General features: G+C 45.7%; 2 protein-coding genes across 3 annotated transcripts; one reads left to right on the top strand and one right to left on the bottom strand.

Annotated features, from left to right (window-relative positions):
• The first annotated feature begins 3,559 nt into the window (after window positions 1–3,559).
• Window positions 3,560–9,853, top strand: GPHB5 (glycoprotein hormone subunit beta 5). The gene is made up of 2 exons (XM_062181856.1): window positions 3,560–3,763; window positions 9,665–9,853. Exons 1-2 carry the CDS (start codon window positions 3,560–3,562, stop codon window positions 9,851–9,853), a joined length of 393 nt encoding a protein of 130 aa, XP_062037840.1.
• Window positions 9,854–18,446: 8,593 nt separating this feature from the next.
• On the bottom strand, window positions 18,447–110,196 carry RHOJ (ras homolog family member J). Of its 2 annotated transcripts, XR_009864837.1 has the most exons (6): window positions 109,285–110,196; window positions 40,121–40,179; window positions 30,302–30,466; window positions 29,430–29,525; window positions 25,515–25,680; window positions 20,771–20,858 (listed from the first exon to the last, which is right to left on the bottom strand). XR_009864837.1 is itself a non-coding variant. In XM_062181843.1 (5 exons), the coding sequence occupies exons 1-5, from the start codon at window positions 109,460–109,462 to the stop codon at window positions 20,712–20,714; spliced, it is 645 nt and encodes a 214-aa protein (XP_062037827.1). In that variant the 5' UTR covers window positions 109,463–110,191; the 3' UTR covers window positions 18,447–20,711. The 2 variants fall into 2 exon arrangements, 1 of the variants encoding a protein (XP_062037827.1); XM_062181843.1 differs by lacking the exon at window positions 25,515–25,680 and having other exon boundaries at window positions 18,447–20,858; window positions 109,285–110,191.
• Window positions 110,197–110,462: the final 266 nt, after the last annotated feature.

Raw genomic sequence — 110,462 nt, 5'->3', positions numbered from 1 at the left:
TACTGCTTTCCCAAGCCATAGCAGAGAGCTGGATCAGAAGTGGAGCAGTGGGGACTTGAACCGGTAACTATATGGGGTGCCAGCACTGCAGGAGGCAGCTTTACCCTCCACGCCACAGCGCCGACCCCAAGAATTTTTTAAAGTATCCTCATGTGTTTCAAGTCTAAAGGCCTGAGCAGCCACCTTGTGAAGCACAGGCTGACAGCCCAGGACGATGGCACCAGGTGAGGAGTCTGTCCCCACAGTACCCAGTTCTGGTTATGTTACTTGCAGGCTGAACAATAAAGAAAGTCCTTTAATCAAGCCTAATTTAATTTTTTTAAAGAACGATTTATTATCATCCTTTTATTTGGAAGGCAGAGAGACAGAGAGATAGATGGGAGAGAACTTTATCCTCTGGTTCACATCTCAGATGCCTGCAACAGCCAGAGCTGGGCTACACTGCAGCCAGGAGCTGAGATTCCAATCTGGGTCTCCCACGTGGGTGGCAAGGACCCCAAGCTCTTGAGCTGTTGCTGTTGCTTCCCAAGGTGTACGTTAGCAAGAAGTTGGATCCGAAGCAGAGTAGCTGGGATTGGAAACAAGCACTCCAACATAGGGTACATGCCTTCCATGCAGTGACTTCAATTGCTATACCAGATGCCTGCTCTTTAATTGCATCTTCTAGGAAACACCTAATGGTGATCTGGCTTTAGACATGCAAGAGTGTATTGATGGGCTCACTGAGTGTCATTACGGGTTTGAAAAACCAAACCTTTGATGAATTGTCTGTTTGCTTCAAGAACACCTTTCTTCGTAGAAAATGGGAAGGCTTTGCCTTCTTCATTTGGTTTCACTATTTATTTAATATGTGTCTTAACTGTTTCTGGCCAGGTCATTATTTCCTATGATATGTAAGCTCCCAAGGGCAAAGATGATATCTGCTTCATTTACTTTCCAGAGCACTCAGAAAAACGGCATAAACAAGTAGGTTTTTAATCCATTTGTATGTTGTTATTGAAAGCTAGAATATAAACTATGTCCCACAGTCATAAGCAAATGCCAGTTGGTTGCTACTTTAACCTTTGAAGACCAGAAATAAATGAAGCATCTTGTTTAGAGGAGTGTCGGATGACCTTACACGCAGTATAAATGCGTAACTTTTGGGAATTTTAATTTAAAGGTATTGATAGTAACGGACTTCCTATTATAAAAGTCTGCCTGATGCAGAAAAAGCGAAAAAATGCTGAAAGCCACATAGAAGAAATGATTCGTTTCTATCATTCTCATGCTGGAAGAAAGTCACTTTGATCATCTTGCGACTTTTTCCCTGTGTGATTCATTTTAAGCCTATAATCTAACCCCAAGCTAATTTGGACACTTCCAGAATGTTCAACATGATTCCCATCCTTTTAGTTAGTAATCCTGTGTCTTTTCCAGTAAGAATGATTGTCTTTGTCATTTCCAATGTATGGAAACACGTTGCGGAGCACAGGAAGAGTCAGCCACTGGCTGCCCCTGTCTCAAAGGAAACCTGTGGTTCCCACGAAGGAAAACTTACTCTTGCCCCAGTGCCTTGTTTCTGCCCAGAGCCAGGTGAACCACTTCTGACTATTTCCCCAAGATTATGTCACCCATCAAGGCAACTTTCTGTTGCAGTCAGCGATGTTAAGAAACAAAGCAACACCCTTTGCGTTAATCAGTTTTGGAAAATAGAGACTGGCTTTATATTCCTCAGCTTTGATGTGTTTAGCAGTTCCTGTAAGGATCTGCCTCTCTTCTGTTTTGATTGACAAGACCTTTCCTATATATTTGAGCAACCGAGCAGCTCCCTTGCAGAGGGGAGAGACATTCACCCCCAGCACACCTCTCGCTGTCATTGTGACTCTCTGAAGCTGTGGGTGCAAGGCTCAGCTCTGCAGGGAGAGTTGGCTCCAGCACAATCAGGTAAGTGCTGTTCTGTCTTCAGAACTTCGTTTCTCCTCTGGAAAGGGGGAGCCCAGTGAGCCCACCACGGTGCGAGGTCAGAAGGGGAACCGTGACATCGGGTTTGGAAATGGATACCTTTGCAGCCCATTTCAAGGGATGCTCAATTACAACGTACGTAACATCCGCTTTTGCTTCCACATCCGGGTATCTAGTGTATCATGCTGTATCTAGTGAGGCAAGTGTGATTCTGGCCCCTAGAACACAATCAATGGCCATGACCCAGAGGGGTGGCAGCTGGAATTTAAGCTGAATCATAATGAGGCATAATTACAGTGGCAATTTGTAGTGAGTTGGACACATTTTCAGGAATGGTCTCCACGTCAGGTGCCAAGTTCACAGTATCTTCTGCCTTCCATGTTTTGGGCAAGGAGCAACACATATAGGACCTATCATTATTATTATGGTTTTAAATATTTATTTATTTATTTATTTATTCAAAAGGCAGAGCCACAGAGAGACAGAAAGAGAGAGAGAGAGAGAGAGAGAGAGAGAGAAAGAAAGAGAGAGAGAGAGAAAGAGAGAGAGAGAGAGTCTTCCATCCCCTGGTTTACTCCCCAAATGGCCACAATGGCCGGAGCTGAGCTGAACTGAAGCCAGGAGCCAGGAGCTTCTTCCAGGTCTCCCACACGGGTGCAAGGGTCCAAGGACTTGGGCCATCCTCCACTGCTTTCCCAGGCCACAGCAGAGAGCTGGATCGGAAGTGGAGCAGCTGGGACTTGAACTGGCGCCCATATGGGATGCTGGCACTGCAGGCTGTGGCTTTATCCACTGTGCCACAGCGCTGGTTCTGGACCTATCATTATTAATATTCATCTACCCTCCTCCTTTCATTCCTTCCCTATCCATGATATTGAAAATTAGACTTCAAGGGACAGGCACTATGGCAAGGTGAGTAAAGCCACCGCCTGCAGTACCAGCATCCCATATGAGCTCTGGTTCAAGTTCTGGCTGCTTCACTTCTGATCCAGCTCTCTGCTATGGCCTGGGAAAACAGTAGAAGATGGCCCAGGTCCTTGGGCCCTGGTACCCACGTGGGAGATCCAGAAGAACTCCTGGCTCCTGGCTTCAGATTGGTGCAGCTCCAGCCGTTTTGGCCAATTGGGGAGTGAACCAGTGGATGGAAGTCCTGTCTTTCTCTCTCTCTCTCACTCTCTCTCTGCCTCTCCTCTCTCTGTGTAACTCTTTCAAATAAATAATAAAAAAAATTAAAAAAGAGAAAATAAGACTTTGAACAAAGTATGTAGCACAGCTGAATGAAAAATAATCAAGGTGTATTTATGTGTTAAATTACTTTTGCTGTTCCTCCTATTTTATATTCTCCTGGAAGAGATCATTGGGACAAATTTCAGCTCCAGAAGTTGGGTTTCAACGTGGGAATGCACTGGGAGGGTTCAGTCACCAGAGTGGCCCCTGGGGTCCACCCTGGAGCAGTGACAGGAAACTCCGGCCATCTGCGTTGGAGTTGTGGGCATTGACAATCTTTTGGCTCTCTTTCCTGGAATAAGAGCAGGGTCACTTTGATAGCAACCAACACACTGTTGGCTACCTTGGATTCACCGAACTCTGCTTCCTTCCCCGCTGGTGGAGCAGCATGAAGCTGGCATTCCTCTTCCTTGGCCCCATGGTCCTCCTCCTCCTGGCTGGCTGTGGCTGTGTCCTCAGCTCGTCCAGCAGCAACCTGCGCACTTTTGTGGGCTGTGCCGTGAGGGAGTTCACCTTCCTGGCCAAGAAGCCGGGCTGCAGGGGCCTTCGGATCACCACAGATGCCTGCTGGGGCCGCTGTGAGACCTGGGAGGTGAGTTGCTAAGCCTGGGGCAGATGTCAGTGCTGGGCCTGATTCTCACATGTTGACTTTTTTAGTGACATGAAGTAGAGCTGGGACATCTACCCTTTCCTGTGGGTTACAAACAAAACAAAACACGATGTTATGGCACCTTCCAGAAGCGGTCGGAAAGACGCGATGTGACCCTCTAACCAAGCTTTGTTGAGACTTTAATGCTTTGATTTCCTGGTGCTTGGGAATCATCTCTGGGAGGTCACTCTGCTTCTACTGCACCTGTTTAATCCCACATGGAGGGATCCAGATCACCTGGAGAGTCAGTGCGAGGTTGGCAGTGAATTCTTGACTTAAGCATGGCACCAGAAATCCTCTCGGTACTCCCTCATCTGTCCTAAGGTCAGCCAGCAGGGATGTCCTGCATGGCTGCTTGGTTGAGTCACGGCAGGTCCCAGGCCATTCCTCAGTGCCTCCCCACTGTCCTGTCCCCCTCGGTTCCCTGGAGCCCTGAAGGATTATCTCTAACAGAGCAATAAAAGTTCCTGAATGTTCCATTTGACCTGGCCCCTTTAGAGGCATTTCGTTTTAAGTAGAGATAAAAATCTCAAACAACGTTAGACACCCACTGGGAGATGAGGGGTGGAGGGGTGAAGGAGGAGGAGGGACACGCAGCCGCTGGCTCTTCTCACCGAGGCCCATGTTCGTGCCTGATGAAGCTTGCATCACCACACCTGTGATGATTAAAGGACCAGCTTTCAAGAACTTCTGCAATATGGCGGCCACATGCTTCCCAGAGAGATGCATGTTCTTAGCTCCGGCCTCCGCAGACTGTTTTAAAGGTTTTATTAGGTCATCCTCACGAGATCCTGCTTTGATCCTTTTCTCCTGTGCCTTCTCATTTCCATCTGTCATTATCGTGTTTATTCCTTGACACCTGTCTCCAGGGCCACCTCCTTCTGCAAACCCTCTTCTGGCTCTCAGGTAAGACACTGACTGTGTTCTACCTTTTGTTCTACTGCCTCTCCCACCACACACATGCTATTTATTTGTTTGTTTATTTATTTGAAAGGCAGAGTTACAGAGGAAGGAGCAGAGAGAGAAAGAGAGAGAGAGAGAGAGAGAGAGAGAGAGAGTCATTGCGACAAATTTCAGCTCCAGAAGTTGGGTCTCAACATGGGAATGCACTGGGAGGGTTCAGTCACCAGAGTGGCTCCTGGGGTCCACCCTGGAGCAGTGACAGGAAACTCTGGCCATCTGCGTTGGAGTTGTGGGCATTGACAATCTTTTGGCTCTCTTTGCTGGTTCACTCCCCAAATGGATGCAATGGCTGGAGCTGGTCCGACTGGAAGCCAGGAGCCAGGAGCTTCTTCTGGGTCTCCCATGTGGATGCAGGGGCCCAAGGACTTGGGCCATCTTCTACTGCTTTTCCAGGCCATAGCAGAGAGCTGGATGGGAAGTGGAGCAGCTGGGACTTGAACCGGCACCCATATGGGATGCTGACACTGCAGGCTGCAGCTTTACCCGCTATGCCATTCTTGCAATTCTCACAAGTTTTACCGAAGTGCCTGTGTACCAACAAGGCATTCAACAACCATTTGTTGGGTTGACAGGGATGGAGGGCAGCTGTTTGGCCTAGTGGTTAAGATGTAGGTATGTGTGGGTTTGATCCCCAGCTCAGGCTCCTGACTCCAGCTTCCTGCCAATGCTGACCCTGGAAGGGAGACCTGAACTGAGTTCCCAGTTCCTAGCTTTTGCCCCTTGGCCATTGCAGGCATCTGAGGGGAGTGAAATCAGCTCTGTCTGTCTCTGCCTCTGAAATAAGTGCATAAAAAAAAGAAAAGAGTAAACAGAGTGATGTAGCTGAATGGAGCCACCTTTGGAACCCACGAGCAACATCCAAAGAGGACACTTCTTAGGAAAATTACCCTAATCTACAGGGACCCCGAGAGCAGCCTGCTGTCACTTAGATCATTGTATGGCCCCATGATTGGAATTGGGCTGTGGTGATGAAATCTCCAAGTGAATGCAATGCTGCACTAAATTAGCTTTAATTATTGTTGTTTGATGTCCGGGTCTTGAGACCCAATAGCCGTATGAACACTCAGCTCTCTGTCAGTCGACAGCAGATGTACTCCGGAACATTTGCAGCCTCCTCGTACCCAGGGCCTGGCCTGGCAGTGCCTCCTACTGCTGCCGTCTTGTCCTGGGGGCTTCTGAGAGCTCTTCCTGGCCACATCCTCAAATCCTGTTTCCTCTGAACTCGGCCCATTTCTGTTCCTTTTATCAACCAATGGGTGTCTTTGGTGGGACCGCAGTCACCCATGGCCCAGTGGGGGCTGTGCTCTTAGAAATGGAAGCATGAAGATCATGGAAGGACAAGATTTCTCCAGTTCTGTGCAGCTTCTATTTCTGCATTTCCTGGGTTATGAGAAGGGAGGTTACTGTGGAAAGTAAATACAGGAATGAGGTCATTTCCCCAGCCACCTGAAAGCTGTTGTGATAAGAAGCACTTTTTTTGAGTAATGGGATGGGGAGTATATCTGAAAATGATGTTCCTGAGAGACAAGGGTCTGGATTTGCTTGAGACAGGGGAATTATCTCTGAAAAACAGCTCTTCCTCATGATGTGGGTTTACAGTGGTCACATTTAGCAAGACAAACAAACAGAAAACAACCCAGCTCTCCCTGCTCCACAAAAAATTTCCTAGATTGAAACAAGACAAAATAAAAAAATAAAGAAGCTCGGATAAATTAAAATTTCAGATAAACAACGAATAATTTTTTTTTAGGATGGGTCTGTCCCAAATAGGAGGACTCTTCATAAAGTTCATTGAATATGTGTATTATGGAAAAAATCAATGCATGAAATTTTGTTTTCTGTTTGCAAATCAATTTATCCTTTATTTCAGTTATCCTTGAAATTTCCAAAGTCTCCTTGTATTTCATGATTTACACTAACATATCATTTATGTGAAATTTACATTTAACGGGGTCTCTGATCTGCCTGATTTCCCGGGGTACTGAGGGTAATTGGAAGGTAGGGGAGAAAGAGTGATGACAGTTTTTTTCTGTGAATTCCTCGTCAAATGCAAGAACTTCATCAGTTGACATCAAATGTCATCTTTCTCTTTTCTCTTCCTTTCCCTTCTTCCTCTCTCTTCCCAGAACAAGTGAAGGCACTGTGGAAAGATTCTTCTGCCTCTTTTTTTTTTTAGAGATACACTTTTTTACAAGATTTATTTATTTATTTGAGAGTCAGAGTTACAGACAGAGAGAGGGAGAGACAGAGAGAGAGAGAGAGAAAGAGAGAGGGAGAGACAGAGAAAGAGATAGAGAGAGAGAGAGATCTTCTATCTGCTGGTTCACTCCCCAGTTGGCCACAACAGCTGGAGCTGGGTCGATCCAGAGTCAGGAGCCAGGAGCTTCTTCCGGGTCTCCCATGTGGGTGCAGTGGCCCATGCACTTGGGCCATCATCTACTGCTTTCCCAGGCCACAGTAGAGAGCTGGATTGGAAGTGGAGCAGCTGGGACTCGAGCAGCGCCCATGTGGGATGCCAGCACTGCAGGTAGAGGCTTAGCCTATTATGCCACAGCACCAGCCCCGTGATTCTTCTTCTTCTTGATTGCTTCCTTATGGTAATTTCCCCAGCAAGAGCAGCAGACTGCACCCATTGAACACTTAGGTTTTACTGGGCATTGTACATTGATATATGTCATCGTATTTCATCTGCACAGCAATGCTACGAGGTAGATGTCTTATTTACAGATGAGAAATTTGAGGCTCCAAAAAAGTTCGGTGGATTTTTCAAAGGGCTCCAACAAGCAGTAGAATAGGGACTCATGTTTGCATAGTTTTGACCTCAGGGTTTGAGAGTTTTAACTATGACATACGACTATGTCTTTTTCTGAACTATGTGCTTTGTTTATCACAATTACCTTAGAATTCAAGATTTACAAAAGGTCAAAGAGGAAGTGAATCCTTCAATGCTCAGACCAGCACTCAGAGCATCTGGGCACTTATCTTCTCTCATTGATTCAATGGCAGACATGGGGGTACTTCACAAGTTCATGGAAAATGGAATAAAAGATAACTGTATTATGGTGCAAAAATGTACAAAATCCATGCATACGGGGGCGGGGTGTCTTCCAAAGTCTCATGAAAATGCATATTACGAAAAAACTGTGCATGGATTTTAAAATCTTTTTGGACCAAAATAAATTTATCTTTTCATCCCATCCATCCACAAAGTTTCTTAAGTATCCTTGCATTAACTGAGACCCTCCTGGATCCCCTTCCATGTCCTGGAGGCACCGCTGTGAGCAGAGAGGTGAAGGTTCCAGGCCTGACAGAGCTTCCTCGCTGGAGTGGGTGAGGGAAATCTGGACAATGTCAGGGGGCACTGGCAAGTGCTATGGGGCAGCACAGAGCAGGAAGGGAAGTTCTAGGGCGTGGAGGTAAGAGGTCCCAGTTCTAAACAGGATGATCAGGAAGGGTTTCCCTGCGAGGGGGACATTTGAACAAAAAGCCCGAGACTGGGGGAGGAGTGAATCATGGGAGAAGAATGCTCAGGCAGAGGGAGCAGCAGGTGCAAAGTCCCTCCAGTGGGACTGTTCCTGGTGAGTTTGAAGACCAGTGAAGAGAACACTGTGGCTGCAAGTTGGCAGGACAGGAATCACTACAATCACCACAGGTCTTCCAGCAGGTGCAGGCAAGATAGGGTTTGGAAGGTGATCACACTCTTTTTATTTTTTAATTAATTAATTTATTTGAAAGGCAGAGAGAGAGAGAGAGAGAGAAAGAGAGAGAGAGAAAGAAAGAGAGTGAGATAGAGAGAGAGAAAAGCCAAACGCCCCGCATACATATGTTAATCAGGTGGCTATTGTCTTTAAAAACTGCTGTAACCCCTTTGATCCGCTGGTTTACTCCCCATTGGCTGCAATGGCCAAAGCTGAGCTGATCCGAAGCCATGTCCCAGGAGCTTCTTCTGAGTTTCCTACAAGGGTGCAGGGGCCCAAGGACTTGGGTCATCTTCCACTGCTTTCCCAAGCGCATTAGCAGGGAGCTGGATGGGAGGTGGAGCAGCTGGGACTCGAACTCACAACCATATGGGATGCTGGCGCTGCAGGCTGTGGCTTTTACCCACTATGCCACAGTGCCAGCCCCTATGGCAGTCTTTGACTTTTATGCTAAATCACAGTGCTTAGCACTCTCTCATGCTCTGGTTCACTTACCAAGTACCTGCAGTAGCCAGGACTGGGCTAGCGTGGAGCCAGAGCTGGGAACTCAGTCCAGATCTTCCATGTGCATGGACAGGAACCTGACTACCTGAACCATCACTACTGCCTCCCAGTGTATACATTACCAGGAAGCTGGAGTCAGGAACCAGAGCTGGGGATTGAACCCAGGCACTTGGATGTGAGATGTGGGCATCTTAGCCACTAGACATCCACTCTTTCACTTGTGATTTAAAAGAATTACTTGGGTCCATTGTGTTTGTTGTGTCTTCAAAAAGTTCATAGAAAGATGCATATTGTGAAAACACTCTGCATGCATTTCAAAATAGTTTTTTTTGGGCATCAAAACAAAACCTATCATTTAATTCAAAATTCCATGAACTTTTTGAAGTACCTTGTAGACTGTAGGGGTAATGGTGGAAGAGGGGTGGCTGGTTAGAGGGAATTTGCAATGATTGGGGTTTTTAATTTGCTAAATATTTATTGTGTACTTCCCATGTGTCCTGGGCCCTTCTGGGAGCTCATGAACAAAATTAGACTTCCGCTTTCAGTGGTCTGGGAGGAGGCAACCATAAAGGAACCAATGAAAAGCAAGTTAATTTCTGATACTGGCAAATGGTACCCGGGGCATGAGACAGGATAGCATATTCTAATGGGTGCCTTGTTTTCTACCTGCGGGGGACAGAAACCCATTCTGGAACCCCCGTACATTGAAGCCCATCACCGAGTGTGTACCTACAACGAGACCAGACAGGTGACTGTCAAGCTGCCTGGCTGCGCCCCTGGCATCGACCCGTTCTACACCTACCCCGTGGCTGTTCGCTGTGACTGCGGAGCCTGCTCCACTGCCACCACGGAGTGCGAGACCATGTGAAGCTTGTGTGGGTGGTGGAACACGGCCGGTGGCCTTGAGCCCCGTACACCCGCGTACACTAGCAGTACAACCCCGCCCCCACCCCCTGACTGATCCAAGGACTGTTTCCTTCTGACCATTGCTGTGGAGGTTACCTGTCTCCCTGAGGCCAGATCAGGCCCAAGGCCTAGACTGCATTCTAGACTGAAGATGCGGAACAGCATTTGTGCCTCAGCCAAACCAAACTCTCAGATTCGTGCACCTGCAGATTGATTTGTCTTTGCCTTGAGCCTTGGAACATGATTTGTGTATCTCAATCCTTCCCCAGTTTGGATTTATTGCACTGGGTGTGAATGGGAAACAGGGCTAGAACGTCTTTAAATTCGCATGTTCTGTTCAACCACTGATTTCCATCTGGATTTGTGATTCAAGAGCTAGGAATGAACAAAACGCATGCATAGGAAATCCAAGTTTCCTAGAGAAAATGGTCTCTTCTCCTTTTAACAGAGCAATTATCTTCACAAGAAATAGAGATTGCTCAGGTTGATCGACAACAACTCAGAGTTAAAGCTGTTTGGATTTATGTAATTCTTTTCCCAAGTAAAGTTCCCTTAAGATACTTAATAAACATTCTTCCTTATAAGGAAACAAAGAAAAAATGCTTTCCTGAAAGTTATCACTTAAAACTAAAAACTTATGAAACTAAAATCATGGTTTTTTTAGAGTGTGATATTTTCCCAAAGCTATGGTAAAAGAGTGAATTACAAGTATTCTTTCCCATGGAACATATTTTAAATTGAAATTGTAACTTATTAAACTCAAAAAATCCCATGTTTGTAGGGGTAAACCTGCACTGCCAACTCAGAGAGAAAAAAAATCCTTGATTGGCTGGCTCTTGCCCTCTCTAAAATCGTACAGCAGCTGATTCTGTGATTTTTTTTTCTAAAAAACTATAATGTTAGCAAATGTCTCTAATTCTGGCCTTTTAGGGGTTGTTTTATCTTGTTCATTTTTCATACTGTTCCAAGAAAATCTGCATTAATGCCAATAAAGCATGTTCTCTGTCTTTTGAATTCATGAAAGCTTTCAAAAAGTATTTTTGGTCTGTAATACACTTGTTACAACAGCAAGAAAACACAAGAAGGTTATTTTTACTTAAGCCTTAGTTTGGGATGTCGTGTCCCAAAGGTGGTGCAGGAGATAGGAGCCCTCCTTGAATGAGGACTGAATGAGCCCCCAAGAAAAGCAACAAACCATGCTGGGATTGGTGGTTAAGCACTGGGACGCTGAGGTGAGCATTTGGGAACAGAGGGCAAGAGTAGAATCTACGCCAACCCTTAGCAGCTCTGTGTAAAACAGGAATTGAGTGCCCAGGGTTCTCTCCCGATCAGTGTGGGTGGTGATTAGGAAGGAGGGCACTTGTCCTACCTCTAAGAATTTTCCTCAGGACTCTCTGAGACCACAAGGGCTTGCCAGAATTACAGAAAAGATGACTGGAGGGTCAGGAAGAGTCGACAGGAAGCAAATGGTGCACCATGGTGAGATGCTGCCCAGAGTTTAACAAAAAAAGAAGAGGCTGGTAATCCAAGTGTGGGTGGAGTTAAGGAAATGACAAAGGGAGCTGAAACACTTCTGGTTCCAAAGCAGTGGGCGATTTTAGGCTGAGGGAATGAGAAAGGGGAAGGATTATAAGATACTAAAAGGAATGGTAGGAGAGAGATGCCCAACAAGAGAGGCACCCCTTGCCAGGAGCAAGTCATCTTGACAAAATGAAGACGGGCAGTGAGGGAAGTGGGGGAGCAGGTACCTCCACTTGGTTCTCTGTCCATCCCTTAGTCCTCTGTTGAATCAATTAGGAAGCAAATGGAAGGCAGAGAGCAAGAGAGCCCATAGATTCAGGTGTTGAATGCTTGCTTGGGTAGCATGTTGAAAGGCAGAGAGTGAGTCTAAGGAGGCAAATGGATAAACTCCAGGGTGGTTCTCTTTAGGGAAGCTCAGCTAAAATGCACTGTGCAGTAATGTTGGCTGGGAGAGCTATCAGACGTGCTGTAGCAACCCTATTACTAGGATCCCCCTAGGGTAGTATGGAATGAACATGGGATGGTGTCTACCAGAACAATGGTCATGACAGTGAGTATGAGATTACTTGGTTGTTAAGTGCAGTCGAAGCCCTCAGGGTCTGCTCTTTGTGCTGCATTTGAAGCTACTCTCTTCCAACATGCTGAAAACCAGACCGAAGATCTAATTTGAAGAGCAGCTGAATTATTAAAAAGATGACATCTATCACTATGATGAGTATGTATCTCCCACACGGATTCTAGGTCCTAATTCATTGGGGAACACAGAGACCTGGGCTGGGGACCATCAGATGGCTACACTGGAGGTTTCCTTGAAGAAGCTTCCACTCCTGACAGTGCGCACCGGGAGGACTGGTAGAATGGATGGACCTGCAATGGATCTTGAGAGTATCAGACTGGGCCACTGAGAGGCGGAGGATGTCAGAATATAAGGTTGGATAAGAAGAGTTTATCCAGATGGGAGCAGTCTCCCATTACTCAGGATTTAACATCATCATAAAGGCACCTGGGCTCTGGTCCCAGTGTGCTGTTGGGATGGCTTTTTCAGGCATGGAGACAATGATGGCTTGTATTGATAGGGAGAAGATGCCAGAACTGTTCTGGCGAAGACTGATGAGCAAAAGTCTCAGAGAAGTGGATGTGCTAGAACAGTCTTGTTACAAAGACCTGAGAATCCCCTACCTGGCTGAATGCACCTGGCAGGTTCAACACATACTTCCTTCACTAAAGCAACAACAGATTCCCTATGGGGACACCTGCAACACGGAAGCTTGATAGTGGCTGTGCTTGTAGGCTGAGGGTGACGACAGGGGACTGGGCTTCCTGGGTCAGCAGATCTGACAGGGTTCTGAGAGAGCAGAGACCGGGTGGGGACATGTAGCTGTAAGAGACAGGATATACATCATGGCTGTAATAGGCAGCAAATCTATAATGGCAACCAGAGGGCTCTGATGACAGGGCTTGCAGTGCTAATTGTTCATTCATTTAATTCAATAGTCAACACATTTCTACAACAAATATATATAATATATAATAATTAGAAAGCTGTTAATGGAAAAAAAATTTATACAGGATTTTCATCAAGGAAGCAATCTGGAGAAACACCAGGAAGACTTCCAAAGCAGAGATGCTTTAGACTCAGAGCTTTCAGACTGCATGCAGCTCTTCTGCTTTTGAGTGCAAGACATGAATTTTTCTCTACTGAGGCTGGGTAGCACATACAAGGGGGAAAAAAGGAAGGAAGAAAAGATCCTATTCTACTCCATCAGGAAATGAAGGGGACATGAATGTTAGCCCACGGGTGGCATCCGAGGGACAGGTGCCATCTGATGTTTTTTTCATCAGGCAACCGGGTGGCAATCCTTCAAAAAATACATGGAAAATGCAATGAAAGGGTCAGTTATTTTGATGCAAAACATCTGGGAAGTCCATGCATACAAGGTATCTTCAAAAAGTTGATGAAAATGCATATTAGGAAAAATTTGTGCATGGATAATCAACTTTTTTGCATAAAAATAAATTCATGTTTCAAAAAATAATTAACTAATTGGAGAAAGAGAGAGAGAGTGAGCAAGCTTTCCCATCTTTGGTTCACCCCCCCCAAAGGCCCTGAATGTCTGGGGCTGGGCTGGAGCTCAACGAAGAGCTGGAATGCAATCCAGGTCTCCCACATGGGAGGTGGGAATCCAATTCCTTGACTTCACTGCTTGTTCCCAGGCTCTGCATGAGCAGAAAGCTGGCATTGGGAATGGACCCCAGGATTGAACTTGAACATGCCAATGTCCTAATTGGTACACTAACTGCTAGGCTGGTTTTCCCACGAATTTTTGCAGTATCCTTGTATGTTTGGATATAAAGTCTATGGTGAATTTGGTTATCTCTTAGACCAGTTTTTCCCCAAATTTAACATCGCTTGGGGGTCTTGTTAAAATGCAGATTCTGAGGGCCGGTGCTGTGGCACAGTGGGTTAACGCTCTGGCCTGAAGCGCCAGCATCCCATATGGGTGCTGGTTCAAGTCCTGACTGCTCTACTTTTTTTTTTTTTTTTTTTTTTTTTTACAGGCAGAGTGGACAGTGAGAGAGAGACAGAGAGAAAGGTCTTCCTTTTGCCGTTGGTTCACCCTCCAATGGCCGCTGCGGCCAGCGCGCTGTGGCAGGAGCCAGGTGCTTCTCCTGGTCTCCCATGGGGTGCAGGACCCAAGGACTTGGGCCATCCTCCACTGCACTCCCTGGCCACAGCAGAGAGCTGGCCTGGAAGAGGGGCAACCGGGACAGGATCGGTGCCCCGACCGGGACTAGAACCCGGTGTGCCGGCGCCGCAAGGCGGAGGATTAGCCTAGTGAGCCGCGGCGCCGGCCTGACTGCTCTACTTCTGATTCAGCTCTCTGCTATGGCCTGGGAAAGCAGTATAATATGGCCCAAGTCCTTGGGCCCCTGCACCCGCGTGGGAGACCTGGAAGAAGCTCCTGGCTCCTGGCTTTGGATTGGCACAGTTGTGGCCATTGCAGCCAAATGGGGAGTGAACCATCGGATGGAAGACCTCTCTCTCTCTCTCACTGCCTCTCCTCTCTCTGTGTAACTCTGACTTTCAAATAAATAAATAAACTTTTAAAATGCAGATTCTGATTAATTAGTTATGTCTAGGTTCGGTCATAACGGGAGCTGTCTCTGCTGGGATACAATTCTGCTGGTGACTACTGCTGCTCAGAGTGAACACACAATTGAAGCCAGGTGAGGAGTGAAAAATTCATTAACTTTCCTGCTTGTGGTTATTCTAGGAGAAAACTCTCTGATTGCTTAAAAACTGGTTTAAAAAATTGTGTGCATTGTGGCTCAGTGGGTTAAGCCGCCACGTGTGATGCTGGCATCCCCAGTCACAGCAATGATTTTGCATCCCAGCTGCTCTGCTTCAGATCTAGTTCCTTGCTAGTGCACCTGGGAAAGCAGCAGAGGATGGTCCAAGTGCTTGGGCTCCTGTCACCCACGTGGGAGACCCAGACGGAATTCCAGGTTCCTGGCTTCAACCTGGGCCCAGCCCCAGCCACTGTGGCCCTTTGGGGAGTGAATTGGCAGATGGAAGATCTCTCTCTCTCTCTCTCTCTCTCTCTCTGTACCTTCACTTCTCTGTCATTCTACCTTTCAAATAAACATCTATAAAAAAAATTGTAGGATGAGGCCAGCACCGTGGCTCACTTGGCTAATCCTCTGCCCGCGGCGCTGGCACACCGGGTTCTAGTCCCGGTTGGGATTCTGGATTCTGTCCAGCTCTCTGCTGTGGCCTGGGAGTTCAGTGGAGGATGGCCCAGGTTCTTGGGCCCTGCACCCGCATGGGAGACCAGGAGGAAGCACCTGGCTCCTGGCTTCAGATCGGCGCAGCGCGCCAGCTGTACTGGCCATTAGGGGGGTGAACCAATGGAAAGGAAGACCTTTCTGTCTCTCTCTCTCTCACTGTCTAACTCTGCCTGTTAAAAAAAATTGTAGGATGAGACACATTGATTAAGCAACTGGTTGGGATGCCTGTATCCCACTCCAGAGTGCCCGAGTCCAAATCCCAGCTCCATTCCTGATACAGCTTCCTGCTAATGTAGACCTGGGAGGCAGCGTGTGCAGCCACTGGGAGGCTAAGAGTGCCAAGGTTGCTTCAGCGTGAGACTCAGGTTTGGGCCCTGGAGCCCTCTCTACATAGCACTCCAGACATCACCACCCTGTAACATCAATCAGATCCTGTTCAGCCAAGACAGCCACCTGTGTAGGTGGGCTTGGAGCACCTGCCAAAAAAATACAACAAAATTCCTCCATCTTTATGAGAGTACAGCAGAGATTCATCATGGAAAAAACAGGATTAGGAGCTGAGTTTATTTTGGTGCAAAAAAGTTGTGGAAATCCATGCATAGGTTTTTTTTTTTTCACAATATATATTTTCCATGAAATTATTGCTGATCTTGCATAGTTATCAGGAAACTTGTGAGCCATGGGAGAACTCACACACCAGGGTGAAACCAACAGGGTAGAGCTTGTATGGAACACACACATGCACCACCAAAGCAACCCGTGCATCAGCATAAGATCCCCTAAAAAGAAACAAAATAGGCTGTGACCAAAGCTCCAAATTCCTGCAGTGGAGTTTCAAAGCCAAGGACTGCTGTGGCTGTTTTGTTATTGTGGTTGTGCTTTTAAAATGTTATTCATGTTATTCAGAAATTTCCCACTGAAGATGAAGAAATATCATTCATATAAGTTACTAGATGGGGCCAGTGCCGTGGCATAGTGGATAAAGCCACTGCCTCAGTGCTGGCATCTCATATAGGCGCTGGTTCAAGTCCCGGCTGCTCCACTTCCGATCCAGCTTTCTGCTATGGCCTGAGAAAGCAGTAGAAGATGGACCAAGTGCTTGGACCCCTGCATCTGTGTGGGAGACCTGGAAGAAGCTCCTGGCTCCTGGCTTCAGATAGGTGCAGCTCCAGCTGTTGCGGCCATCTGGGGAATGAACCAATGGATGGAAGACCTTTCTCTCTGTCTCTCCCTCTCATTGTCTGTAAGTCTACCTCTCAAATAAATAAATAAAAATCTTAAAAAAATAAAAAAAGAAAACACTATGCATGGATTTCAAGATTTTTTTCTGTGCCAAAATAAATTTATTTTTTAATTCCATTTCCCATGAACTTTTACAAATACCCTCCCAAAGGCAGAGAAAGTCAGAGAGGTAAGCCCCTCACTGCCATTAAGGATCCAAAAAGCATTGAGCAGAGCTCCACTCATTTGTAGGGAATCCAGAAGTGGCTTTATCACAACCCTGGCCCTGTTGACCCTGGAGCACTCTATACAAAACCATCCTTTCTTCCGGAAGCCGCTGGGGGCCAGGCAGGCGTTAGCAACTCCCTGGGAGTGGTTCTCTTTCTGCCTTCTGGCAGCGAAACATGGGGCTGGATTAAAAAACCCACAATAACTGGCTAGATCCTACTCTCCAGCACCGTGCCGGACCTTCCCTAAAGCAGAGCTTGAAGTTCTAGGCTTTCATCACTTTGACTTTGCTTTGATGGACGTAATGCGGCCCCTCGAGGGTCTCACCTCAGGTCAAATATTTCTTCCTAGAGACACTCTACCTTTCGGGGTTGCTGCGCCTGCATGCTTACACCCTAAATAACGACATGTTCATTGGCTTCCAATTCTGGATTTAGCTTCTTTGATTTTCTCCTAAAACTAGGAATGCAATTGCGACTGCTCTCCGACTTCCATTTTAACACTATTTCCTTACGGGTATTTTTGTGAAAATTGCATCTGGTTATAAGCACATCATTTGTTACTTTTCTTATGAACCAGAAACCCTCCAGATGGTTCTTTGCATATCATGATTGGATATATTGTCATTGAAGGCTTAGGACCAAGCTCTTCTTCCTCTCATTTGTGTGTGACTTCTCAACTTAGCCCTTCCTGGTTTAGGATCGCTGGAGTTTTTGACTTCCGCATTTGTGCTTTGAATGTAATTTTTTTGGTAGAAATCCGGCCAATTTTCTTACTGTGGATATGGCTTTGACTTAGGGCTTAGTCCTTTTGTGTTCCCAACATCTGTTAATTCTACAAACAGCAGAGTGAAAAGATCTCTTTCAAGCTAGCCATTTGAACAAGCCATTAGGTTGGGATTTCTTTGCTGTATTCCAGGCATATTAGCCCATAGATAAAATTCTTGTCTCTAGCTCACTTGTAGTTTGATGGATTACCTTGTTTATAGTGGTCTAACTATATAAAGTTTTGTGTCTGAAATGTATGAATAAGCACATGCAATTCCTACGGTATGTCTATGAAAACTCCAACTTAATATGTGTGGTAATGATAACTGGCTGTATTGAGTTGACGGGCATTGGATGGGAAGCAGAAAAGCCAAGATACATCTTACTCCGGCACAACACATCTCTTCAGGCCTGAGTCTCTCCTCTGTACACGGAGGAATTGGATTGTCATTTCTGAGGACTTTTTTTTTTTTTAACTCTGTAAAGTAAAGACTGTTTTCTCAAACAGAGATAGCTGATAGCTGCCACTTGTTGACTTTGGAAAATGATGTGGACCTTCTTCAGATTTTTGGGTCTCTTCCTGTGTCTTTGGCTTCAGACACAGCTTTAGCTTTATTCACTCTTAGGGTAGAAAGCACTTTTTAGTGAACTGAGCTAGGCATTGCCATGAAGCAGGGACTATATGATGAATTTGGTGGAATGACATTAAGTCACGTTGGTTGCTTTGTTGTACATGGTTTTACTGGGTAATCCACTCATAAGACCTCTTGGAGCCTGTGCTCTCCCCAGACACTGAAAATCTCCAGCCACATTTTGCTTCTAGTTGAGGGAGTGATCGCCCCACTGTGAACAAGTTAATCCCCATGGCCCATTAGGGAGATGACCTGCGGAGCTATTTGCCTGTGAAGTGCACATATCTGGAAAATTCTCCTTGGCAGAACAAACATGTTGCTCTCAATTTTTCATCTGAGTCAGTGAGAAGTGAGGAGCGGCCCCTTAGCAAGTAACTATGCAATAATGTAACAAAACTGGCTGACATACTTCCTTTATTACAGTGCTAAATGCTCATTATTGTTTGTAAAGGATGAAATCATAACCTTTGCAGAGCTATAGTTCATACACAGTTGATTCCCATTTATTAAGGCAGAAGGTCCTTTTTTTCTCTAAATGTCAAGCTTTGGCTTACAGAACTCCCGTTTGCTTTAGGGATGTGTGTGTGTGTGTGTGTTAGCAGTTAGATGAGATGGGAACTAGTACTTGAAATGTGAAAAAAGGGAAAACACATTTTAGAAATTCTAAGCAAACACACAAACAAAACCCCCTAAAACTGACAGAGTGTTCTGGAAAGTCTTAATGGAAAAGACCTCCCACACCATGCAATTCCTTTCTATGTGCTTCTTCTAGGAGCAGAAGGAAGAGGAGTTCTGTGTCCCCTCCCCTCCAACAGAGGGAGCTCGAATCCATAAAGTCTTCGACTAGGATTGGTGTAATTTTACACTGTAAAGATCCACTCTGCTTATACAATTAAAATAATGATTAAGTATATAACCAGGTGATAAGCAAATATGAATGATTATGGCTTCTAATATAAGAGTAGGAAGTAACTCACTTATGACACAAGAATTCCTGGGTGTTTGGAGTTGTCACATGGAAAGGAGTCATGACTCCTTACTGGGAGCATTGACCTTCTCAAGGTCAAAGTTCCTGCTTTATGTGGCAGATTATTCTGGAAACGGATCCAGAGCTTGGCACTCACAAATCTAGTCCCTAACTATATATTTGGGAGGATGAATAAGGAAAGATGGGGGGGGGCAATAATTGTACAATTTTCTGATTGTAACTGGAAAATGCCATTTGGCAGAATGGGAACTACACCGGGCAAGTTGAAAGTGGGCAGGGGAGTTGAGGCACTTTGCTTGAGCTTTGGGGTTTTTTTAACTCTTGATTTTTTTCATGCCCATGGCCAGTTCGGGTTATGACTGGGAAGAATGAAGGGTAGGGCAGGCATAGGAGAAAGAATAACATCATGGGAGGAACAGGGCTACAACAGGGAGGATAGGGAGCAGAAATGTCTACTTTACTGAACAAAGAATATTTTAAGATGAGTCCTGCCATATTCTTCCCCCAAATTTGATGAAATGCAGAACTTCTACTTTCCTAAACACAATTCATATTTTTTTGTGTTTGCCACGGCAATAGTAGATGAAAAAGCTCAGACTACCTACCAACTTAAGCACTTGTACGGTGAGTCGTTGGCAAGAATGTGTGTGGGCCTGCCAACAACTCAGCTGTTTTTTTTTTTTTTTTTACAACCAGATTCAGAGATCATGGCTCTGTAAGTTTGCAAAAATTTCAAAATTTTCTCACGTCTTCTTGTACACAGCCATTCCGAGGTACACGCTGGTTCTAACAGCTTTGGTAGCAACACCGTGAAACTGTACGTGAATATAAAATGCTGTATCTTTAGGCTACTTTGGTATGGATTTGTAAGGCCTGAGTCAACTGGAATTTAGGATATTATTGGGATAATATAAACGAATATAAGATACGTGAGTAGAACAGCAGATTTAGAAAAAAGAGGTTAGTACGCATGTATTCCCATGTTTTGTCAAAGGCATCAACTAAAGGCCACCGAATGGAGCAACGGAGCTTTGGTTTTCCTGTGATGATTTCCTTCCGGGCGGCCTCACGCTCATGGGAGGAACTTCCGGCTGGCCCCATGCTCATGGGAAGGACTTCCGGCTGGCCTCATGCTCATGGGAGGAACTTCCGGCTGGCCCCATGCTCATGGGAGGAACTTCCGGCTGGCCCCATGCTCATGGGAAGGACTTCCGGCTGGCCTCATGCTCATGGGAGGAACTTCCGGCTGGCCCCATGGTCATGGGAGGAACTTCCGGCTGGCCCCATGCTCATGGGAAGGACTTCCGGCTGGCCCCATGCTCATGGGAGGAACTTCCGGCTGGCCCCATGCTCATGGGAGGAACTTCCGGCTGGCCTCAGGCTCATGGGAAGGACTTCCGGCTGGCCTCACGCTCTTGGGAGGAAGAGACGTGACAGGCAAGGTGGCCTCCCACTTTGTTCCCACGTGTTCAGGGGTGCGCGGTCAGAGGCCGGCTCCGCAGTCCCGAGAGTGTGCAGTGGAGGCCGGGCCGCAGAGCGGGTGTGGCGGTGGGCAGGGCACTGTGCCTGGGCGGGCTCTGGGGTGGGGCGTGGGGGTTCCTTTCTGGTCGCGCAGTCCTGTTGGGTCCCGGAGAATGGCTGCCTTTCTCACCCCTCGGTGGGTCCCCCGCCTCCTCAGACAATGGAGCAGCAGCCGTGGCACTCCGGGCAGCGTCTTTTCTTTTTCTTGGGGTGGAAAATGGTGAGGATCGCTTCGTCGAAAACGGCCTTGAGACCCTTCTGCGTCAGGGCCGAGCACTCCAGGTAGCACTGTGCTCCGATCTGAAATGAGAGAGACGAGTGAGAGAGAGAGGAGGGGAGAGGAGGAGAGAGAGAGGAGGAGAGAAGGGGAGAGGGAGAGAGAGAGAGAGAGAGAGGGAGAGAGAGAGAGAGAGGGAGAGAGACGAGTGAGAGGGAGAGAGAGAGGAGGAGAGAGAGAGGAGGAGAGAGGGAGAGAGAGAGAGAGGAGGAGAGAGAGAGGAGGAGAGAGGGAGAGTATGAGAGAGAGAGGAGGAGAAAGAGAGGGAGAGAGAGAGAGGAGGAGAGAGAGAGGGAGAGAGAGAGAGGGAGAGAGAGAGGGAGAGAGAGAGGAGGAGAGGGAGAGAGAGGGAGAGAGAGAGAGAGAGTAGGAGAGAGGAGTATGAGAGAGAGAGAGGAGTATGAGAGAGAGAGGGAGAGAGACGAGTATGAGAGAGAGAGAGGAGGAGAGAGAGGGAGAGAGAGAGAGGAGGAGAGAGAGAGGGAGAGTATGAGAGAGAGAGAGAGAGAGGGAGAGAGGAGTATGAGAGAGAGAGGGAGAGAGACGAGTATGAGAGAGAGAGAGGAGGAGAGAGAGGGAGAGTATGAGAGAGAGAGAGAGAGGGAGAGAGAGAGAGTATGAGAGAGAAAGAGGAGGAGAGGAGTATGAGAGAGAGAGGGAGAGAGACGAGTATGAGAGAGAGAGAGGAGGAGAGAGGAGTATGAGAGGGGGGGGAGAGGGAGGGAGGGGGGAGAGAGAGAGAGGAAGAGAGAGGGGGAGTATGAGAGAGAGAGGAGGAGAGAGAGAGGGAGAGAGAGAGAGAGGAGGAGAGAGAGAGGAGGAGAGGAGTATGAGAGAGAGGGAGGGGGGAGAGAGAGAGGAAGAGAGAGAGAGGAGTATGAGAGAGAGAGACGAGTATGAGAGAGAGGGAGGGAGGGAGGGAGAGACGAGTATGAGAGAGAGGGGCAGCCCTCTGCCTACTCAAATCCTCCCTTCTCTCTGTCCTGCAAACAGCCTAGGGACCAGTCTGAACTATGGTTCCTCTTTTGCATCTCAGTTTGTGTCTGCCAGCCTCACTTTTGCGTAATTATTTATTTATTTTTTTACATGTTGATCTTAGAAATTAACGGTTGTGGATCACTTTTGGTAGGTGGTACCCTCTGAAAATGAGCTACAAACATGTATGCTTAATGTAGGACTGTAAAAACCACACAAATATAGAGCATCAGGAGAGGATGCAACATCAGTGATATGGGTGAAATGCATTTTCTCAGCAATAGAGCTGCCTAAAGTTGTTTTTAGTATCCTCTCGCTTGCATGCAGAATGGGGGAGTCAGTGCAAGTGGAGTGTATGTCCTGTGTGCCCAGGGTGTCCTAGGCTGGCCAGGCCTACAGAGGGCGGTGGTGTGGTCTTAGAGGTCATTCTTATAAAGGTACCTCTTACAAGATCTCTAATCGGTGCTATTATTCAGCATTTCCATTGTAAAAGGCAGGAAATTTAAAAAAAAACCTGAACATGTAAAAATAAAAATTACACTATACCTTCAGTGACAGAGACATCCTCCTTAGTGTACAGTCTGTATATTTAAGTGACACAGTATTTTATACTTTTATTTCAAAAGCTTTTGATGATGGCATACTGTGGTGTATTCGATAGTCACATCTCTGTGAAAAACACAGAAATTCAGGCCAGCCCTGTAGATCCTCATTTTTAAAAAAAATCTCAGGCTATGTAGACTTGTCACTTACTGTGAAAGAGACCAGGGTTTTTTTTTTTTTTTTTTTTTTTTTAATTTTTGACAGGCAGAGTGGACAGTGAGAGAGAGACAGAGAGAAAGGTCTTCCTTTTGCCGTTGGTTCACCCTCCAATGGCCGCCGCGGTAGCGCGCTGCGGCCGGCGCACCGCGCTGATCCGATGGCAGGAGCCAGGTGTTTATCCTGGTCTCCCATGGGGTGCAGGGCCCAAGGGCTTGGGCCATCCTCCACTGCACTCCCTGGCCACAGCAGAGAGCTGGCCTGGAAGAGGGGCAACCGGGACAGGATCGGTGCCCCGACCGGGACTAGAACCCGGTGTGCCGGCGCCGCTAGGCGGAGGATTAGCCTATTGAGCCGCGGCGCCGGCTAAGAGACCAGGGGTCTTAATAGCTCACTAGCTCAGTGTGATTCAACAATAGGATATGGGCCACTTTTTCAAAATAAAGGCATCTGGAGCCATATTTGTCCTTGGTTTCATGTTCTAAGGAGGACTTTGAGAAATTAAAGCCGATTCGGGGGAGGTTGGCTGGGTGGGAGAGCTTCTGGAGACAGCTTTTAATGTCTGAAAATAGGACAGCAAAATTGTCCACCTATCGTGGCCAGCAGCTTATGCAAATGAGGCGGCAGGGTTAGTGTGACGCAGTGGGTTAACACCCTGGCCTGCAGTGCCAGCATCCCATGATAGGCACCGGTTCCAGTCCCGGCTATTCCACTTCCGATTCAGCTCTCTGCTATGGCCTGGGAAAGCAGTAGAAGATGGTCCAATTCCTTGGGCCCCTGCACCCATGTGGGAGACCTGGAAGAAGCTCCTGGCTCCTGGCTTCGGATCGGCGCAGCTCCGACCATTGCGGCCAACTGGGGAGTGAACCAGCAGATGGAAGACCTCTCTCTCTACCTCTCTTCTCTTTGTGTAACTCTGACTTTCAAATAAATAAATCTTAAAAAAAAAAATACATCCATTCAAGCAAGACACCTGAGGGAATATATGACCGCGGCCAGCCAGCCCGTTTGCAATGTGTGCAGTAAAGCAGGTTACATTTCAGCTTAGAATCAAGTGGGAGTGGCCTGAGAAAGGTCAAATTAATTGTAGAAAGGTAGGACCCAGCCAGGGGAAGACGTAGCCCTGGAGTCTGGGTCTCCTGATGTGTGTTCTTTTTCCTTGTCTCACCACAGTACCTGTGCTCCTGGTCTCAGCTCTGCACGAAGCTGGTCAGGTGGACAGTGAACTGAGGCTGTCCACTTGTTTGAAAGGCCACGGACACGAAAACCGAGCATGACGTAAAGCTGGGGCCTGAAACGATTTCTTAACTTCTCCAACAGACATGATTCCCCCCCCGCCCCGCCCCCTTTATTTTAAGCTGTCAAGAACACCTGCTGCATAGGCAAATCTGAGGGCCTGGGTGGGAACCATCGGTGGATGAGGCAAACCTGTGCTGCTGCTGTCATTTTGACCATTGTTTGGCCTTTGGGTTAGGGAATAACCTGAAAAAGTTAAAAGCAGATGTGGTGGAGGAGTACTGTTGCTAACAATATCACGAAGCGTTGCCTTTTGAGTTTGTGCCCCATGCCCGATACGAACACATCTGGGAAGCAGACTTGTCCAGGGCGGGCATTTGGCCTAGCATCTTGGATGCTGCCTGGACATCCATGTCCCACATTGGAATATTTGTGTTCGAGTCCCAGGTTTGCTCTGGATTCTAGCTTCCTCCTAATGCAGACCCTGGGAAGCAATGGTGATGGCTCAAGTAGTTGTGTCCCTGCCACCCTGCACCCGCACCCAAGGAGACCTGGTTTGAGTTCCTGGCTCCTGGCTTTGACCTGGCCCAGCCCTGACTATTGTGGGTATCTGGGGGAGTGATCTAGTGACTGGGAGCCCCTTCCCTCTGTCTCTCTGCCTCTCCAATAAATACACATAAAAATAAACACACTAACCTAGCGAATGTGCCAACTGAATGGCTACTTGTCATGCATTGGCTTACTAGTCACACTGAGAAACATCTAGAAAATGCGGTGGGGCTGTTCTGTCTAGAATACCTCCCTACAACCACCGTCAGCCTCAGGGTCAGTCTAGAAATCTCTGGAGTGCTGGGCTGAGCTGCAAACTGGCTGGGACCCCCTCACCTCATACCTGTCCTGCCCTTAGCAAGTCAGAGTTCACCTTTTGATAGTGCAGGAGGAGCCCAAACTTGTCTCCCATTCCCAGAAGTTTTGAAGAGAATGCAATAGCAAATAAAGGCATGACTGTGTAACTGGGTTAACATAACCTCACGTTGTAGAGAGAGTTCCAGAAAAAGTGGCCAGCAGATTTTGGGTGTGATTTGGGAAACAGGTGCGAGAAACAGCGCTCTGTTATGTGGTGAGTCTGATGACCAGACCTGGAGTGCTCTGTGCCTCAGAGTGAAAAATCCGTCCTGGTTTGGGGAAAAGGTGCAGCCATGTTTGAGAGATTGCTAAAAACCATCACATGGGCCCTGAGAGATGTGCAATTGAAAACTGTCTTGCTTTTCTTCTGCAACTGACTTCTGCTTTTTGGAGAAAAAGGACTTGCAGAATGTATAGAACGCAGGTTCTATACATGTGTTCAGGACTAAGGGGTCCCTGCAGCATGCTGTACCTAATGACTGATTTTCAAGAAGAAAGGAGAGACTGAGGTTGTACCCAGAGAGAGCACTTTTCTGATTGCAAAAAGGTATTGGCTCAAAACATGGGGAATTTCTCAGAGATCTACAGAAAACACAAGTTTGACAAGAAGAAATTAACCAACCAACCAACCAACCAGCCAACCCACAGTAACTAACCAAGTGGAAGAAAACCTTGCACTTCTTCTGGGTTGTTGTAGGGTTAGGCACACAGCGGCAGGGGTAAAGGCAGAGGGGGCCCCCGGCTGTCCCCAGGCATCAGCGGGCTCGGGCGTGGAGCAACATCGTTCATTTGCTAGGCTGTACCTTGTGCTGCAGGATCTCGTGTCATCATCTCAGGACTTCACAAAGGTGGGACTGGTGGTGTGGCACAGGGTGTTAAGCCTAAGCTTGCAACACCGGCATCCCAGGTGGGCGCCAGTTTGAGTCCCAGCTGCTGCCCAGTCTGTGATGCAGCTCCCTGCTAGCGCACCTGGGAAGGCAGCGGAAGATGGTTCAAGTGCTTGGGCCCCTGCACCCATAAGGGAGACCCGGATGGAGCTCCAGGCTCCTGGCTTTGGGATGGCTCAGCCCTGGTTGTTGAGGCCATTTGGGGAACGAACTGACAGATGAAAGATCTCTTTCTTTCTCTCTTTTGCTCTACCTCTCAAAAAAAAAAAAAACAAAACAAAAACAAAAACAAAAAAAACCCAAAACTTAATGAGGTGAGCCTGTCACCATCCTCCTTTTTTGGCTCAGGGAAACCACTGCCCAGAGAGGTTTAGTAACCTTGCTGCAGCCACACAGCTAAGAGAATGGCAGCGCTGAGGCTCTGTGTCCTGAGCCAGAGTTGAAAGCACCCACCTGGGACCCAAGCACTTGGGCCATCATTTACTGCCTCCTAGCAGGATGCTGGGACCAGGGCTCCAAGGATTTAAGTTTTGGGAAGACTATGCGGGTACTTCAAGAAGTTTATGAGAAAAGGAATTCAAAGATAATTTTTTGGGTGCAAAGAATTTTTGAAACTTACATACTTGGGGGTCTTTCAAATATTCATGAAAAGTGCATATTATGCAAACATTGCATGGACTTCAGAACAATATTTGCACTCGAATAAACTTATCTTTTCATTCCGTTTCCCACAGGCTTTTTGCAGCCTCCTGGTATGTGTGATAAAGTACAGTATGGAAGAGAGATGCCCAAGCTGAAGGGGGGTCTTTTCGGATTATAGGAGGGAGGCAGAGGAGCATGGTGGGGGTGGGCGGGGAAGCACAGTTTCCAGGCAGCACTGCCACTTCCTACCTGTGTGGCCATGATGTTGCTCTAGGAAAGGGGAGCTGATAACACACACACACACCCCTCCAGGGCTGCTGGGAGACAAAGAAAGACAGCAAAGCAGAGTGCCTGGCGCCCAGCCCAGTGCATCGTGAACACCCCCTAAACGCTCTTATTGTGAACCACTCCTCGGCAGAAGGGCCCAAGAGGAGACTCTCACAGCATCCCTGTCACTACACGGGTGGTGACGAAGCAAGTGAACAACTTGGGCGGCTTTCTTCTAAATTGGATTCTGTAAGCTAAACGTGATTCTCTCTGCATCCGAGGACAGTTGCTAGGAGAAACAGGCAAGAAGCGGGAAAGTGGTGAACTCAGCCATTGTTGCTTGGGATAAGCCTGCAATGAGACGGGAGGCTTTGCAATGGCTTCTTTTCAGAGGGGGTAAATAAATAAATAAATAAATAGACAAGCACACGTTCCTAAGAGAAGCGAGGCTAGGAAGCAGACAGGACAGAGGTGGAGACAGGTGGGCAGCAAGGGCCGCAGAAACCAGGCACCTGCAAACAGCAGGGCTCAGCCAGTGGGGACCTCCTGGCTGTGGAAAATGGCACGGCTGCGAATTGCATGTGGTGGTTTCTGGACCACGTGTGCATGCACTAAACGAGAGGCAAAAGTTTTTATTTACTTATGTATTGGTTTTTAAATGTATTTGAGAAACAGAGAAAGAGAGGAGAGAGAGAGAGAGAAAGAGAGAGAGAGAGAGATGGGTTATACCTATTGATTCATACCCCAAGTGCCCACTACAACTGGATCTGGGCCAGGCTGGAGTCAGGAGCTATCAACTCAGTCTGGGTCACCTGTGTGGGTGGCAGGGACTCCAGGACTTGACCCTTCACCTGCTGCTTCCTGGGGGTATGAGTTAGCAGGAAGCTGCATAGGGAGCCGAGCCTGGTCTGGAACCCAGATGCTCCAGTGTGGGATGCGGGTGTCCCAATCAGTTTTTTTCCTATTTATTTATTTTAAAGACTTATTTATTTACTTGAGTTATAGAGACAGGGAGACAAGGAGGGAGGGAGGGAGGGAGGGAGGGAGAGAAGGAAAGGGAGAGAGAGAGAGAGAGAGAGAGAGAGAGAGAGAGAGATATCTTCCATCTGCTAGTTCACTTCCCAATTGACTGCAATGACCAGGGCTGAGCCAGGACAAAGCCAGGAGCCAGCAGCTTCCTCTAAGTCTCCCACATGCGTGCAGGGGCCCAAGGACCTGGGCTATCTTCCGCTGCTTTCCCAGGCGCATTAGCAGGGAGCTGGATTGGAAGTGGAGCAGCAAGGACTCGAACAGTGCCCATATGAGATGCCGGAATCACAGGCGGTGGACTAACATACTAAGCCACAGTGCTGGCTCTATAATCTTCTTCAATTCATTTCTAGTTAAGTGTATCATACGTGAGTACTTAAAGAAGTTCATGGAAATGGAATACAAAGCTTTCTTTGAGAGGGACACACACACACAGATAGAGAGAGAGAGGGCAAGAGAGAGAGAGAGTGAGAGAGAGAGCGAGTGAGAGCGCAGTGCCATCTGAAAACTCACACGGCAAATGCCCACAACCGCCCAGTGCTGGTGTGGCTACACCCGGGAGCTGGGAAGTCAATCCAAGCCTCTCTGTGGGCAGCCTGAATCCAGTTACTTGAGTCATAACCGGCTGCCCCCAGGGTCTGCATTAGCAGGAAGCCGGTGTCAGGAGCCGGGCTAAGATCTGAACTCAAGGACTTTTGATGTAGGATGTGGCCACCCTAGCAGACTAAATGCCTTCCTCTGTATGTGGGGGTGGGGTGGGGTGGGGGAGAAGTCCTGGCGTATTTCTTCCACAATATATTTTCCATGATCTATTTGAAGATCCCTTGTACTTAGCTTTGGAGCTGATAAGCAAGTTGTAATAAAAAGAAGTGCATATGTTTTTGTTTGAAAAGAATTTGTAGTTCATTTAACAAAAGGCCAGGGCTGGTATTACAGAACGGTGGATTAAACTGCACGGGATGCTGGTTCACTCCCCAAATGGCCACAAAGGCAGGATCTCTGAAGCCAGGAGCTTCCTCTGGGTCTCCCACGTGGGTGTAGGGTACCAAGCACTTGGGCCATCTCCCACTGCTTTCCCAGGCAGAGTAGCAGGGAGCCGCATTAGAAGTGGAGCAGCCAGGACTCGAACCTGTGTGTCTATATGGGCTGCTGGTGCTGCAGGCAGAGACTTAGCCTGCTACGTCACAGCTTCAGCCCCAGGATGGTGGCTTCTAACTCCTGCAGCGGCATGCGTTTTACAGGGTTAGTTGCCAAGAAGGAGAAAACATGAAGCCTGTGCCGGGGCTGGTGGATTTGCGACCGCATCGGCCAGGGTATGGAACTGTGCGGCGCTCGCCTCCTGCGCAATCGAACATCTCCATGCACCTGCCTTCCCTTCCAGTGGGAGTGGGGGGGAGGCAACGATTTGGGGAACAGCAGCCCTGATGTGAAGTGGGCAGGGTCGGGGCGGGCGATGCGGAGGCTTCCAGCTCACAGCCCGCCGCTGTCTAGCGGATTCCCGGCCAGTGCTGCTGTTCCAGGTGCCGCCTGTGCCACAGCGCAGTCCCTCCAAGCGGCTGCTCATCACGCGGGGAGAGACAGCGGGCTGAGTCTGCCCCAGGACACCCACGAAGTGCCCCGAGTGTCCCCGGAGAGACTGGGCCCGCGTGCAGTGACTCGCTCTGAGCCCCACTCACTGCCCGTGGCAGGTGCACGCGCCGCAGGCGGCTGCACCAGACGACGAGGGCCCGGGCTGTGTGCGTGCACCGCGTCTTCGTCCGAATGAAAACCGGGCTAACTCAGCGCATCCCACTTTGCTGCAGAACCCGGACGCGGCCCGCGGCTGGGGAGGCAGCCGCCACCCTGGCCCCCACGCCCGCGTGCACTGGGGATTCCGGGCCGACCGCACCGTACCGCTTTGGCTAGCTTCACGCCGTGCTCGTAGGTGAGCGGTTTCTCCTTCATGTACAGCAAACGCGCCAAGGTTTTGGGGTCATCGCGGAGATCAATCTGGAAAAAAAAAAAAAAAAAAGTCACGCAGGCGATGCGCTCAGCTTGTAATCTTCTCCAGATACTGGGAACTGTGACTCCATTAGAGATCCCCCCTCCCATGCAGTGTCTGAAAAATAAGGCGATTTCTTAGGTCCTGGATCTGATCTGAGCACTATTTTTTTTTTTTTTTCTTTTCCAAATTAGATCTCCACCTTCGATGGGACAAAGGGTTATCTGTTATATCTGCCTGAACTTTTTTTTTTTTTTTTTTTTTTTTTTTTTTTTTTTTTTTAGGTGTGAAAGACCACGGGGTTCACAGGGAAAAGAGAACAAGAGAATTTCTCTCTTCCTCCTGCAGAAGCATTGTTAAGGAGCCCATTCTGATGGCTGGAGTCATCTTGCCACTCATGCCTACCTTGAGATTCTAAAGCACCCATGCACTTCAGACTTCAGATAATAAAACATGTTACATAGTATGTGCAATTGACACTCTTGCCTCCTTATACTCTGATTCAAGGCTGCAGACAGGCGTCTATTTTTTAATTTTTTTTTTTTGAAAAAAAAAAAACCAGAGAGATTAATTTTTAAAGGTCATACCCAATTTCCTTCCTTCTGTCAAAGGGCTCTACCACCTTTTCACCTGTGAGCTAAACAGTCGTGCACACGGTGAGAGCTTCCGCCCATGGCGTTGCTGTCTGGGACCCTGCAGAGCGTGCACGGTGGCGTGGGACCCACAGGAGGTGTGGATGTAGGAGACCCGCCCCGCCACCCGCCACCACGGTCCACATTGCAACCTGGGTCCCTATGAGGACGTAAGGCACGTGGGGCATGCAGCCCTTCAGCTCCGGCACCCACTCCTCCTGGACGTTCTGGTACGAGGCGGGGTTTACCACCGAGAAGCAGATCAGAAACACGTCGGTGTTGGGGTAGGAGAGCGGCCTCAGCTGGTTGTAGTCCTCCTGTGGGGAGAGCAGACGAGAGGCAGTGCGGGGGGGGGGGGGGGGGAGGCGGCCCCACGGGTTCCAGAGACGGGACAGTCAGATCCCACTCCCGTGCCCTGGGATCCCATGCAACGACGACGAGTTAGCTACCTGTTTTGTTGGGTCTAGAGATTAAGCGTGGCCCCCCTTAAAAGTGAACTTAAAAAACATTTGAGTGCCGTGACATAGTAGGTTAATCCTCTGCCTGCCGTGCTGGCATCCCATATAGGCATCAGTTCGAGTGCTGGGGCAACTTTATGCCGCAGACAACTTCCCCCATTTTCCGACTGTCTCCTCCCCACCCCTGGTAACAAGTATAGATTCGAATATGCACCCATGCAGAGTGTGTATTTCACGCCTGGCGTTGGGCACAGTAGGTTAAGCAGCAGCTTGCGATGTCGGCAGCCCGTATCGGTTCAAGTCTTGACTGCTCCACTTCTGATCTAGCTTCCTACAAATGCGCCTGGGAAAGCAGCAGAAACAGCCCAAGTGCTTGGGCCTCTGCACCCACGTGAGAGAAAAGGATGGAGTTCCTGGCTCTTGGCTTCTGTCTGGCTGTTGTGGACATTTGGGGAGTGAACCGGTGGGTGTTGGAGATCTCCTTATCTCTCTCTGCTCCTCCCCCTCCTCCTGCCCCCCATAAATAAATAAATAAACAGATCTTCACAAAAATACAGTCTATGATTCAGTAAAGATTATTGCAATTCTGCTAACACTAGAAATGTTGAATATTGGATTTAAATTAGTAGGCCATTTACCAAGGCACAGAATTCCCTTAAACAATTAAATAAGTTGTTTGCTAATTTAATTTAGACACACTGAAATCCAAATGTTGGCATATTGGACACTTTGGAGAAGTCTGTTGGGTGAGGGCTTACAGTTCTGAATTTGGGGTTTGTTTAAAACTCAATCCACAGGCCATGGTTTGTCCACATAGAATGTCACATGGAGGATTTTCTTCCCAAAGACTTTTCAGATCAGAACATGCACTGGTTGAAGACTTGTTGGTTCCATAAAGTATTTATGTGTCATCCCAACTTTGGGAAAATGTCAGAGAGTCCTTTTGATTGTCACTTAGCTCCTTCAGCACCCAGAAGCCAGGGCTCAGTCTGCATAGCTGCTATCATCATTGCCACCTCTATTGAAGTGGGAGCCACGGCTTTGAGTGCCTAAGCAAAATGCCCTGCAAGACGGCAAGGATGCTAAAAAGTAGAGTCCAAAAAAAAATTATAATTGTAAAAAAACACCCCCTGTTATTATGGCTCATTTACCTAAGTCTAAAAATAACCTCAATATTGGGGTGTGGGTGCATTGCTGAATCAACATTGGCCAGAACGGGGGAGGTAGGGCCAGGCCTGCTGGATGTCTCACAACCAAGGCGTGCCCGAGACTGTGTGTGTCCGTGTGTGTGTGTCTGTGTGTGTGTGTCCTGGATGCCTCACAACCAAGGCGTGCCTGAGACTCTGTGTGTGTGTGTGTGTGTGTTGGGGGTGGAGGAGCCGGTGGGGAAGGGGTTAGCCTGCTTCTTTGCAATGCCCTCTCTTCGACACACTGAAGACAAAACCTTCTCCTCCTGGTCTCTCTGCCTCCCTCCTTCCCCACTCCCCTTCCCCTGAGGTGCTCTCCGCTGCCCGCTGCCCCGTCACCTCCCATCGGGGTCGTCACTCATGGAGCAGGGGCCACCTTAATGTTTTCCTCACCCCCTCTGTACTTCATCCACAGCATCTGTGGATGCTCCAGGCGGACTGGAAGTGTGGGGCCGACACTGACCTCCAAATGAGCACAGACTTCTGCACACATGCCCCTTTCTGCAGGGGCAGTTTTTCTTTTCTTTCTTTCTTTCTTTCTTTCTTTCTTTCTTTCTTTCTTTCTTTCTTTCTTTCTTTCTTTTTTTTTTGACAGGAAGAGTGGACAGTGAGAGAGAGACAGAAGGAAAGGTCTTCCTTCCATTGGTTCACCCCCCAATGGTCACTGCGGCCGGCACACCACGCTGATCCGAAGCCAGGAGCCAGGTGCTTCTCCTGGTCTCCCATGCGGGTGCAGGGCCCAAGCACTTGGGCCATCCTCCACTGCACTCCCGGGCCACAGCAGAGAGCTGGCCTGGAAGAGGAACAACTGGGACAGAATCCAGCGCCCCAACTGGGACTAGAACCCTGAGTGCTGGCGCCGCAGGCAGAGGATTAGCCTAGTGAGCCGTGGTACCGGCCTGCAGTGGTGTTTTTACAATCACCTGGGGACCCTTTCAGACCTGATGCCCTGATACTGTTCAGGGTCCTCCATTCAATTGAATGGAGATCTCTGATCATTGAATGGGATCTCTGGAGAGCACCCCTGCGAATCTGGGAATCCTGATTTGATTGATCTGGGGTGGACCTGGAGTTATGAACAACAGATTTCCTTCACTGACAGCGTCACCATCAGCTGGGGATGTGTGCAGGGCTTATTGCCAGGGACCAGGCTTGTTTCCAGCACCTGTGTGCATTATTTCATGGGGTCCTCATAATGGTACTGGAAAACGGTACCCCCAATATCCACATTTCATACAAGAGGAAATTAAGGTTTAAAAAAGTCCCATAATAGATTGATCCAATGCCAGGATGGGGGTATTTAGCCCATTTCTGACGCTAGCTCTTAATTTTTGACAGCACTATTTGCCACAACTCAGAATTTTAAGTGACAGATGGAGCATTTTCTAGAAACTCAGTTATCATTCGGGTATCCAGGGCTATAATAAAGATTAAGGGTTACCCAGCCACTTAACACCAGCCTACGAGCTGTGCTACTTGATGCTGGCAACTCCAGAGATGACCACCAGATGGCAGCAGACACTGTCTATTTAAACGCCAAAGGCTCCAGTCGGGGAAATACCAACACCATATAAGATGGCAAATAACTGGTAGTCTGAAAAGAATCAGGTGTATTTGATTCAAGCAGCTATCAAAGGAATTCTGCTTCCCTTATGGGAAAGCTAGGAAGACCATGGGTGGCCAGTGGGCTGCAGGTGGCCACGTGAGAGCAGTTTCCGATCATTTATTTTTTTTTATTTTTATTTTTTTTGACAGGCAGAGTGGACAGTGAGAGAGAGAGAGAGACAGAGAGAAAGGTCTTCATTTGCCGTTGGTTCACCCTCCAATGGCCGCTGTGGCCGGTGCACCGCGCTGATCTGAAGCCAGGCCAGGTGCTTCTCCTGGTCTCCCATGGGGTGCAGGGCCCAAGCACTTGGGCCATCCTCCACTGCACTCCCGGGCCACAGCAGAGAGCTGGCCTGGAAGAGGGGCAACAGGGACAGGATCGGTGCCCCGACCGGGACTAGAACCCGGTGTGCTGGCGCCGCAGGTGGAGGATTAGCCTATTGAGCCGCGGCGCCGGCTCCCATTATTTGTTTTCCTGGCAGGGCAGGTAAGGCTCCCTGCTGAGTGATTTCGATGGCATCAGTCGCTGGCTTCGCCATGCTCTGAAGCGTTGAGCTCCCTTCCTTAGTCCTGGCTGTGTCATGCCACCTAAGAGATTCATTGCCTACTGCGTGTAGCATGGTGAAGGGTGCTGTAGGAACTAGGAAAGGTGAGTAAGACAGGCACAGAAAACACAAACACACGAAACAGTTCCACTGATGTGGGAGTGAGACGGTCAGGTTTCTCTTGCTCTTGGTTTGCTGATCTGATGATGGAGTACTGCAGAATATGTATCTCAAGCCTGGAAGACGCTTCAGAGGTCAGTTTATGTCATGGTTCCCAAAGTGTGGGTCTAGGCTGGAGGGGGCTCGTCATTGGCTGTAGCTGTGAAAACGAGGCTGGGCTTCAGGATTAATGACACAGTGAAGGGTTAATGTTTGAATCTAGGAGGGCAACTTGATTGGGGCTTTGGAGGGCTAAGGTGGGCTTGTGGGTATTTTCTGCCCATCCTCAACCAAGTGGCAAGAGAGTATTTGGTTTGGGGCCAGCGCCATGGTGCAGCAGATAAAGCCACCACCTGCAACGCTGGCATCCCATATCAGAGTGCCAGTTCGAGTCCTGGATGTTCCACTTGCAATTCAGCCCCCTGCTAAGGTACCTGGGAAAGCAACAGGCAATGGCCCATGTTCCTGGGCTCCTGACATTCATGTGGGAGACCAGGATGTCGCTCCTGGCCCAGCTCTGAGGGTCCACTTGGGGAGTGAACCAGTGAATAGAAGAACTCTCTCTCTCTCTCTCTCTCTCTCTCTCTGTCACTCTGCCTTTCAAATAACTAAAATAAATCTTAAAAATAATTGCACTAAGATGCAAGTGAGCAAGAAAGTTTGGGTTTCTCATTGAAGGAAATATTTGTTCTGAGGTTTCAGGCAAACTTTCCAGAGGGGATTGATGCCAGATGGCTCTGTTGGGTCAGCCAACAGCAATGAGGAAGGCTTGAGTCCTCCCAAGAGGACATTAGGTTGTCGTCAAGGAACCCCAGCAGCCCTTCCCTCCCTGCCTGGTGGCTGGCTTCTTCGGTCCTTGGGGAGGCAGAGACTTTAGAAACCAGAGCCCAGGGAAGACGTGTAGCACGCTGCCTTGGTGAACGAGGGGCTTGGAGGAGCCACGCCACCTTCCACACTCCCACGGGCATGGTGGCAGCTGAGCTGCGTGGCTTCTCGGTAACAGACACTATCCTTTGGCTGCCCACAGGCAGACACCCCAGCTCCCGTGGGACTCAGGGTGCAGGACACTCGAGGGATTAGCCTGCAGGGAAACCAGGCACCTGGCCATGCTGACCAGCAGGCTGCACCTGGCTCCTGCTACCAGGGGCCCCAGCCCATTCTTCCTGGGCAGTGCTGCCGGCAAACACTTTCACCAAGACTGCCTTTGTGATATGGGGGAGTGGGCTTCAAAACGTTCATGCCACATGGAATTTAAAGAGCAGTTAATTTCGCTGCAAAAAAATCTCGAAATCCATGCATATGTGGAATCTTCAAAAAGTTCATGGAAAATGCATGTTATGAAAATACAATGCATAGATTTCTAGATATTTTGCACCAAAATTATTAGCTTTTTTTCAAAAATTCCTTTTATTCCTTTATTTCTTTCAGAGAGAGAGAGAGAGAGAGAGAGAGAGAGAGAGAGAAAGAGAGATCATTTGTCTACTGGTTCATGCCTCAAATGCTGACAATAGCTGGTGTCTGATCAAGCCAAAGCCAGGAACCCGGAACTCGACCTGAGTCTCTCACATGGGTGCTGCCTCTCAGGGTGCGCAATAGCAGGAAGGGGGATTCAGAAGGGGAGCTGGGACTTGAACCCAGGTACTCTGAAATGGGAGGCAGGCATCCTGAGTGGTGTCTTAGCCACACACCGAATGCCTATTCCATTGACTTGTCTCTTGATTCCATTTTTCTGCACAAACTTGCTGAAATGTCTTCCTATGTCCACTGTGGAGTTTGGTCTCAGAGGCCATAATCTGAGCAGGGCTTTTCCCAACATCACTCGTGTAGGCAAGGGCCAGTGTAGAGAAGGGGGAGAGACATCTTAGTACCATGGCTGGTCCCACTCCAGGTGGCTGGCAGTGGGGTGGGGAGGTCCCTGGCTGGGAGCCAGCACCCAGGGACAACTTCACTCCCAGTCCTGCCCGTCTCTGCTGGGAAAGGCTGGGGTTGGCTGCAGCATCTCCATCCCAGCGTCCTGCCCTGCACTTGGTCCCTTGGGATGCAGTGTGTCATGGAAAAGTCAACTCTGACACTTTGTGGAGCTGAGCCAAAGCCCTGTGCTCTGGGAGTCCCTCGCAGCGAGCGTTCAGAGATGAGCTACTTGGGGCATGGGCCGCCCCAGAAAGAGCTGGTAGTCTAAATCGGTTGGTCTACAGTCCGGGCTGTATTGCTCCCCAGTGTGAGTTAAGGGTAATGTGTGTTCAGCCCAAGACAGGCTCTTCACTTCATTGCCTGACCTCATGTTTGGAATTTCAAGTAACAGGTAAACCAGAGTTCTGAAGACTGTGTCTTTGAAGATGCTCCAAGTCCAAATGCTGGCATGTTTAGGGGCTTGGGGAAGGAGCTGATGTTTGCTAGCAGCCGACAGCATGGGCATGGGACTTCCTTATCAACTGTCTTTAGCAAATCGTTGGTGATTTGTGAAGGGGCTATAGCCAAGTCCGAGGTAGACAAGGCACCTCAGTGGAGCGAGGAACCTCATCACGCGGGTTTGCCCAGGACTGACTGACAGAGTAGAGCTGATGAGTTTCTATCTCTTTTCCTTGCAGAATAGATCTGCTTCTTGAGGTCGTTTTGATCAGCTCTGACCCACAGCTAGTCCATGACAAAGAGGAGGGCCACTGCTCCTTGGTCTACTCATGTAAGAAAACCCCATTATTCAAGCGAGGTGGGATGCTAGAGCTGGCTTCTGAGACTTCTTGCCTTTCTTTTTGTGGCTCAGGGATGGATCAATTGGTTTTGAGATCATTTCTTCCTTATTACTAAAACTGATCAAGTGAGTATTTTTGAATTAGTTACAGATGCTCTTGAGCTATGTGGCTTCAGCATCCTTTACTAGAAAAAATATAACCAAAGATGGGTGGATGCTCCTAGCTACAAAAGGGAATGCAGTTTTTGGGACAATGCTTCCAAGTTTGTTGCAAGGCCTTTTTGGGCTTTGTCCTGGAACCATGGGCATCCACTGGGGAAATGCATGTTTTCCATTGCAGGCTTCGGCCGTCAGAGACGTCCAGAGTTAAACTTCTCAAGATTTAGTGTGCATCCAGATAACCTGGGCATCTTCTGAACGTGAATTTTCAAGTCGGTAGGCGGCAGCTGGGCTCTGAGATTCTGCTCTGAGCTGCTCCCTGGCCGTGCTGGTGCTGTGGTGCTGCTGCTGAGTGGACCACGCTCTTCATGCGAAGGTGCTGGAATGATGGTTCTGAGTGTGGACCAGGAGCAGTAGCACAGGGAAATCTGTTAGAAATGCAAGTTCATGGGCCCTCCCCAGACTGGAAGAATCAGAAACTCTGGCCTGGAGTGGGGTCCAGGGGCTGTATTTATTTATTTATGTTTTGAAAAGATGTTTATTTATTTGCTTGAAAGGCAGAGTTACAGAGAGAGGGGTGGAGAGACAGACACAGGGGGCGGGGGGGGGGGAGAGTGAGAAAGAGAGAGAGAGAGAGAGAGAGGTCTTCTATTTAGTTCACCCCAAAATGGCTACAATGGCTGGGGCTTGGCCAGGCCAATTCCAGGATCCAGGAGCTTCTTCCAGGTCTCCCACATGGGTAGCAGGAACCCAGGCATTTGGGCCATCTTCTGTTGCTTTCCCAGATGTATTAGCAGGGAGCTGGTTCAGAAGTGGAGCAGCCGGGATTCAAACCTGTGTTTATAAGAGATGCCAGCACTGCAGGCAGGTGGCAGCATTGACCTGCTGCCCCAGAGCGCTGGCCCAGGGGCTGGGTTTAAATCAGCTCTGCAGGGGAGTTGGAGAATCACTATTCTAGAAAAGGACTGGGTGGCTGTCCTGTGTGATACGCTCCTGGATTTAACAATCTTTTGCTGCTGACAGGGCTCCCTTGCGTCCAGCCTCAGATCCTTTTCCTCAATTACTCCAGTTCCTTTAGGTCTTTGAAAAGCTCTCATCATAAAGGTCCTGATCATAGGACTGTGAACTTTGTCCATGAGCTTTCCAGCTACCTCATGGAAAGCATGAAAATCCAGTTTAAGCTGAAGAAACATATCAAACCCGCTTGTTGCTCTATTTTATCAGCGTTCATCAACTCTCATCAGAGGTTTGAGCTAGCTTCGATGTGGAGTGTATAGGTGTTTTTACAATGCCTTATAACTACAACTCCCATACTGGCATTGTGATTTTTTTTTAAAGGGCAGAGCGATGGGAAAGAATAATTAAACTCTCCAAGAGTTTTTGAACAGTTTGATTGGATTTGAAATTCAGTAGAGGCCCTGGGGAGGCTGTTCTTGGGTTGATGAATACACAGGAGACAACACGTGTCAGTGTTTTGCTACAGGAGCGGGGAGAACTCAGTGAGCTCATGGGCAAGAGAAACAGGGACATTTCCGAGTGGTAAAACAAGCTTTGCTGTGGCTGTAACAGCCAGGGCTGAGCCAGTCTGAAGCCGGTCGCTGGGAACTCCATCTGGATCTCCTGCATGGGTAACAGGCACCCAGGCACTTGGGCCATCTTTGGCTGTTCACCCAGGTGCACTAGCAGGGAGCTGGATCAGAAGTGGAGCAACTGGGAATTGAACTAGTGTTCATATGGGACACTGGTATGGCAGGTGGAGGGTAAATCCACTGTGCCACAAATGCCAGCCTTGCCCCATGTATGATAACCTAGAGGAGGAACCAAATTGATTTTCCCATTTGGGCACCTGGGAGACATCATTTCCTAGACAAACGTCCTGCTACGGAGGTGAGTGATCCCCTCCACCCTCCAGTTCTGGCCACTCACCTGCTAAAATAGTGATGCTCTTTAGAGCCTTGAGTGTGGTGCTAGATTTTCCAGGCTCCCCACGCTAGCCTGACCAATGCCAACCCTTGCTGGGCCACATACATGTCTACAGAGATTCTTGCAAGTACCAGTTCATTTGCAAATTCCCCGTAGAGAATTCCCTTTATTTATTTTCTAGTAAAGAGCTTTCAATTTGAGCAAAATGACATCTCCAGATAATGCTGAAAAAAGGGCTAGACAAATGCTTAGCTACAAATAGCAATTACCAGGGAACTCACAGTGGGAAGTAGGCCACATAGTCACTCCAAAGGACTTAAGATGCATGGATTTGGACAGACTGAACAACCCACTGATTTTGACCGCAATAAATGACCCAAGGCATACGAGGTAATAAAAGCTCTATCCAAGATCCTGGGCCATAGCCATCGATCACTTCGCCACGTCCCCTCTTCCGACCCGAGAACAGGTAGCAGTGGAGGTTTGTCATAACCAGATCATGTGGGGTGCCAGGAAAGGCAGGTAAAGTGATGTTGCCTCTGAAGTAGAGCATGTGCTAACTGATTAAGGGTTCTGGTCCACTGCCTTCCATTACGGGTTGGCCAGGCTCCCCAGTTTGAAGTGCTACTGCTTCAGTCGTGTCCGACAGAGTGAACTGTATCTCACGACTCCTAGAGAATTTAGAGGCAACCTCCAGTTATTCAGGGGAAGACCCGCCCTTGTGGAAAATGTCAAGAATCCCGGCTTTTCTTCCTTTCAACACTCCATCCATTTTCCCTCTACCTCCCTTCCCCTTCAATCTCTTTTGCAACTTTTCATAGCTCATTAGGCAAGTCAAATGAAGGTTAAGCGAAAAAATCACATGAAAGAAAACAGGCGAGTTGGAAGTTTACGAAACTGACTGTTAATTCTGGATCTGGGATAGGTTTGGGTAGGAGGACATTGAAACTCTTGGTTGAATGTTATTTTAGTTGCTGCCAGTTATCAGTCAATGAATGAATCATTACTTCACCATCAGTGCCTCCAATGATGTAATGATTTAATTTTTCACACTTGAAAATATTTTAAAAAAATACTAAGAATGCACTTTTGGCTGTTATTCGGATAGATGCCCCAAAATGATCAGGTTGGATAATGTCAGTGCTTGGACCACCCCCCCCCCCATCAACATGGCCAAATGGTTCATTCCCCTCCCCACACCCATGCCCTCCACCCAATCTTAGTTATCCAGAGAATAAAAATGTACCTGTCCCGCGGTGTCATAGAGTCCCAGCAAGTGTTGCTTGCCTCCCACTGTCACAGTAACTACGGGAGAAGAGAAGAAGAGTAAATAAAAACACACCCGAGTTCCAGCTTTCCCGTTTCTCCGTGCCAGCATCTCCCTGGGCAGCCAGATAAGCATATGCCACCCCCATGTAGATTCTAACCCAAGCTGACAGCGTGATTTCCAAATGAAAGGCAACCTTGGGCTGCAGTGACAGCAGATGGGATGAGCCAAGTCCAGATTTCTCAACGGAGAGGAATATTATTGGTGCTACGAGGCACTCTGTGGGCTGCTCATTGATTCTGATCTGTCTCTAGAATCCCAAGTTCATGAAGGAAAAGGAAGCCGGATGCCTTTGGGTTTAAGTTATTGTCCTCGGTCTCTTTGGTTTGGGGCACGTTGTGGCATTTAGAATTGTGTTAGCAGCGTCTCTGTTAGAAACCTCTTTGCTTTTATTTGCCAATGAAATGTTAGTAAAATCCCAAGAACAAATGCTATCAACCCACCTGCATATTTTATAGTCTGTAAAGAGAGCAAAGCAAATAATTCAAAGAGAAGGGCTTGCCGTTTGTTTAAGGAAGCTTGCTAATTAAATATAATCAACTCGATTAAAATAGAATATTCCTGTGCTTTTCGCTCAGCTGGTTGGTTCATTGCTGCCTTGGACCTTAGTGGCCAAAGAAGATGTTGTGTGGGTTCAGTTTCACATGCCTAAAGGGCGAATGGAGAAGAAGAGGAGTGAGTTTGATTTTCTCGGCAGGCTTTCCTGGCTTGCCATGCAATTGTGTCCAAAAGCGAGAGGTAATACAGGGATACCAGCCATTCGGTACATGTCTGGAAATGAAATAAAATCTCAACTTGAAGCTAAACTGAGATCGAACAGATTCGATGCTAGAGCAACACAACTTCCTTGAGAATGAAAAGGGCCAGTTGGAATTTTCGAAAAATAATTGGAAATAGGAAATAAAATATGAAGGAAAGTGTGGGATACTTTAGTTGATTTAAAAAAGTGAAAATGCAGTGTATGGATGATGTTTGGTTCCTCTTATCATTAGCTGTGCACGAACTGAAAGGTAAGGGGCTGGGGCTGTGGTGTAGTGCCTGTGATGCTGTGTTCTGTATGGGCACCAGTTCGAGTCCTGGCTGCTCTACTTCCCATTCGGCTCTCTGCTATGGCCTGGGAAAGCAGCAGAAGATGGTCCAACTCCATGGGCCTCTGTTCCCATGCTCGGAAGAAGCTCCTGGCTCCTGGCTTTGGTCTGGCCCAGCACTGGCCATTGTAACCATTTGGGGAGTGAACCAGCGGATGGATGACCTCTCTGTCTCTGTGTCTTTCCCTCTATCTCTCTCTGTAACCCCACCTTTCAAATAAGTAAAATAAACTTAAAAAAAAAAAGTCAAGAGACCATTAAAAAAAAAAAAAGAAATGAAAGGTAAACTCTGAATAGTAACCTCTTATAATCTTATCTCTGACATGTACCAGTTGAATTCTCCATCCTGCTGGTCTAGTATTTAATTTTTTTTTTTAAAAAAATTGTGTATTTGAAAGGCATAGAAGGCAGGAGACACCGAGAAAGAGATCTTTGATCTGATAGTTTACTCCCCACCTGGCTGTCTCAACTGGGGCTGGGCCAGGTTGAAGCCAAGAGCCTGGAATTCCATCTGGATCTCCTATATGAGTGTCAGGGGTCCAAATACATGGGCCATCTTCTCTTTCTTTTCCAGGCACCTTGGGTCAGAAGTGGAGCAGCTGGGACTTGAACCAGTGCTCTGATAAGGGATGCCAGTGTCATAGGTGGTGTCTTAACCTGCTGTGCCACAATGCCAGGACCCCTGGGATTGATTTTTTTTACCGTTATTTGTTTTCAGGTTCATGGGCTCTCTGTATGCTAAGCATTTCTTAGTGGCTCACTCTTTGTAAAGCACTTGTCTAAAAGCATTGCTTCCTAAGACACTGGGAACTATTTTCCTAATGTACTCAGATCTATTTGTGTTCAGTTTGGTAACATGGCTACAGTCACTCAAATGAACTTTCGAAAGATAATTTGGGTGGCTGTAGCCATGTTACCAAACTGAACACATATAGATATGTATGTACATACACACACACACACACACACATATATATATATATATAAGTATTTTATTTATTTGAGAGGCAGAGTTAGAGACAGAGAGAAAACGATAGAGAGAGAGAGAACTTCCATCTGCTGGTTCACTTCCCACATGACTGCAATGGCTGGAGTTGAGCTGATCCAAAGCCTGGAGCCAGGAGCTTCTTCCAGGTCTCCCATGTGGGTGCAGGGGTCCAAGTACTTGGGCCATCTTCTACTGCTTTTCCAGGCCATAGCAGGGAGCTGGATTGGAAGAGGAACAGCCGGGACACGAACCAGCACCCACATGGAGGCAGCGGCTTAGCCTACTACACCACAGTGCCGGCCCCTCAAATGTAGATTTCTAAATTCTGAGCCGGGCACCGTCAAACCCTGTTACAGTGCAGATGTAAGAAGAACATTAAATGTTTTTACTTCCTTTTGTCAGTCAGGCTAGCAATGGAAATGAAGATGAGGGTGTGGGACCCAGGGTGGATGTCCTGTTTTATTTTCCTTTTTGTGCACACTGGTGGAAGGAGGAGAGGCCAGTGAGATGTTCCTGAAACCTGCCCAAGTGGTTTCTGCACTGACCAATTCACTATCTAGTCATAGGTCAGGAATGAAGGTGAGAAATCCAGAAATTTACTGCACATAGCAAGCCTAGTATGTGGAAGTCAAGGCCAGCCATGCCCAAGACCCCTAAGACTTTCCCATGGCATCCAGGCTCATATGTGGAGTGAGCGTTAGTGGCTAAGTCATCCCTTGGTTCTACCGAGAGTGGCAAGTGCTCCCAAGTGGTGGCTCTGAGCCTTGTCACCGGGAGCCTGCAGCACCTGCTTGGTTGCCCCTGTTTCCTCAGAGAACACTCATTCCCTGCAGCCTGCTTTTCCGGCCACCATTCTTTCCTTGGGCAGTTTTGATTCCAGGGAATTCCATCAGTGCTAGGGCAAGCGGGAACCCAGGGAGGTCAGGTCAGGTGGGCTGTCTGGGTGCAGCTTTCTCTTCCCTCGACGCTTCCCTTCTTCAAGGATCTATTGTTCTGCACTCAATGTTGGCGATACAAGGACCAAACATAGTTCTTCCATCATGGTGCATGGAGACAAGTGGTTTATGGGCCACACATGGGCACAGTGCAAAGGTGATGCAGGATGAGAGTAACATACACCAAGCCAGGAGCAGTGTGGAGGAGCTTGGGAGCATGTAGCAGGGGTACCACTCTGCGTAAGTGTGTCTGCACACATGGGCTGCAGGAACTTGGTCAGAGAAGACTTTCTGAAGGGGAGCTGTCCGAGCAGAGTTTTGAAAGATGGCTAAGGGTTATCCAGAATGCACTGGGAGAGGGACAGACGTGGTTCACAAGCTACCCAGGGTGCACTGGGGAGGAACTGATGCAGTTCATGAACTACCCAGGGTGCACCAGGGGAGGAACAGATGTGGTCCACGAGCTACCCAGGGTGCACTGGGGGAGGAAAAGATGCAGTCCATTAGCTACCCAAAATGCACCAGGGGAGGAGTAGTTGTGGTCAAGGAGCTACCTGGGGTGCACAGGGGAAGATGGCCCTGAGGGGGTAGGCGTATAAGGTCCAGCCGCCCCACTCACTAAGTTAGGCTTTATTCTCAAAGTTTTATTAAGCTATAAAAGATCAGATCTCTTTTTTCCCTCCAAAATACTAAAGAGAAGGAATTGAAATAATTTAGTTAAGACAAATGGCGGAGGCAGGCAGGATGGCACTTTTGGGTGGAAGCCATGATGGACTTCCAGCTTTGTTGTGCGGTGGCTGAACGCTCTGTGTGGGGCCAGCTCTTCTGGAAGAATCTTAAATGGTGCCAGCAGAGCTTGTGCCCCTCACCCTGGAAGTCAGCGTAGTGCTTCTTCCCTGCACCTTTCTTTTCCTGTCCTGTCAGAAGGAAGGCCAGGAGATCACAGTTTATGCCAGAGGACATCAAGAGACAGCCAGAGCCAGAGGCAAGCGCAGTCACACATGGTGGATTGCACAAGCTATGGCTTTGTGAGTCCTTATCTTGGACTAGCCGTGATGCCTCTTGCTCGCCAACTTGTGTCCTCCGAGGCTTCTGAGTTTGGAAAGGACTCAGTCACAGCTGCACGGAAGCAAGGCATTGCCATCAAATGCTGGTGGCAGGTGCAGTACCAGGAAAAAGCACCATCTTCCAAGTCAGACAGTTCAGCGTTTGAACCCCATCTGAGCTGTTCACCTTTTAAGTGACCTTGGAAAAGTCACCTTGTATCTTTGAGCCTCTCTTCCCTTATCTATAAAAATAGGAAGACTGTCATCTATCAGGGCTAGTACCTTGGAAGGCGGACATTCAATGAGAAAAGCGCTCGACCTCCAGTCTGGCGTATTGGAGGTGTGGAACAACAGTTATTCTCCCTCTTTCAACAAATGCTTGCTGACTGTGTTCCAAGGCAAGGGCCAGTCTGTCTTACACAGTGTACGTCAGCTGGCACACAGTGGGGCTCTAGTGTTTGTGAAGTACTATTCTGTCGTTCACCCCACTGGACAGACAGATCCTGAGGACAGCACTGCACACCCAGTATGCCCACAGCATCTGGCACACAGAGTAGCTGGTGAACACAGAGTGCAGAGATGGAGCACCAGGGCCAACGGAGACAGCAGAAAGTCCTTCCAGTCACACCAAGCTGCAGCCTGAAGCTTGTTGGCAGCACACTCACTGCTGGCAACTGCCTGCACCCAGCAGATCTGCCTGGCGGACAGGGGTCAGGCTAACATCCCAGGGCACCTGCTATTTTTGGAGCTATCCGAGTTGTTTTCTGAGCTTAGAGAGGTTTTAAAGCAAATGAGTCAAATGACCTGCTAATGGCTCAGGTGGTTCTCTGAGAAAGGTGTCAGGGACCTGTTAAGCATGTACAACTGAGGCCTCCTCTCCCAAATCCATCAAACTCTTTGCCTCTTTATGTGTCTTCTTCATTTGGAGAATTGGAGTCCTGTGAGGTGCTAAGGAAATCAGTTAATTTCACCTAGAGACAAAGGACTACTTTCCCCTAGTTTTCAGTCATCTCACAACATTGTTTATCACTGTACACCTGGGTGAGAAAGTAGGTACTGGCCATGCCCTGGCGGCCAGCTCAGGCCATCAGTTCAGCTCAGCACCTGGCTCAGAGCCCCTTCCTAACTGGATGGTGGGCTGGCCTTTTCCACTGCTAAGAGCAGGTTTTTGAAGTCAATAGGATGAAAATATGAATCTCAAGAAAACTCCAATGGTGGAAATGCCAGGTTAGTGGAGGGGAAGGCCTCCAAGGATGAGGGTACTTCAAAAAGTCCATGGAGTGGCCTGCACTGTGGCACAGTATGCTAAGCTTCTGCCTGCAGCAACAGAATCCCATATGGGTGCCTGTTGGAGTCTCCGCTGCTCCACTTCTGATCCAGCTCTCTGCTATGGATTGGGAAAGCAGTGGAAGATGGCCCAAGTGCTTGGGCCCTGCACCTGTGTGGGAGACCCGGGAGAAGCTCCTGGCTCCTGGCTTCAGCTCAGCTCAGCTCCTGTTGTTGTGGCCATTTGGGGAGTGAACCAGCGGATGGAAGACCTTTCTGTGTCTCTCCGTCTCTCTCTCTCTAACTCTCCCTCTCAAATAAATAAATAAATAAATAAAATCTTAAAAAAAGTTCATTGGAAAAATATAATTGAACAGTAGATTAAAGATATGGCAAAAATAGTTTACTTTGGTGCAAAACATTTGAATTGCACAAATAGTTTTTTTATAGTACATTTTCCACGAACTTTTTGAAGACCATTCACATGCATGGATTTCAAAATAAAATTATCTTCTAATTCTATTTTTTCCCCACAAATGTTTTGAATACCCCCATACCCTTCAGTTCCAAACAGGTAGGCAACTCTGTGCATCATTCAGGTCTAGTGCCCTCTAGTGACCAGCAGAGACAGACACATCTGACTAAGTGGTGTATGTATCACCATGATGGTGTGATATTGGAGGAAGAAATACTAGGTGATGAATACTGCAAGAAATAGAATTTTCCAAAAGTTAGAGACATCCTCTCATGCAAATATAGAATAAGCATATGTCGAATATTTAGCAGCTCATTAGTGGATAAACTAGTAAAATGGTAATTCTCTTCAAAGAGCATTTTGAGAAATATGTATTTTTGGGCACTCTAAAAGCAATGTTAGTACAAGACAGATGGGTTCAGTAGAAAACTGGTTATCCTATACAGGAATTATTTGCATCTCAGTCCAACAAGATGTACAAGTTAACATGTAACTTTACAAGATCTAAGCTTTTAGTTGATAGGGGCTGTGGCACATGGTCCAGCCTGCTTTTGTTAGGACAAACTGCCCACTCTTGGCCTGATAGGCAAGTTTCACATCCATTTTCTTCAAGTGTGTGCTTTGCTGAGATGTTGGGCAAATTATCCCCGGGTCTCTGGCACACTTGGAAAATGAACAAATGGTGTTTACCCTAAAGGGGCGTCAAAGTTGTTCAAAAATGAGAGGAAATCATCACTAAATGTTCCCCTAGTGCAGGGAGCTACAAAAAACAAAAACAAAAACAAAAACAAAAAAAGGGGAGTTTAATGAGAGCTCCCAGTTCTGACCTCCTGGTGTGGGTGGGGCATCTTTGGCAGCAGCTCCACCCCTTTCCCATCTCAACTCCTGCTCCCCCAGGCCCGCCTCCCATTCCTGTGTTCTGGAAGAGTTTTGTCTTGAACTGCGACTCATCTGGCTCCCGTGTCTTCAGCAGGCTGTGGGTGTGTAAGCCTTGCAAACATACATGCACATTTCATAAGGGACAAACTCAGAAACACCAGGGATGAAACTCCTCCCCAATACAGATACATTAGCAAGAGTTAGTGTGAAACAAGCGTGGTGTTTTCACAACTGTGAGTGGGGTGAATTGCTTCCTGGTGAGGTGGTGTCCTTCCCACATCCATCCAGACTCCTCTTCAGGCTGCTTGGAACCTTTCCTTCCCATCTGAGGCACCTTGCCTCCCTGTCTCTGTCAGCGCCTACCCTTTCAGTGCAGAGGGGACCTCTTGTTACAGTCTCATTGGATGTGTTGGCACTAGGCGTGGTGACTACAAGACAAAGACTGGGAAGGAAACCGAGTGGGCTTTCTGGGGAACCACTAGGATTTGGAGTTGAGGGCTTTCTTTCCACAGGTCTGTACATTTGTCCCACCATAAAGACAGTTCCATTTCACAGCGACAGGTACTCAAAAGGGTTCATGGAGAATGGAATTACAAGATCAATTGGGGCAGGTATTTGGTTTAGTGGTTAAGATGCCAGTTGAGACATTTGCACTGGGGCCCATGTTGGGCAGTGTGTTAAGCCGTTGACTTGTGAGGCTAACATCCCATAACTCTCCTTCTGATCCAGCTTCCTGATAATGCACCTGGGAAGGCAGCAGAAGATGGGGAAATCACCATGGAGTTCCTGGCTCCTGGCTTTGGTCTGGCCCAGATCTGGCTGTTGTCACCAACTGGGGAATGAACCAGTAGATGGAAGGTCTCTCTCTCTCTCTACCCCTCTCTCTCTCTCCCTCTCCCTCCCTCCATCTCTCTGTATCTCTCCCCCTCTTTGTCACTCTGCCTTTCAAATAAATAATTCTTTTATTTTTCCTTTGAAAAAAGAAGATATTTGCCTCCCACATCAAGTGCCTGGGTTCAATACCAGAGGTACTCCTGACTCAGATTCTTGCTAATGTGGATCCTTGGTAGCAGCAGTGATGGCTCAAGTAATTGGGGTCCTGTCACCCATAGGCAAGACCAGGATTGAGTTCCCAGCTCCAGGCTTGGGACTGGCAAACCCTGGCTGTTGTGGGCATTTGGAGAGTGAACCAGTAGATGAGAGCCCTTGCTCTTAGCCTCTCAAACAATTTAAAAGTATATTTTGGTGCAAAAACCCATGCATTTTTTCCCTCCATAAGGTACATTCTCCATGAACTATTTTTGGGATCCCTTGAAGGCATGGATTTCAAAATGTTTTGCCCTAAAATTATATTTTAGTTTCATTTTCTCATAAACTTTTTGAAATGTCCTCATATAACTGGATGAATCCTCCAGCCCTGGTCATGTTTCCTTTCTCTTTCAGATATGCCTGTAATGACCTATGACTTGGTTTGCAATGGTACTAATTTATACATTACCTGGATTAAAAAATATATGTAGTAGGGAGAGAGAAGAAAGGAGAGGGGAAGAGGAGGGAGAGAGGGGACTCCTACCCACTGGTTCACTCCTCAAATGCCCACAATGGTCAGGGCTGGACCAGATGAATGCCACGAGCCAGGGACTAAATCAAGACCACTATGTGGGTGACAGGGACCCAACCATTTGAGCCATTGCTGCTGCTCCTTGGGTATGCATTAGCAGGAAGTTGGAGTCAGGTGCCAGAGCTGGGACTTGAACCCAGGCACTCAACAAGAATCCTACTCAGTATTTTAACTAGAAGTCCAAACACCTGGCCCTTACCTAGATTTTTTTAAAGCAGAAGAAACTGATTGGAGCCTTTGGACTCTCTGTGAACAAACTCTGGGACCTTGAACAAGCCACAGTTTCCCTAATCCTCAATTTTCTTATAGGCGATTGCTTCTCTGTCTTTTGGCTAAGATCGAGTGCAGTTTTCTTATAGGCAAAGTGACATCTGTTTGAGCAAAGGCGATCCCAAGCGTGAGAACTGTGTGCACCAACGCTTATCCAAATGCAAGATGGTGTCCCTGAGTGCACAGCTCCTTGATTAACGAGACTTCTGGGAACAGAACTTCCTGGAATGACGCTGTCCAGCTTCTGGGGGCGGGGGGAAGGGTGGTCAGGAAAGACCCGCCTTCTGTCCATGCTTCTTTGATGACTGAGGCGAAGTGGGTGTGGAGGAGGAGGAGGAACAGCAGAAATCCGCTCAGCTCCGAGACTCAGAAGGGACTGGAGATGAGGCCAAACCGAAAAAAAGGGCCCCAGCTTCCAAGACGTCCACACCTTGGAATCTCTGTTTCCCTGAGCCTCACCCTTCCTTCCTCAAATTTCATTTGGTCTCCACGTCCGGCCAGTTCTACCTGCTGTGTACCTCCCGGCCATCTACAAGACAACGCTAGATACCTTCCAAGAGCGTCTTTGCAATGTGGCCCCTGGTTAACCCTCCTGTGAAGGAAACTCCTTGCACTTCATTATATTCCCAGAACCTTCCTGAAGTTCCTCCCTTGGAATTCTGGAAGAGAAAGTCTGGAATACCATCCCCACACCTGTCAGCCTGGGAGCCTCACTTCTGCCCTTGATGGCTTCCAAGAAACTTAGCCTTCCCTTGCCAATTGGGCCAGAAGAACCCATGAATATTTATTCTTGTGTTTCAGAGCCCGGCATAGGCTGAGCACGCAGCCTTATACATGGTGCTTGAGTGACTGAAAAGTCCATCAAAACTCCCGCCAAAGCGAAGGAGCTCCCTGAGCTGTCCCTTTGCAGGTTTATGCATTTCCCAAAGGGCCACCCTTGAGCTCTCTTGGATGCTGAATGGCAGGATGAGGTTGAGGGCAGTGATGTCCCACCTGACAGGTGGCCCACCTACTGTGAGGGTATGCAGGGGTTGGGTGGGGGGGTTGGGGGTGGCAACGTGGCTTCCCCGGGGGGAGTCTGTGCTCCTGGAACTCTTCCACGCTTCCTGCCAACTTCCACCAGTGGTGAGGCTGCCTGACGCTGGGGCTGTGGGACGGGGCCACTCCCATGCTGTCCCTAAGTTCCTGTAGTAGCCAGGACAGCCTGGCATTCGCCACAGGTGACTGAGCTACATATGAAATCTTTACATGGAGCCTGTGGCCCATAAACAGATATGCTTTATGTAAAGTCCTCTGTTTGTAAGAGAGAAATTAAAAATATACACTAGCTCTCTTAGTCATAGTCCCATGCTGCTGGAAATTCAGGATAATTAAGCTGTCATCAAGGGGCGGGTTGAGCATCCCTAATGTGAAAAGTCTAAAATCCCAAAGACTCCGAGATCCGAAGACACCACGAGTGGAAAATAGCACACCTGACCTCATGGGACAGGTTACAGGCAAAAAACACAGGGACACTAGAAAATATTGTATAAGATTACCTTCAGGCTGTGTGCCTGAAGAAACATGAATTTTTGTGTTTAAACCCAAGATATCTCATTATGTGCATGAAAATATCTCAGAATTTAAAAAAAATTCCAAAATGTAAAACACTTTTGGTCCAAAGCATTTCTAATCGGGGATGCTCAGCCTGTTCTTGATTTAGGGACAGAAACTTCGCGTTTTAGTCTTTACTTTGATGCTGTGTGCTGCATGTTTCATAGCGGCCACCAGGGGGCGCTTCCCGTCGCTAAGATTCTGAAGACGCCTTTCTGGGTGGGGCCCCAAGTCTGCTTTTTTTTTTTTTTTTTTTTTAATATCAAGTTCTCCAGGCCAAGGAGTCAGGCCTGAATCTCGGTTCCCCCATCCTTAAGATGAACAAATAATGACTCTGCTACTCTGGACAATCCTGTCTGCTTAAAATGCGTGAAGCGCTACATGGACATCCATTCTTCTGGTCACACTGGATACACACTCAGGATCAAGGCTGACTCTCCCCGCTTGTCTGCAAGTGGTCAGCAAGGAAATCCGAATGCCGAGGTGATGGTAACGGTGGAACAGTGCACGCCTGTTGAGAGTTTTCAAAGAATTACTGGTGTTTCTCATAAAAATCCTATCAGGTACCAACTGTGGCTGGTTAGAACGTGTGATGGAAAATATCCTTTTCACAGTAACGGCAGAAACTATAAAGTGGCCGGGAGTGTGCAAGACTTTTATGGAAACAAACTCAACATTTTGCTGAGCCCAGTAAAAGAAAAATGGAGAAAGAACTCCTGTTCTTGGGTGGGAAGCGCCAGCCTGTGACAGTGTCAGACTTCCTTAAGAAGCTTAAAGTTAAGCCAATAGGATTTTTTTTTTTTTTTTTGAGTTTGGGACATAATCAAGTGAGTATAGTAGCTACATGAAGAACTCCGTTGATGAGAACAGTTGATAATGAAGAACGCCATAGCATCACATTATACACGTGTCAGTACAAAGGCACTTGAAAACATTCATGGAGGATACATATTAAGAAAAACTATGTGTATGTCAACACTTTCGTACCTCAACAAACTGATCATTTAATTCTACTTTCCACCAACTTTTTGAAGCACCCATATATACGATGAATTGTTATGAACTAAAGCAGAATATCCCAGAAGGAAGTTCTATGACCTGAGCAGGAATCTCAGCTGCAGTGCCTAGCCTACATATGTAAATGTACATATAGTACCTTATCAGTGGCATTTCAGATCAGCTGGAGAAGGTGAGGTATTCATTGTGTTATATTCAGACAACTGATTACTATTGGTAAGCAAAATAGGACTTTAAAAATATGATCGCATAGATAAGAAAAGCCAATTAAGAAAATGAGAGATAAATTTGACTTTTTAAAAAAGAAAGTTAAGGGTATTGGGAAAAAGTATATACACTATTTGGGGGTCAAAGAACATTATTATACATTATTATTGGGGCTGACATTGTGGTATAGCAGGTAAAGCTGCTACCTGTGATGTTGGCATCTCACATGGGCACTGGTTTGAGTCCTGGCTGCTCCACTTCTCTGGTCCAGCACCCAGCTAATTGCCTGGGAAAAGCAGTGGTAGATGGATCTAGTGCCTGGGCCCCTGCCACCCATCTGGGAGACCCAGAAGAAGCTCCTGGTTCCTGGCCTCAGCCTGACCCAGCGTTGGCTGTTGCAGCCACATGGGGAGTGAATGAGTGGGTGGAAGATCTCCCTCAATCCCTCTCTCTTTCTCTCTCTCTCTGTAGCTCTGACTTTTAAATTAAAATAAATAAATCTTTTTGAAAAAGGACATTATTATCTTTGATATATAAGTGTGCTTTCTAATCAATAGTGATTAATCTAGAAGCAAACACAGGAAGGGGTAGGCATTTACTGCAAAGGTTAAGACAGCCTTGAGTTTGATTCCTGGCTCTGGCTCCTGACGCATTTCCTGTTCTTGCAGACCCTGGGAGGCGGCAGTGATGGCACCAGTCACTGGGTTCCATGTGCAAGACCTGAACTGAGTTCCTGGTTCCCAGCTTCAGCCCTGCCCAAGCTGGGCTTTATAGGCATTTGGGAGTGAACCAGTGAATGGAAGTTCCTCCTCTCTGTCTTGTCAAAAAAATTTTTTTTAAGGAGAAAAATATAGACAATTTACAAGAAAAAAAAGTATAGGGTCAGCAAGCACTGGCTAGTGAAGATACAGTCTTTGGTCGATTATATTGGCAGGGATGAAGGAAATGGTGACCAAAGCTGATGGCTCATGAAGGTGGGGCGTTCACACACTGCTTAAGGAATTGCACAGTGGCTGGAGATTTCTGGAAAGCCACTTGGCAATTGTATCCAAAGCTCAAAGGTGAATTACTTTTCGTCTCCAACTCAGCAATCCTATTTCTGTAATGCCTACCAAGGAATAATCATTCAAGTGTATAAGAGCATCTGCATAGAGGAATGTTTGTCACCTAAGGATGTAGCGTCGCCAGCATTGGAAACAATCTCGAGGCTCAGCAACTGGGGATTGATTTGCACCGGTTACACAGCACTGTTACAATGGGACCGTTTAGAGAATGATGAGGGGTGGATGTGTAGCCTGGCGGTCAAGGTGCCCCTGTCCTGTCGGAGGCCCTGGGTTTGGTGCTTAGCTCTGGTTCCTGAATGCAGCTTCCCACCAGTGCAGCTCTGGAAGGCGGCAGTGATGGTCCAAGTAATGGGGTTTGTGCCACCCACATGATAGGCCAGGACTGAGTTCCTGGCTCTTGACTTCCGCCTGTCCCAAAGCCAGCCGTGGTGGGCATTGGGGAGTGAACCAGCAAATGGGATATGTCTGTCCGTCTTACCTCTCTCAAAACAAATAAATAAAAAAAAAATTTAAATGATGAACATGATAAAGCATTGAAGACACAATCTAAGCAGATGATGAAATTCTAAGTTTTGCACAAAAAATATGCATTAAACATTTTATTTTTTCTACACTTTACCATCATAAACACTTAAAGAATCAGAAAAAAATAACATTTGGTGTTTAGCAGTGGTGGCTATTGTGCTACCTTCATGGCCATTATGCATAGAATGGGTTACATGTCATTTATGTTACCTCTTGGGACTCAAAATTCACTGTTTCTCCAGGTCCACCCTGACGCTTTTGTCTTTGGCTTATCCAGATTTATGTTAGGCTGTAGGACCAGGCTGGTATTTTTACGAGTGGCTGTGTGATGAATAGGTCTGCGCCAGTGGGGGTTTATAAACTGTATATTGCAGAGAAACCCATCTTTTTCAGAGAATTATGATGGACCACTAATGCTCTAGCTATACTTTTCTTTTGCAAAGGTACCGAGAAACTATTGTGTGTTTGAGATTGCTGGCTCTGCCAAAGCATATTAGTGGTAGACCAAAAGCAGTATATGATCTGTAAGGACAGCAGTAGTAAATTGATTCTAAATATAGCCCTTTGTTGACAAAGTCTAGGCATAGTGAGATAAACTAGCCAAGTGAATATTTAGAGTGTGGGTTTCTGCTCTCAGTAATAACTTCTTTTCCAAAGTATTACAAGATAATTTGCAGAACATTAAGTGATGTTTCTCTGTTTTCTACCTTTGTGTGTGGTTGCTGTCTTGAGATTGTACTTGCTCATCTCTCTTTTTGTAATGCAGAGTCCTAAAATTTTTTCTTCATTTTAGATACACAATCAGAATAGGAGTTCTTTTTCAGGTTAACAAAAATGGGTTCTTTTCAGGTGAAAAAGAAGAGAAACCTTATTTTTTTACTTAATATACTCAGACATTTTATTATTTGGTGGTTACTTATGATCATCCCAGGAGGTTATACATACGGCAATTGGAGATAAAACAAATCTTGGGCTTTTTCTACATTAAATAGGCCAGCTTTCCCTTGTAATTTTGATGTCAAGAATTTTCTCAGTATGTATAAAGTAGCCTCTACCACATAAACTGCATGGTAGCCAGTCCTACTAAGGAGAGCTTCAAAGCCAACAAGGAGTGACCTGAGCATGCTCTACCCTCAGAACCTATGGCACGCATTGCTACTCGAAGCCAGAAAGAGGCCTGTGCAGTGTTCAGCACCCAGGGTCGACCGGGTTGCAGGATGAACAATCCGAGCCTTTGTCTGGCTGTTCTTGGTTTCGCTGATGGTGTTCTGCAAGGTTTTGGCCAGTTAACCTCACAGAGCTCCTGTGCGCTTCAAGGGCTGAGCCAGAAAACCAGGTGGTAGAGCTACAAGGTAGTTTCACAGTCAAGGAAACACAGCAACAATCAGCAAAAGAACTTAGAAACCATTCTCATCTTTCTCCAAAGATAAAGATGCTGGGGTGGGGGGCTACAACTCATAAACCACAGGACTGCTTCTTAAGACCATCTTCTTGGTGTTTTTCACAGCTTGGGAGCATTGCCTCCACTCTGTTTTTCACCAGCCCTCTCTCTCTCTCTCTCTCGCTTGCTCGCTCTCTCACTCTCTCTCCCTTTCAAATAAAACCAAATAAATAAACTTTAAAACATTAAAGGAAGGGACACAAGCCTTGCCCCAGTAGCAAGGGCACCGCCTCAAAGTTTATTAGAAATGCAGATTCCCAGGCCCCACTGAAATCAGCAGAAACCGATGATGCACTTTGATTAGAATGGTTACAGCCACCCCCCTTGTCCTGAGCATCCTCCAAGTGCCTGCCCCTCTTTGTCCTTTGGCACGAGATTTATCTGCTCGTTCACTCTCCAAATGGCCACAACAGCCAGGGCTGGGCTAAGCCGAAGCCAGGATTCAGACTCTCTGAATCTCTCACGTGGGCACCCATGTTCTTGGGCTATTCCCTGCTGCCTCCCTAAGTGTGCATTATCAGAAGGTTGGATTGGAAGCAGAGGTGGGACTTGAACCCAGGCACTCTGATATGGGAGCGTCCCAGGTGGTGGCTTACCCTGTGTCCCCACAATACCCTCGCCAAATGTGGTTTCTTTGGGCCCGCATACCTATCATAGTATGCTCCACACCAGACACACAGAACAGAAACAGGCTGGGCAGACGCCCTCCCTGGTCTTCAGAAATGAGGGAGCTGGGAACCTGAGCCCAGTCTGGGTTCTGCAAAGCCACACAGTGTGCTGTGGAAGAAGCCTCCAGACCAGGCTGTTGGTTTCTGCAGTGGGGATTTGAGTCACACAAGGGATGGTGGCCAGGAAGAGCTGAAAGTGTTGCAATGATAAACAAGCAAGCTCGGCTTGGCAAATGTAGTCTCCTTCCCTTGGGTCATCACTGCGGGGACACAGACCTCAAAGTCTGAGAGCAATAGCACGGTTGTTTTTGATGCAGACTCTGGATACCATCGGGTGCTGGTCTCCTGCTGTCTGCATCCGCTTTCCATAGCCGAATGCTTCTTTGCAACTGAACCTCTTACTCTAAACCACCAAACTGAGGGAGGGAGTGGAGCAGCTAACCCTCCAGGGGTCCTGATCACAGGACTCAGGAGACCATTTCTTTGCCCTATGGATAACACCTTGATTTGGGCCTTGTCTTGAGGGCTTTTTCCAGGAACCCCAGGTCCCGAGAAAAAAGTTGATACCGGCTGCATGTAGCCCTGAAACTGACTGAGCCCCACTTTGCCACCATCAAAATTCCCTAAAGAACTTGAACTTGATACCACTGAGTCCTCCAAGGAAGGCCAAGGACCCTGCAGACCAGCAGAGACCTGTGCATGGGCGGAACCATCTGTAAGAACCCTGAACTCCCAGCACCTTGGGGAGCTTGGGAATTAAGCCATGGCAACCTGACTGCTTGCTCTGTGCTTTGCAAATAAATGCCCACTTTCTTCCACGATCCCAATGTGTGTGATGATGGGTTTGCTGGAAGCTGGATGAGTGGACCCAGATTTGGGGGTCTTAGAACACGGAGAGGCAAGTGGTATGGGCAAGTCTTCAATAGATTATATTCTGTGGCTTGGACCACCATAAAAACCCAATATGAGGATTTCTGAGTGCCTATATGAAGTTCTATGACCTAACTTTAAAAATGTGCTTTTGGACCTGCAGAAGTAGCTACACTTGCTGTCCACCCATCTGTCCACTGCAATACTCACATTAGGAGCAGCCCAAGTTGGACGAACTTATTCCCTCTGTGTGCGCTCCCCTTGCCCTATGTTCCCCTCTTTGGCTTTGGTAGTTAATATTCTGCTTTCCTCTTCCTTTTTATTAAAAATCTGTCCTGTCCCTTCCTCCCTCCTCACACACTGAAGTACTACAGAGGGCTGATAACTGACTGTGAGCTCCTTACAGGCAAACACCAACCTGGAGGCCCACCATACTCAATCAATGGGTCTTGGCTGGATGCACGGAGAGCTGATGTGAGCGCCTCCCCCTTCCTGGCCTCCAGGAGGGCAAGCACGTCAGAGGCGACCACAGCAGGCTGTGCAGCCTCCAGCAGGAACATCTGGGAGGCCAGAGGGAGTGAGTGGACTCTTTCAGCTTTCCCAGCACTCAGGAAGACACAGAAGAAGGTCCTGGTGATCCTTCCTGGTGTGGACGCCAGGAGACACAGTTGTTGAATCGAAACCAATCCGTTCTAGAAAACAAGGAAGGCTATTGAGCCCATGGCTTGGGCACACTCCAAGGTAGACAGTGATGGAGTATTTGGCTTCTTTCCAGACGAAGCAGCTCTGAGCCGGTCTGGGGTGATGGAAAGCAACCACTGGAGAGATCAGTTTCAGGGCTGGGAGGAAGCAGCCCAAGCCCTTAACCCCAACCTCTTCCAGGAACTGGCTCCACCATCATTCTAGCTACCACCATGTGGGGCAGCACTGGAGGACACAGCACGGGCACTGCAGCCACTGTGCTTCTAAACCGACTTCCCTGCCAACAAGCAGAGAGAAAAGCAGCACAACACGTCTGCTCGTTTCATTCTAGACCTACAGAAAGAACTACTGAGGGTAAATGAGCACCGACGGTGCCTCCTGAGACAAATCAGACTGTAAAAAACAACTCTCAGGTGGTTTGACCCTTCCATGCATGGCAAAAGTTTCATTTTTTTTAGACTGTGTCTTAAAAGGACCAAGTCTCCCAGCCCTTCACAAGGTGTGTTTTTTGTAAGGTTTTCAATCCTATGATCTCCGAAGGAGTTATAACCCTACCCGTTGGAAAGTGGCTCCCCATCTCAAAGTGGAAATTCTGGAGGGTAGTAGAGACAGTCAAGAAGGACATGTGGCCTAAAGGAAGAAAAGGAAGTACTAAAAAAAATGACTTCAGTATTATCTAAGCCCTACGGCATTCAAGGTACTCAGGGAAGTGTGCTTTGCCAGATGGGTCTATGGGTGGAACATGCTGGCCGATGACAGACTGGGGCTTACAATTAATAGCAAATATGTGGCTCCTGAGTGCCCTTTTGTGGTACAGGACCCTGGACTCTGAAGGGCATTCACCCTGAGAGTGATAGAGACCGTGGCCTTTCAGAGTTTATAAGAAAAGCAAGGGAGGGTTATGGCGACCTGCAGTTACACTTCTGAGCTGTGGAACGCCAGACCTGTGCCTCCTCTCCAGCTGTGCTTTGGTGCCTGTTAGCCAACCTCCCTCTACACATTCCTGCTGGCCCTTTCTAGCCTCCAGTAATCACTGTTCGATTCTTCAAGATCAACTGTTTTTTTTTTTTTTTTAAAGACTTTAATACACCACCGTTAATACACCACTTTTTTTTTTTTTTTTTTTTGACAGGCAGAGTGGACAGTGAGAGAGAGACAGAGAGAAAGGTCTTCCTTTTGCCGTTGGTTCACCCTCCAATGGCTGCCTCGGTAGCGCGCTGCGGCCGGCGCACCGCGCTGTTCCGATGGCAGGAGCCAGGTTCTTATCCTGGTCTCCCATGGGGTGCAGAGCCCAAACACTTGGGCCATCCTCCACTGCACTCCCTGGCCACAGCAGAGAGCTGGCCTGGAAGAGGGGCAACCGGGACAGGATCGGTGCCCCGACCGGGACTAGAACCCGGTGTGCCGGCGCCGCAAGGCGGAGGATTAGCCTGTTGAGCCACGGCGCCGGCAATACACCACTTTTTAAAACATTTTTTGACAGGTAGAGTTATAGACAGTGAGGGAGAGAGAGAGAGAGAGAGAGAGAGAGAGAGAGAAAGGTCTTCCTTCCGTTGGTTCACTCCCCAAATGGCCACTACTGCTGGCACTGCGCCAATCTGAAGCCAGGAGCCAGGTGTTTCCTCCTGGTCTCCCATGCAGAGAGCTGGACCAGAAGTGAAGCAACCGGGACTCAAACCGGCACCCACACGGGATGTCGGAACTGCAGGTGGCGGCTCTACCCGCTATGCCAATGTGCTAGCCTCTGGTTACCCTGATTTGATAATTATGCATTGTATACATGTACTGAATTATCACACTCTGTACCCCATAAACATGTAATAATTTTGTATCAATTAAAAATAGATAAAATATCAAAGCAAAAGAAAAAAATCACAAACCTAAAAAAAACCAGCAAGGAAAGCAGAAGAATAATTAGTTAGTATATTAAAAGATTTGAGAGCTAGTAGGAGAGTCAGAAAAATTTTCCCAAAATCCCTTCCCAAATAGCTGTTGACAGGAGGCAGTGAAGTTTCCCTGAGGGTGTCAATCAGCTTTTGGAACTATAGCTCAGCTCTTTTCCCAGGTGAAAAATGTTATATGTCACAACCGTGGGCTCAGGTGTTTGAGTTCATGACCTAGTTTGAGTGGTACTCCCGTACTGTGAAGAGTTCTTTGATATGATTTTAATCAAATCCCAAATTCATACTTTGACATAGCCACAGTCTTCTAATTAATAACTTGATAATTATTTACCTAATTATTAGCTAGGATAATGGTCCCCTAAAGGTGTCCACCTCCTAATTCCTGGAAGTGGTCTATATATTACCTTATATGGCAAAAGGGACTTAATCGTCAGGTGCAGCTGAGTTAAGGATTTGGGGTTTGGGAGAAGATCCTGGATTACCTGGTGAGCTTAATGGAATCCCAGGGGCACCCCTAAGAGAATGAGGGAGGCGGGAGACAAAAAGACAAGATCAGAATAGAAACAGAGATGGAAGTGATGCAGAGGGACACGGGCAGGGCAGAAACTGGCAAAGCCTGGCATGGGCCTTCTCCTACCCTGCAGGAACGCAGGTCTGCTGGCACCTGCATCTTGGCCTAGTGCAGGAGACATCTTTGCACTTCCGGCTTCCAGAACGGCAAGATCGTACATTTGTGGTCATTTGTTTCAGCAGCAACAAGGAGCTAATGCGGTGGTATAAAATACTTGCTTAGAAGCTCAAATAAACGTGACGATGGCAGCACTATTTAGAGGGAGAGGACGTCCTTTGCCATGATTTAATGCTTCCTTGAGAAGGGCGTCACTTAGGTGGGGCTAACCCTCTTTGGCCTGCTCGTTCCTGGGGGGAGCAGAAGAAATGGTCTGATAGGTAAATGCGGGGGCAGTAGAAGGGGGCTCACATAGCTCAGCCTTTAATCTTTGGCATCTGTAGGCAGAAAGATTGCGGCTGCATTTGGGTGGTTTTGTCAAGAGTTTGGAAGCCACTGTTGTCCTTGTGCCCTAGCCCTTTCTACTCTTTTTCTGTTTAACTCTTGTTTCCTTGTGCACACCAGGGAAGGAGGTGCTATTTATCCCCTCCCCTGAAGCACAACTCATCACAGAGATGTTTTTTCTCTTTTCCTTGAACGAATTCATTATCTATTTTCTTGGTCAGGGCTCACATATATGTATGTTCGTATGTATGTTTGCTCATATACTAAAAATGAAGAGCAGAGGGAAAATGAAGCCTGCTTTTTTGAGATGGAGCTGGAGTGGTGTTGACTCACGAAGGGTCTTTCTGGTCAGGCCAGTGACTGGGGTTGGTTAGAGCCATGGACTTGGCTCTGAGCTTTTTAATCAATCAGAACAAAGAGGGAGGCCTACTTGGTTAATGATTTATAGAATCACAGGACCAAACATCTAGTGATTTATGGCATATGGTGGCAAAACACCAACTGGTACTCAAGAAAAACATAAATACTCCTAGAATTGAGACTGTGGGAAAAACTCTGTGAATTTATGATGAGAACATGTACACAGCACAGAGAACAGGGTTCTAACTTCATCTTAGGTAGATGACTCTATGCTTTGGGAGCTATTTCTAGGGCGTTCCTCAGTGTGCGTAAGTGGTCTAGCAGAACACACTCCTTTTTCATTTAAACCGAGTTAGTATTGAACACGGACTACGGGACAAATGTAAGCTGGGTGCTAGGGTATACATGAATGACCAAAACAGAATTGTTCTTGCCTTCAGGGAGCTGATAGTTAGAAAGGGGACCAAGATATTGTACCAATAACTCCTCTCTAGTGTGTTTGGTACAGCTGTTACGATGCTGCTTGCAATGCCTGCAGCCCATCTCAGAGTGCCTGGGTTTGAGTCTCAGCTCTGTTTCTGGTTCTAGCTTCCTGCTAAGGTGCATGCTGGGAAATAGCAGGGTTCAAGTGGTTGGGTTCTGGGCTCCTGGCTACTACCTGGCCCACTCCAGCTGTTGTGAGCGTTTGGAGAATGAACCAATGGATAAAAGATCTCTCTTGTTTTTTTCCCTCTCCTTCTTTCCCTCTCATCTCTCTCTTTCTCTCTCTCTCTCTCGTTTTCAAATAAAATAAAAATTTAAAAAGGCATGCAAGAGAGTATAAAACAGGAGGCTCTGTTTAGATTATGGGCCAGGGAGAAACTCTGAGAAAGTGACATTTAAGCTAAGCCCAGACCAACGAGTAGGGTGAGGAAGGCAGAGAGTGTGTGTGTGGAGTGGGAAGAGGCCATGTGTTAGAACATTTAGGCAGAGAGAGCAACACGGCTAGAAGTCCTGCATTGGAAAAGAAAGGTCAGAATGGTTGCAGCATGGTGAAGGCTGGTGAGTGGACAGGCAGCAGCCTGGAAAGCTCATTTTTTTACAGCTTGGAAGCTTATTGCTGTGGCCCAAGGAAAAGATGACGGTGAATTCGACCAGGTGGTGGCAGCAGAGACGTGGGAGATGTGTATGAGGTGGGGGCAAAAGCATGCACAGATAGGCAGCTGGCTGTTGAAGTGGAGAACTTTTCTTCTTATTTCTGAATTTGATTTGATCCTGAAGTGACCTTAATTGTTTCTGAACCGACCAGGCTGCAGCGTTTAACTAGTTGTGTTGTGTGCACAAGTTGGACGCATTTCCTAGGAGATACATCTTCATCTCCCCTAAGGTTCTACTTAAGCACAGATTCTTACCCTTCACTGCACCCTGGCCCATGACAACAGAACCTGTGGAGACCCAGGCACTGCTGTTTCCCAACACCACCTGAGTGGCTCCATTGCACAGCCTAGGTTGAGAGCACCAACTCAGACCATCAGATGGATGATGAGGCACTACACATGAAGTTAGAACCAAACCCTGCACACTCAAAGTGGAAAGCAAGGTGAAGAGGAAATATTTCTGTTAAGATGAGGCTTGAACGGAGTCTCTGCTTTTCAGTTTTTTCTAGCCAGCTCTACATGGGGAAAATTAAATTGTGATTAATCAAGGAAATGAACATCCTTGCAAACATTTTAACTTTCAGCAGCTCTTGTCAAATTTATCGAAAATCCTGAACTTTATAAATCCAGATGAATTCTCAGGCATGGCATGAATCAAAGTGGAAGCTAATTGGACACAAAAGGTTTCACCTCTAAATCATTGCCAGAGGCCGGCGGTTTGGAGCATATGGTGGCTGCTCAGTGGTGGTTTCTAACAGAACGCTCAGCCTGCATCCTGTTGCTATGGGAAGATTCCCAGGGCTACACACTTGTTAACTTCATCTCTCAAAAATGATTCATGTGTATGTGGAGTCCCATTATCCTGCCGGCTCTTCAGAGACTCCCGACTCTGCAAGGACAGGGATTTGAGTGGACGTATCTCATTCCTTACAGCATCCGTTCTATGCAACAGCCTCTGACCGGTTGTAAGAAGGAGCTCTGGTTGGTTTAAACACACCACATGTCTTATGGCTCTGGATCATGGGTTAGGAGTTGGCCCATGACCTGTCAGAACAACTGGGATCAAGAGAGCTCAGTTCCAGGTCCCAGATTGGAGTTATGGGGGAATGAATGGTTCCAGTGTCTACCTGGATGTGAATTCAAGCAAGAAGTTTGTTCCAGGAGTTGCTGGCAAAGCTACTGCAACTGTGAAAACAAATCCATTTGAGAATGTACCCTCTTCTAGAAAGGCAAGGCTAAAGGATGTTGCATAAGAATCTGAATCTAGGACCGACTCTGTAACTTGCAGTGAAGCAAGGACTGTTTTGGTCTTGTTCACTCTGTGATTCCTGCTAATCAATGTTTGTCCAGTGAGTGAACAATGAACAGGGAGAAAGAGCAATTTCAGGAAGCAGAAGTTAGTATTGAGTTTATGTAATTCCAGAAAAGACCATTATATTAAAGGCCAAACTGCCATCATTTTCTTGACTTTGAAATCTACTCAAAATAGCAAAATATGGAATTCCCTTATGACTACCTTCGCATGACAAAGGGAGCTAAAAATGGAAAGAAGTAGTAATAAATAATGGATCTGGCCCTGGGATGGATGGGAGGGAGGAAATTCTTCTTCCATAACGCTAGCGTCCAGGGAAGTCTGACTCAGATTTCAGGCATGTGAGCCAATGAGTTCCCACATGCAAGTATTTTCTTATTTCCTTCGTTCTACAAAGGTTCCATTTAGTTTAGTCACATTTACCTGGACAGAAGCTGTCCAAATTTTGTCCATACTTTGTCCATAGACTCACTGGGTCCTAAAGAGTTTGCAACACACTATTCCAGACTAACATATCTCGTCAACAATCCATATCGTAATCTACTAACATAGGCTTTATTGAAGGCTATTTGAGGAATCTTAGTTCACATTTAACAACTAAGTGAGAAGAAGGCAGAATAATAAACATCCCAATCATGTCTCTTTCATGATTTTATCCAAGGACATTTCTACTAGGAAAAGAGAGAATTTGTTTTTATAAGTAGAAATAAGGATAGTCTTCATTTGTTCTAGAAGCTCCTTAGTCTCTCACCAGACAATTTACATTAGAAAGTTCATCATCTCTTCCCTTAAGACTAAAGTTCCTGATTTCGCTTTCTTTATTCAGCGACTCACTAGAGCATAGTAGATCCTAGGGCTACAGGAAAGAGAGAAGGAGAAAGAGAAGAATGAAGAGAGGAGAGTACGCAAAGAGGGAAAGGTCTTAATTTCAATGCTCATGCTTTGAAAGCTGAGACACATTGGATGATGCTATTCGAGACCCTTGGGGATGCCGCTCTAGACTTGCACCCTTAAGAGACTTGCTGAGGGTCTTAGGTACTTCTATAAACCTAAATGTCTACACTGAAGAGACCTGTGAATTATTCCAACACAAATCCACCAACTATTGTTACTCCATTCTTCACTTTGCCCAAGATAAATGCCAAGATGCACTTGTCTTTTGGAAACCTCCCTTGGTTAGCTCCAGAACTTTCTGATCCCAGAAGCTCTGCATCTTCTTCCAAATCTGTCTCAAAACCTAGAAAAACGATCTGGATAGGAACACACAGAAGAGTTAAAATGAATTAATGAGTCTATTTCCACTAAGGGCTGTCTCTAAAGCCTTCTCTCTGTCAAGCTGAATTTGTAATCTGGGGCATATTTAACTGCTCCTCTTCAATGTTTAGGTTCTAGGCTAGCCCACAGTAGCGAATAATAAAACCAACTTCAGAAGATTTTCTTACTTCACATACTGTTACAGAAAAAGGAAATAGTTAAAAATGTATCTTGAATCCTATTGGTCCAAGCAAACCAAAGTTCAAGAAATGGAAGAATAATAATAGTATGAATAAAAGATAGCATTCACTTACTGTATAAGCATTGTGCTAAGTCTTTTATGTGAATCATTTCCTTGAGTTTCTCATTTTAACAGTAAAGGGAAAAGGAGTCTCACCAAGAGTCCACGACTAGTGAGGCCACAGCTGGGACTAAAACCCAGTTTGCCTGGTTTCAAAGCTCAGGTTGTGCCTACGGTGTGGTTTTCTTGTGGATTCTGCGGAAAACTTCTGCAAACCTAAGGGCTCTTGATGTCGCTGGCTTGTTCTTCAGCCCCATCTCCCCAAACGCCCAAGGCTTCAGTTTTTAATTTTTTTTTTCCTGTGGTAGGTTGTGCTCTTCATCTATGCATCAGCTGGGAGAGGAAACTAATTGTCTGAACAGAATCAAAAATGTGTCTCAAACCAAGGAGAAAGGTAGAGGCTTAGAGATGTGTGGTGAGTAGAAAGAACAGGAGGAGAGCAGGGAGGAGAGGGTGAGTACTTGAAAAGGTGATGGGAAACAGACACGGGGTTGTGCCCTTCCCTGGAGCCTGGCCCAGTTCCCGTGGTCGCTGCCAGGAGAGAGCTAGGGTGGGGGAGGGGCAACATAGGCTACTCCTAAGCTGAGTCTTAGCAACGTTGAGAGTCTGCACCCAGATAACTGGTGACAGAGCCCTTCCTTTGGATGTCTGGTAGTCTGAGCTACGTGACTGTGGACATCCCTGGGGTCGCTCGCATGGGTGGTTATGATTCCAGAAATGTCCCAGGTCCTTCTATTTGTAAGCCTTCACTCATGAAGAGGCCATATTGCCATTATACACATGGTCCATACTTAGGTCAGATTTTTTATTTTAAAAAGATTTATTTATTTGAAAGGCAGAGTTAGAGCAGGTGAGAGAGAGCAAGTTTCCATTTAGTGGTTCACACGCCAACAATATCCACAATGGTCTAGGCTGGGTTGGCTGAAGTCTGAATCCAGGGACTCAGCCCGGGTCTCCCATGTGATGGTAGGAACTCAATTACTAGAGCCACAAAGGCTCTGCATTAGCAGGAACCTGGAGTCTGGAGCTGGAGTTGGCTATTGAACTCCAGATGTGGGATGTGTGTGCTTTAACTTGCCCCTCGACTGCTAGGCTAAATGCCCACTGACATTTTTAATGAAGCAAGCCCATTTTGAATGTTTCCCCATTATTTGTATTAAGCTGAGTCAAAGGGAAGGCAAAGCAATGCTCAGAAACCATTGCACTTAAAGGGCTCAAGTTGCTTCAGTATCTTGATGCAATCGAATTCTTTCGATAGAAATAGAAAGACTTGGGGTTTAGTTATCCAGTGACTTTTACAGCTAAGAACTGTGATATGCAGAAAGATCTTGCATCTTCTGGTTCACTCTCCAAACGCCCACAAGGCTGAGGCCGGGCCAGGTGGAAGCCAGGAGCTAGGAACTCAGTCTGGGTCTCCTCAGTGGGTGGCAGGGCCCCGTGTGCTTCAGCCATCACCTACTGTGTCCCAGGTTGCATCTCTGCAGGAAACTGGATTGCAAGTGGAGGAGCCAGGACTTGAACCAGATACTCCACTATGAAAGGCAGGCATCCCAAGCAGTGATTTAATTGCTGTGTAGCATCTGCTCCAAAATTGCAACCTTAATACCTCTGGTTATTGTTGTAAGGATTAGAGATAACGTGCATTTAAATGTCACTATCGTAATACTTGTAATTTGATAAGTGATCAGAATGGTTGCCATTGTTAAACTCCAAAGTTAATTATCTTCAACCAAGCTTTACCTCAATTTGATAACCTCCCTAGTGGTTTCAGAAACAACAATAAGAGCTAAAATTTAGTGTCTTCTTGCCTTATGCCAAGGAGTTTTTCAGCCAATGTCATTTCTCATATTCTTCCCAGGAAACAGGTAAGGTCAGAAGCTCTATCACTCCCATGTTAGAGACTGAGGAGGAGAAGTTAATAGAATCATCTGTTTCAGAAATGAATGTTGTACATGGTCTGAATGGGAATAGGAACCCGAATCAACCGACATTAGCCTGCTACAGAAATTCATCTATCACATATGGGGGTCTTCAAACAGTTCATGAAAAATGTGTACTATGGAAAAACTATACAGGCTTCAAAAGTTTTGGCATGAAAATAACTCCTCTTCTAATTCCATTGTCCATGAATGTTTTGAGGTAACACTGGCGTGTTTCTCACAAAATTTCCCCTTTGGCAGCACATCAGAGAAGGAGCCTCTAACACAGGTATGTAAAAGGCTACTGCTTGCCTTGGCAAGAGTTTACAGGCTCTCAAAGCCAATTCAGAGGAGGATCACCAGGCCAAAGCAGTTTCTCTTACCGGTGTGTTTCCTGCGTCATAGAGAAAGGAGTCAGGAGTTCAGCCCTCCTCATGTTCTGTGGAGCTATCCCACGGCAATTATATTGATAGTCTCCTTGCCTTTAGGCAAAGGATGATGGGAACCATTCAAGTTTTACCCATAGCCTAGACAGCTCATAGCAAGAGTCTCGGGTGATTGCTGACATCACAAATAAGAGTGTCGATTGTTAAATCAACAACGGGAGTCACTGGGTACATGCTCCCCTCGCAGGATCTCTGTCCTTAATGTGTTTTACTATGAAACGTAAAAACACTACTAGTGGAACAATACCCTATACCTTGTGCGGTTGTGTGAGTGCAGCCTGTTGAAATCCTTGCTTAGTATATACTAAGTTGATCTTCAGTATATGAAGGTAATTGAAAATGAAACTCGATAAAGGGCAGGATGGGAGAGGGAGAGGGGAGGGCCACGGGAGGGAGGGAGGTTGGGGGGAAGCCACAACAATACAAAAGTTGTACTTTGTAAATTCACATTTATGAAATTAAAAAAAAAAAGTTTTACACCATTGAGTCATTCCAAAGAACAGGACAGGCAGAGTGAGCGCTGGTGCTCATGGATCTGTCACTCCAGTTGAGAGACCAGTTAATAATGATGACAGGGGCTGGTGCCACTGGGGCTAGTGCTAGTGGGTAAAGCTGCCACCTGCAGTGCCAGCATCCCATATGGGGCGCCAGTTCGAATCCCGGCTGCTCCACTGCTGATCCAGCTCTCTGCTATGGCCTGGGAAAGCAGTAGAAGATGGCCCAAGTCCTTGGGCCCCTGCGCCTGTCTGGAAGACCCGGAAGAATGACCTGGCTCTTGGCTTCGGATCGGCACTGCTCCGGCTCTTGTGGCCATTTGGGGAGTGAACCAGCGGGTGGAAGACCTCTCTCTCTCTCTCTCTCTCTCTTCCCTCTCTCCCTCCCTCTCTCTCTGCTTCTCCTTCTCTCTGTGTAACTCTGACTTTCAAGTAAATAAATAAGGGCTTATTGACTGGGGATGGGAAGAGCTTCAAGTTCTATTATATTATTTTTTCTTTGGGAATTTCTCTTCAATTTTTAATTTCAATTAAAAAAACTAAGAGAAGATGCAAGTACTACAGTTCTTCATTTGGCCAGCTTCTCATTTTGAATATTTCTAGGAATGCGTGGGCTCCCTGTGTTTGGTGATGTGGATGACACAACAAATTGATCTGAACTGTAAAATTCAACAGAAAAATGCAAGCTTGATTTTTGAAATATGTCAGCTTTTTTTATTTGTGTGAAAATACCGCATGTAGCAAAAAAAATTGTGACTACTTTATTTTGTATGTTTGAGTTACCACTATTAACCTAACTGCTTGTGTAGGTCTGTTAACAGTGGTACTGGATTTGAAGAAGAGTGTATGGGGTTTTGGTCATGAAATGGGAGTGTGGAATGGCTTATTTAAAGAGAACTATGAGAAGGAAATGTGTGGTGATGGCCAAGGTGTGCCTTCCCATCAGACCCAGGCTTCTCAAACTGGGCTCAAGCAGTGAAGGCACAAGAATGGATGTTTCTTCCCACAACATCCACTCCCAACAAGACTGCCGAATAATAGCACTTTGTGCTCATGTTAAAACACAGGAGGGTGTATTATGGGATAGAATGCCAAATCCACCAGGAAACTAAAGGTAAAACATGGACCTTCAAAGGACTTCTGTTCTTGTCACTACTGGGTACTCTTCCTCTGCCCCATTTCCAAGTCCCTCACCCAGACTAAAGGATTAAGTTCGTAGCCATTTTTCACTGGAAGACTTTATTTGGTAAAAAATTTGTAGAGGCTTTGGTGGTTTTACCCATGATCCTTTAAGTCACTTTAAGGCAACGTGGTCTTTAAAAGTAGTATCCCCTTGGGGCTGGGAAAAATCAGCTCCGTTGACACTGGCATCCCATATGGGTGCCGGTTTGTGCCCGGATGCTCCATTCCAATCCAATTCCCTGCTGATGGCCTGGAGAAGCAGTGGATGAAGGCCAAAATGTCTGGGTCCCTGCCACCCATGTGGGAGACTTGGGTGAAGCGCCTGGCTCCTGGCTTCGACTCTGCCAGCCCAGGCCATTGTGGCCATGTGGGGTGTGAACCAACAGATGGACGAGTTCTCTTTCTCTCTTCCTCTGTAACTCTGACTTTCAAATACATAAATCTTATTAAAAATTCAGTAAACTGGGATGAGTGCTTGATGCAATGGTTAAGCCATGCTGGGGCCACTTCTATCCCACACCAGAGTACCTGATTTGAGTCCACTTCTTCTGCTTCTATCCAACACCCTGCTAATGCACACCCTGGGAGGCAGCAGATCATGACTCAAGTACCTGGATCCTTGCTCCTCTGAGTTTTCCAGTGGACTGAAGATAATCTCTGTCTGTTTCTTTTCCTCTATCTGCTTTTTTAGATAGTGGAAGTAAAAAATAAATTGAGGGGTGGCGCCGTGTCTCACTTGGTTAATCCTCCGCCTGCGGCGCCGGCATCCCATGTGGGCACCGGATTCTGTCCCGGTTGCTCCTCTTCCAGTCCAGCTCTCTGCTGTGGCCCGGGAAGGCAGTGGAGGATGGCCCAAGTCCTTGGGCCCTGCACCCCATGGGAGACCAGGAGAAGCACCTGGCTCCTGGCTTCGGATCAGCGCAGTGCCGGCCGTGGTGGCCATCTGGGGAGTGAACCAACAGAAGGAAGACCTTTCTCTCTTTCTCACTGTCTATAACTCTACCTGTCAAATAAATTAAAAAAAATGGATGTCCTTATATCCTTATATCCTTAATCTTTGTTTTCTAGAATCCCCTGGCCCACATATAGATTAGTTTTACATTTAGCTACTGGATTGCAAGGGTTTTGCTCCCTGCAGGCCTCAGACTGAGTTCTTGCTTGTTCTGGGAGCCAGCCTGTACTCCCCCATCTCGAACCTCTTAACAATGCAGCTAACTGCTGTGCAGTGTTAACAGGATATTGATGTCCCTGTCACCTGCAGAGCTGCAGAGAGCACATAAAGGTGGTTAATGGGAGTGTCTTCTGCTTGTACTCGCTTTCCTTGATGTCAATAAATCCCGAACTGTCCCTTGAAGCCACCAACACCTATCGGGAGCTCATCCTTCTGAATCCGTGCCCAGAGACGGGGGAACAAGTATCTGTTTTAAATATAAAAATAAAACTGGTAGAATCAGAGAGCTCGTCTTTGCCTGTCTTGATGCCTCTGGGGTGTTTACAGTTGTATCAGAGATTTGGGGGATGCAAGTAATTTTTGGTCCTGACTTTCTCAGAAAGCTTGGGGATGTCCATTCCATCAGGTGGCTTTGCATTTTGACCTACTGCTTGAAGTCCACATTAAAAAACATGTAGACTTCCAGTGACCCTGGGGTGAGTGCACTCCTGGTGTAGCCTTGCACGGGCTTTCCCCTGAGTAGCATTGTGTGAGCCACTCTAGGACTGATAATGACTTCAAAAGAACTTTCTTGGGCAATGTCTTCCTTATCTGGCATTATACTATGTTATTCAGTGCTTCTCATGAGCTCTCTGGGAAGAAAGCAGGTGTCACACCGGGAGAACATTTGCAACCACAAGCTTTGCATACTTACTCCATTGCCAAACACTTCTTAGTGACTTATAATGGCCATTTCTTGAAACCATTATCAAAAATGGCAAAACAAATATAGTGGAATCAGTTTATAAATGTCTTAGTGCTTACATTAAGTGAGTTGAATTATTTTCCTTGAAACACATAATTTCACAGAGCAAAATTCTGACATAACTTAATTTCATTATGTTTTTTACTTGAAGTATCCACTGTGTGACTTAATAAGATTATAAAATAAATGATCCCATAGTCTGGGGGCTTGTTTTCAAAATATTTTTTGATGGCTGCTGCTAAGTATTAATCATCACTCCAGCCTTCACTGCCTCTACCGAGTATTCAATGCAAATATTCCAGTATCTCCCTATTAGCCACCATTTTTCTTTTGCTGCCTAGAGCCACATCTTCAGCTATAGCTTTTATTTCCCTTCTCTGAAATCAATCAACCAGCAAGTATTTGTTATATTGTGCGTAGCAGGCTTTGCAGGAATTAGGCTATAATTCCTTAAGGAATGGGAAGGATTTCAGTCCAAATTGCTTTGCATAGCAACTAATATAGATGTGTATCATGCCAAAAAGCACTTAATAGTTTTGATGACAATAATAAATATATACCTTAGAAGAGGAGGGGATCTTTGCATTCTTTCTTTTAAACACAGCTGTACAGAAAGAAAGTATAAACATACTTTTACTATTAAAATTTGTATTTTTTTACAAAATAATTTATTTTCATTTCATTTGAAAGGCAGCCACACACACACACACACACACACAGAGAGAGAGAGAGAGAGAGAGAGAGAGAGAGAGATATTTCCCATGTACTGGGTCACTTCTCTGGTTACCCACTACAGTTAGGGCTGGGCCAGGCTGCAGCCAAGAGCCCAGGACCTCCTCTGGGTCTCTCATGTGGGTGGCAGGTGCCTAAGCATGTGAGCCATTGTCTGCTGCCTTCCAGGGTGCGTAGTGGCAGGAAGCTGGATCAGAAGCAGAGGGGCCAGGGCTCAAGCCGCGCACTGTATTATGGGATGCAGATGTCCCACGCGGCCTCCGAGGTGCTGTGCCAAACACCTGTCCCAGGTTTTTGTTTAACCATGAGTCATTTCCCAGCCTTTGCTTCTTTCCATGAACCAAGCCCAGTTCCCTAAGGTATCCCCAAGGCCTTATTTTCGAGGTTACAATCACTCACTTTCATCACTGTATCATATTGATGGAACACCTACCATACGGAATCAAATACAGACCGCTGTGATGGATACTTTGTGACAGAAATGATATTCCGGGCCATTGCTTGTGAGGATTGAAAATAGTAAGATTCATACAAGGGAACTTCACACAGTTTGTGGATAAATGGAATCAAAAGACGAGTTTATTTTGGGGTGAAAAATTTTTAGAAATCCATGCATTGCTTTTTTCCACAATACACATTTCCATGAACTTTTTGAAGACTTCTTGTGCATCCTCGAAGGTTTCTGTTTCGGCTCCCTGTAGTTTCATCCTCTGTTATTTAGCACAGGCTTGACTTACTTCAGGATCTCCCTTTCCTCTACCCTTAATTCCAGAAAATATCCCATGTAGACTGGGGAAGAACCATCTCCGTCCCCTCAGCCATCCTGCAAGAAGTCCTGCTGCCCTGCGTCTCTGTCCTGTATGTGTACACCAGTGGCCATCACTAAGATACCAGCCAGGGCCACCTGATTTTTCCTTACCCTGAAATAAAGAAGTCGCCCTGGACAGTAAGGATCCAACAACTGAGTTAGTGGTTCTAGTTAAAGCAGCTTCTAGAACCAATTTGAATGCATTTTGGTATTCCAAAGGAGTCAATAAAAATATCTGGACTCCTGACTAATGTTCTTAGAATGAAGTTGGATGGTGAGGGGTGAGCAGCATTGTGGTGTGGCAGGTTAAGCCATCTTCAACATCAGCACCACATATGAGCGCTGGTTCAAGTCCCGGCTGCTCCACTTCAGATCCAGCTCCCTGCTAATGCACCTAGGAAGCCACTGGAAGATGACCTGGGCTCCTGCCACCCTTGTGGGAGATCCAGATAGGGCTCCTGGCTCCTGGCTTTGGCCTGGCCCAGTCTTGGCCGTTATGGCCATTTGGGAAGAGAATTAGAGGATGGAAGAACTCTCTGTTTCCCTGTAACTCTGCCTTTCAGATAAATAAATGCTTTTTAAAAATGAGAGGGGAACCACAGAAATTTTGTGGGGTTCCCAAAAGTGCCTCTGCTGACATGGGTCTAATCTGTTGCATGAACAAATGCTTTGCTATTTATTGGAATAAGTTATGCTCAGCAGCGTATAATAACCTAGAAGGACCATGGGCTGAGTTTGGGCTCTCATTCCTCCAAGCCCCAGCCTAGGGTGTGATGCAGCAATGTGCACTGATGGTCACAAGCATGGGACAGGATGCCAGCTCCACAGATTATGTGTGCCAGATGTGACCCAAGCATATTTCCTAACTGTACTGTGTCGTCTCCATTTCCCACACTTACCTCACAGGGCTCCTAGGACTAGTCCTGTTATAGATGAGGGTACTTCACAAAGTTTGTGGATACATGGAATTCAACAGTTAAGTTTAGGAGTGGGTATTTGGCATAGCCATGAAGATACTTCTTGTTATGCCTGCATCCCACACCAGGGGGCTTAGATTTGAGTCCCTGCTTTGCTTCTGATTCCAGGTTCCTGCTAATGCACCTGCTGGGCTGTAGCAGTTGATGACTCAAGTGCCTGTGTCCCTGATACCCTCATAGTAGACCTGGATTGAATTCTTGACTCCTGGCTTTAGCCTGACCCTACCCAAACTATGGTAGGGATTTGGGGGAGTGAACCAGTAGATAGGAAATTTCTCTATTTCTCTCTCAAATAAATAACCAAGCAAATTCAAAATTCTAAACCTTTAGAAACAGAGATAAGTTAATTTTGGTGCAAAAATGAAAATGTATACTTTTTCCCCATAATAACATTCTTCATGAATGTTTTGAAGACCCCCTTCTTGTATGCATGGATTTCAAAAATTTTTAAAACCCCAATAAAACCATCATTGAATTCCATTTTCCATGAGCCCTTTGAAGTCCTCTTGTATATGTGAAAGCCCTGTTCACAGTCCCTAAACTCCATAAACTCCACACTGACTGTATCATCACCTTGTGTACCTAATGAAAGCACACAGCCCAGAACTATCTCCTAGCGCTGATTTCCACAAAGCTAGCTTTATTCCATGGTGAACGTGACATCACTTCAACAATCTACCCAGCTTCCTGAAAGTAGTCTGGTCTAAATTTTGTTTTTCTCCTGTGCTGGAGTTAACCAAGCAAGCAAACTGTTGGAGTTACCGTTCATAGTACTTCTAAAAGGAATTTGACTTCAGATTTCTAAATATACAGATTTCTCAAAATATCTGAACTCTATGATTTCTTTCTAATGATTCACTATAAGTTATCAAGAAAATTTTTTGCCCTTAGGTGAAAGATTTGTCATGTTAAGTCATGATCTACAGCAAGTAGAAGCCAAGGCCAAGAGGTGAGCTCATAGAGTTACTCTGTCATGGGGTGGAGATGGTCTGAAGCTTGCCAGCGCTTGGCAGGGTGGGAGAAAAGCCAGGCTCAAGTGGCAAGAAAAATTTCTTTCACACCTAACTTGTACTTGCTAAAGAATGAGAAGCGTGTGAAGAATTCCTTTATCTCACTGTGCTGTGATAACAAGACCAGGTGTGATGGAGATGTTCCAATGGCACACACCAATTAATTCAGTCTAGCCTCAACTACAGTAGAAATTCGTAATCGAAATCAAACTTGTAAAAACGTGCAACTAAAATTTCTATCGGCGTTTCTCAATTCCATCTCTTGTTTGGAAATGTACCTTTTGGACCTGAAATTTTAAGTTAAATGGGATCTTGATGAGTGTGTAATTTGAGCTTTGACAAATGGCTAACAGCACTCGTGTCACACACCTTCTGCTCCTACTTTGGGTCTTAGAGAGAAAGCAAGAAAATCGAAGAAATGATGATGACCCTTAAGAGAAGATACTTCGTAATGTTTAAATTCTAAAATTTTCCATGGACTGCAATTAATCTGACATAGATACTGTTTCAAGTGTTTTGTAGAGTACTAAAGAAAATTATTCTTTGGAAGTTTTATTTTTCTTGTGAGATACACAGGGCTGGTTAACATTTTGTCATGATTTCTAGGTCATGTCATCTTGTTATCCACTATGGCCAAGCTCTTCCTTAAAACATGAGGAAACCATGATTTTTTTCCCCTCTTGCTTGTAGTTCTCTTATTTCCATAGACAAGCTAGATCCCAGGAGGCAATCTCTTTAGTCTATGCAAAGTTCTTTTGAAACAAAGTTCCCCATAATGTATGTGGGTACCCATATGTGGTGTGTGTTTCAAACTGCCTCCCACGCAGAAAGAATTCTGGACTCTTCCTTGCTTTTTTGGCCACTGGAAAACATTCCGTGCCCCAGGCAGACTTTGCATAGAATATTCGAGAAGAAAATCCATCGGGCCACACTGAACTTGCTAGCCACATAAGAAAACTCTGCAAGATCAGGCTAAGAAGAAGGGACGGGGAGGAGATCTGATGTGTGTGAAAAAGCCCCAGACAACTGAAACTCTTTGTGATGGCAACGTTTACCTCTGAGACTGTCAAGATAACGGAGAAAGGTATTTACAGAGGAGCGTTTCTTCCGTGTGTTTTAGGATGCACTGTTTTTTTTCTGCTGGAGAATACTTGTTTAAGAAAAAAATATTTCTTAAAGAAATCACAACATTGCATTTCGATGTTTCCTCTCTAGGAGAACATAATTATCATCTCAGAAAAACTGAAAGATAGGAACACTCTAAATCCCCTCACCTCAATTCAGTATTGTTGGCATTTGCCGCAAGTACTTTACCTATCTCTTTATATATGCACACGTCCCGCCTTGCCCACCCTGAAACCATTTGAAAGTAAACTGTAGGGGGTGGCTCTGTGGCATAGTGGGTAAAGCCACCACCTGCAGTGCTAGCATCCGATAGTGTTGCTGGTTCAAGTCCCGGCTGCTCCACTTCCAAACCAGTTCTTTGCTATGGCCTGGGAAAGCAGTAGAGGTTGACCCAAGTCGTTGGGCTCCTGCACCCTCATGGGAGACCTGGAAGAAGCTCCTGGCTCCTGGCTTCAGATTGGCCCAGCTTTGGATGTTGTGGCCATTTGGGAAATGAACCAGTGGATGAAATCTCTCTCTCTCTCTCTACTTTTCAAATAAATAAATAAATCTTTTTTTTTTTTTTTAAAGAAAGAAAGCAAACTGTAGACATGGTGACATTTTACCAATAGATATTTTCACAGCATCTCCTAAGAATAAGGGCATTATTTTATACAACCACAGAGATGTTATACTCTTTATTTCCTAATATCTTATGAACTATCTCATATTAAAATGTCCTCAATTTCCTGCAAAGTATCTTTAATAGCTTCTTGAATTTTTCATTTATTTTGAGAAATCTGGATCCAATGAATTTGAAACATAACATTTCATATGAAATGATCTGTTAAACATTTTTCATTATTTTTAAAAAATTTACTTGAGGGGCAGAGAGAGAAAGAGAGAAATATCTGATCAGTTGGTTCACTCCTCAAACGCCTACAGTGGTTTGGGTTGATTAGGACCAAACTGGGAGCCAGGATTCAGAGACTCCATCCGGGTCTCCCATGTGGGTGGCAAGGACACCATTATTTGAGCCATCATCTCTGGCTCCCAGGCTCTGCGTTGGCAGGAAGCTAAAGGCAGGAGCCGGAGGCTGGTATCATACGCAGGCACCCTGATGTGAGACATGGGTGTCTTGGTCATCAGGCTAACTGGCCCCTCTTCTCATCACCTTTCTTTCTCTCCTCTTTGTCTTGAGTTCAGGCAAGTTTTCTTGGAGAACGTATCACATGCTGGAGCCAGTGGTGGTTCTTTGGATAACGGAGAGTTAAAAAGAAAAACCCTAAGAAGTTGATTTGGTAAATTAGTCAAGAGATGGTGATCAAAGTGAAGTCAGATGAACATAGAAACCCCAGGAGATTCAGATTAGACAGGAGGAATTTGGCAGGAAACGTACAATATTTTGGGATCATAATGTTGCCAAGTTTACTGGTTTCTAAATATTCTAAAATTTTTAAAAAGGGAACTAATTTCTTTAACAGGTCATCATTCCTCAGTGGCTATGTTTAGCAAATGATTGGGAATGTCGGTTTAGGGCTTGGAAGGGAGATTACGGTTAAAAGAAATACAATTATCTACTAGGTAGTGTGGATGGGAGTTTGTGGGGACAAAGATCTTAACCTTTTTGAAATATATGTATACATTCACATGGATTTTTTTTGGAAAAAAAATACATAAGAAGTCAAAAGTGAGAAAAATTGTCAACTTGTGATAATGGTTTATTTTATTGTGCTCGAAACTCATTCCTGTTCAAACCTGAAACTTTATATGATTACATGTGTGTGAATATGAGCATGTGTGTGTGAGTGTACATTATATACACAACTTTATATCTGAACAACCACAACATTGTTGTTATAATTACCAATAATCTCTCTCTTTTATATCAGGTGTTTTATGTTGAAGGGAAAGGCTGGAGGGTTTGTAGATGATGTTGACAATATTCAAATAATCCCTTTATTTTCCTTTTTTCACTTATCCAAGGAATTAAGCACCTACAGTGTGTGAAGTGATCCTCTAGGGGCATGTCTGTGCCCTAACCACTCAGATACATTCAATGTTCTCTTCTTTGCAACTTAAAAATGTATTTATTTATTTATTTGAAAGACAGAGAGACACTCAGAAAGAAAGCTCCCCTGTGTTGCTTCACTCCCCAAACACCTACAGCAACCCCCGAGTACAGCTAAAGCCAGGAGCCAGTAACTCAGTCCAGGCCTCCATGTGGATAGCAATAATCCACTGCTGCTGCCTCCCAGGGTGGCATATTAGCAGGAAGCTAAAGTCGGAGCAGAGCCATGTGTTAAACCCAAGCCCTCCAGTAGGGGGTGTAGGTATCTTAACCACTAGATCAGTGCCTGCCCATGCACTACAGTCATTGCTGTGTCTCATGAACCAGATCAACTAACATCAACCAGTCTGGTCTCATCTCGAGACATTTTGTACTAGTTATTTTTTCCTGGGTGTAGGAAGTTGACCGTAGCCAGAGAAAATGCACTCATGGAGATGGGATGTGCATCAAGCGTCTCTCCCACATGAGTAGAAGCAACTAGCAAAAGTCACTGATAGTTATTCGGTACTGACGCATATACTGGTGCACTGGCTCACTTAATCTTCACAGATGCAATAGTTTTGTTATTATTCTCACTTTACAAGTGCAGCTGTAGTTTAGAAGGTCTGAGTGACTTTCCTAAGATCAAACCACCATTGAGTTACAAAGCTGAATGTCTAATTTGGGTTTATTTACTTCCAAAGCGCATCATCTTGACTGTTCTACATGTATGTATCCAGTCCTTACGTGATTCTGCAACATATTTATAAGATGAAATCTTGCCAAAGTACAACTAGTTCCTTGCCCACAAAACCAGGAAAAAAAAAATGGTTCAAGCACAGTATATCATAAGGAAAGTAGTTTTAATTTAGTTGAATAGCTGTTAATGTCACCCAGCATGTTAGCTGGGTTCACTAGTGAATTATGGAACTGGTAAATTTGTTGATGCTGCAGGGGGCTCCAATCGAAAAGGAAACAAAGTTGCTAAACCTTCGCTCCACAAGGCCTCTAAGCCTTTGCTTGAGTTTGCCGCACTTCCGCAGCCCAGTGACTCAGCGTTTCCAACAATCCAAGATGGCCCCCGGGGGAGGTACCTAGCCTGACAGGAGACCTCCCAATTGGTGAACAGTATGTGTCCTCGGCTGTGATTGGCCCTTGAGGGCGTGCCCGGTTTCTGTCCTGCCTTACCTTTCAGCTGGTTGGCTCGGTTCTCTTGTGCCCTGGACAGCCCCTTTCTGTGTCTATAAAAGCTCTTCCCCTCCCAATAAAATCGAGAACTTGGCTGCGCCCTGGGCGTTGACTGGTCTCCTGGCCCTGGTGTGATTCCTTTGCCGCGGACACTCGACACTCATTATCCCGCTTGGCCCCCGACCTTCCCAGGCTGGCCCTGAGGAGCTCTATTGGACCTGCAGCCCCGTGACGAGCAGCGCTATGCTTATTCCTAAACATGGTCTAATATCTACTCTAAAGGACCCATAAAACCAGAGGGAAAAGGTAGGGATAGATACAAATAATTGTTGGACTAAAGAGAGAGTCAACAAATAAAAATAGCTAGACAGTAAAAGCATTGTGCTCTTGTAAACTTTCATTAATTTATTGAAAATATATTTATTGAGTGCCAGATAGTTTTCAAAATGCTGGCCATATGGCCTCTTGTCATAATAGACAATGATAAAGCAATGTGTGTATGCATGTGTGTGTGTGTGTATGCCTCTGTGTGTGCAATGTATCAGTGAGAAATTCTGCAAAAAAATTAAGCAGGGTAAGTGGAGAGCAATCCCTTTTATATAGTGTGGTTAGGGAAGAACTTGTGGCTAACGTGATGCTTGAACAGTACCATGGGTGTTGTGGGGGAGGTATGCATGCTAGGCAGTGGCAACAGCAGGATCAAAATCACTAAAGGGGAAATTTTCTTTCAAGGAATGGCACAGACCAAAATGGGTAGAAGAGAGATAGTAGTTAAGAAAGTGCATGTTAGAGGATTTGAATTACCAGTACATAAATTGTTAGATCTTTGTACACAGTATAGACAATGTGAGTTGTTAGGAAATAATTACAGAACTGTAACCTGAATTTCTAGGTGGGGAGAATAGGTGTAATTTTATTTAATAATTTTACAAAATAGGATATTTTTTATTTACTATATTTAAAATTCAAAAGCAATGACAAGAAACAACTAATTGAGAACAAGGGAAAGGTCTTGATTTGGTGCAGGAAAAAAAAAATTCGAAAGACAAACAAATGTCCCAGAAATATTTTGGAGGGGGTGTGGGGCAATGCCATTTTCACTACTGATGTTGATGAGACTGTTCCACAGAAGAACAATATCAAATCAAAGGGAAATAGAGAATATCTGTAGACATGCAAAAGTAATTTCAGATAATATGAAAGAGGGAATAATTTAAAAATACGGGAAAAATTAGAAATTGCAGAAGTCAGATGTACTGCTGACAATCTCAAAGGCTTTAAATGAGCAACTGGCTTTCTGCTTTCAGGCAGGATTCCGTGTGGATCATGAGAATTTTCCTCTTTATCTCGGTCAGTCTTGGATGCCTGTGTGAATTACAGCTGACAGTAAAAAAAAAATTATTTGTGGTTCACTTTCCTGTGACTACTTGTAGATGTCCCTGCAAAAATATCCCCACCACTGGCCTGTCCCCTCCCAACACTGTTTTCCTGGAAGAGTGAAGGAAACAATCCTTAGAAACACTGACTAGTGTTCCCCAGGGATTGAAAGGAGGGGGAAACGTGGAGAAGGAAGACGATTTTTGTTGTATAGATTTCATCTGTGCAACCATCCCCCGGGGATGGCCAGGTTAAGAGTCAGCATGGTAGAGTAGAAAGAATTCTGGGACAGTCGCCATGATCTCAGTGCGACTCCCATGACTATTGTTGTCTGGCAAAGGAGATTTTTGCAGATGACTAATTAAGGTTATTCATCAGGTGTCCTTAAGACAGAGAGATCGTCTGGAGGTAACCTAGCTTCATCACAGAGTCCACGTGATAGGCGGAATTTTCTCCAGTTGGTGGGAGAGGAGGAATCAGAGACTTGAGCATGATCGAGCTTGATGGGAAGGGAGTTCTCCATGCTGGGTTTGAAGAAGGAAGGGACCATGTGTTAAGGACTGGCAGTGGCCTCTGAAAGCCAGGAATGATCTTTGGCTGCCAGCCAGCAAGGACAGTACTGTGTTTGTCAGCACTGCAACCATAAAGAACCGACGACCCCAAAATGAAGAAAGTATTTGAAAGCGTAACCGGTTTTTAGAACAGCAATAGAAAACTAAAACTAAAACAAGTTAAACTGTCATTCATTCACCTTCTCTTTTATTTTCTTGCTTAAAATAGTTATGCACATATTATTGTTGAGCATTTTAGTTCTAAATGGAAACAACTAATCATTTTGTTTTAAGACACGGAGCTCCTGGTTCAGTACAGGTGGCACCTCAGTCCATAGGCTATTATGTTCACTCTACAGTCCTCCGCTCTACCAGCTGAGCTATCAAAGGGCGCACTCCATAGGCTATTATGATACAGTGTGGGTAGGTGCTGAGACAGGCAAGAAAGAGCTATGGAACGTGTAGGCGGAGTCAATATGAAATCATATATTTATGGAGAATTAGAAATAAAATCACAACATCAAATCCTCTATCCCAGTCACAATTTATACTTCTAGTGCCAAGGGTGCAGACAACCCCGATTCAAGGACTGGGGAATAAACTCCATCTGTTGATGGCTGAGTGAAGTGTGTATCAGGGAGGGAATTGATGGTGGTTGTCTTTGGAGTTTATCCTACTACCATTTCTCTGTTGTTGATGTTTAAACCAAATTTTGATGATTTATTATAATGTCCACACAGATGATATTTTTTTTCAAATCTATAACATTCTGAATTGTATTGAATTTGGAACAGCAGTTAAAACACTGCTTGTGATGCCTACATCTCACATCAAAGTGCCTGGGTTTGAGTCCTACCTAAGCTCTGATTCTAGATTCCTGCTGAGAGGTGCTAGTGATGGCTCAAGTGCTTGGGTTCCCACTACCCACAGGAGGGGACTTGGGTTGAGTTGCTCTTCCAGCTTTGGCTTGGCTCAGGCTCTTGCAGACATTCGGGGAGGGAACCAGCAGATGGAAGATTCTCTCTCTCTTCTTCTCTCTGTATCTCTCTTTCAAATAAAATGAAAGTAAATAACAAAAATTTAAAAATAGGTCTTGTAAAACTAAAGGACATGGAATGAATCTTTCTTGTATGTTAGCTGCTGAATTCTGTTTGCTGAAGCTTTATATAAGACTTTCACATTTGTGTCTCAAAAATGAGATTTTTCCATAGTTTTTCTTTCAGTACACTTCTATTAGGCTTTTGTATTAGTGTTATACTTCTTTATTCTTTTTTTTTTTTTGACAGGCAGAGTGGATAGTGAGAGAGAGAGACAGAGAGAAAGGTCTTCCCTTTGATGTTGGTTCACCCTCCAATGGCTGCCATGGCCGGCGCACTGCGCTGATCCGAAGCCAGGAGCCAGGTGCTTCTCCTGGTCTCCCATGTGGGTGCAGGGCCCAAGGACTTGGGCCATCCTCCACTGCACTCCTGGGCCATAGCAGAGAGCTGGCCTGGAAGAGGAGCAACTGGGACAGAATCCGGCACCCCGACCGGGACGAGAACCTGGTGTGCCGGTGCTGCAGATGGAGGATTACCCTAGTGAGCCACGGCGCTGGCCAGTGTTATACTTATTTCATGAAAGTATTTGTGACTTTTACTTTCTTATGATGCTTTGGGACAGTTCAAATATAATGGGATTGATGTGGCAGGATTTTCCTCCAAAGTTATTTGGGTCTGGATCTTTCATTTGTAGGATTTCCCCACAAAACCCTCTGTGCTGGAGACTGTTTTATTTTTTGACAGTTAACTTTTTTGTTATGAGACATTTATTTTATCCTAGTTTCTACTGGTCAGTCTTGGGAGGCAATTTTTTAATGTTAATTTTAACCCTCTATATACAATTAAACATATTTATGGGGTGTGATGTGAAGTTTTGAAATATGTATACATTGTATAATGTTCACTCAGGGTAAACACATCTATCATTTATTTCATCATTTCTTTATGGTTCAAGGTTTTGAAATGCTTTCTTCTAGTTTTTAAGCAAATATGTAATGCATTAACATTGCTTGTATCACCAGCCTGTGTGATGGAACACCAGTACTGCTTTCTCTCACCTGCCTATAACTTAGGGCCTCTTAAGTAGCCCGGTACTCCTCCTCCCCCTGGTAATCACTATGCTATTCTCAACTTCTGTGAGGGTTACTCTTTAACAACTTCTCGTGTTTCTTCCCTAGAAATATTTCTGCTTGAATTTTTAAATCTCCCTCCATTTGATCTACTTCAGAGTGAGAAAAGTGAACTAAAATTTCCTTTTACCAATGCATTCCTGTCTATCTTTTATATTCTCTGGGTTTGGTTTCTTTTTGGAAGGCATAGAGGGAGAGAGAGGGATACACCTGCATTCCTACGTTTGTTAGTTTTAAGTATTCTTTTGACTTTCAATTTTCATGGAGAAGGCAATTAGTGTATATATTCTTTTTTTTTTTTGAAAAGATGTATTTATTTGAGAGTTAGAGTTACAGGGGGAGAGAGAGAGAGAGAGAGAGAGAGAGAGAGAGGTCTTCCATTCCGTTGGTTCACTCCCCAGATGGCTGCAACTGCTGGAGCTGGGCCGAACTGAAGCCAGGAGCCAGGAGCCAGGAGCAGCTTCTGGGTCTCCCACGTGGGTACAGGGGCCCAAGCACCTGGGCCATCTTCCACTGCTTTCCCAGGCCATTAGCAGGGATCTGGATCAGAAGTGGAGCAGCCGGGACTTGAATTGGCGCCCATATGGGATGCTGGCATCACAGGCAGTGGCTTTACCCGCTATGCCACAGTACCGGCCCTGTGACTCTCACTTTCACAAAAGTCTATTTTAGTTGGAAGTTTCTGAGACCTGTAACCACTGGGTTCTGTCTCCTTAGCTTCTTTCTGTTTTTTTTTTTTTTTTCCTGTTGTCACTTCTGTGAATTCTACTGTTTCTGACATCATTTTATAAATACCTTAGCGTTGATTCTGGTTTTACAAAAAATACAGTTTGTGGTTTTGTTTCACATTTATTTTTTTCATTTGGAAGGTTTTCAAGAAGAGAAAAGGAGATAATTAGATTTACACAATCCTGGCCATGTCAGAAGTCCCAATGAGACGTTATTATTTTTTTCAGAAGAAAATAGGAAAATATGAAGTTGATCTTCACAAAATGAGATTACTTACAAGCGTTTTTCTCTTGATTCTTTTGGTAGCGAATCTAGCCCTCCTCTATGAATCTAACTGCAATTTCTATTGCTCCCTAGGAAAGAAATTCATCTCCATCCTCTTCTACTTGAAGTTTGAAAATGTTATAACGAGAGTTTTATAAGTGACAAGGATTGTTTAAGAAATAGTAGGGTGTAATGGGGAAAATATCTTTCCTTAAAGATCGACTTCAGTTGGTTTCAGTATTGTCATGGGATCAAGGGGCTCAGGACTGTGGCTCTGGGTTGGTGAGATTCTCAGCGTTGAATGTGGGATAACAGTGAACATTAACTTTAGAAACCAGAAAATGTGGGGCTGGTGCTGTGGCATGTAAGATTAAAGCACTGGCCTGCAGTGCCAGCATCCCATATGGCTGCTCCACTTTTGATCCAGCTCTCTGCTATGGCCTGGGAAAGCAGTAGAAGATGGCTGAAGTCCTTGGGCCCCTGCACCCATGTGGGAGACCTGGAGGAAGCTCCCAGCTCTGGCTTTGGATTGACCTAGCTGCAGCCATTGTGGCCATTTGGGGAGTGAATCAATGGATGGAAGATCTCTTCCTCTCTCTGAAACTCTTTCAAATAAATACAATAAATCTTAAAGAAAAAGAAAGCAGAGAATGTGAGGAAAATCAGGAACAAAACAAACAAAATCTGAACAGCCAGGTCTGACCCCATGCAATAGCGGACACTCATTGCAGTAATTCTATAGTTTCTCTTGTTGAAGTGTCAGCTATCTATGGTCAACCACAGACCAAAAACAGTACATGGAAAACTCATATGTTTTAGATTACATGCCCTTCTGGGAGGCATGATGAAATTGTTGGCCGTCCTGCTCTATCCAGTCTGTGTTGAAATCATCCCTTTGTCTAGTGTGTCCACATCATATATGCTACCTGCCCCTTAGTAGCCCTTTTGGTTATCTGATATCTGATTGCATGTCACAGTATTGCATGGCAAGGGCTATGTCACAGTATCTGTGTCTCACCATCACAGGAAAAAGAAAGGTGAGTGTGGGACAATAAGGTATGGCGTGTGTGTGTGTCTGTGTGTGTGTGTGAGAGAGAGACACCTTCACTAATACATTACAGTATTTTATTACTGTTATTCTATTTTATCACTAATTGTCAACAGTCTCTTTCTGTGCCTAGTTTGTCAATTGAACGTCATCATAGATATGCATAACAGGAAAAAGTGTCATATTATAGGATTTGGCGTTTTCCATTGTCTCAAGTATCCACAGCAGGTTTTGGGACATATGCCCTATGGATAAGGGATGGGCATCTATGCCATTCACCACTCTGTGAATCTGGCACACAGTAGGCCTGGGGTTTTTCATTAGGCAGTGAATTATTTTTCTTTCTTTCTTTCTTTTTTTTTTTTTTTTTTTTTGACAGGCAGAGTGGATAGTGAGAGAGAGACAGAGAGGAAGGAGGCAGTGAATTATTTAAGGTATAGTATCAACAGTAAACCGCCCGTCAAACTTGGCTTTAAATGTTTGTTAAACAAATGGATAGGAATTATATACTACTACACTTTTTAATGATTTTGTGATTATTTTAAAATTTATATGAGTGAAATTAACATTTTTTCATTTGATTATTCATTACAGCCAGTTTTCCCTTTGGACTGTTGTTTTTTTTCCTTCTTATTTGTTGAACTCTTTATTTACCAGAGCCATCATACCTTTGACTATAATGTCAGTGAAAGATATATTATCTGAAAAAATATTAAGTTAAATAATGAAAAATATAAAAGTAAGTAAACATAGTACCTAAGACACCATGGAAAACTCTGGAAAAAAGTTAATTTTTGGAGGGAAATCCCAAAAGCAGTGCAGGATCATCTTTTAATGAAAGAATTCTTATTGAATACTTCATTTTCTAAAAAGTTTGTTTTCTAGGGTCTGGCGCTGTGGCGCAATAGGTTAATCCTCTGCCTGCGGTGCAGCATCCCACATGGGCGCCGGTTCTAGTCCCGGCTGCCCCTCTTCCAGTCCAGCTCTCTGCTATGACCTGGGAAAGCAGTAGAAGATGGCCCAAGGCCTTGGGCCTCTGCATCCACATGGGAGACAGGGAAGCACCACCTGGTTCCTGGTTTTGGGTTGGTGCAGCTCCGGCCTGTGCGGCCAATTGGGGAGTGAAACAACAGAAGGAAGACCTTTCTCTCTGTCTTTCCCTCTCACTGTCTGTAACTTTAACTCTCAAATAAAATAAATAAAATCTTGAAAAAAAAGTTTGTTTCCTAGAAAGTAGGTTCAATACAAAATTACATCTAAGAGAGCAGCAATAACTTTGTTTGACAAACTATTTGTTAGAGGCTGTTAGGGCTAAATGGAGTTGAACTGTGAATTAAGGCTATCAAAACTTTTTAAGAGGGGCTGGTGCTGTGGCATAGCAGGTAAAGCTGCTGCCTGCAGTGCCGGCATCCCGTATAGGGTGCCAGTTTGAGTCCTGGCTGCTCCACTTCCGATTCTGCTTTCTGCTTTGACTTGGGAAAGCAGCGGAAGATGGCCCAACTGCTTGGGCCCCTGCACCCACCTGGGAGATCTGGAACAAGCTCCTGGCTCCTGGCTTTGGATGGGTGCAGCTCAGGCCACTGTGGCCATTGTGGCCATCTGGGAAGTGAACCAGCAGATGAAGACCTATCTCTCTCTCCCTCTCTCTGTAACTCTGTCAAATAAATAAATAAAATCTTTTAAAAAACTTTTTAAGGGTTTTCATGGGTAATATGTTTATCTTAAGAAAAAAATTAAAGTGTATTGAAGTTATCTTTTGAGGACGAGTTTGAATCTGGAAAAACAATACTATGTGATGGCACTGGTGGCTAAAACCAGGATTTTAAAAAATATATTTCTGTCCTGTCCTACCAGAGTTGAAGTCTCTCTATCTCTCCTTCTTTTACACACACACACACACACACAGAATGAAGTGTTGGGTTGTGCTTATTTCAGTCTTCTGGAAGTTTCCATGAAATTCCAAGTTGGAATATTCATACCAAAAGCTGATGTGCTAGGTGTGGGGCTTAGCCTCTATAAACATTTCACAAGTGTCCCAGAGTATTCCACAGCTGGTACCCTCTCTAAGAGGAAACACCTGCACAGGGGTGATAGCATGGGGATTTGGGGCAGCAGTCAACTCGCTGAATGTGTTCTCCTCTTCTCTGTACCTTATGTATCATCAGGGATGGTGGTGAAGAAGGGTGACTGCTGGCCGTACCTTGCCTAAGTGTGGGCTGTGGATGGAGATGAAGGAAAGGCATTCTGGAGCAGCGAGGAAGAGCTGCCTGTTAGTGGTGGGGGGTTAGCCCAGAGAAGATAGGTGGGGCCTGAGGGTCGGGGGTAGTAGGACCTCTTTGCTCAACCAACAGGTCCTCCCAGAAGTAATAATCCAGGTTGCTGGCCGTCATTTCCTGTTTGTGAATTATACCGGACAGACAGGATAAAACCTAGAAGAACTGCCTCCACTTCTGAATTCTGTGAGAAACAAAGCCATGAGCCCCACCCCTGCTCTGAGTCATTCTTGTCACTTGCCATTGAACAATGACAGAGGAGCTGGGAACAGGAGGAGCTATTCTCTGTCCATCCTGCCCCCTATGTAACCAGAGTTGAGGAACACAGCAAGAAAGCACTTTTTGAGAAAGCTGCCTTCTTCTGACTTTGCTTTCTTGGCACTGAGACGCAACAGCAACCCGTTCCCTTTCGGAAGCTAATCAACTTGTGCCAATATCATCTCAGGCTCTCGGGGGGGAAGATGAGGCAACTGCTTTGGAAAGTGCTCAGCAGTGCCATATGTGAGCCTGTCTACTCTAAAACCTCACTTCGTGGTTGAAGATGATCTCTTTGGCTTGTCTTTGGTAGATGAGTAACACAGTTCTCATCACTGGGGCATCTATTATGCTCCTGATAGTGGAAACAGTGCCATGTCCTTTATCACCATTCTTTGATAGGGCACTTCAAATAGTCTATGGAAAAAAGGAGTTATAATTAAGTGTTTTCAGCAGACTCATAGAATGGCAAATGCCTTAAACAGCACTCTGGCCTCAGAATCAGCCCTTAAGGCATTTGGATCCAGCTAAAAAGCCCACAAGAGTTTCTCAGGCATGGAAAGCCAAGACACTGTGGCAAAAAATGACCTAAATGAAAGATCTCTGTGAGTGAGATCCTAGTGGAAAGAACGGGCCATCAAAGAAAGAGGTATCTTTCTCTGAAGGGAGGAGAGAACTTCCACTTTCACTATGGCCTTGTCTAAATAAGGTCAGAGTTTGTGAACACAAGAGGCTTCCATAGCCTTGGCAGCTCATGACAAGAGCCTCAGGTGATTACTGATGTCATAAATAGGAGTGTCAATTGTCAAATCAACAACAGGAGTCACTGTGCACTTACTCCCCATGTAGGATCTCTGTCCTTAATGTGTTGTACTGTGCAAATTAACAGTAAAACCAGTATTCAAACAGTACTTTATATTTTGTGTGTGTGGGTGCAATCTATTGAAATATTTACTTAGTATATACTAAGTTGATCTTCTATATATAAAGATAATTAAAAGTGAGTCTTAATGAAGAATGGGATGGGAGAGGGATTAGGAGATGGGATGGTTTGTGGGTGAGAGGGTGGTTATGGGGGGAAGACCACTATAATCCAAAAGTTGTACTTTGGAAATTTATATTTATTAAATAAAAGTTTTCTAAAAAAAACTTGTGTTTTTGGTGTAAAAATCTTTGAAATCTTTGCACAGTTTTTTTTCTGAAAATGCATTTTCCACAAATGTTTTGAAGACCCCTGGTATATACTCAGTATTTATTTCTGAGTGCATATATAACCCAGCATGTGATGGGGGAAGAGGCTTGACTCATTAGGAGGAGCAATTTGAAGGGAGGGGTGGTTTTAACAGGCAGCTGAGAGGGAGCAGGAGGAGCAGAAAACCTTGGGGATGAGTGTGTGCTTTGATCGGTGGTCAGGATGCTGGTTGAGATGACTGCATCTCACCTTGGAGTGTCTAAATTTGATACCTGGCCACACTACTGTCCCAGCTTCCTGCTAAAGCACATCTGGGAGGCAGAAGTAAGCGGTTCAACTAACTGGACTCTGCCACCCATAAGGGAAACCTGGATTGAGTTCCTGGCCCCTGGCTTTGTTGCATGCATTTGGGAAGTGAACCAGCATATGGGATCTCTCTGTCTGTCTCTGAGATTAAAAAAAAAAGAAAAAAGCTTAGAGCTTCTCATTGCCTCAAGACACCAGACACAACCACGTGGATATTTAGACATACAGCAGTGTGCTAAATTCTTTCATAAAACATTCCAATTTTGCTCTATGGATTTTTGCGTTGTTAGCCATCAAACGTTAGTGTGTAAGAAGGCAAGAGGTGTTTGCAAAGTCAAGTTAACACTGAAGTCTTTCGTGGCCCAGGAACGTTTTCCAATATACCTTTCAGAGTACCGAGCTGGAGTAGCCCAGCCAAGGATTGGGGGGCTGGGTGACTCCTGAGCTTACCTTCTTCCCTAGAGTACACAGAATCTTCTTGTTGGTGTTAAAAAGAGAAAAGAACAGAGTGTAAGGAGTAATAGAAGAATATCACTTTCTTCACCACGGAAATGATCCCAAGGAACCCTCGTGGGAAAAACTATCCCAACTGGGGCTACAGGAACGTTGTCCTCAAGAATCGCAGAGAAAATTTTCTTAGGTTTCTCTTTCCATTGGTTTGACACACACTGCTCAGGGAGATGCTTGCATTATTTCTCCTGAGTCATGATTCATTCACCAAAGAAGAAATCGGCCATCGTTCCTCAATTCTCCAGTGTCACAGGGTAGGCGCAAAAGTGAATTCCTATGATTCTCACCTTTGCCGTTAAAGCATTACTTGAGGGGCCAGTGCTGTGGCGCAGCAGGTTAATGCCCTGGCCTGAAGTGCCAGCATCCCATATGGGTGCCAGCTCTAGTCCCAGCTGCTCCACTTCTGATCCAGCTCTCTGCTATGGTCTGGGAAACAGTAGAAGATGGCCCAGGAGCTTGGGCCCCTGCACCTGTGTGAGAGACCCAGAAGAAGCTCCTGGTTCCCGGCTTCGTATCAGCGCATCTCCAACTGTTGCGACCAATTAGGGAGTGAATCATCGGATAGAAGACCTCTATCTCTCTCTCTCTGCCTCTCCTCTCTCTGTGTAACTCTGACTTTCAAATAAATAAATAAATCTTTAAAAAAAGAATAGAAAACATTTCTTGCATTTTTTCTTCTTTAATGAAAGAAAATCTCAATGGCATTTTCAGAACAATACATCAAGTTAACATGATGGTACTTCATAACATTTGGGGAAAATGGGATGAAATGATACATTTATTTTGGTGCACAGGATTTTGAAATCCATGTGTAGCTTTTTCATAGTACACATTTCCCCTGAACTTTTTGGAGACCCTTCTTCTATTAGCATTGCCTTTTTCTTAGAAGAGATGTGTTCCCTGGGTGTAGAGTCCACCAGATGAAGGCATTCATGGGGTAAGGAAAACTCTTAATGCACCAGCCAAAGACAGTTTGAGGACGTTATAAACAAGAAGTGAGAGAACACAAAAGGCTAACAAACACAGTTGTACTTGATTAGCAGATTATTGATTTTTTTAAGAACCATGCAAAGAAAAAGAAGTGCTCAGTAAATCCTCTGACCTCACCATTATCAGATACTTTGTTTAAGGTTGTGGGTGTCCCTTTGCAAAGAAAGAGAAAAATGCTTAGCATCTTTTAATGGACAAGCAGATCATCTTGTGGCTTGATCCTCCTCATCCTCCAAATAATTTTTTTTTACTTTTTTTTTTTTTGACAGGCAGAGTGGACAGTGAGAGAGAGAGAGACAGAGAGAAAGGTCTTCCTTTTGCCGTTGGTTCACCCTCCAATGGCTTCTGCGGCCGGCGCACCACGCTGATCCGAAGCCAGGAGCCAGATGCTTCTCCTGGTCTCCCATGGGGTGCAGGGCCCAAGCACTTGGGCCATCCTCCACTGCACTCTCGGGCCACAGCAGAGAGCTGGCCTGGAAGAGGGGCAACCGGGACAGAATCCAGTGCCCCGACTGGGACTAGAACCCGATGTGCCGGCACCGCTAGGCAGAGGGTTAGCCTGTTGAGCCATGGCGCCGGCCTCCAAATAATTTCTTATGTGTTCTGCTTCCCTGGGCTCTGAGTTAGCTGCAGAGTTTATGGGAATAGCTAGAAGTTGGCTGTCCATATGGACCTAAGCATTTTTTTTTTCTTTGTTTAAGAGGAAGAAGGCTGCTAACTTGTTCACTAGAGGGGAAAGATAGAAACATTGAAGTAGCAATGACTTCAGAAAGGAAAACTATTCTAGGTTCATTAGTCCCTTGTGACATTGAAGACGAATGAGCCATTTGTCTAAATGTTGTATAGATGCTACCGAGAGGGTAAACACTTGAACGTGATTTGAAGTTGGGAAATCACCTAAGGACCTACACATAGAAATAGACACAATTTGAAGCTGTTTCCTCTATTGCGTAGGTTACTACACTAAAGGTTAGTCAATGAGGTGGTAGGGACCACAATAACTCAAAATAACTCTTGTAGGTGCCACCGGGCTTGTTGATGGCTTGGGACCTAAGATTTCTTTCTGTGTTCAGAAGAATTCAGTGACTTCTAGATCACCCTGTTACGGGATGTCTTTGTGAACTTGAAATTCAATCTGTAGTAATAGGTGAGAGGGGATGTTTGGGTGCTGTGCAGTCCCCTTAAGACGCTTTAAATGTTTTACCTGGTGGGAAGTAAATGACCACATAAGATAACTCAGGATGGTTTGTCACTTATTGCTTATGAGAGCTCTAAAGTTTGTGTAAAAATGGGAATTAAAAAATAAGTTTATTTTGGTGCAGAACAGTTTTGAGATCCATGCATTGTTTGTGCACCATACACATTTTTCTTTGACTTTTTGAAGTCCCCTCATATGAACTCCAGGTAAGACTAGGATATTTATTAAAATAAAAGTGTAAGGGCTGGCGCTGTGGCATAGAGGGTAAAGCCGCTGCCTGCAGTGCTGGCATCCCATATGAGCACCAGTTTGAGTCCCAGCTGCTCCACTTCTGATCCAGCTCTCTGCTACAGCCTGGGAAAGCGGTAGAAGATGGCCCAGGTCCTTGGGCCCCTGTACCTATGTGGGAGACCTGGAAGAAGCTTCTGGCTTCTGGCTCTGGACCAGCTCAGCTTCTGCCATTGCGGCCAACTGGGGAGTGAACCAGCAAATGGAAGACCTCTCTCTTTGCCTTTCCTTCTCTCTCTGTATAACTCTAAGTTTCAAATAAATAAACAAATCTTTAACAATAAAATAAAATAAAGGGGCTGGCACCATGGCTCACTTGGTTAATCCTCTGCCTGTGGCGCCGGCATCCCATATGAGCGCCAGGTTCTAGTCCTGGTTGCTCCTCTTCCAGTCCAGCTCTCTGCTGTGGCCTGGGAGGGCAGTGGAGGATGGCCCAAGTGCTTGGGCCCCTGCACCCACATGGGAGACCAGGAAGAAGCACCTGGCTCCTGGCTTTGTATTGGCACAGTGCTAGCTGTAGCGGCCATTTGGGGAGTGAACCAACTGAAGGAAGACCTTTCTCTCTGTCTCTCTTTCTCTCTTACTGTCTATAACTCTACCTGTCAAATAATTAAAATAAAAAGAAGCACAATAAAATAAAAATGTTTTCAGTACTATAAAACACAGTGATCTGTGGTAACCACAGTAATCAAGATATCTCTTATAATACCAAAAAATGTGTCCACTTAAGTAACCAAGATTGAGAATGCTCTTCAACAAGACATACATGACCTCTTGAACTTATATGAAGATCTCATAATTACATGAATCCTAGGATCCAAAGAAATGCTGTCTTTTGAAAGTCTTAGCATGATATATTATTATAATGCAGATAAACTTGGGGATTATTTAATGGAGATTTATTAAAATTCTGGAAGAGAAATATAATTCTCTATCGGTGGTTTCAATTGTCTAATACAATTAGATTGACCTAAATTGAATTTGAACAGCAAGAGAGAAGAAACAAAAGATCTAAAAGGATGGAGAGGAGCTAAAAGAAAGTTCAGTCTAGGCTTCTATAGCCTGTTAGGGCTGCACCAGAACGTCCTGACAAGATTCCTACCCCCAAAGCACGCTACCATTTACTGTTTAGAGATGGAAAATGCAAATCGTCTGTGATTGACTTGAAGTGATGTACGAGAAGTTGCCCACTAAAAAAGGGAAAATAACAGGTCTTACAGCTATGAAGTGAGCTGGAAGGCTGTGGGTGCATTGTCTGAGGACAATAAGGGTAAAAATTTCCTTAGTCTTCCAAATATACGAAGAGCCATTATTCTGAGGATGGTAATGAGGTTTTCTTCATCTTTGTGGAGCTCCAGGGGGAGGAAATGGCTCTGATCTGCAGTCTGATAGATTTTGTTTATCTAAAAGAAAGAACTTGGCGTAGAGAGTTATCAAGAGAATACACACACTAAATGAATACAGCACAACTTGTATAGCAAAACTTACACCTAACACCCACACTTATTTGTTTACCTTTTCTGTTTCTTTTGAAAACTTTGTTTAAAAACACAGTTATCGTTGAAAATTCTTAAGATTTTTATTTGCCAGCATGGACTATTGCCAGTGTCATATGAAATGTGTTTTAGTTGAGGAAAGATGGGTCTGGGGCTCATGGTGCTAGCGGGTCCAAAAGGAGCAGAGGGAGCGTCTTGAGGCGAGAGAGCCTTGGCTCCTGATTCGTGTAGTGGACGTCGTTCTTGTCTCTCTTGTGAGCGTATCACCTGAAACCTGGCACACTTTCTAGAAACAAATAGTTGTGCTTTCTAAGCATTCATAACTCTTAGTGGACTCACCCTGGAACATATTAAGTAGATGCTTGCTTATTATTTTTTCTCTTAATCATTATTTGAAAAAAAAAAGTCATACAGTATATACCTTATGAAATTAAGGTTTTCTTTTTGCCTGTAGCAGATAGCATCAGAAAAATAGAGATAAGACAGAAATGCTCAGTATAATTAAGAAAACAACTTTTTGCCTCATTAAATCACTCAGAACTCACAAGTTTGACATTTGACTGGAAGCAAAACCTTTTGGGAAATTTTTCTCTAGAAAACGAACATGTTTTTCTGAAGTCTTACGGACAAGACCCAGATGCATTTTTTTGAATACATTTTCATGATACGTAGGATATGTTCTTTTGGGATATGGGAAGATAAAATAATTTCAACATAGGAAATTATCCTGCTTCCTCACACACACTTCCGTATAGTGCAGTGGTTAAGATTCTTGGATATCATTCATTCACTCCATTATCACACAAGCATTTCTGGGTCGGTACTGTTGTTGTAGGCCCAATGGGAGGGTTTGAGGAAATAAAAGCAAATGAGACAGAGAACCCTGCCTTCAAAAGTGTAATTTCTTGGAGATATGGCTGATTCCCAAAACTGTTTGCAACAAGTGTAATTTCTAGGGGCGGACAAACAGTGGACAATTAAATAAGATAACAATTAAAGGGGAACTAGAGCTTGAAAGGGAGCCCAGTCTAAGCAGGGTGGCCTGATCGAGGAGGTAACACTTGAGCTGATAGATCTGAATTCAATTCTGCCACTTCTTAGCATCCACCTTTTGGCATTGTGAATGATGCAGTTGTGAACGTTGGTGTAAGAAGCGTGCTTCTGTGTATCAATCAAGGAAGTCAAGACTTCATAGGGGCCAGAATGTGATAGTGGGCAACTTGTCTCTCTGAACTTTGATCTACTCTGTGAAGTGGGGACAGCTCCTACCTAGAACTCACATGAGGCCCCAGCAAAGGGAACACAAGGCCGTCCACATCCCAAGTAGTCAGCTACTTATTAATTACAGTCTTATCAATGAAATGTATTCGTACAAAAAGATCAGGAAGGAAGTTTGTGCACTGTGGTGCATCCCGCTTAGGCCACACGGGGCACTGTTTCTCTCATTAGCAGCTGGGGTCGTGTTCTGAGGCCCGATCCACCCACAAGCATTAAGACAGCTGGAGAGATTCCAAAGGAAGACTTGGTCCCTACCAGCAAGGGTGCTGTCAGCGCCTAGTCCAGGGAAGGGCAGCTGAGTTCCAGTTACAAAATTTCTGCCTCTCCCAGAATTTACGTGGTCTCTCAGGAACCTGATTTTCAGTCCACATTGAAGCATTTTTGGACCCAGGAGGTTTTTCCTTTCTGTTTTTTCCTCCTTTCCCCACAGTGTTAGGTCAAAGCATGAAGAGGAACAGAAGGATTTGCAGAGGGGAAACAGATGTTGGCTGCTCACTTCACAATCACAGGGCTGGGGAACAATAATAGTTTCCAAGACAGAACTGCACCAAAACCACCCCCAAATCCCAGGCTCTTTCCTGTTTTGAAGGCTCCTTTGCTTCTTCCCACGAGGGTAGGTGTTCTCTAGTTTCCCTCTGGGACCCCTCCGCGGGTCTTAGAGTCAGTCTTGTCTATTTTGTAGGCCGGAGGCTCAGCGAGCAATGATTCACGCTTGCACAGCTTTGTGGATCATGCCCAAGCTCAAGGCTTTGCTCCAGCAGCTAGCATTTGGCACATCCGAGTCTTGCCTGGCGAGTTTCTTTACTGCTGTGCTTTACAAGTCCCACTTGCCTTCAGCCTAGGTTTTGGTGGCTTCCCTGCCTTCTCTTCAACAGGCCTCTTGCTATACCAGGGATGGCACACAGTTCCTGGAGAAGCACAGTGGGGTGACTGTGGTTCGCAGACTAAACTGTGTGTTGTATAAAGTGCTGGCAGGCTGCCCACATCAAGAAAGGACAGGAAATGCAAAGGCTACTTGCCTGATTTGATCAGTGTGCGCCGTATACATGTGTCGGGATAGCACCCTGTACCCCATAAAAATGTACACATATTGCATGTTAATAAAAACATTTAAAAACAAGAGGCATAGGCAATTAACCTACAGAGTAAAAAAAAATGATTATATCTGGGTCCCACAAATAGAAGCTCCCCTTGGATTTCCATAAGGATTCTATTATTGCTGTGTATCTCCCGTTCTTCCTTTTCTGTAGGGGTGTTTGGGCAGCTCGGTCATCCTCTTCCTGATCTCTTATTGCGTAAGAGATGATTAGGTTCATGGGACAGATGTTTTGTTTTTCATTGGACCACAAAGAGCCATATCTAGATCACACTGCAGATGCTGCTCTTTGACCCTGGGACGGTGACAGAATGGGACTCTGGGTGGTGTTATCTTAGACGTGAGAAAAAGTATGCAAGGATACTTTGTGGCCATTCATGGCTGGTTTCCATCAAAATGCCATTTTCCAGCCATTGAGCATGTTGGTAGACTTTTCCCTCATTGCTTCCCATGGAATAAGGTGTGGTCTGGGACTAAATTTCTTCAGTGGAATGTGACCAGAAATGGTGCTTCTCAGTTCCGGGACTGGCCCCTAGAACTTTCCATTAGAGTATCTCCATGTTCTCTCTCATAAGGCTGGTTGGTTGCAGACAAGTGTGAGATTACAGGGAAAGAACGATTACAGGGTAGAAGGAGACTGGGTCCCTAGATGCGAACGTGGAGGAAAGCAGTCCTAGTAGCTGGAACACCTGGCCAGGAGCATAACATTAGTGAGGAGCACCCTGCCCTTGACCTAACCCTTGATGTGTCTGGGTCTATGTGTTGTCACAGTGCAGGATACCCTAACAGCAGCTTTTTGATTGATATTATTCGGTATAAACCTACTTATATTGCTTACCATTTCATGGCCTCCACTTTCTCCCGTATAGGATGTTTAACTTTGAGAAAACACCTTTGTGGCTTGGTTTCCTCATCAGTAAAATTTAGACAAGAGACACATCTCATAGGATCAGTCCAAGGATGTATGAAAATCCACCGAGTATGCCTGAACCATAGCAAGAACTCTAGGAGTGCTGTCTATTGTTGCTGTGGTTGACAAACATGGTGGTGGCATCTGCACTTTATAATTAGTACCACCATACTGCTTGCAGAGTCGCACATGGCCAAAAGTAAATTTACTCTGAGATTGAGATAAAGAACACAGAGGATAAAACTGATCAAACCATCATCTCTCTCTCTCTCGGAATCTTTATCTTCATTTCTGTCTCTTTGCCTCTCAAATAAAGAAATAAAAAGCGGTGTGAATATTGTGAACCTTGACAAATGATAAATGAATACACACAAATGAGTCCTTTTGTTTTGTGAAAACTGACCACATGCAAAAATTTGGAGTTCAGAGTGTTCAGGATCAATGCCAGGCTCCTCTGGGACTCAGAGTTGGCCCCTACTGATTTCGTGATGGGATTTCTCCTGACTGCATTATCCCTGGAAAATTAACTGTTTGGATTCTGCCAAGTAACCCAAGAGATGTCATGGGATTTTGCTGGTGGGAAAGTGCATTTCAGCCAGATTAGAAGACTTAGGGTGGGAGCTTTGTCAGTCTGTGTGGATCTTGTGCTCAGAGGCAGTTTTGTTGAATTGTCTTATGGGCCCTACCCTGAGAAGCCCTGTGTTGCTTGGCCACCTTTGTAGAACATGGCACCCATATCCCCAAACAGAGGCAGCTAATGTCCTGAGCCATCTATGAGACAGAGTTGCCTCATGTCCCCAAAGAAGAAGGCAAGATGGAAGATTCTGAAAATGCTACCCTAGAGTCATTTATCTGGAACCCAACTGCAACCAATAGTTAGATATTAATATTTATGAAGCTTTCGTAACCTGGACAATGAAGGGAGCTGGGCTGTGTGACACTAGAAGCCTTTTTGGTCACAGGAAAACTTGTCCACTGAGACCTGACTTCGTTGCAGTCCTTGGCTTGTTGCCACCTGGAGCTGCAAGGCAGGAGGGTCACAGATGGCACGTGTGGTTCCCACCCCTGCAACTTGGCTCTATTCTTTCCTTTTTTTGCTGCTTGGTCTAGATACTTACTTTTTGCAACCCCCACCCCCACCTGCTGGCTCCTAGTAGTCCTTCTTCCTTACTCCTAAGGGAAGAGGCTCAGAACTTAACATCTCTGAAGCATGCTCTGGTTTTCTGAGTACCATTTCCACCCCTGAAGCCTTGGAGGGAGCTTGTTGTTATGGGTATCGCAGTGTCCATGGTGGGAGGAGCTGTCTCTATGATTGCTGTGATTGTATGAAGCCACGTCAAAAAGTTCACGGAGAATGGAATTAAAAGGGAAGAGTGTTTTGGTGCAAAACTCTTTGAAATCCATGCTTATGAGTTGTCTTCAAAAAGTTCAGATTGAATTTCAGGTTCCTGGCTTTGGTCTGGCCCAGCTCTGGCTATTGCAGATAAGTAAGAGTGAACCAGCTGATGGAAGATCTCTATCTCTCTGCCTTTCAAATATAAATAAATAAACCAACAAACAAATTTCATGGCTAATTCAGTTTCAAAAACCGTGCATGGGAATTCAAATTTGTTTTGCACCAAAATAAACCTATCTTTTAACCCCTCTTTTCCAAGAACTCCTTTGAGGTACACTTGTATCATTAGCATAGCCACTGTAAGCCCAGAAGTACTATCAAATGCACATCACAATGCCCAGAAAGATATTGGGGCATTGGATGCTTATAAGACATTTTAAAAAATGTAATTTTATTTATTTGAGAAGTGGAAATATAGATAAATGATAGATAGATGTAACATCTTTTGGTTTACTCCCCAAATGTCCACCACAGCTGGGGTTGGGCCAGGCTGAAGCCAAGAGCTGGGAATTCAATGCAAATCTCCCATATGGGTGGCAGGGATTCAACTACTTGAGCCATTATCACCTACTGCCTTCCAGGGTGCATGATAGCAGGAAGCTGAAAATGGGAGAGGTGCTAGGAGCTAAACCCATGCCAATCCCGGAAATGGCATCTTAACCGTTGTGCCCAATTCCCTCCCCGAGACTTCGGGTTTCTGAGTGTCATTACCGTAGAAGGAGCAGAGTGAGTGCTTAAGCCTCCCCAGTCTCGTTTCTTCTTTCACAAAATTCTTTATTTAAGGTTAAGGACCTGGTAACTCTTTCGTAGTCTCACAAGAATTTCTTTAGGTTTTCCCGTGGCTTACAAAAGGTGGATCTCATCAGAGACTCTCAATCGGTTTCAGAAAGAGCCAAAGAGAAACACCTGAGTAAATGTTCCCACGTGGGCAGACTGTGTCACAACCCTTCACAGGCCTAGAACTCTGTTTTGATTCACTCTGTGTTATTTTTGTGTTAACACCCCCTCCCCCGAGACACACACACACACACACACAGCCCCTGCTCTGGCCATTAAGGTTGTGACTGACTCTACCTCTGACCAATTGCCATTCAGTTTGGTGGAAAAGCTAGAACAGCTCTCTGAGAAAACAACTTCCTTCCTTTTACATCTCACGCAGCTGATAGAGTAGCTAGATTTTCCCCCTTTCCATGAATTGTGTTAATTTCCTGCACGGGCAGCCTGAGTTGACAACTAGGGGCTTAAAGCTGATCTCCTACTATGATGTGTTTGACTGAGAAGCCCTAGGAGGGATGGGTGATGGAAGAAACACAGTCAATTTTGAAAGAGAGGAGAATGGAAATGATGGATCAGGCACATAGTAAACAGATTCCAGGTGGAACTGGCTTATTTTATACACCCACACACCCAAACCTACAAAGCCAGCACACAGCCTAACGTGACATGCAATCTCACTAAATTCAGAATGGAAATCTTATCCGTCTGTAGTATGATATGGGAAGCCTTGGTTGATGAGAATAGTTTGCCAGCAAGACTATAAATCTCAAGGCTAAAGATAGGATGAAGACAGAATGGGAGAACAAATGTGATTGTTCCATGGTAAGCTGCGAAGGTTCTAAATGTTGTTAGGACATCTTGAGTCATCCCTGGAAGAGAGGATTAAGCAGATCCCAGAAAAGTTTCTTGGCTATGGTTCTAACAAACATGAATGACCTCTTCTACTTTCTTTTTTTTTGTAAAAGATTTATCTATTTGAAAGTCAGAGTTATTAAATTCCAGAGAAGGAGAGACAGAGGGAGAGAGAGAGAGAGAGAGAGAGAGAGAGAGACAGAGGGAGAGAGAAAGTGAGAAAGTCTTCCGTCTGCTGGTTCACTTCCCAAATGGCCTCAATGGCCAGGGCTGGGCCAGGCTGAAGTCAGGAGCTTCTTCTGGGTCTCCCACATGGGTGCAGGGGCCCAAGGACTTGGGCCCTCTTCTGCTGCTTTCCTAGGAGTACTAGCAGGGAGCTGGATCGGAAGTGGAACAGCCAGGACTTGAACCCATATGGATGCTGGTGCTGCAGGCGGTGGCTTTACCTGCTACACCACAGCGCTGACCCCAACCTCTTCTACTTTCACCCCAGTGCCCCTATTTTTTAGTCACAGTCCTCAGTCAAACTTGGGATTGCTCTACAGTGTGTACTGTATCTAAGAACTACAGGTGTTGGAGTGGACCACCCTAAATTTAGGTCAGCTTGGTAATGCAAATGAAGGAGTGCCAAGTGACATTTTTTACACATTATGGAGTTACACTATTCAATAGATGTGACACTGTACTCTAGGTTATGAAAATTCAATACTATATTAGAATTATAGTAGAGATAAAAAGATTATTTAAAATGTGAACAAAATAGTTAAAAATGTAACAAATTTAATAAATATCTTTATATGTCAATTTCTAACACGAGCCATTGGAACTGCAGTTTGTTCATTTATCAAACAATTCTTTATAAAGATTTATTTATTTATTTGAAAGTCGAGTTGCAGAGAGACAGGGAAAGACAGGGAGAGATCTTCTATCTGCTGGTTCATTTCCCAGGTGGCTTCAATGGCCTGGGCTGAGCCAGGAGAAAAGAGTTTAATTCAGGTTTCCCTGCATGTGGGTGGCAGGGGCCCAAACACTTGGGCAATCTTCTACCTTTCTTAGGCCATCAGCTGGGAGCTAGAAAAGAAGTGGAACAGCCAGGACACAAATGGTACCCGTAAGTGATGTTGGTGTCACAGGTGGCAGCTGTACCTGCTATGCCACGATGCCAGCCCTTCATCAAAGTTTGAAAAAAAATTTAAAAAAATATTTTACAGGCAGGGAGGCAGCTAGAGTGAAACACACATGTGCACACAGACACACACAGAGAAGAAATAGGTATCTCCCATGTACTGGTTCAGTCTTCAAGTGCATTCAGTGGTGGGGGCTGGGCCAGGGCCAGAACCAGGAGTTAGAAACTCCATCCAGGTTTCCCACATGAGGTCAGGAAGCCAACCACTTGAGCCATCACTGCCATCTCCCATTAGCATGAAGCTAGAGTCAGGAGCTGGAGCTGGGAATTGAGCCCATGTTGGGTTCAATGTGGAATGCAGGTATCTTAGCTGCTACAGTAAGCTCCTGCTGCTGTTCATCACAAATATTAAGAGGCCAAGGGACTTAGATGATTAAGACAAACTAATTAAATTGTTCAATGGCTGTTGGAGTCTATCAAATGTTGGACTCTATTTTTAAAAGCTGGAGATAGGAAATATATCTGCAATGTCAGGTCGTGTTAAATATTATGAAGAAATATGTAGCAAGAGAAGAGGTTAAAGACCAGTCTCTCTGTGTCTCTCTCTGTCTCACTGTGTGGAGAATTGACTATTGGGGGAAAGACTGAAAGTAGGATATTGGGAGGTGATTGTGGTAGTTTGGGTGAGAGATGGAGGTGACTTGAGCAAGAGTGAAGGTGATGGTGGAGACTAATGACCAGGTTAGGGATGTACTAGATTCTCAATGTTGAGTTGGTTGGTAGGAGGAAGAGATAATAATTAATGGTTTGATTGATGAGGAAGAGGGTATTATCAAAGGAAGAAAGGAACCAAGCAGAATACCAAAGCTTTTGTTCCCAGAAACTGGATGTCAGACAGTGGTCATGTACTTATTTGGGGGAGAGTAGATTAGAGAACAAAACAATTAGAAAATGTGGAGCAAAGACAGCCTTTATACAATTGGTAGGAATGAGAATTGAAACCACCATTATAGAGAACACTATGGAGGTTCATCTCAAAACTTAAAGTAGAACTACCAAATAACCCAGCTATCTCATTTCCAGGTATAGATCCAAAGGTTATGAAATCAGCATACTAAATAAGTAGCTGCACTCCCATGTTTACTGCTGCATAATTTTCAATAGTCAAGATACTGTATCAACCTATATGACCATCAATGGATGAATGGGTGGAGAAAATGTGATACATATACATATATATACACACACATATATACATACATATATATATCACATACATATATATACACACATACATACATAATGAACCATTTGTTCAGCCATAAAAAACTGAAGTCTTGATATTTGCATAAAATGGGTGGACCATTTTCTTTCTTTTTTTTTAAAGATTTATTTATTTATTTGAAAGTCGGAGTTACACAGAGAAAGGAGAGGCAGAGAGAGAGAGAGAGAGAGAGGTCTTCCATCTGCTGATTTACTCCCCAGATGGCTGCAACAGCCGGAGCTGTGCCAATCTGAAGCCAGGAGCCAGGAGCCTCTTCCGGGTCTCCCATGTGGGCGCAGGGGCCCAAGGACCTGGGCCATCTTCCACTGCTTTTTCAGGCCATAGCAGAGAGCTGGATTGGAAGTGAAGCAGCCGGGTCTCCAATGGGCCCATATGGGATGCTGGCACCTCAGGCCAGGGTGTTAACCCGCTGCGCTACAGCGCCAGCCCCATGGGTAGACCATTTTCAAATGAAATAAACCAGACACAGAAAGACAAACTCCAGATGTTCTCTCTTACATATATGGAAGTTAAAAAAAATAGTTGATCTGAACTTAGAATATTGATTACTAGAGGATAGAAAGTGTCAGGGAGGGCATAAAGGGAGGTTGTAGAATGGATCCCAAAACACACTCAGAGGGAGGTAATAGGTTTTAGTGCCTCACAGTGCAGCACGGTGATAATAGCCACCATGATGTATTATCCTCTAGGAAGACATTGGAGAAAGCTGCTGGTATGCTCCAAACATAGTGAAAAGATAAGGAAATAGAAAATGTAATTGTCTGATCAAATTATGCTGTATACAAATGTTGAAATATCATATTGAACCCCATTGAATGTACAGTATTGCATGTAAATAAAATTTTTAAATAGTAGGGTAATTTTAAAAATTTAGGGGGCCAGCACTGTGGCACAGCAGATTAAAGTCACTGCCTGCAATGCCAGCATCCCATATGGGTGCTGCTTCGTGTCCCAGCTGTTCTACTTCTGATCCAGCTCTCTGCTGTGGCCTGGGAAAGTACTGGAAGATAGCCCAAGTGTTTGGGTCCCTGCACCTGTTTGGGAGACCTGGCAGAAGCTCCTGGCTCCTGGCTTTGGACCAGATCAGTTCTGGCTGTTGCAGCCATTTGGGGAGTGAACCAGAGGATGGAACACCTCTCTCTGTAACTCTGTCTTTCAAACAAATAAAATAAACCTAAAAAAATTGGTTCAGTTTAAGATGTGATCATTCTACTGTCCAAGTGGGATTTACCCCAGTGATACATGGATGATTCAACCTACTCAAATCGATAAACATGATACATTACATCAAAAAATGAAGGATAAAAACTATATGACTATCTCAATGGATGCAGAGAAAGCATTTGGTAAAATACCACATCATTTCATGAAGAAAACCTTAAAAAGCTGGACATGGAAGGAACATACCTCAACACAATAAAGGAAATATACAAGCCCACAGCCAACATCTTACTGAATGGGAAAAAGCTGCAAGAAGTTCCACTAAGATCTGGAAACAGTCGAGAATGCCCACTGTCACCACTATTATTCATTGTAGTTCTGGAATTTTTAGCCAGAGCCAACAGGCAAGGAAAAGAAATCAAGGGGATATAAATTGGAAAGGAGGAAGTCAAATTATCCCTGTTTGCAGATGATATGATTCTTTATGTAGGAGCACTAAAAAGACTCCACGAAGAGACTATTATAACTGATAGAAGAATTCATCAAAGTTGCAGAATACAAAATCAACACACAAAAATCAACAGCTTTCTTCTATGCCAATAATGATCTGGGTGAGAAAGAACTTATAGGAACAATTTCATTCACAATAGCTACAAAAATTTAAATACCTTGGGAAAAATTTAATAGAAGATATGAAAGATCTCTACAAGGAAAATAGAAAACATTAATGAAAGAAATAGAAGACACACACACACAAATGGAAAAATCTTCCATGTTCATGAGTTGTAAGAATTAATATGATCAATATACTTATACTACCCAGAGTAATTTATGATTAAATGCAATCCCATCAAAATTCCAAGGACACCCTTCACAGAACTCGAAAAGACAGTCCGAAAATTCATATGGAAACATCAAAGACGCCACATAGGCAAAGCAATCTTAATAAAGACAGAGCAAGAGACATCACAATACCAGATTTAAAGACATAACACTAGGCTATTATGATCAAAGCAGCACACTACTGACATAAAAATAGACATGTAGACTAACGGAACAGAATAGAAACCCCAGAAATAAATCCACACATCTACAATCAACTGGTCTTTGACAAATGTGCTAAAAACATTGCCTCGAGAAAGGACAGTGTCCTTAACAGATGCTTACGCAAGTTGAATTTCCAACTAAAGCAGAACCCTACTTTATAACCTGTACAAAAATAAACTCAAAATGGATCAAGGATCTTAACATAAGACCTGAAACTACCAAAATTCTGGAGGAAAACATAGGGGAAATACTGCAAGACACTGACCTACAAGAAGACTTTTTGAGTAAGATCCCCAAAGCACAGACGATAAAAGCAAAAATAGACAAATGGGATTGTATCAAGTTAAGAGGTTTCTGTACAGCAAAGTAAACAACAAAGTGAAGAGATGATTGACAGAATAGGAGAAAAGATTTGTACACTGTGCATCTGATACAAGATTAATATCCTGAGTATGTAAGGAGCTCAAGAAACTCAACAACAATAAAACAAACAAACCAGTCCAGAAATGGTTAAAGGAAATACACAGATATTATTGGAAATACAAATAGCCAACAGACACAAGAAAAAACACTCGGGCTCACCTGCCAATGGGGACATGCAAATAAAAACCACAATGAGGTATCGTCTCACCCTAGTTAGAGTGGTTGCTATCCAAAAATAAAAAATATAACAAATTTTGGCAAGATTGTGGAAAGAAGGATGCCTCAATACATTGTTGGTGGGAATGCAAATTAGCACAACTGTTATGGAAAACAGCATGGAGCTTCCTAAAAAAACTAAAAGTGGACCTGCCATATGACCCAGCTATCCCACTTCTGGGTGTAAACCCAGAGGAAGTGAGGTCAGCGTATGAATGAGGTGCCTGCATGGCTATGTTTAATGCAGCCTCATTCACAATAGCAAAGATGTGGAATCAACCTAGATGTCTACCGACCGGATAAAGAGAATATGGTATGTATACAGATAGAATATTACTCAGCCACAAAAAAGAATGAAATCCTACTTTTCCAACTAAATGGGTAGAAGTGGAAATTATTACTGCTAAGTGAGATAAGGCAGGCCCAGGAAGACAAATATCACATGTCTTCCCTTATTTGTAGAAGTTGACACAGATAGAATATAAAAATTGTGTGCATGTCATAAACTTGGCATATAATTAAAACTATTGCCTCCTTTAATTATACCGTGTACATGAGAATATGCCCTTCTATCCTCACCTTATTGTCATGAATTCCTCATTTTGTGACATTAATAGCCTTGTTTCCAAAAAATAGTATCTATGTATATGATATCTACATAAAAGTAAAAATGGAAAAATGTTAAAGATGGTTAAATCTTAAAATTAAAAATTAAAAAAGAGATGTTTATTAGACATCCAAATGAGCAGCTGCTTGTTCATACATCCACACCTCTGGGTCTCAGGGATGGATGGGGGTGGAGATACAAAGCTGAGAGTCATCAGGTTATAAATGATATTGACGGCCTGGCCAACAGATATAGTCAAGCAGGGCATGAGCAATGAGCATAAAAAGAGATGAGGACCAAGGCAATGGACGCTGACTTACGCCAACATTTAGTGGTTGGGGAGACACGGAGGGGATGGCAGGGAACTGGAGAGACTTGCTGGCAACTGGAATGAGAATCGAGAATACGGAAGCCCAGAAACCAAGCACAGGAAGTGATTTATAGAGAGGAACAAACCACTAAAAAAAGGGGCCTAGGAGGTCAAGATGAAGACTGAACAGTGACCTCTGGGATTGGCAAAGTTGGCCTTTTCCCTCGGGAGCTCACAGCACAGCAAGGGTGGGAAAACGAGGAGGCAGGTGCGTTGTTGTCCAGTGGTGGAAAGGGAAGTGAGAGACTCCCTGGGGACAGATGAAAGAAGGAGCAGGGGCCTCTCCCTGGGGCGTCACAGACAGCTGTGTGGTGGAAATGTGTTTTCGGATTCTGGTAGGTAGGTGGAGGGAATAAAACCAGGGTGCATAAAACTTACATTTTTTTCTAGTTGGTTGGTGAATTTTCTGCATCTACTCATGCAAAATGAATATTTCCCCTCCCAGGCTAACGTCCCACTGGTAGTACACCATGAAGATACACTAGTATTTGCCAGTTATTAACACTCCTGCTATTTATTTTATAAGGAAAAAATATATAAGCTCCACCACATATGATTCTTAGGGAGGAAACTCTTAGAATTCTATTTTTCCTTTTTGTAGTCTTGATCTTTTAATTGCATTTGAATGCCTTCCCTTAGCTTATGCAATATAGAGATCTTATTCCTCATACTAATAGCCACCATGACCCAACACTTATCACATGTGAAGCACTGTTCCTTTTGTTCTCACAAACAATTCTGATACCCCCATCGGCCCTGTTTTTCCTTGGCGATAACCAAGACAGAGAGAGGTTAAGTGACTTGCTCATGGTGGCAAAGTGAATAGCAGAGGCGGTGTTAGAACTGTGCCCTTTGGCTCCAGAGCTGACCATCTTCAGCAGACTGTTATACTTCCATCCTTACTGGTCCATCTCTGCTTTCCCAGGATGGGAAGTTATTAGTGAAAAATATCTTAGCGCTCTTGAAATTCCAAGTTTTCTAAAGACTCAATAACTCAATTGCAGGTTGTCATTGTTGAGTGGGTCAGTAGGGTAGAAGAAGTCATTTAGTTCTGTTATAGTTGATTATGATTCTCACATGACTGTCTAAGGATTGAGTTCCACTGGATCATGTATGTGGGTGGTGGGGAAAATGAGCTGGAGGCTTTGCTGGTGGAAGTGACCTCCCCATTACAACCCTAGAGTTATGTGTATTAGCTTCCTTTTAGAAGAACTTTGAAAAGTTGTTTTTTTTTTTTTTTTTTTTTGACAGGCAGAGTGGACAGTGAGAGAGAGAGAGACAGAGAGAAAGGTCTTCCTTTTCCGTTGGTTCACCCCACAATGGCCGCTGTAGCCAGTGTGTTGCGGCCGGTGCACCGTGATGATCCGAAGCCAGGAGCCAGGTGCTTCCTCCTGGTCTCCCATGTGGGTGCAGGGTCCAAGGACTTGGGCCATCCTCCACTGCACTCCTGGGCCATAGCAGAGAGCTGGACTGGAAGAGGAGCAACTGGGACAGAAACCAGCGCCCCGACCAGGACTAGAACCTGGTGTGCCGGTGCCGCAGGCGGAGGATTAGCCTATTGAGCCACGGCACCTGCCAAAAAGTTATTTTTAGAAATGTATTTGATCTGAGGGAGAGAGAGAGAGAGAGAGAGAGAGTCTTCTATCCACTGTTTCACTTCGCAAGTGGTTGCAACAGCCGGGACTGGGCCAGGCCAAAGCCAGGAGTCAGGAACTTCTTATGGGTCTCCCATGTGGATGCAGGGGCCCAAGCACTTGGACCATTTCCACTCTCCTCCCGGGCACATTAGCAGGGAGCGGGATCGGAAGTGGAGCAGCCAGGACTCGAACTGGCGCCCATATGGGACGCTGGTGCAGCAGACAGTGGCTTAACCAGCTGCAGCACAGCAGCGGCACCGTGACAATGCGCTTAAAGAGGAATACAGTGTAAATCAAGGCAACCGTGTTTATGAATGCCTACTACGTGCCCAGTGTTACTCTGGATAGGTGGGGAGCTACAACAGTACAGTCAGGGTGAGTGTGCAGCTTAGTGATTTGGACACTGGCTGGGACAACTTGGGTTTGAGCCCTGACTCTCACTGCTGATGACAGTATCCTGCTGGGCTCCTGCCCCCCACAGGGGAGCCCTGAACTGACTTCCCAGCTCCCAGCTCCAGCCCAGCACAGCCCTCTCTGACCGCCTGTCTTAAATAAATAAATAATAAATATACTAATATGTAGCCAACACCTTCAAGGTTCCCTGATGCTCAAACAATAGCTAGTATGTGCCAACTGAAATATTAATTTGACTGTAGTGGAATCTCGCTGCGGCTCAGCCTTTGTATGTTCCCTAATGTGTGCGTTGTACAGGCTGATTCTCTCTCTAAAGATTTTTTTTCTTTTTCTTTCTGATAGCACTGTGATTGCTTCACTCGATAGATGAAGAGATTTATACGTAATTCTCATAAGCCTCTGAAGCCTTCCCTCTTAGCAGATTTTGGGTTCTACCTTTGATCTAGGAGCTTTTGAAGTGAGATACAAGCCACTTCTCTTTTGCTTGCAGAAAGAAGGGGTGGAATAATAACTTTCGCTAAGATGTTAGCACAGATCCACAGATTTTAAATTAGTTTTTTTTTTCTCAAGATGAAAGTATACACGTGCTCTCTCTCTCTTTTCTGCTGTCATTAAAATGTTCTTTTCTGGGCATAGTCATATTTTCAGAAAAGCTTGAGGGGGCCAGCATTAGCATTGACTCTCAATGTCTACAAAGAGAGAGAAACCCTCTGCGAGGTGGGTCCTCCACATCCTCTGTCGCTTTGTCTGTCACAAGTCACACACATGCAGGAGGAAGGGGACTTGGGACATGTCCAGGTCCAGAGAGGAAGCTACTTCCTGTGGTAGGATGACTTCAAATGGCCACGGAGCAAAGACGTGACACACATCACCTTCCTGTGGATCATTTCTCTGTCGCTGATCCTGACCCAAAACCAAATTGAAAGAAGAGGGATTTTTCTCTTACAAACTCTCAAACCTCTGATAAGGCACGGTACCGATCGCCATGTCCCAGCAAACAGTTATAAACTGAGTTACTGCAAACTTCAAGACCTTCATGAACTTGCACATGAGAAACTCACTAAGATTGTTCTAGAAATTAAGAGAAAAAACAAGAGTCAAAATGGGAAATTTTAGATAATGCTATCTCACAGACAAGTACACCTACAAACTTGAGAACACCCAAAAAAGAAAAAAGTCCGCCGGCAGAATAGTGACTACAGGGTTGTCACTGTCACGCTTTAAGACACTCCATGCTCGATGTTGTCCTTTGGGGACAGGCTTTAAAGTAATTCAGGCTTCGTTTGCATTTGTACTTTAAAAATATAAGCTGTATATTGCTTAATAGTTATTTACAAGCTTTTAACACGCCCTCTCTTCCCTGCCCTGGTCTCGGTCCCCAGGAAAATGAAAGTATAGTCTTAGGGCACCAAGTATTTTAGGAGAAATGAGGGTTTTATTTATCAGTCTTTGCATTTCCAGTTCTGAGATGAGAACTGGCAGGAACCTTGCTTTGACCAGTTGTGTGTGAGTGGTGATTTTTTTTTTCCCCGTAGAAAAGAATCGTGAATGCAATCACGCCACCTTTGAGCAAGCTGACAGGAAGCAGTGACTCTCCAAGCAGATGTTGAATAAAACACCCAATCCAGGGGGCAGTCTGGGTCTACCCAGTGGTACCCGTCTGCTCCACGAGTGGACAAAGTGTTCAGATGCAGCGCCACAAGCGACCTGGTCTCCCAACGGTCCCGCAGAGGCTTTGCTCGAATGAGGGTACTCCAGAATGTTCATGAGACACAGAAGATAACGTTTATTTCGGTGCAAAAGTTTTTGAGATCCGCGCGTAGCTTTTCCATAACATGCCTTTCCCGCAAACTTTGCGCACCGCACCTACGCCTTGGGTTCCCAACATTTTGCACCGCCATAAAAGTTTCTTCCCATGCCCCTTCCCACTCCCTTTGGGAAGCATCCTCGCACGTCGTGCGTGAGGCTCAGCCACCTGACGACGCGCAGGCCCGCGCCCAGCGCTGCCACGAGACCCAAGCCGGGTCCCTGCGCGCCTGGGGTCTCCGCTCGCCCCCGCGCCGGCCCACCCCGGCTCTCCTTACCTGCATAGTGGTCGAACACGGTGGGCACGTACTCCTCGGGGAAGGCGTCGTTGGCGTAGCTCATGAGCAAGCAGGTCTTCCCCACCGCGCCGTCGCCGACCACCACGCACTTGAGCATCCTCTTCTCGGCGCGGTCCGCACGGCCGCAGCCGCTGTCAGTGCCCTCCGTGCAGTTCATGCTGGCGGCCGCGGCGGCTGGGACTCCCGCTGGCTGCTGCTCCCGCCGCCTCTCCCGCAGAGCCGGTGCCGGGCTGGATGGGGTTCACTCTGCCTCGCTTGGGCTCCCTTGGAGCAGCCGCACACGTCGGAGGCTGGCGTGCGCCCCGTGGCTCGCCATCGAGGTCCCGAACAGCGACAGGCACTCGCGGCGGGGTGGGGTGTGGAAGGGAGGAGGATTGCGAGAAGAGCCCGATCCTGTCCCTTCTCCGTTTAAGTCCTCATCTCCGGAGTCCTGGAGGCTTCGCTGGCAGTCCAGAAATTTCAGCAGCTTGCGGGTGCCCGCTGTGTCCTGCCCGTCAGCAGCCCGGCCGGGATTCGGCTAAATCGCCCCCATTTTTTCCCCCCCACTTCACAGCTAACATGGAGGAAAGCTGGGCCTTTTAATAGAGTTTTCCACCCCCCTCCCTTGCTTCCTCCAGCTTGCCGAAGCTCAGGAAATCATGGGTTTCCTGCTGCATTCCATATTAGGATCAGTGGGCTGGGAAGGCTGCAACAATGGGAGCTCTGTGTGTGTGTTTGTACTTGTGGGGAACGATGCCAGGGCGCGGAGTGGGGAAGCTCTAGGGGTCCCGCTGCCGGCTCAGGCTCTCAGACTTCCTGTTGCATCGCTGCTGGCCAGGCTGCTTGCTCCTGGCCGGCTGGGAAAGGCTGGGGGCCGGCGAGTCCCGGCTGCCCCAGGAGCACGAGCGAACGGCTGGAGCGAGCGCGCAGAACCGCACCAGCAGTTGTAGCATAACATATGACATCATCCGTCCCTGAGTCACCGGTGCAGAGCTCTGAGAGTTGAACACGGCCGTTTCTTGGCTGGCTTAAGTGAGCACCCTCGCCACGCTTCGCTGCAATAAAGAAGCAACCCTTCCAGGGTGACTTTTTTTTCCGGTAGGTCGCAGGTGTAACGCGAGAGTACTTCAACAAGCTCGTGGAATGCGGACTCGAAAGACAAGTTTATTTTGCTGCAA

Source organism: Lepus europaeus, chromosome 22, assembly GCF_033115175.1.
Source record: "Lepus europaeus isolate LE1 chromosome 22, mLepTim1.pri, whole genome shotgun sequence".
Classification (NCBI taxonomy): Eukaryota; Metazoa; Chordata; class Mammalia; order Lagomorpha; family Leporidae; genus Lepus; species Lepus europaeus.
This window is presented reverse-complemented; position numbering and strand designations above follow the sequence as displayed.

Excerpts from the sequence above, each read along its gene's own strand:
- GPHB5 (XM_062181856.1), top strand. The coding sequence starts at position 3,560 with ATGAAGCTGGCATTCCTCTTCCTTGGCCCCATGGTCCTCCTCCTCCTG. Across the intron at positions 3,764-9,664 it reads GCCGCTGTGAGACCTGGGAG|AAACCCATTCTGGAACCCCC; the intron begins GTGAGTTGCTAA and ends TGCGGGGGACAG.
- RHOJ (XM_062181843.1), bottom strand. The coding sequence starts at position 109,462 with ATGAACTGCACGGAGGGCACTGACAGCGGCTGCGGCCGTGCGGACCGC. Across the intron at positions 40,180-109,284 it reads CGTGTTCGACCACTATGCAG|TTACTGTGACAGTGGGAGGC; the intron begins GTAAGGAGAGCC and ends CTTCTCCCGTAG. Across the intron at positions 29,526-30,301 it reads ACGTCCTCATAGGGACCCAG|ATTGATCTCCGCGATGACCC; the intron begins GTTGCAATGTGG and ends TTTTTTTTCCAG.